The following is a 144,179-nucleotide window of genomic DNA, read 5'->3' on the forward strand; positions in this document are numbered from 1 at the left end:
AAGAGACCAAGTTGGGGACAATGAAAACACTGTCCTTCCCCAAGAAGGGACTGGGGGCATAATGAGATATGGGCAGGTGACTGGTTCCAGATAAGGAAAGGCAATGTCTGTAGGTGCTGTCTGTAGTATGTTATTAAGCTCTGGAGTATTTTGCCTCAGGATGTTGTGGATAAGCAACCAGACAAATTCACAGAAAAAAATGCTTACCAGGGACTTCTGCATTTCACATGTGCAACTTCCAGATCAGGAGATTTTTAATCCCTGAATTGCTGGCTGGCAGGAGAGCACACCAGGCAAGTACTACACACTAAGCACTAAGCTTGGTTCTTCTACGCTTGCCTAAGCATCCAGGGCTCACCAACAATGAAGACAGCACCCTAGGGTTACATGGGTGTCTGGTCTGACCAGCAATGCCATGCTTATATTCCTTCAGTGGTAAAAATAACTTCTACTGACAGACTTTTCCTAGTGTCTCAACCATTTCATATTCAAGTTACCACCAAACCGTGCTGTTCCTGTAGGAACAGCAGCTTGCTTTAATCTCTCCCGACATTTTGCACTTCATCTTCACCACAGAAGAGGGTCTGACTGGAGAAAGGTCCTCTGTGGAGTCATTTGAGGAAAACTTCCACCACACTCATGTTGAAGTGAAGGGGAATTGCACGTGTGTGATACCAGTTTCTGGTATTTGCACTGCAGTGTACAAAGCTGAGTAAAAAATGGATAAACTAACCCACAGAGGCACTCCAGACATGTTGGAGCAGAATGACCAAAAGATTGGTTGCGTTGAACCAGACCTGTAGGTTTAAAGCTAAAGAGAAATGCTTAAATTAAAAATAATGATGATCTTGTTTTACTGATGTCATGCATAAATAGATACCTGTTTGCTATTTCAAGAGCTATATTGAATTACCTTGTCTTCCAGGGTAGAGAAAAGTTATGAGGGGAGAAAAAAAAAAAAAAAAAACTTTGTGGAAGCAAAATTTCAGAGATCATAGAGGAAATGGGTAAATATTTTTGATTACTAAGAGAAAATAAAGTATTTTCAAGCTGTAATTGTAAATTTAAAGCCTGTGACCTGAACATTTTTGTCTTGTTTACTGATATGTAAACATTCCCCTATTTATAGTAATTTATTTATATACACCGAAAGCATAAACACTAAAGCAGCGATATCTGAACATCCAACAGCAATCCCAGTTGCTAAATTTGTCAGGGTCAAGCTAAAAAATCCTCTACATTTGTTTATTAATATCCAAGCTAAAGAGTAATATTTATCTTGGATTCGTCTCAAATTTCAAATTCTCAGTTTCAAAATACTCTCAGAAAAAGCCTTTCATCCTAGTGAGACATCCTTCACTAAGAACTGGCTCTGCTGGAAATGAATGGGGCAATGTGGCCTGTTTGACATGAAGAACTAAATTTTCTGGGTTTCATTCCTGGAATCGTCAACAAACTATTGTATAATTCTGTCAGTGGGATTATAGGCATTGTTTCAATTAAAGAGGGTTTTCTTCTTTCAAAAAAACATGAATTTTGTAAACATGGAGTTTTGATGTTTGTGGGTTTTGAACAATCCCAACTGATTATTATTTTTATGTGCTTATTAAAAGCTCTGACAACTGATACTTCAAAACAGGAGAAAATTCACAACTCTCTTTGTTATCTTCTGATTTTATTTTGAGCTGAAAAGAAAATGGTCATAAAAAGGAAGAAAAAACAAAATCAATGTTTTTTTACTCCTATAAACTCAACTTGAAAAAATGATCAGAGAACAAAGTTGTTAAAAAAAAAAATGCTTAAAATGAATCTTAAATGATAAGGGTCTTTTCCAGTTAAGCAGGCAAAGGGTTGAATGTAAATCCATCTCACTTCACCTATTACAATATCCTATAGCAGAAACAGTTAGAAAACAGCTTTTGTTGGGTTGAACAGCAGTTGTCTTTCAGGCAGATGAACTCCCTGCTCAGTGTCCCCAACAGAAATCCAAGCCCTTCCAGTTAAATCCCAGACCTTGCTTCTGGGAGGGCTGAGCTGGGCATACTGGCTCCTGCTGGCATGTTTCTGTCCCAGGAGTGCCAGTGGCTGTGTGCAAAGGACCAGCAGCCCTAAGTGGGGCATCCCAAGAAAGTGCCCTGTTTTTTGGTCTGCACATTGTGGGAGCTTCCCACCTTTGCCTGCCTGCACACCAAAAAGACCGTGAGAAAGGCAAACAGTGTATATTTCACTATTTTAAACCCACATACTTCACAAAGACTTGAAATAGACCTCAGCCAAAGCTGAATTTAGTTGCCTGACATGCAGAGTGTATGCACAAAAACACATAGCATGCCTCACCTTTGTCTGTGTGTACATGGTAATGCTTACCTACTCCATGGTATGGTACATACTCCATGGTATGGTACATACTCCATGGCCCAATCAAATTTAATTTAACACAATGCATTAGTGACATCCACCTCAAGCTGTAAGAATGAAATGGATACATCGCTTCATTCCACACATTAGGGCTGTTTGCATACAGCCATGTCATACAAACACAAATATAGATGGCTCTTCGTACATAGGAGATTGTTCAAGATCATAAGCCAATGGAAGTCTGATGCCCAAACTTTGTAGATGGTATCTAACCAGTGCATTAGTGCTGTTGGACACTGATACTTGCTGTTATTCACTGGTTCTTCTTTCTCATTCTCATTCTTCACTAGCCTTATGTATTTCTCACAGTGGTCTACCATTTAACAGAACTGTATGTCTTTGAAAGAAACCAATCAATAAATTACAATCACACATTAATTTTTTTTTGTATTTGTTTCTTTTTAGTATTACATCCCTATTTCCAAAATTTTCAAATAGAAGTAAGACTGAAAAAAAATAGACTGTTAAATTACATCCATATGGATGCTAATAAGTAGTCTCTCAAGTCTTAGCCACTTGCCTAACCAAAACACAAAGCATATGCAAAAAAGAACGGGGGCTGAAATTAAAAAACAGCAATTCCGTACTTTGATTGTTTAGTCTGTGTGGTTGAAAGAACATGAGTGTACGGAGAAGAGAGCAGGAGTCGGAAGACTGGTGCTATTACTTGGAAGTGTAACAACGTTAAAGGGCCCCCATCTGCATGTGTAGAGCAATACTCTTAGGTCTATACACATTTAGGTCTCTACTCTTTTAAAATTATAGAATAATAAAATCACTGAATGGCTTGGGTTGGAAAGGATCTCAGAGATCATCCAGTTCCAGCCCCCTGTCACAGGCAGGTTTGCCAACCACTAAATCAGGAACTAAATCAAATTGCACAGGGTTCCATCCAACCTGGCCTTGAACATCTCCAGGAATGGGGCATCCACAACTTCTCTGGGTGAAATCTTCCATTCACTTTTGTTTTCTCTATATCTGTACACGTAGATGGCGCAGGACCTGGTCCATGGGCATTGCACCCAGTGCTGTGTGTACCAGGCTGAACAGCCTTATTCCTAAAAGCTTCTCCAAAAACTTGGAGCTGCTCAGAGCTTGCCATCTCCCTGAGGCCTGAGATTAGGCTGCAGCACATGGTGCACAAAATGACCTGGATGGAGTCAGGTGAAACTTCATGAAACTTTTCACAACTGCAACTTGTTGTTCTCCTGCTTTCATCTCAACTCATGTAGATACAGTGAAAACATTTTTTTTTTTCAGTGCCCACATTTCTCTGCTCTGGTACAGCTTTTGGCATATCGATGAAAAGACCTCAGATTTCTCTGTCCTCTCCTCAATCACAGAACAAGCTTTCAAAACCATGGGAAATCCAAGAAGCACTGATGTATCACGAAAGGGTCTGATACCTAGAGAAGAGATAGACCTCCAGTTCATGCCGACAGCGCTAAAAGCACGGCAGTGGCAAAGTGCTTTCTCTTGGTCAATCATCAGATGATTGCTACAGATGGGTAAACATAAACTCCACTCAACCAAGAACAGCTCAGCTGAGTCTGGAATCACTTCTGCCCAAGAAGTCATGACGTCTTACAGACCAAACAGAGCAGTACATCCCAGTGATCTGGGTACCAAGGCTAAGACTTGACTCTAAGACCCATGATAAGTGGTTCTGATTACTTTTTAAAAGTTCACTAATTTTGTATACCCCCGATGGATTCATTCACGTTTTTTAAAGTGCATAGCTGCCTTGTAAAAGAAGGACAGATCTCTTTTTCCCCTGCTTTAGCTCCAGGCCTCTTCACTAAGTACACAGAGAAAGTTTTCTGGTAGGTAAGGTAAACCTTTTCTCTTGCCTTTCACAGAAATGGTGAAGAATAAAGCACATCTTGCTGAAGTCATTGAAAAAACAAATTTCACTCTAAAGTAGAGACCTGGCTAAGACAGCTCAGAAAATCACAAACTAGTGGGGAAAAAAAGTTTCCCACAGGGAACATCATGCAAGCTCAACAACTGCAATTCTGGAGAAGCATATGCTCAAATTCAACACATCTTTTAGCTTCAGTTCCTAAATGTATATGATGAGATCACTTGAGCTGAAATTATTACAAAAACTTCTGTGGGCCAATGTTCCCTGAATGCAGACACAGGCAGCAAAAATTTCTTACAATGCCAGGGCCTTTCCAAACAGATGTTTTATTTTAGTTTTACAAAACCAAGCTGTTTAATCTTGTGACACAATCTACGGTTTATACTTAAAAGGATTTGGCATAGCTATATATATATATGCGTATGTATGTAATATATACAAACACGTATATGAACAGACACATACTTAAAACAGTTAAGGAATTTTAACACTAGCATTCATATGCAGGAGAGAAATACTACCAGGAGAATATCATATAGTTGTTATGATAAACTCTACCCCACGCTATTTAGTGTTTCTTCATCTGCAACTGTTTACCACGTGCCCCTCATCAGCAGATAAATATTTCTTCATATAAAAGCTTATAAAACTTCTCGTTAGCACATCTCTCTAAGTGTTAACTGTCACCATATCTCTGAGGGTGTTACTTCCCTATATCATCAAAATAAAATGTTTTTTGCCTATGAGTGTTTTGAATTGTCTGAGTGTCTGAGACTGTTTAGCTAAATTGTGGTTTCTTCGACTTCAGCAGCGAGTGTCAGTCTGTTAATCAAAAGCTTCTGTCATGCAAGAGGTCAGGCCAGACTAAGGGCTCCCCTGTGTCGTGATGGCAGACCCCCTCTTCATCAGAGAAAGAAGGACCTCCCAGCTCCTAAAACATAACAGCAAGCCATGACAAGACATTGGATGTATGAAAGTAAAGGACCAGTGAGGGCTCCATCCATTCCCAAAGCTGATGTGTTTAAAATTGTAGTCTTTGTCCATTCAGTATGAAATAAAAAAAAGTTTTCTTTATTGTTGTAACGGGAAAACTGCCTTCAAAGCTTCCATCTCCACTGCTATTATTCATACTTTATGGAGGTAAGACACAAAGCATGCATTAAATCACAGGCCTTTGAAAATGAATATTTAGAACAAGTTCATACCCCAAACAGCTCTTTCTCAACATCAAGATGGCATAAAAGTGGATTAGAGAATCCTGACTGTTAACATAAAGGATCAAAATGTTCACATTTTTTCTAAAATTATTGTTTTTTACAGACTTTTTCATTCTGTGTCAAATGCAACATGTTTTGAACGTAGCCCATCAGATCTCGTGCTCAAGTTTGAACCCTTGGCACTTCACCCATGTTGAGGTGACCTCTCAAACACGCAAACACCAATACAGCAACAGTGAAAGTTGAGGATAGGGCTCCCTTTCTGCTCCAAACAAAATCCCCAAGAACATTTCTTTGCTATTCCATCAAACTAGACATAATCAAAAATTTCTACAACAGCCTGAGGGAACATCTCCTCCTTTACTTTCCTTTTAGCAGGAATAAATGTCCTGCTTAACTTGCAAATTATTTTAGAAGCATTTAATTTGCTGTAATTTAAATTTTTCATGAGCACACCTTTCAAAGTCAGATTCTGAAAAGTTTTGAAAGAAATTTAAGTATGTCTGTGAGATTTATGATTAAATAAGGCCTACAGAAATTAAATTAGATAACTAGCAAAACGCTAGTTCATGGCTGAGCTAGTACTGGAACTTGAGAGTCCTGCTTCTGAGTTCTCTGAAGTTAGATTGCAATGATTTGGAAAGATAGACATCTTGGACTCCCAGAGGAAAGTACTGCAGACAAAATAAATCACTGTCAGAAGTGGGTGAGATTCCACTGAAGTCATGCCAGGGATGAGTTGAGCAATTCATCTTCAAAGAAGTTTGTTGCATCTTATCTCCAGGAAGATATTAATGATATTAATGGCACATTTATGCAATGTAAGTTTCAACATGTAAATTACCTTTATTAAGACATTTCTTTCAGTTGTTTGCACTTGCTTGCAAACCAAACTATAAAGGACTTGTTACTAGCCCTACAACCCATCCCACTTCTGTTGAAACCAAAGGTGAAACTCCCACCAGCTGCCATAGGAAGCTACTGAGCCATACGGCTGGACAAAACCTGGAACTATGTATGTAGCTGCAATGGTGTGCTTGGAAATCAGAAGAGCAAATAAAAGGACAATATTTTCATCATCACCATTAGGGCTGGTAAAAAGCAGGCTAATTGCTATCTTTAATTTAAGATCTGCTGTGCATCTCTGGTTCCTGGGATACAAGTTATCTTGCCTATCACACCATAAAGCATTCCCAGTGCAGTATTTCACCTGCAAATAAGGAATATACAGCTCCTCAGAGCAAACTTTTGTGCCATCAAGATGCCCAAAACCAAGGATAAGCAAGCAGAATATCTGGGGAGCTCAGAAGTGGCTATAGACTCATGTCAGACAGGAATTAGATGAGTCATTACAGTTTGGTAACGGCCGACCAAGAAAGCACGTAAGCAATCAAACTGCAGTTCTCTGGAGTTCTTGATTTCCCAATCTTGATGTTCAAAGGAGATGAGTATGTGAGCCATGCAACATATTGCAGAGGGCCCTTCACACTCACCTGTGGCACCATCAGAAGACTTCTTCGCTGTGTCACTATGGTCAAAATATACAGGAATAAAAATAGGCAGTAGCTCAAAAAAATCACTCTGTTTTGCACTCTGGGAGTGAAAAGTTAATGAGTATCCACTGCTTGGATCTCTCTGTACTCTTCATCCAGGAAAAGGAAAATTCATAGGGCATACCTGGCACATACACCTCAGTTTGACCCAAGGAATCTGTATGAATTTCACCCACTCCTCTTCCTTCCAAACAACTCAATTCATTGCAGCCACTTTACACCTATTTCAACTATACTCACTATACAAAGTGAGGCTCAGAGTAAGAAAATTCTTCTCCCTTCACATATCAGTACAGAGCTATTGATATGGCCGATGCTCTGTATTAGCTTTCTCAAGCTCTGGAAGATTAAATGTAAAAGTGAAAAAACCATCTGCCCCTCAATTCACAACAGAGGAACCCTACACAAAACAATCCCTCAAAAAAATTTCACAGAGTTTATCACACTTGCATGAGGAGCAGAGAGCTTTGTGTGTAGCCTTCCTCATTCTAGACAATTACTATCAAATGTACTTTTCCTTTTTCTAACACAATGGGGAACAGTTCATTAATTAAACAGCAGCTGAAGAGGATATTTTTAGTAGCTTGATAGCTTTAAGATCGCTGGATTATCTGCCAGAAGTGAGCCACACACAAGTGTGGTTATAATTGAAGGAGCTGTGATTATTCTGATGGGAAAAACAGCACCCCAGGTCACTTGCGCACGAGCGTTTATTCATGTGCATGTGTGTTGTGACAGAGGAAGCACAGTGCGAGGGTCAGCATTCCTCACCTCATTTGCAGGCCACATCTTTGCTCCATTTTCCTCCTCAAGCATCACACACGCACACAGCCCCTCACTGCACAAGGCAATGGAGGTGTGAATACGTCTGTTTTGCCAGGCATTTTCCATAATCCTCCACAGCTGCCTGTTCCTTGCTGCTCAGAGGCTGCCAGGAGGCTGCAAGGAGGCTGCAGAAGAAGTTACCATATTCAGGCAGCATCCATGTGCCAGACTGCAGGTGGCACAGTTGAAGGGGGTAACTCACATTAAGTAAGTATCCACATTACAGGATTTGCTGCACTGCTGAAAAAAGTTGGCCCAAGCGATGCTGTCTATACTAAAAAAAAAAAAAAAAATTGCAGGAGGGGACGTAGGACTTGTCTGCTGTAGTTGCCTACAATAGACAGACACAAAAGTTGACAGAATATCTCTGTTACTCTGGAGGGTTACTCACTAGCTATTTTCTGGAGCCTAAACAGCATTGAAAACAGAGGGACATCTTATACCACCTTGGTTTTGTCATCAGCTCTTATACTCTCCATTCTTGTACCAAGTACAGAAATGGAAGACCAAAGAAACTGGCCAGAATTCAGCCAGCTGGTGTCTCCTCTCCTCTCCTCTCCTCTCCTCTCCTCTCCTCTCCTCTCCTCTCCTCTCCTCTCCTCTCCTCTCCTCTCCTCTCCTCTCCTCTCCTCTCCTCTCCTCTCCTCTCCTCTCCTCTCCTCTCCTCTCCTCTTTATTATCCACAACTGTAATTTAGCCCACTGCTCTCCAAGATGCTGCTGGTATTTTCTCAGCAGATAAGGGGTTTTCCTACAGAACCTGGCAGTTCTCAAGTAGCCTTGAGAACACCTTGCAGCTGCAGACAAGCTTGTTGGAGAAGTTTAATTCAAACAGTCAGCAATCTGGCTGGCTGCTCACAGGCTTAAAGAGTGCACACTTGGATAATGCACTATCCAGATGTTTCAAAGATTTTATATGTATATAAAATAGACATTTTACTCATATATAAGTACTATTTATGTTCATATGCTGCTCATATAAATATGTATATAACGTACGTTTTACATTGATAAGTAGATGGAAATGATGGAAGGAATTCAAAACTTACTGCAGTTGATGGGGAATATTCTGAGAAAATGTATTTACCTTACTTATTAAACCATATTAATGCCTTTCTACCTGTAGGTGAACTCCCACTCAGTTATACTTCATACTGTATATGCATTACTTTTAGTCTATGCAGCTTTCCACAGACTCATACATGTCTTTCACAGACAGGGAAACTGAGGCCCTGGGAAAGCAAACAGCTCGCACGAGTGTTGCACAACCAGCCAGGCACACCAGCTAGAAATGGTAACTCTCCAATACCTCCAGTCATTTCATTTTTTTCCTTCTCCTTATTTTCGAATTACCTGGGAGAACATGCTTCTACGCTTTTCTTGAAGACAATGCCCTCAGTGGCTATGACAAACCTTGCTGAGGTCATGATTTGAAAATGCATGGAAATGGTATTCTTTTACCAAAAGACACTGCTTTGCCCCACACTGGGGGGAGCTTTGGAAAAAAATACACTTGTGCTTGAATATACACAAGCCAGAATCGTAAATATAAAATTTAGTTTGAAATCTGAATGAAAATCAGCATTATAATGAGCAAAGAAAAAAATGCCTGCCAGCCAAAGGGCCACTAGGAAAACCCAGGGGAATTCTGAGACAAGGTTGTACTTCAAACTTGAGTTTGTCCACTTGCGCATCTAAGACATGTTGCAAGAGATCCATCACTAAATGCAAGTCCTGAACTAAATCATGAAAGAAAATCTCCCACCTGGTCCCTCCATGCAATGCTCAGGACCACAAGGCTGCCTGGAGCTGGTTTGAGTTCCCACTCCTTCTCTCTCTCTGCGTGTTTTCTCTGCCAAGTAGAAAGGAAGACCATGGGCAGTGCTCTACAAGGAATGGAAATCCCATTTCCCAAATGGCTTTTTATTAACTCAGAGAAGCACTGGCCACAAAGGAACTATAAGGAGAATATAAACTAAGAAAGTGTCTCCCAGGTGCTATACAGGAGCTAGCTGTTACTTGAAAGTATCATGTAAGCCTGGCAAGTCACATTAATCCATTTTTCAGTATGGAAATTAAATCTGTTTCTTTGGATAGTGCATAAAAAATTGCCAGAACTTCCATTTTATTTCCATTTTAATCAAAATAAAAGTTTAATTTTATTCTGAGAAAATATAAGCAGTAATGAACAACGCTCTACTTGTGTTTAAATTTTTCCAGAAGTTTTCTTTTGTCTTCAGAAATGGAAACAGCCACTGCTCCAATCAGTTGCACAACTCTGCAGAGCGAGAAGATATATGGAGAGCATTTTTGTCCAGACCATAACAAATTTTTCAATTGGTTGGTTTGGCCATTGCTTTTTTTTTTTTTTTTTTTCCAAGTCACAACATCAGAAACCATTGTGAGAACAATAGAACACATAGTGTGTACAAAGGCATTTTTACCAGATTGGTTTTTGTGACATTTGAATGCCATGAATGAATGAAATCAGCAGTGCTGGGGAGAGTGAGGATGGCTTCTAGAGCATACATGTGATTAAGAAATACCTTCAGCTCCCATTTTCCTTGCTTCTAGATGAATTCTGCCAGCATGCAAGCATTAGCTATTCCAGTTGGCACTGCCAGCAGCCTTCTCTAGGCAGGATCCAGCTCTCAGCACAGGCAATGGAAAGATTCCTACTGGGTTCACTGGAGTTGCAGCAAGCCCCAAGGCTTTGGCTGCAGGAAGAGTCCCACAAAACTGTCTGTGCTCTGAGCAATCCAATCACAAGCACATTTCGAGTGCCAAGAACTAGTGAAGATATGAAGAAGGGAGCACGTTTGAGTCCTTTGCTTCTTTCTTTGATTTCCCTCTCTTGTATTGCCTGAGCTCTGCAGGGTCTACTCTTCATGTTATGTTGTTGGTTTTTTTTCACATTCTTATTAACATCTACTTTTCAAACTGCTCTAGGAAAACTGAAAAAAAAATTGCTTCAGAGAGCCACATTTTTGTGATTTTTGTGAAACTGGTGCTCTCTCAAGCAAGCCTCTTCTAGCACACAGGTTTTGTACGATGTGCATGTGCGTAAGTGCATGCCTCTGCACGTATCTAAAAAATTTAAAATATATGTTTAAAAAGGAGGAAAAAAAAGTCTATGAAGACCACAAGACCTTCATTTTCATTGTCTGGACTACATTTACTGTGACTATTTCTAGCTAACAGACCTTCAGCGTGCTTTATAAGACTAAAACAAAATCATTCCCAAAGTGCACCTCTCAGGCACTGTGCCTACCTAAACAAGGAAGAGCAACAGAGCACAGACCTCTGAGGCAACCTGCACTACCTCACAGATCAGTCTCGCCCTTAGAGCCACAGTTTGAGGGTGAGCATCACCACAAGCACGGGCCTGAGAAACTAAAAACAGACTTGGTGTCCTTTAAAATAATTGTTACGTTCCACAGGCTCCACTGAAGATCAAGCAGCCCAGAGGGGAAAGGTGAAACACTGCTCAACTTTGTGACCAAACATTTAGAAAATACCGCCAAAGGCTCTGTCAGTTCTTTTTGTTAACAAAGAATGGGAGGAAAAAAAAGAAACAGGTTATACATATTCTTCAAAAACACAAAAATAATAGATGCAGTAACTGATAGAGCCCACTAAATCCCACAAAATATAGGTTCTTCAGTCCAGCTTGAATGAAGAAACAAACTGTTTTACACTGTAGAGCAGTTCAACTTCTCCCTAAAATAGCCGAAGCCAAAATAAGATGTCATATAGTGTATTTCTATGTATCCTTTTTTTTTTTTTTTTTTTTAGAATCACAAGGTTGGAAATGACCTGTAAGATCATCTAGGCCAACCATCTTCACATTACCACTGCTACCACAAGCTACCAGACCATATCTCACAGCTCCTCATCCACACGCCTCTTGAACACTGCGACTCCACCACCTCCCTGCTCCTGCTGGCCACACTATTTCTAAAGCAGGCCAGGATGCCGTTGAACCTCTTGGTCACCTGGACACACTGTTGGCTCATGTTCAGCTGAGCATCAACCAACACCCCCAGGTCCCTTTCCTCTTCACAATCATCCAGCCACTCGTCCCCAAGCCTATAACGCTGCATGGGGTTGTTGTGGCTGAAGTGCAGGACCTGGCACTTGGCCTTGTTGAACCTCATCCCATTCACCTCAGCCCAGCAATCCAGCTTATCTAAATCCCTCTGAAGGGCCTCTCTACCCTCAGGCAGATCCACACCACCTCCCAACTTGGTGTCATCTGCAAATTTACTGAGCGTACACTCAATCCCCTCATTTAGGTAATCAATAAAGATATTAAACAAGATAGGCCCCAGTACTGACCCCTGGGGGACACCACTTGAAACAGGTCGCCAGCTGGACTTCACTCCATTAACCACCACCCGTTGGGCACGGCCCTCTAGCCAGTTTCTTACCCAAAGGAGTGTGTACCTGTCCAGGGCACGGGCAGCCAGTTTCCCCAGAAGAAGCCTGTGAGAGACCGTGTCAAAGGCTTTGGTGAAGTCTAGGTAGACTACATCAACAGCCTTTCCTTCATCTACCAGTCTGGTCACCCAGCCATAGAAGGAAATGAGGTTGGCCAAGCACGACCTGCCTTTTATGAACCCATGCTGGCTGGGCCTGATCCCCTGGACACCACGCATATGGCACGTGATCTCACTCAAGATGATTTGCTCCATTACTTTCCCCAGTACTGAGCTCAGGCTAAAAGGCCTATAGTTCCCCGGATCCTCCTTACGTTCCCTGGATCCTTTACGGCTCCTTACGGTATCATAGAATCATAGACTCATAGAATGGCCTGAGCTGAAAAGGACCTCAAAGATAATCTAGTTTCAACTCCCCTGCCATGGGCAGGGTTGCCAAGCACTAGACCAGGCTGCCCAGAGCCACATCTAGCCTGCATCAGACAAGCTCTAGGCTGAACTTGTGAATTCAACTACAGCTGGGCATGTAGCAAAACCTCTCTCCAAATCTTCACTTGTTCTGATGAACTTGTCGTGGACAATCCACAAACAGAAACTTCACAGACTTCTGACTTCTTGTGAACCAGTCACTCCACTCTTTTCCAATAAATCTTTACATCCCACTCCTTTGCCACATTCAAAAGAACATACTGTCTTTTAAAAAAAAATAACAATTTAGCCATCAGCTAATCACAGCTGTGGCACTGCCAAAGCATTACAGAGTGAAAGAGTGCTACCCCATTCTATTTTTCTCCATAGCATAAAGCATCCCATATGCTCGTGGCCCCCACTCTTTCCCATCATGTCTCTCCTTTAAATGTCTTTCACCAGAAGACTGGCATTGACTGTCAGCTAATCAGCCTGCGCCTTAGCTAGACAAGCACCATGCTGATATGCCTAGGTCTTTTAAGTGTCATGCAACAAACCTGACAAATTAGTTTTCTTTCTATTTTAATACTTTCGTAGAGAGCCTCAGCCCCAAAGTACATTTTCCATCAGGTTAGTTCCTAAATGACCACTTTCCGCCCATTTTCTGCTGACTTCCTTTTTAAAATGCTTTTGCCCCTATGTTATTTTTGAGAATATAGAATCACAGAATCATTAAGATTAGAAAAGACCTTTAAGATCGTTTAGTCCAACTGTCAGTATGGCTGAGATGTCTTTGTAAACGATATTACTTTATACCCACATTAAGCACAGACCCTACCCCAGGAGCCCAAGTTCACAAAGTCATGGTTGGATTGGTTAATATAATTTTTAATGGGCATGGATGTGACATGCTGCTTAGATCAAAGTGCAAGGAGCTGTTATTTGTCACTGCTTCCTGTTACAGCAACAGTAAATGCAGAACAGGGGCACAGTAATGAAACAAGTAGGAGTAAGCTGGGCACACTATCAAAAAAATATTGTCCATCAGTTTGAAAAATCCCATGTCCTTAAAATATCAGAAAATAAAAAAAGGCGAGTAAAAGACAAAGTATAGTCTGTGTTGTTTTTGGAAAGTTCTGCCATGCCTGGGTCCACTGGGTATTGATTTCATTTCATTTCATTACCACATCTGAAGCCGTGCTGATAGTAAATCACAAGCGGAGCCTAATTTACAAAGTTGGCTGGTGGAGCAGTAAAGTTATTCCCCTTTCTGCTTATGAGAAGCTGTTAGTGATGCTGCTGGGGGGGATGTCCCTTCCCAGGGGACAAATCTCACACTTCTTGGAGAGATGATTTTTCGCAGGCTCATCCTGCACATCATTTTGTTGCTTGATTCAAAGATGGTGGAATAGGTTATGTTCACAAGAAAAAAGCCTCCCCTTCAGGATGTTGCTACTTTGATATAATTACAGTTCAATACTGCTCACTGTTCATTACTGTTCACAGCGGCATCGGCTACCTCTTACATCCTGGGTGGACATTTGTGTTATCTCCTTCTGACTTGCTGCTTCCTCAGGTGAGGTGGTAGGCTAGATACATCGAGGGACCCTACAGGAACAGGGTTTTGAAGGGTCATACACCTAACAACTAGCATTAGCATAGGGCTTACATAAAGAGAGCCTTCCTACACAGCTGCCAAACAAGTAAGACTCTTTGAGCTGGCTGCTTCTCAATAGGCAAGACCTCCCTAAAGCCATTCACTGCTCAGTCCACCCATGGGATGGCTCACTTTCCCATGTGCACTACCTTCCACATGTCACAGAATCATAGAATGGCTTGAGTTGGAAGGGACCTCAAAGATCATGTAGTTCCAACCCCCCTGCTGTGGGCAGGGTTGCCACCTACCAAATCAGACAATAGATCAGAGTGCCCTGGTCCCCATCCATCCTGACTTTGAACACCTTCACAACTTCTTTGGGCAGAGTGTTCCAGCACCATGTGTTGCCATGTACTCATGTCCCGGTATTACTGGTTGGCAGCCCAGCATTATCTCACCCTTCATTCTGGCAAAATCTTCTGTTAGCAGACGCAACTAGCATCCATATACATGATGTGCTTCAAGAGACCCCAAGACTCATAAATGCAGATGCTTGTACTGCATCTAAGTGAACATCACCTGTCTTCCTTGGCTACTGGATCTGTTTCCCCTTTCAGAACCTGCAGGTGAAGATAATCTACTTTGATGTCTCTGCCACTATCAGATTGTTACAGGCAGCAAAATTAATTGTCCAGGGTTAATCTTGATCCTCTCTTAAAAACAGCCAAGTACACAAACAATTTTTCCAACTGCATTAGGTCTACAGCATGAATTGTTCCTTCATACACACAGCTGACAAACACTTCTGTGGCAGCTGCAGGAATGGGTTGAAGATAAGCAAGAAACATTGGGGAAAGGTATTTTCACGGCCATAACCAGCTTCACTTGCATTCCGGGGCACCTGTTTTGTGAAGGAGATTATTCTCCTTTGTGCATCTCTCACCAGGTCATTGACCAGATATGTAAAGACCACCACCAGGTGCTTCTGACCTGAAAAACATTTGTTTGAAGGAACAAGTGTAACTCTGGGAATCCAAAGCACCAGAGCTTGCATTCTGACTCGCTACTACTTGTTTCTATCTCAGCTTCCTCTCTGTATAAGCAAGGAAGATTAAATTTATTATTCCTTCTCAAGGGAGCTGGAAAGAGTCATTGTTGTCTGTATTTCTTTTTAATCACTTAGCGTGTAAACACTTCAGCTTAAACCATTCAAAACTCCGTTACATTGATTTTTCTCAAAATTTTCCAATTTGTTACACGTTCTTTGTAATGGGACACTACAGCTGAGCCCATGGACGCAAACAAAAACTAGAAAATACGATGTTTGTGAACAGCGGGCTGTATAAAATAAAACCCCGCGTTCAAGCTCAGGCACAAGTTGTTAGCACGTACAACACTTAAGAACATGTGTTTGCATGACAAGGACGTTAGACTCGGGGTGACTGAGGTCCCTGTGTTTGCTCAGCACAGAGCAGAGGAGCTGAGGGGAGGCCTGATGGCGGCTGCAGCTCCTCACAGGGAGCTCTGCTCTGTGTGACAGCACGGGGCCCGAGGGAACGGCATGGAGCTGTGTCAGGGGAGGGCAGCTGGGGGTGAGGGACAGCTGCTGCACCACAGGGCGGTGGGCATGGAACGGGCTGCACAGTGGTCATGGCCCCAAGTGCCAGGGTTCAAGGAGCGTTTGGACACTGCTCTCAGGCACAGGGTTAGGATGGGAGTTGGATTCGATGGTCCTTGTGGGTCCCTTCCGACTCAAGATGTGCTGTGATTCTACGGCCATGGGAAAACGCACAGAGTGCAACATCAAAGGCGGCAACTCAGACGCCTGTTCTTTAAAACGTCTAATGTATATGGAGAACCGCGGCCAAAACGATTCCACTCTTCGAGCTCTGTCCCCCTTCCCACAGCCGCACCGTACCTGCCGAGAACCTCTCGGACCGCCCCAACACCGTCCAGCCCCCCGCACGTACCCTCCCCGCCCCGACCCGCCCCCGCCCGGCGGCGGACACCCCACGGGCCGCCCCACCAGCCCGCCCTCCTCTCCTCCCGGCGGCGGCAGCGCGGGAGTCCCCACCTCCCGACCCCTCCTCCTCCCGCTGGAAGGGGAAATATGAAGCGGAGCCGCCGCCGCGCTTCGTGGATACGGGTGAGGACGCGGCGAGCGGAGCCCGAACTCAGGAGCGAGGGACGGCTTCCCGAAGGAGAGGCGGTGCGCCCCGGCCGCGCTGCCGCCCCGCCAGCCGTCCGCCCCCTAGCGCCGGCCATGGGCTGCCCGGCCCGGCGCTGAGCGCGGCACGGCCCGCTGTGCGTGGTGGCGGCCCCGGCACGGAGCGCGGAGATGTCCGTCCCGTACGGCAGCCTGATGCGGTACCTGTTCCCGGCCCTGCTGCTGCACGGTGAGTGCGGGGAGCCCGGCGGTTCCTCGGGTGGGGACGGGGCGCGGGTGGTGCTCTCGTCCTGCGGCGTGGGTCCGGCTGAGGGGTAGGAGCGCAGCCTCGCGGAGCTCGCCCGCTTCGCCGCGGGGGTGACCAAAACTTCGGAGCAGCGGCGCGTGGCGAAGCCGTAGGGCGAGCGGCCGTGCTTCTGTCCTGCTCGGCTGCGCACCTTGCGTGCCCGTGGCTTTGGGACGGAGCGGCTGGATGGGCAGCTGGCACGGCGATGGGCGTTGCCAGGAGAAGATCCGACCTGGCGGACCGTGCCTCATCTGCGGCCGAGGAGGAGGCTTGTGGCCGGGAGCTGATTGCTGCGGAGTTTGCCGGCGTAGGGCGCCGAGGGCTCGGGGTTACACTGCCCGCTGTTCTGCTGAGCCATGGACTGACGTGTCTCCAAACCCCTGGCAGGCAAAAGTTTGGTGCCTAATGTATTTAAACTTCTGTGTGCTGCGTGCAGTGCGTACATCCAGCTTGTTTGTCTAGAATGCCGATGTTCTTCAAGAGCCACTTCTGAAAGGGAGGCTATTTAATTAGCTGCTTCGGCATGTCTAACATTTGGCAGCCAGATTTGAGAAATCCAGGCGAGATATCGTTCTCCAAGAGTGACTCAAGCTCCTCAAGTCACAGCATCGTTTTGAAGCACATTCTTAACTCGAGAGTACTTTGTAGCATCCAGACTTCTTCAGTTAAATTTCCTAGGACCCTGAGGTGGCTTGTAAAAAGAGGAATTTGCTTTAGCTGTTAGAATGCAAGCAACCTACATGGATTCAGGGTGAGATCTGTGAGCGGGGATAAGGGTTTCAGAGCTATTCCTGGGATTGATTTTGTGGAGCGGGGATTGCCTCTCTCTGTGTTTGTACAAGTGCTAAGCACACAGATGGTATTCAATAAATAATAAAGAGCATGGACTTCTGATTGTGTATTTTGTTTCGAGAGACAAAGAGCGAAAGACCTTGTTCCCCAGGAGGGGGCTTTATACCCTTCTCACAGCTCAGCAATGAAATCCAGAGAGAGCAGAAATGTGTTTAGTTAAGCCAGACCCGCTGGGACGCCAAAGGTGTTTCTTAAAACTCTTGTGATCCGAGATGTAAGAGTGAAAATGGAAGGCTTGGAGTTAGAGGGTAAGGAGAGGAGGTGTAATTACAGGGTTGGACTCCCCGGCTCATCTGCTTGGAATTACAGAGCAGTGCTGAACCCTGGCTGGAGCGGGAAACAAATCAAGGCTGATGATCAGATCAAAACAGCAGCTGCCAAAAGAGCATGAAGTAGGAAAATAGTCTATTTTTTCCATCTGTGGTTATGTTTCAACAAAGAAAGTATACCTATATTCTTGCAGAGTGATGCAGCTCAGTGGCTTGTGTGTAAACATCTACACCTCAGCAAAGTTGCAGTTCACAGTTGGGATCTGAGCGTCAAGCGTGGGGAAGTTGCCACCCTTAAAAGCTTGAAAATACCATTGGTGTCATACAGTGGACTGAAGTTCAGCTAGTCTGTATGCACTTACCTTGTTAGCTTTAACTTTGCCTGGAGCTTTCTGTGTGTGCCATGGAGTCAGTAGGAGCATCCTTCAGCCAGTGGCCAGCCTGAGCTGGTGATGTGTAAGAACAACAGGCAGTCCCAGGGGATTGCAGCGCTAAGTCTCTTTACACCATGTCATGTAGTCTTCAACATTTCTATTGCACCTAGCAAATTAAGGGTTAAAAGTGAGCGAGAAGGGTGTGTGTGTATTTAGGGTTTAAAGCTTTATAAAGCAAGTTAGAATGTCCTGTAAGACTAAAGCTTATGCTTTCATTATGTTAAGAAATGCCTACTTTAACACTGCTGAATTACTATTTGGAAAAACTTGTGTTCCTTAGTCAAAATAAAACCTGTGCAATATCATAAGAGGTTTGCAGCTGGAAGTTGTCCATTATCACTGTTTTCTTTGCTTAGAGAGAAAGCCACAGAAGTTTCAGATGTCAAAAGCTAAGATTGTTCAGCTCCAGAAAACCTGATTAATAAGAGTCACCTCCAAGAGGGTTCAAAACAAATTTGGCTAATTTCTTTTGGAAACGTAAACTTTTTTTTTAACAAGTACAGATGCTAAGAAGAAACTTTAGCTTATTTCTGATTACATTACTGCTAGAATAGTAAATTAGAAACCCTAACTAAAACAATTTGTCGATAACATCATGGAAATAGCCCTAATAAAGATGAAGACAGGACTGCTGGGCTTTTCAGAGCAAAACTGTTTATGCTTTTAAAAGTTCACTGGCAGTATCGTTTAAATTAGTGTTTAATTTCAAAACCTGTTTATGGAAATGTAAATACCCATGTCTGTAAAATGGACCAGAATTGCAGTCCGTGCTGGAGACTATGAGATCTGTTCCCTCTTCATTTGGCAATCTGGAAGACAATGAATAAAAGAATAAAGGGGGGAGTTTGCAGGGAGAGAGAGATTAAGTTTTATTCACAATTTCATCAGCGTAAATTTGATTTCACCCATCCTCTGTGGCTTGGCTGTGGGCTTGCAGTGGGAGGAGATGGTGGTGGTGAGCAATCTTTGCGCTCTGTAGTGTGTGTGTAGGAGACAGGCTGATGAGCGATGGAGCCCTGAACTGGCACCCAGCATGCAGATGGCAAGTATGCCCAGCAGTTTTGAACGCTAGTGTTTCATTTATGGACGCAGTGCTCTAAGTAGGGCTGCTGGAGGGTGCAGTGGCCCATGGCAAGCTGGTTAGCGCTCCTTGCGTGGACGCAAGGCCCACCTGAACAAACAGCCGCACGGCAGCGTGCAGATGTCCGTGATGGAGACCAGATGTTGGCTTCAAAGGGGGCGAGACCCCACTACTGTTGAGATTAGATTGCACTTCGGCACAGGGCTGCCCCGCCTGAAGGTGGGCTTTAATTAACCCTTTGTGGCTCTGGAGGAAAGCATGTCCACCGGGCAGAGGTGGCTTTACTCTTGGCGTTGGGAGCTGCAGGGATCTGAATTGACAGCCAGGCTCGCACTTAGCAGAGCTTCCCTGCTACGTAGCTGCTGGGTCCTTTGATCTCCTCCAAGCAAAGACAGGGCTGTAAGAGAGCAGCGAGTCTAAGCTGGAGGCAGCTAGCCTTGAGGAGCTTCATTCTAGCTCTGCCATCTAAGGACATTTTATCTCCCTCCAGGCTCTTTCATGCTGTGCAGTGCTTCTTTCCCACCGTGAGGGCACGAGGCTTTTTGGCAGCTGTGCCTGCGAGCCCTGCGTGCACAGGAACATCAGCGGATACCTGTTAAGGGAAGTCATTGTCTTGTCTGCTTTTATGACCAGGAAATTCAGCTTTCCTTTCCCAGCCCCTTTGTTCTCAGCAGCTAATTTAGGTCCTGATCCTGTGAGAGGACCGTTTGAAGTTCTGAGCACAGAGAAAACACTGGTAAACACAGTCAGAGGCTTGGTAACAGGACATTATATTCCCCACTGCAATTACACAAGTTTGCACTGCAGCTGAAGGCCTGTCACAAGCACTATCTAGCATTCTGCCACATCAAGAAAGAGAGTAATCCAAATGTGTATTTATTTAATTGTGCAGGGCGACTGCCCAGATAAGGAGAGCTATAAACTTAATCCTGCCAATTATCCTTTATCTGTGGTAAAGTTTTTAATGTTTCAAACAAGTTCGAACTTGAAAAGGGGTTGGAGCAGAGCTGCAACCTGTATGTTCAAATGGCACTGTGTATTTTGTACTTGGACTACCACTTGAGATTGTTTTAATTTGTAGCAGAATGGTGCTTTTCTAGACTTTACAGGGCTGTAAATTGAAAGTCCAAGTGGTTCATCCTGAGCAATCCCAATCTAAATCCAGTTTTTAGCCCTACTTTTTGTTAACGTTTATCCTCCTGTTGAGCCAAAGGTGAGTAAGTGAAGTGAAGGTGAAGGTGTAGTAGCTAAGAGCCCATGTTTTGAAGTGCTCCATTTGGCCATATTTGAAGCTGTGGTTTCCATTCTGATAGAGGAGTTTGTTAATTAAACTGATTTAAATCTAAAAGTTTAACCTTTAAGATTATTCAAGCTATACTTCTGCAATCTTGCAAAGCTGAGAACAGAATTTGCCCGTGGTGTCTAGATATGAATTAAAAGATTAGAATTTGTGTTCAAGCACAACATTACTTACTATTATCAATGGCGCAATTGTACATTGTTTGCATACTATTTTTCCAAAAACTGAGCCATTGAGTACAGCAACTCACGTTTTTTCGCAGAAATATTTGTGAAGAGCTTTTTGTAAGCAACTTCTGAAACACGTTTGGGTAACCACTGCCAGCAGATCACCCTTTCGAGATTGGTATTTTACTCGCAGCTATGTGCAGAAATCTTTGAAGAACTTGAAAGTAACCCATCTTACCTTCCAATTATTTTTATCTGCAGTGGTTGTTCCCACATCAGATACAGGCTTATGGGTGAACCCCAGAGCTTGAAGCCCCCGCCTTATCAGCACCTGGTGCAGTGGCTGCTGCCAGCTATGCATTCTCACCTGGCAGCTGCCCACACTTCGCTTTCCCACTCCGATGCTTGTTGGCTCTACCTCTCTAACACTTGATCTGTGGGGCATTGAAGGGGATTCCCAGCTGGGAGATGGAGCTGCAGCACCTTGTGTACTGTCTTCGATTCAGACTTTGGTGCTAAAGCTGTATTGTGATCTATGCTGCTAGGTCTGGATTATGAAAGTGAAGTTGGTTATCAGTGCATCAAAAATGCATTTGTTGTTCTTTGTTTTGCTTTTCTAGGAGGCTCTGGAATTTTCTTTTTTCTTTTGGACTTGCTGCTGTGAATAGGCAGCCACCATGGGGAGGCTGATACAATCTTATGGCCTGTGGTCATGGTGTAGCTACAGGAAGTGTTAACTAGGGGCTTCACAAAAATGCTGCCATTAGCACCAAGCAAGGAATGGGTTTTAAGTCTGTCACTCTTTTGAATGATTAGATGGTGGACTGTCTTCTGTGAATGTGCAAGATTCCTTCATTTCACATAAAAAAAATTAAAAATGTCAGACCTTGAGTTTGAAATATGTGGCTTATCATGAAGGTTTTGAAGCCTATCATCTGTCTATGCTATAGGGAATAGCAGAGCTGGATCCCTCTGAATGAAAGTTGTGGCTCCAAGTATGTTGCAACCATGCTTGGGTTCCAAAGTGGGCTTTTAAGAGCCGTTAAATTCTTTTCCCGGTTTTGTGAAAGCACGTTTTAATCTTAAGCCTTTCAGCAACGTCCAATTTTGAACATCGCCAAATAGATCTTCTACAATGAATGCCATCATCCCCACGAGGCCTCAGTTTTGCAGAACACTTCACTGTGCACTGCCAAAGGGGAGCAGGGGATTCTGTGCTGCTTTGAATTATCCACAGTGTAGAAACGCATAGGAGACAGTGTTCGGCTTCATGCCCTGCACAGAAAGTACATCACCAGTCTTTGTGAGGGATTTTTAGGTAACACAAGTGAAATTAGGGCACCTTTGACTGGAAGCCATATAAGCATATGTAGTTATAAACAAAAGTGTTGAAATCATGACTCAGTGAGGAAGAAGGCTCTGCTAAATTAAATATTTCCTTACGTCAGCAACACAAACATTGAAAAATGTAGTGAGCAAGGTAAGGGTCCCATCACTGCCTTTTAATCTTACACCATAACCTGTATTCTGACAGTCAGGTCCAATGTATGGGATGTTGCCTGGCATGTGTGCGTCTTCTACATCTCTTCCTCAATCTCTACAGTCTTTCTTATGTTCTCATGCCTGTCTTGACTCAAGCTTCTTCCCATCATCATTTGTCACATTTTGATGGATGAATCCTGAGCACATACTCGCTTCTCAGATACAGATCTCTGTGGCTGACAATGCAAATCTCCCATCCACTGGGTACAGTTTGTTGTTTGCAAGATAGAACTACATCCAGCTGTACTTCCAGGGAGGGCTAGAGGCCAGCTTACTTTTAAGCAATATCAAAAAGACACTGCATAGTGTCACAGAAAGTTTGACTCCTTTTCAAAAACCCCTCTTATCATTATTTCCTCCAGGCAATAATTGGCAATGTACAATGTGGTTACCACATCTTCTCTTTTGCTATGTACACATACAAGATGGTATCCTTCTGCAGGAGGATTCTGCTTGCAGAAATTAAATGCCCAAATATGTTTAAATGAATAAATCATTCATTTTCAAGTGCATCTGTATTCATGAATCATATGACATGTGTTGTGAAAAGCACAACAGCCTAAAAGCAAAGTGCGTGATTGATACATGTGCCTTGGAAAAAATCATTTGAACCATTTCAAAGCCTCCTCTTAATGGCAGATTTCAAATGCTTAACAACTCCAGGCAAAAATGTAAATTTTCAAAGGTTTTTTCAGTGTGAGATAATTTTTTTGCAGAAGACATCCTGATAGCTGTGTTGCTGTTGAAAGAGTAGCGACAGCTCCAGAATCCAGCAGGTACCTTGCAGGCGGTACCCTTTCTGACACAAAAGAGCCATGGGCAGAAGCACTCCACTAAAGAGAATGTGCTGAATTTTTTGAGCATGTAGAGATGTAAGGATGGGAAAACTCGCTAAAGGAGAAGGTCTGAAACATTAGCAGTGGTTCACAACAACAGAAATAGGTGTATGGTAAATTTCACTGGACCTGGCTGAACTTGTTCTTCTGGCAGCATGAGGGCCTGTGACATCAAGCCCATGCCCACAAGGTTTCAGATAGACCTGATAAGCTTAAGTTTTTGAGAGCTGAGTTCTGTTCCAGGTGAGCTAGGCTGCCAAGAGACGCTGGCTTAGGGCCAAGAGGCTATGTCCATGAAAGACTGATGAAAGACTTATCTACTAAATCCTGCCTCTCAAAAGATTGTTGGATTTGGGAGAGCATCGTCCTGGTATGGTCATACTGCTTTGGAAGTGACCCTGCCATTTCTTGCTTTAGAACAACTGTTTGATGCACAAGAGAGACTGCTCAGCATTGCAAAAAGGCCTGAGAAGACTGGCTTTCAGAAAGAAAGAAGTACTGACCCTCTGAAAGTCCTTTAAGTGCATCTCAGATGGCATGCTCAGATATCAAAGCATCTCTCGTATTTATTACCCTTTAGAAAGGAAGGTCATAAATTCAGAAGGAAGAATTAGTGGTAAACTGCAACAGAGCTGCTGGATCTGCTAATAAAGACTGTGAAGTTGTATCCGTTAATCTCATTAAATCTCAAGATCATTCTGTGATAAGTACTGTTTACATTATTTTTCAAGTATTTATAGTCATGTTTCTGATCACTCTTTACTCTACCTACTAGAAAACTCCTTGCCTTTGTTCAGCATAGAAATTGCTCTTCTTAAATGGGTGACATGTATTTGTATTTCTAGCAATGCCATTTTCCCAGGTGTTAACCTAGGTTTATTCCAGAAGACATGAGACTTAGTCAACATCATGAGTCAGTGACACAGTTTTCTTTTAGCAATAGGAAATGGCAAAACTTGGAAACGGCGTCTTATCTAAAAATGAATAATGCTGATTTTCTTGTAAGTTCTGCAGCAGTACTGTGCACTGTGGGACTGTGCACAGCCTTAACACCAGCCTGAATGACGGACCTTACATTTAGAGGCTGCTCTTTATGCCTTATATTTTGATGTCTGACTTGGGGACTACAGAGCAGGGTCTAGTTTGATGGCTTGGACCGCATAGGGTGAGTGATACAAAAGAGCCCAGTTCCAGAGCCAAGTTGGGCAGGAAAGTCATCAAAAAAGACAGGGCAAACCCTAACCCTTACCCCTGGGAGCACATGTCATTGAAGCTTCCCTCTCCCCAGACAGCCAGACTGGCTTCCAGGGCACACCCCATATTCTTTTCCTAGCCCAGAGGTTCTTAAATTCCTTTTGATAAAGTATTAACAGTTTCCCACCCGTTATGTAAGGTTCATGTTTTTCATCTCTTAACCTCTAGATCCACGCTTTTCTTTTGATCCATGTTTTCCAACATATCTAAGAGCACTTGGTGCCTAAAAGAGTAAAGACACATTCCTCCTGAAGCTACGTATTCATTTTGTCCAATTAATATTGTGTAAAAAGATCGCTGGTGGGTTTTGTATGTATACATTACTAGAAACCAAAATTACTGTGTGATGGAGACAAAATTAGCTTTTGAAATTCCTTTTCTCCTTTAAAATAAAAATAGCAGGATCTGCCTCTAATTGACCACCTCAGTCATCAAAGAGGCTTCCTGTGTGCAGAGGCTTTGCTTTTAAGATCTGTTTTTCCCTTGGCTTTCAAGAGTAGTCTTTGTTTGCAAGTTTAGTATAGAAGCGTCCAAATTAGAGGGGGGCTGAAACCACAGTTTATGTCCGGATCTGGATGCAACTTTCTGGGAATTCCAAGGCCCAGATTTCTTATTGTCCTGACCAGAGATTAAAGAGGTGTCTGTAAAATTTAGCTCTAGAGCCACATCACTGGGTGTAGAAATGCAGCACTTAGGTTCAAGCCTTTGTGGAGTTACAGAGAAGAAGAGCATTGCATATTTTTTTTATTTTTCAAATGAGACAAGAAATGTAACCTCTTCTTTCCCAGACACATAACGTTGTGAACAAGTGTCATTCAACACAAGATGTTCACAACCACCTTTATCGTGTTGAAGGCTCTCTTACTGGGATCACTGGATAATTTCTGCTTTTCTGTTGCAGGGCTGGGAGAAGGCTCTGCTCTTCTTCATCCGGACAGCAGGTCCCACCCCCGCTCCTTGGAGAAGAGTGCATGGAGGGCTTTCAAGGAGTCACAGTGTCATCACATGCTGAAACACCTCCACAATGGGGCCCGCATCACTGTGCAAATGCCTCCCAATATAGAGGGACACTGGGTCTCTACCGGGTAAGGAAAGCTCAAACGAGATGCTTGAGTGGTGAATGTGAAAGAGGAAAAGGAGAAGGAAATGAAGAAGGAAGGATGAAAGTTTTTATATATTTTATATAGATGGATAAATAGATAGATAGACATATATAACAAGCGGAGGAACTAATTTCTTTAATATGGTGATACTTCAAATTCCAAATGCTTTATAATAAGTTTATGTATAAAAGAAGGACCTGTGTTATGTATATAGGAATAGCATACTATAAAGCTGTCTTGATGAATCAATGTGTAGTCTGGATTTTAAACAGCAACTGTGAAATATCTTTAAATCTCTTTCTGAATATAAGAGAGACCATCAAGTAGCCAAAATACTTATTCAAATGTAACATTATACCATATTAGACTGCATGCATTAGATCCGTTGAATGGATCCTTATTTTCAGAGTGTTTGTCTAGCACAAGCTAGTTTTCTTAGCAAAAGAAATTAAGAAGCTGTATTTCACCAGTTCTTTTCCTCCCCATACATGATAACTTTTAATTCAGAGAGCTATTTTGCTTCAATGTTTCAGCAGGCAGTAGTTGCCCATATATTTCAAGTGAGTTGTAGTAGGAGAATCTTGGGCTTTGGCAGTTGCAGAAGCCAGTTCCCTGACCTGTTCTGTGGATATTCAGCATTTCACTTTCTGATGTTATCAGTGCTTTTGCTAAATCTACCATGAAGAGAAGAATAGATGTTTAATAATCTGTGACTTTTTTCATAAAATTAGTCACATGGTAGTCCTTAGACAAAAAGGAAAAGTGAAATATGACTCAAAGTATTTAAGTCTACAGAAAGTAAAACCTTAGGTATATTACTGTAATAGCAGAGGAAATTCTTGGTGAATTGGCAGATCATAGTACCTAGTTCCTATTTACTTCATTTCGGAGGGACATGAGTACCCAGATATCTCTGGGCCCATGCAGTGTTGCTCATTCTTGTCACCTGTACTGTACATGATGTGCCACCTTGCTAAAATTTTGTTTCTGTCTTCCCACAGCTGTGAAGTCAGAGCAGGCCCAGAGTTCATCACAAGATCTTATAGATTCTATCACAATAATACATTTAAAGCCTATCAGTTTTACTATGGTGGCAATCGCTGCACTAACCCTATCTACACATTAGTTATACGTGGCAAAATTCGTCTCCGCCAAGCATCCTGGATCATCCGAGGGGGTACTGAAGCTGATTATCAGCTACGCAACATACAGATCATAAGCCACAATGAAGCAGTAGCCAAAAAATTAAGTGAGTTGGTCAACAATACATGTCCTGGATTTATACCAGAAGATAGTCCCTGGGAACAGGATGTGAGCTATGATTTGCTCAGAGAAGAGAATGGCTGTGAATGCACCAAGGCTCTGAATTTTGCCATGCATGAACTCCAGCTGATCCGCGTGGAGAAGCAGTATCTGCATCACAATTTAGATCACCTCGTGGAGGAGCTATTTCTTGGAGATATTCATACTGATGCAACCCAGAGGAGGTATTACCGACCTTCCAGTTACCAACCTCCTCTTCAAAATGCTAAGGTATGTATGTGTGTATGGCATCTTATTAAGTTACTAGTGACAAAGCTCACATTATTCAGCTCCTCTGAATCAGTGCTCTCTAGTGTAATCTAAAATGCAGATGTTCTAAAATAAGAAATGGATGGTGGCTTTTCAGATGATGCAGTCACTTACAAAAAAATCACAGAGTATATTTCAGGAAAGTAGTTCCTCTTTTGTGGTTTATGAGACTGCATCAAATGCATGAAAGGTAGCCTGATGAGCTAAGGCCAATAAAGGCTACTGTGAGTCTGAAGATGGTATCAAAGACCTCTTGCAGAGGTGACTGGAGTTGCTGGCTGGGACTATGGTTGAAGGCTAGCAGAAGAGAAGAAAGAAAGTTTGATGCAGGACTGAGAAAGGGCTAGAGAAACAGGCATCGGTGCATGCTTGTATAGCTGCAGGAGCATCAGGGGGAGAGGAAATCAGATTGTATCGACACATGGAATTTGGGTGATCCATAATCTGAAGAGAAAAAGAGGAAATTGGAAGGCAGAGACATGAAAGGGGAGGCAAGAAGGGGAAAAAACGGATGGACTGTGCAGGTCGTGGATCCAGAAGCAGGCATACACATTAATGAAATGAAAAACAGGTGAATTTGGAATGGGTCTCTAAGTCCATTTGATAATACAGTTTTCAAAGGAGTTTCAAAGTGCCTTCAGCTTCACTGGGAACCGATCAACTCATGGTAAGTTAAATAAAAATCAAACAGGAAGAGTAGGCATTGATGGCCTGTAGCAGGAGGTGTGTCTGTACATCTTTCCTGGTGACATTTCAAAGGAACGCAGCAATTGGAACCACATTGCAGACTGCATTTGCTATCAGTTTGTTCCAGCTAGAGACTGCTGCAGGATCACTTCCAGCTAATGAGTTATCACCATTTTTAATCCTCTCACTGTGTAACTGGTTCAAACAGCAACTAAGCTTATCAGCAATAGCAGGAAACACAACAAGGGAAAGGAGAGTTTTGATGGGAAAGCCTTGGCTTTCCCTGCCATTCAAAACCACTCCTTCCACTCTGTGTTGTGTCTACCTCTTCTGAATATCAAATTTCAGTAGTTCAGGACTTTACATGATCTGCCTTTAATTATTTTAAAAGTGTGTCCTGGTGATAATTTTAATCCACAACCAGCTATGTCTCCATACAAACACTGCTGCCACTTTTTTCATTAAGTTTTCTTCAAGTGGAATGGGACGAATCTGCTTCTTGTTCATAAACATACATCTTCTCAAAATGGAGAGTTTTAGCAGCAGTAGATGAACCACAGAACATTCCTCATCGCAAATGTTGGATTTGGAAGTTTTAGTTGTCTTAAATTAATTCAAATAAACACATCTACTTTCTCTTTGCTCATTTGGGATTGAAAGGTCTTTCCTAAATCTCTACCTTAAAAAAAAAATTGTGTAGGATCAGATTATCTGACTCCAGCTACATTAAATCTGTTCAGCAAATATGGAATGTCTTTTTCTGACCATGTGAAACAGAGAAAAAAATCTTGATGTAGTATACCCACGTAACTATATTTTCTGATCTGTCTGGTCAGGTTTAGTTATCCTGTTAGGGACTGATCGATGACCCAGTAAATGCCCACATTTCCACCTGTTAGTAATTTCATTACAGTCACAACAATCAGGTGTACAACTGGTTTTATGCAAATAAGACTTTTGTCCAGGTCTGAGCAATTTTAGGAGGTGCTGGTCACAGTTTTCCTGCCTGTCTTTTGTACTATCATAGAATGAAAAAGATAGAATCTTTTTGCTTTTAAAATAATATTTCCTCTAAAATGTAACGCTCAAATTAAAAGGATTAAATCTTGCCTAAGGAGGTCTGTTTCTCAAGTCTCACATTGACTGTATAAACCAAAAGATTTTACAGATATGAGAGCACTTGAAACTCGCTTACACTCACAAAGCCCGTTATCTCAAGCATGATATGATCCATTCTGACTTCAGTGGATGACATTATGTGGAAGGTAAAAGCAGTCTCAATCAATGAGCTGTGGCAGCATGGAGGGGGCCTTTCTGAACCCCCGTGTATGCCTTTAGCTCATAGCCCCACATGTCAAGGTGGGCAGATCTTGTCCTGAGGTATGTGTGCACTGAAATTAGTGAAAACCCATGGGGTGGATCGCAGAGGAGGCTCCCATATTATATGTTTACAAGAGCTGAGGGAGTAGAAGGGCATACAAGCCAAATTATCCATTGATATTCATGAAGTGCAGTTCTTCCTAATAAGACTTTTGGTAGCCAGTTCTTGGCAGGGCTGAATCTTGAGGCTGCCATTCATAAGAGTACTATTTATTGCCTACAGGAAGTGCTGTTACTGTAGAAAGCAAAAGTTAACTCTGAGTACACCAACATACACAAAAATTCCAGCTCTCCATGACATAAATTTCATGAAGTTTCATAAATGGAGGCCCCAGTCCTGGCTTTCAGACCTCTTTGTTCAGTTCTAACTTCTTGAGAGTTACTTTACCTCTGTTCCTCCTCAAGCCTTTGTTTGCACAGCCTGGTAGGCTTTTGCAATATATGGTATTATATTCAGGGTCTGGATTGCTGGGACAACAGTCTCAGCTGGAGCCTTCAGCTGCAAAGCGCAGGAAGGTTGAGCACAGACTGAGTGTCCCACAGCGTAGGTTCTCTTCATAATTTGGTTGGGTTCATCTTGTTCCAATTCGGTGTGAAATTTGTTTTATTTAGAGACAAGTTGGACTTGCTGGTAGTAGACATTCAGCATGGCACAAATAACAAATATCCTTAAAAGTGAGCTTTCAGAGCAGCTAATATGAAGGACTTCTGGGTTTTGGCCTTTACCTAGCCATGAAGTTTCCTACGCCAGCAGGACCTCAGCCTGACTGTGGGACTTAGTGTTTGCTGGATAGAGGAAGAATAGTAACAGATATGCTGTTTTTTGTTGGTTTTTTTTTTTTTTTAAAAAAAAAAAAAAAGCACAGGCAAACATACTGCTGGAAGGTTATAACCCTTCTTCTTTGAACTCCTTTCCTTTTCTAATTGTTGCTCCACTGGGACCCTGCTGAAAATGAGTTTAAATGCTAAATTGAGTTTAAAACTACAAGTCACAGACTCCTCTGGAAACTGGACACCATGAATAAATAGAAACGTTAAATCAACTTGTTTTTCTTTAAGGTTTTTGCAGTCATACCAAGAGGTTGGGGAGGCCAGGAAATTACTTCTGAAGTGAATCAGGTGTATTGTGTGGAATCTTTCATTTAAGGCTTTTTTCATTTCCTCTTTATTTATTTTTATTTTATACTTATAATAAAGACCTGCCTAAAATAAGTTAAGAGGATTCACGTTTTGAGTTAAATTTATAGTTAAGCCTCTATATAGAAGAAAGTTCCACCCCGCTCAAGAGTTTACACAGCCTGTAAGTTGGATGCGGTAGCCACATTCATTACTTATGTGGTTGAAATGAATGGTAATTAAAAGCAAATGATTGCTGGATATGCTAGGAATGCCAAAGCCACATGATCGGGACTTTAAACAAATAGAATTGGACCTTCTCCAAACTCCTGCAGTGATTTCACCACAGGGTGGTAAATCAAAAGGGCCGTCCAAAAACCAGACAGCTTTATGCTGAGCTACAAATCTGAATAATTTCACAGATTACCGTATCTCAAGTGCTCATATAAAATCAGGGAGCTTTTAAAAATATCTAATATGTCATCTCCTAAAGCTTTACAAATGCTCTTAGATAAGAGCATACCTTAAACAAATTCCTCTTGTAAAATACATGGAAGTTCCTAAGAGCAGCTGATTAATAGATCGCTACGTAGATTTATCTTAGCAGTCCTCCAGCCTTGCTCAAGGTATGAATTAGAACTTGCTGATGAAGTGGGCTGAAAGTCTTTGATGTGCCTTGAGGTAGGGAGTTTAGAAAGGGAATCATGCTAGTGCACGCTCAGGCTCTTTAGCCAGCAGGAGAGAGCACGCTGGTGGAAAGGGCAGGATGGTGGAACTTCTTGGCAGTCATCGCCTGCGTTGTACAAAAAAAAAAAAACATGGATGAGGGCAACACCAAGCCTGGCTGACTGGTCATAAATTCATACCTTATTTGCAAATTCATACAAGTACTTGTAGGAAAGGAAGTCTTGAATGCATTATTCGTTCAAAGTGCGTGCTTAAAATGCCAGGAATGTTTACAACACCAGTACTGGGATGCTGATTTCATATCTGATTGCCTCAGAAATACAGTTTTGTAAACAAAGAACTTCTTGTGCTGTTTTATCATCTGACTGAGTAACAGGAAAGATCAGACCATGCCTGTGATGCCAGGACATTCTGGTAAGATCGTTATTTAGGAATTAGGCTAGAGCGGTCTGGAACATCACAAGAGTCCTAAAACATGCTAGAATAGCCTTCCTTGCCGTGCTCAAATACCTGCTGGCCCCATGCTTTCAGTAAAATTTTCCCATGGAAAAGACTCCCAAGTTGTCAGTTCTCTCTGACAAGTTTATTCACCATTGGAAGCTGCCTTTGCAGCTAATGCAGATTGTACATATGGAGGCTGGTGCTTTTTTTTTTGCTTTAGCCAGGGGGTGAAAGAACAAAGTGCTCAAGGTTTTTTGAGCTTTTGACAAATTGGGTGTTCAACTCTTTGAAACTCAGTTACTTCAGCTGTAGGGGAATGTGTTGTACTGGAGGAGCTCCTAGGCGAATCCAAGCATGAGCAAATAGATGTTAAACACGTGAAGCGCCTCTGAGAAATAGGCAAAAGACTATCTCAAGCAAAAAGTGTAATTCTGGAGGACAAAAACGCTTCATTTGCCAGAGACTTCTAGATTAAGAGACTTCTAGATTAAGCCAACACTTGAAGGGTTTCTTTTGTTAATTATTACCGGCCAAAGACTCTTAGGGAAATTATGAGGGGAGCGAAAAAAGAATATCAGAAGAATGTTCAAATAGGTTAATTCCAGGTTTATGAACAGCAACAGTGTGTATGATGCACTTCAGAGATAAGAGAATCAAAGAGCTTCTAACTGAACCTTCTAGAGCTATGTTGCTTTTAAAACCATATTTCTCTTTGTGGGTCACCGTCTGTTCTTCAACTGCAGTTAAAGTCTGCTCCAACAAAAATACAGCACCACAGATAAAAATTAACTGTTTAAGTTTGCCCTTCAGCAAAATATCTAACCTACTGACACCCTGATTCTGTTGGCACCTAATTGTAATTATTTAATCTTTTGTAAGCAGCAACAAAGGACTTGCTAGTGATATTGCTATGCAGTTCAGAAGCTTATATAAGTTGCTTTCTAAAGCCATAATACAGCTTAACTTTGAAATATCTGCTGCTGAAAATGGACATTCAGAATGTTGCTTCATGTTTTCCAGGAATTTTTTTTCATACTTCCCAAAATATTCATGTCACTATAAATTAGTATCATCTTAGTGGGATAGAGGACACGCAAGTAAATTCATCTGAGAGAAGGCCATTTTTATCTTTGTTCCCATCTTTTGCGTAGACTAAAGACTTTATACCAGAAAGGAACAAGCAGAGGACTCTTGTTTTTCATTTTGGTTGTATTTCAGTTTTATGCAGGGTTGTGCAATGGAATCAACGTGATAGATCAGACAGCTGCGTAATGATAGTGCCTTCAGATTCCTTCACTATCTATCTTTCTCTTCATAGGAGCAGTTAATAAAAGCTGTTCCTCAATATCTGAAAATATACAAGCACACATTTGTAGATAAGTCCCAGCGTATCTCCACCCTCCTTCCAGCATGCAGCTCTTCTGTTCCACACCAAAAGAAATCCCAAACTGACAGCCCTGCAAAGGAGTTACTGCTCTCCCCAGCATTTCATTTGCTTCAAGATTTTTTAATTAAAGTTTTAAATCTTTGTTATTCTTCATTCCCTTTGGCAGGCTGAATTATAACTGTGTCAGCTGTGCTTTTCAACTCCCCAGAGCCAGCCTAATGCACGTTCGCCAACTTCGTTTCATATGAAGTCATGGAAAGCCTGCAAATTATCACTTTTGTGTTAGAGGGAGACTGCAGCCATTTGTTAAAACGCTGTCCTGGTCTCTTATCTAGAGCAGTGGAGGAGTGGAGCTTGATACTACACTGAGCAATTTGTAGAAGTGTCCTTTGGGTGGACTCGGCTCCTTGGCAGTGTCTTTTCTGAGTTTTTACTGGAATTGACACCTTTTCCTAGCATCCTATCCAGGCATGCCTTGTTCCAGTTCTGTGTGCCCTTCCCATGACACGCAGCATTCAGGTGAGTGTGAGAGATAAGAGCTAAAACATTTTCTTTCCTTTCTTCATCAATAGTTTTCCTCAGAGTAAGGATCAACCCTAACAAGGAATCACCCAACACAAGAGAAACATGAACTTTTGGATAGCTGGAGCCTAGGCTGCCCCATATGCTGGTTAGGAGCATCTCCATCTTGCTGTGGGGCTCATGCTAGCCCTTGCCACCCACAATACAATGTAAATGCGACCCAACCTTTTCCAACTGCAAACAAGACCATGCATCAGTAATGGCTAAAGATGGCTTTGTGCCAGCTGGGAACCTCAGTCTTCCAAAGAAGCTTTCTATGCTGCACCTGCACAGATGTGGGTAATAAAACAGCAGCAGCAGAGTCAGTACAGTACTTCTAATGTCAGTACACAACTGCTAGAGCAGGATATTACTAGAAAAATGGGAAATATATGACTTTACAGGGTATCATCACTGAGCAGGACAGGTGACAGCAGCCCAGCAGAGGGAACAGACCCAGCTGGCAGTGGTATGTGATAAGGGAGGTATGAGTGCATTTAGAGTAGCCACATTGAATATCTATCCGAGTTTGAACAAAAACTGAAAGTTGAAAGGTTCCTAGAGAGACTCTGCAGAAGGAAGCTACAGCTCTGCCGAGGATTTCAGAGTTGGGCTTCGGTTTGACATAGGCATTACTGAGAGGAAAGGAGAGTGAGGAGGAGACCAGAGATGGAAGAGCCAACCACAAAGAACACATACTGTGGCAGAACTGATGCTGGAATCTCCTAACCAAGTCATGGGTTAGGAAGGATGCGTCCACTATGCAGTGGCTTCAGCTAAAAAGAAGAGGTGAGGCAATTTCACAAATTCCTTTAGGAAACTGATGTGTAATTTCTTATAAGCTTAAAAGGTCTTGCAAATGCAAAACTGCTACTGAGAAAACTGCTTGGGTTCACCACTTCTTTGTCAGCTCCTTTTCCTCTACTTGAGAGAACTCCAAATAACACCAATCCCTTGTCTCTTGTAGTACCAGGCCTATTGAAAAAGCTGCTGTACTTTTGGATGGTTTAAGAGCTTACTGTATTACATCACTGCCTGCTAGGCCTTTGTCTTAATGTATCTGTTGTGGTTAAATATCAACTGTTTGCCATTGTAAGTGATGACAGAGAGAACTTGTCAGAAGATGGTCACAATTCTTCATTAAAAATAACCAGAAAGCCCCTAAAAGTGTTTCTCTCTCTTTTTTTTTTTTTAAATAGACATTCACTTATCACTGGGAAAAAAAAAAAAAAAAATATCAGAAAAAGCATTTTACTTTGTTTCACTCTTCCTCCAGATTGTGTATATTCGTTATTTTCACATCATTTTAATAAGAATCTGATGAGAAAGTGTCAAATTATTTTTTTCCAATCTTTTCTGCTAGGAATGCTCTGCATTCTACAGGGAAAAAGTTGAGTTATAGTTGGAGCTGTTCCAGACAAATATTGCTTTTAAATTTTTTGATTGAGATACAGACACATTTTCAGCATAAAAAAAAAAAAAATGGGTAGAGGAGGGAGCAAATGTGTTTGAACAGGGTGTTCAGTTAAAAATAAATATATTTTCAACCTCCTCTTTTCTTCTAGTGCTTGTTTGTTTGGTCCCTAAATGCAACTTGAAGTACCTCCTGCAAGTCCTCTCCTTGATATTAAGCACTGAGCTCAGCTTCTACTTTAATCATAAGGGAAGGATAGATTCTCTGTACATTTGGTCCACAGATATCTTGGACAACAACAGGGTCAGAATACAAAGGTGTTCAAACAAAATTAGAATGCCTGCCAGAGGGATCTTTCCACGTGCTATCCAAATTCCATTTTACCACTGCAGAGAGCTCATCCTGGTTGCATGATGGATTTTTTTTTTTTTTTTTTATCCTAGACTGCAACAAATACTATGAATTAATGAGAGGAGAGTTAGTCCTAGGCAGCCACAGAATCACATGGAATTTAAAGAGAAAAAGTAGGATATGCTGAGAAGGTTTGTGTTTCCGACTATCCACAGCAATTGGGAAAAAGATCAAGTAACCTCATCCTTGTTTGCTTTTTTTTTTTATTAGAAATCTCCGTCCTTGGCTTCCAGAGCAGCCTGGCCCTGTTACCACTTCAGTTGAGGCAGCAGGAGAGAGGGATAAGGAAAAATGTTGCTGGAAATTTTCAGGTCATAAACTATTTTCTCCCCAAGTACAAGAACTGAGTTTCCAGCCAGAGATTTGGGCTCATTTCAACCCATGTGGCCTCATGGATTAATTCAGAAGTTGGCTTCAGAGAAGCACCCAGGAGAATGAGGAATTGGGCCTGCACAGATCAGTTCTGGGAGCTGCTTGGAGGCACCTTCCCTCTGCCTGTCATTGGGCAGCAGCCATTTCATGGGCTGTTCCTTTTAGCAAGACCTTGGTGTTAGAAATACTGCACTGTACACCTAGGATATCCCAAACATAAAACAGATGTTCATCTTGTCCACTGATCACTTTATTGCTTTCTAGTTTATGTCATGCCCAAATGAGCTTTTTATTGAGTGTACTTAATCGTGTTTGGACTCAAATGTCCTCTGCCTCTGTTCCACGTTTTCTTTGAACGTCTGTTTTTAGAGATTAATCTTTCCTGAGACAAATGGAAAGGGAGTGATTTGCAAAGCCTTAGCCAGTGTAATTAAGAGCCAAGAGCAGCTGACCTGAAAAAAGCAACACTGAAAAATACAATCAATTGATAAGCATAAATTACACATAATTAAGTCCAATTGTCTCTTAAGAAAACCAGATCTTTCTCACGTCTTGGACAGAAATTGTACTGAGGAATTTTACATGTGGCATATTCTTCCACTGAGAAATTTGCAACTCTGTGGAAGATAGAATCAGAGTGAAAAAGGTTTACATGGGCTTAGGTTCAAGCACTAATGTCAGAGAAGTGATGCATTGAGGTATCTCATCAGGCTATACCCCAAATCAAATCAGCAAGGCACTGGAGTGGAAGAGATACTGCTGCTGATACTCTCTGCCCGGCATCAGAGCCTTGGCTCATAATTCAAATGGGTATTAATGCTGGAGGAGAGAGATGGAACCTAAATTCACTGCTCCAGAAATGGCAAAATGAATGTTTATGCTTGGTGGTCCTTCCTTATTGAAGAGCTCCTTCTTGTCCACCCACTAGATTTGAAGAATAACAGAGAAATCCCACAGACACCCAAGAGTGACCAGGAAGACAACAGGAAGGGTTTGTGTTTTTCTTCAGATTTTGAAGAAAGGCAACAGAAACACTTATTCCTATAACGCTGTCTTTTCTACATCTTGCTTTCCATCATGCTAGTGGGGCAATCACAGTGATAAAGTTTATTACTTAGAGAGCTGTGGCATTCATCTGCTCCATCATGGGACAGCAACACTGAAGGAACAAGTGTGAGGTAGGCACCTGGCTCATCTCACTTCAGATATCTGAACAAGGACACCACCAAATTTTGTAGTTCTGTGAAACCAGACCACTTTCCAAAGAGAAGGAGACTTGACATCCTCCAAAGGAAGGCAGAGTTCAACAGACCAGTTTGGTAAGTCCCAAACAAGACAGCAGATTAAACCTGATGAGTCTATTGCAGACAAAGAGAAAGGAGGACACTGGACTTCTGTCATATTGTGCTTGAAAGTTTATTACATTAAGCTACGTTTGTTTTATTAATTTATTTACCTACTTACATAACCTAAAATTTCTGCCTGCTTTCTGACAGCTCACAGTCTTTAACCTCCTACCAGTCCTACGTCAAACAAAAAAGCTCTAATTGTCTGTTTGTACAAACTGAGATCAAGTCACATGGGAAAGCCATGCAAGAAACCTGGAGCAAAATAGGAAGCCATTCTCTGGGCAACCTGCCACTGACTCTTGACTCCTCTCTTGACCATCAGTAAACCCAAATTGAAACCTGCAGTTTCAGATTCTAACACCCCAGTTTCACAGTCTTTGTGTGTTACTAGTGTCTTTGGTGCCCAGGAGAACTAAATATTTTGCACTAGCTTCTGATTTTAATTACAATGCCACAAAACCATGCTAACTTTGCCAGTTCCAGTTCACTTACTTTAACACTATAATGTGATGGAAAGTACAGCAATAGTAGTGGGATGACAAAGTCTTTGGCTGCAACAAGAGAACAAGCCCAAATACTGAAGCAAAGAAAAAAGCTGCTTACCTTTGGAAGGCCTCAAGTAGTCATGGATCTCCAACAAGATGCCCTTGCCTCCTCTGCCAACAACAAGGTCTGAAAAGAAGATCCTGACTCCATCCCTTCCAGTCACTGAGGGGCATTGTATGCACCTGAGCTCATCTGGGTTGGCCCTGCCTTCCCACTAGGTACTCAATCACTAGTTCAGGCCATGACTTTGCATTTCTGCTACATCTACTCAGTTCAGTATTCTTCATACTTATGGTCTTTCTATCCATTTGCAGATGCTGAAACATGAATTTTAAAATTACATAACAGGCTCCGCAGAGGGAAAGAATAGTCCACTTCAGTAACACAGTGTCTATGCAGTTTTGCTGGAGGAGCTCCGCCTCAGAGCTGGTCTTTGGGCCAACACTGGTTCAGATGAATTTGGGCTACACCATTTAACAGGCACAGGCTGCCCAGAGAAGCTGTGGTGTCCCATCTCTGGAGGTGCTCTAGGCCAGGTTGGATGGGGCCCTGGGCAGCTGAGCTGCTGGGGGGCAGCCCTGCTTATGGCAGGGGGTGGGACTGGGTGGGCTCTGAGGTCCTTTCCAACCCAAGCCATTCTATGATTTCTTGTCATTTTGTACACAGACCATTAGTCTACATCCCAGTGAATCTAGCAGCAGACTTTTATTGATTTTTACTGACTTTCTGAGTCAACATAATCTGAAGAGAAGGCAAACATACACTCTATTTAATATGTGCAAGAGGGATGTACTGCCTGAGTCATGTGTTGATTCTCTGAAGCTACCTATGGTCATATTATTGTGTTATGTGCTGCAAGCTGAAGATAGCAAATGGAGAAATGCTGACTCCATAGTGGCACATGTGGACCTTAAAGTATTAGTGATGAATTTGAGCATCTGTATAATGAGAGGTGCTCAGAGAGATTGCAGAGAAGAGAGCTGGATAGGGACGTGAAGAAAAAGTATTTGTTCTGTACACATCTCATTCCCCAATGGCTGTTCAGATTGATGAGGTGATGTGAGGAAACCCACCAGGTCATGCTCCCGTGCCAGGGCACAGTGGGCAGCACTTCTGAGAGGCCCTGTCTGCACATTGTGAAACACCTTCAACTCTCACAAACATGGAAACTGGGACACTTGGCACCCAGAGACTTATGCTCAACAGAACAGTTCAGCAGCAAGCCTTCATTGAGCCTGACAGACACTGCAAACCCTACTCTTGCTGGAAGGAGCCATAAAGCTTTCACCATGTTCAGCAACACTAGGCTGTGCCTGCTTCCTGGAGCACCATAGGCTCTGTACAGGCTCACTCACATCTCCCTATCCTTGCTGCTGTCAGCAGGGTCATGTGCCTGACGTGGAGAGGAAAACCTGCAGAGGCTGCAGTTGGGACGTTGCTAGATAGAGAAAGGAAATGTCTCACAAGTTGGTGCTCAGGAAAGCTGACAAGGCCTAAAATAGCAGGTGGCTCTTCTCCCAGGCTGCTGCCCATGTGAAGAGCATACTTAGGACACCTATGTCCATCTGCAGTACCAAAGCTAACAACTGATGCAAAGAGCTGAACAAAGGTAATAATTTCTAACACCAGACTCGTCGAGTCTCTTACATAGTAAGTTACAGTCTGACCACGTCTTGTGTGTCTGAAGGATACAGTTAACCTTTTCTAGATTCAATCAAAAGCTGAACTAAAATGTTCACTTTATATGTGGGAATTAATCTCCTAATTCCACTCCTGCTTGAAACAGCTTGATGCCCAGGTTATCTGCCATTGTTTGCAGATAGCACCTCCTAAGGGTTCCTCTCTGCTTTCTTTCAGAACCATGACCGCACGTGCATTGCGTGCAGAATCATCTACCGCTCAGATGAGCACCACCCACCCATCCTGCCCCCCAAGGCAGACCTGACCATCGGGCTGCATGGCGAGTGGGTGAGCCAGCGCTGTGAGGTGCGGCCGGAGGTCCTCTTCCTCACGCGGCACTTCATCTTCCATGACAACAACAACACCTGGGAGGGCCACTACTACCACTACTCAGACCCCATCTGCAAGCATCCCACCTTCACCATCTATGCCAAAGGCCGCTACAGCCGAGGAGTGCACTCGGCCAAAGTGATGGGCGGAACGGAGTTTGTCTTCAAAGGTAGTGTGGGGGCAGAGGTGGCGATGTAGTTGGGGACCAAAGCAGAGCTTGCTCACCACAATTCAATGGCTGACAACTTAGTCCTGTTGTTATTTGTGGGACTATTTTATGATTATTCTTGGGAGTTATTTGATGGGAGGCTCTTTTGGAAGACTTTCTGTGAGCACCCAGCCAACTGTGCAGCTGCATGGCATTTTTTGCCACTGAGGCAATACTCACTTGATGATCATTGGGGTCCCTTCCACTCAAAGCCCTTCTGTGATTCTACGGTTCATTTGAGGCAAAAAAACAGAAATCTCTAAGACACAATGAAGTAAGACCTTGCATCACTAGCTGTTGGAGTCCAGTAGACAGACATCAAGCATCTAATCAAAATTCTCAAGATTAGATCCATGTCCTAGGGCTCCTTCAGTGGACAGAAAAGGGCCATAGGTGGTATAAATAATTTTCTGGAAGACAGATACAGCAGTGTGTGTCATTTCATCAGCTTCCAAGGGCCTAGAGCAAGTAGGGATGTCTCCAAATCCAGCTTTGATTAATCCCACCACAGAACAGACTAGATGTATCTAAGTGAACCCCCTCAAATACTCAAGGAAGCGACACTCAGTGGTGACACTTTCCAGGTCCCTGCGGCTGAAGAGTCATCTCATACCAACAGCCTCGTGGCAGCTTGCTCAAAAAGAGCTCAGTGGTTTTAACCACTTACACAAACAAACATCTCCAAAACACAACATCCCTCCATAGCACCAGCCTCAGCAGAGCATGTGAAAACCCCAAGCACACTGTAGGCTGCTCTCCTCCTCCTCTTAGTTACCATGTGAGAAGCATATAGCTTCCTGCATGTCTCCAATTTAGGAAAGTAGTTATAAGAAAGGATGTACTGATCTGGGATTTCCATGGGAGGCAGGATATCCTTGCCTGTTGGAGCTTTTGCTCTTATCAGTTGTATGACACACATTCAAGCTCAGCTCCTAGGGTAAAATCCAGTTTTTGCTTGAATTTCATGATTATAATATACCAGCTTGCCTCACAGAGCAAAGTCACTGATTTTGTTCTAGTAAAACTTTCAGGTCACTCTCTATAGATTATCTCTTATGCCAGCCAGGACAACAAGTGTCAAGCCATTGAATCAAATATCTGCTTATAAAACCTCAGAATAAAATTTCCAACAAGTATAAAAAGACATGCACATTGTTAATGGCCTGCAAAAGAATCTGGGAGACTGGTGTGTTAGGAGGCATGAGGGTTGGTTATTACTTCTGTTTTGGTCAGCAGCAATCCATTTCGAATTTTTTTCTTGATTCAGTAATAAAGGCACACAAAGTATCTCTGTTCAGCTTCCACAGGCCCATTCAGTTTGGCTTTTCCCAGCTTCTTAAACTCAGCTGAAAACTAAAACTTAACACACCTGAAGCAATTTAGAAGTGAAGAAGTTGCAACATTTCTTCTTGATATTGCAGCCACTGTTTAGATAAGGTCCCCATCATTCAGAAATACTTAAGTCATGAAAAAAAACCAGACAGGTAATATATAGAGAATGTGGTATTTTACAGATTTTCCAATTGAAAATTATTATTTCCCTAGCTTTACATGTGTTTAAAAATGATAAATGTAGGTTATAAGTAGCCCTACTTCTGGTTTAATAGGGATGTTAATAAAATATGAGTAGAGTTTTCTCATTTCCTCTTTAATGCATCTCAACTAGGCTTTATCTGGGAAGGATTGCCTGGAATTTATGTAAAGCTCTGCTCAATCTCTGACTGAGATATGGAGCCATCAGGTTTTTTCCAGCTGAATGTTTGGGTGCATGCACATTCTTTACAAGAAGTAATTACATCAAGATGTAAAACAATGCATAGATTTGCTGGACCACATGCAATGTATTAAAAAAAAAAAAAAAAAGAAGATTTAAGGAAAAACATTCAGAGCTGCTTTAACTCCTGTCAGTTAGATTAAAGGACAGGCCAATATAAATTCAGGAAGCACCAGCACGTACAGTGAGATGTATTCAAAATAGCCTTATCCATTGGTTTCTAAATGCATTAAGCAGCACATCTGACTTGAACCCTCCATGACATCACTAGCATTAGTTGTTATGAACAGAGACAAAGGGGTCAGTTTTGGAAGGATTTTGCAGTTTCCTTTCCTCAGTGACCATAGCATGCATTGATTGAATGCAAAGGTTGTGCCTGCAGAGGACACGGAGCATGTTGTACAGAGCAGGCAGGCAGAAGGGTCATAAGGCTGATGTCAGCGTGTCACCTTTGCTTTTATCTCTGTTCCTCTGCTAACAGTTCTTCTCTTCCTCACTCACAGTGAACCACATGAAGGTCACACCGATGGACGTGTCCACAGCCTCTCTGCTCAACGTCTTCAATGGGAATGAGTGCGGAGCGCAGGGCTCCTGGCAAGTCGGGGTGCAGCAAGACGTCACCCACACCAACGGCTGCATCGCGCTTGGCATCCGCCTGCCTCACACCGAGTACGAAATCTTCAAGATGGAGCAGGATGCCAGGGGCAGGTACTTGCTGTACAATGGCCAGCGACCCAGCGATGGGTCCAGCCCTGACCGACCGGAAAAGAGAGCCACGTCCTACCAGATGCCTTTAATTCAGTGCGCTTCATCCGTACCCAGATCTGAAGAGTCACCAGAGGAGAATAAAATACGGCTGTATAGCAGCGGGGGACCAGCAAAACATCCCAGTGCCTCAATTCTTGCTTTGGTGTTGTTTATTTGTACTGTGTCATATTGGGACATTCTCAGCTAGAAGTGAAAAAACTATTTTTCATGACTACAAAGCCAGGATTCCACAGACTGAGGGTTGTTTTTCTTCAGAAAGAAAGGGACGTTTATTTTCTTGATGCACTTGAATGCCTGAGAACTGTTGTTCTTTTCCTTATTTCCCCCCCTCCCTGAATCACGAACAGCACTCGTTTGATGTTTGTGCTTTGAACTTCATCCAGTCTGATCCCTGGCCTGACATGACTGCACAAAAGTAATTGCACTTTAGGACTGCAGACTTCTGGGGGGCGGGAGGGGGTCTCCTTTTATTTTTTATTTTTTTAACTGCTGGGGTGAACGTTGTGATCTTGCTTCATTGTCTCTGCCATTTTACCATTGTGGTACTGCTCTGCCCAACGCTCAGTTTCTCATCAGAATTTAACTCCATGGAACAAATCGGTGACAGCAGTTTCCTCTTGGCTTCAGGATTCTGGCAGAGATGTGTATATAGGATGGAAACCCACACAGATTTACCTGGTCATGATCTCACAGCACAGCACAGAAAGAAAGAGCAAGTCAACAGCCCTCCACTGAGACAATGCTAAATGGTCGATATCTCCAATTAAAAGATATTTTAAGTAATTTAAATTGTTTTACAGTCATCAAATTGTAAAAATAACCAGTAGTTTAATATTTTCTCATTCAATTTCGTTAGCTGCATAATTGCTTCAACACTTTCTTATGTATCTAGCGAGTGGTTAGAACCAAGTCCCCTTAAAGCCAGACAGGAGCAGCATTTTTTCTGTCAGATATACACAGCACAGGTAAGTTGCTGATGAAAGTCTTCAATGACATGTTCTGTTGCCATATTCATGAGGCCTTATATACCCCATGCACAGTGTTTGTGTCTTGGGTGCTGTATCAACCAGGTGGGTGAATGAAAGCAGCAGATCTAATGACGTGCAGCCCTACTTAGCCACCTGGTTTCAGTGATGTAAGTGGTCTTTTTAGGAACAAGTGATGGAAACTCAGCAGCTCAGCAGCAAGCCCACCATGAGCTCCAGTACTGCTGCTACTTTAAAGAGCAAGAACGCAGCAGGAAGCAGGCCCTCATGGTCTGATGGATGAGACCGGCCCTGCCTACCAGAGCCATGAGCAGGAGTTGCACAACGCCGCTGCCTCCCCGCTTTTCTCCTTGCTAGGCAGTCCCAACATGCACTGTGGTTTCACCAAGCTTGAACCCACATTGATTTGAGCAGTCGCTGCTGGCAGAGTTGAATAGGCAGAGCCCTCAGATGATGTGTTCCATCAGCAGCAGCTTGCCCTGAAACCCACAGATTTCCCATGGTCAGTACATCCTTATATACATACTTATATGTATATACATTACATGAGTGAAAGCAGAGAGGGTGAGGGAGGTGTTCAGGGCCAGCAAGGAGGTACAGTTCATGGATGAACCACGATCCCCATATTAATGGGGAATAACTGAGGACATGGCTCAGCCTTGAGGCATTTACTGATATGCATGAGTATGCTGGCTCCCAGAAGGAACTGTGAGAGAAGTACAGGGAGTGAGGTCACAGCTCCCAGCTGCCCAGTCCTGTGCTACAGGAGAAAGAACCTTCTAAGAGGTCATCCCCAGAGTCATAGGAAAAGTTCATCCTGAATAAAGCTTTCAGCTTTACGTAGGTGAGTCTCCATACTGTATGCTAGAGCAAAAGCATGCTTTGGAAACAATGATAAATGGGTTTTCCTGGCCGAACAAGCAGGAAAAAGCCATCTAGGCAGCAGATGGCCATACTCAGGCTCTCTGCCTCCTCACAGCGCGTGCCTTCTGCACAGTTTGTTCCAAGCTGGCGTCAGCCTTTGGCAGGGATTTCCACAGAGTGGGAACAAAATCCGCTCACCCACTTTTGAGGCAGCATGAGGAGGCACAACCACAGGCTCTCACTGCCAGATCAGTCACATCTTTCACGCTTGTTCTCAGGCATGAAAAACTGAAGAAAGCCCACGAAAGCTCGAGTCAGAATCGGAGGCTAGGATGACTCAGCAGTGCTCATCCACACACCTGATACCAGATTCTCCTTCAGCCTGACAGAAGGAGCTGAAAGCCAGCTCACTATGGCAAGTCAAGCCCCAAGAAACAGAAGGGAGCTTGGTTTTCTCAAGCTAGACTTCGTTTTTATAGTCAGCAGATATCCACCAGCACATCTCCAGATGAGTTATTGAGCTATTTCAAGATCCCAGACACATCTCTTCAAACAGTGGCTTAGCTTCTCATTTCTGTTTAAGACTTAGCTCCGTGAGCGAGCTCCTGTTAGCTCTTACATGTAAAGATGTGCCTGGTGTGGCATTCCTTTGACCACATGAGACAAGCTTCTTTCACCACTAACCAGGTAGTTAGTGGTGAAGTTGGTAGTTAGGTAGTCTCATCTCTGGAAAATACAAATATCTGAGAGCTGTTAAACCCTGATCCTTCCCTATGTACCAGCCACACAGCTGAGTCCTGGCTGAAACCCACTCATCCCAGTAAAGCAGGCCTGAACCCAATGCCAAGGAGTCACCCCATAACACGATGTTCTGTAGTCACCAGGGCATTGGGCCACAGCTGATTACTGCTTTAATTGCTTTATGTCAGGAGTCTTACAACAGTCTCAAGAGAACTTCAAGCTCAAAGGTAGATTTAGGTTAGATACAAGGAAAAGATATTTTGCAGTGAGGGTGGTGAGGCACTGGAACAGGTTGCCCAGTGATGTCGTAGATGCCTGGAGACTTTCAAGGCAAGGCTGGATCAGGCCCTGGGCAACCTGATGTAGCTGTGGTGTCCCTGTTCACTGCAGGGGAGTTGGACTAGATGGCCCTCAGAGATCCCTTCCAGGGATTCTGTGATTCTTTAACTACCTGTCTTGTTCTTACCTCAAAAAAGTGCATTCACATATGCACTACAACAACAGTTAAATCCTTGTTATGAAGCACAGGCTTCCAAAGATCTAGGTTTGCCAGACATGGGGCTACACTATATACAAACATGACACAGATTGTGCAAACTGTACATGAAATACATTTATTTTTCCTATCATTTAGAGATGGTTAAAAAGGAAGCACTAGAAAAAGACCTTCATAACGCATTGCAAATCCAATTCAGGTTTGTTTTGGCTCTGGTATATAATGGCTTTTCTGGTTTATTTGTATCACTGACTTGAAACATAATTCTGTGATTTAGGTTCTTAGCATGTGCTGTACTGTCTTTCCTGCTTGGGTCTATATTTTCCCTTTATTTTGCTGTTAGCCAACAGAAGCCAAGTTGGACAAAGTTATGTCAGCCTTTAGAGCACGCGGTTTATTTATCAGTCCCTGTGCTCTGTGAGTTCTGCTTGGTTACGGGCACGGAACTAGGCGCTGAACTCCCCTGATCTTCCCATTTCATCAGGCACTAAATTAACCGCTGCAAGGCATATGCATTTGTGATACAATATATTCCATTCATTTTGTTCCATCAGCCTGACCTCATGTGCTGGCAGCCCTGACTGCTAAAGGAGTTAAGCAGCAAGTGCCTTAGCAGCAAACTGAGCAACTTGTCCCCTCCCAAAGCTCAGCAGCTGTAATGTGAAACAGTGGATGGTGGCACGTTCATTGATCACCAAGAGGTGAATGCTCATTTCCCCTTAGCACCACAGTGATGTCCTACTCAAGGACCAACTGGCAGGACCAACCTGAAGAAGCTCTTAGGCAAACTCTTTGAAGACATTCTGGTTTTAAAAAGGGATGGAAGTGATTGGAATGCTGTACCACGTCTCCCTGCTCTGTTTCTGTATCGTTTATACATTGTGCCTGCTGCCCTGGGGTAGAATGTCATTTTGCTGAGCAGAGGTTTGCAGTTTAAGATGTAGTGTCTGTTTTGCTGAGTTGGAGTGTGCTTGCTTCATGTGCAGGATTTAAAAGAAAAAAAAAAAACTTTATATTTTTGTAAAGCTATAGAAGGTATTTTTCTTCTCAACTCTATGTTCCAGATTAAACTGCCGGGGAAGTTTTAGCACTTGTTGAGCTATTGGTTGAAATAAAAAAAAAAAAAAAGCCTAATTGAAAAATGAAGGATTCCTTTGCATCTTATGCACGTCAGTTAGTTCTCCACTTCTAAAGGCTGATACATAACTCAGGATATAGCATGCCTCTGTTGAGAGATCTGTGCAGAGAGAAGCTCCCTTCTTACTGCCTTTGGCTGCAAACTTGACACTGGCAGCAGCCCTGGTGAAGGCAGTTGGGATGCCCCAGGTCTCACAGCTCATCCTTGGGCTCTGTGAGCAAAGTGAGCTGTGCTGCAGGCTGGAAGCACACCACAAGCAATAAGAGCCACAGCTCGTGAGGCTGGGGCAGTGGTATGTCTGTGCAAAGGGTGTGGTTGCCACAAAAAGAAAATATTTGTCAGAAGGAAGCTGTGAGCAGATGAAAACGTGCTTCGCTCTAAGGGCTACAGTGCAGGGGAGGGAGGAGAGAGGACACTTTCTTAAGGAGAAAAAAGTCCAAAATGATCCAAGAATGGAAAGCAAGGCATGGGATAATAAAAGCATCTTTCTTCAGCACAGCACCACTTCATCACAGCCTCACATGCATAAAGAGGTGCAATGAAGCCAGTGGGACTTCCACCAGCAGCTTCAAAAGGTTTGCATCTGAGAAATGACTCAGGATTTTTGGAACCACGACAGCAGATTGCTGCATGATGAGGCTGCACATCAGGAAGCATGCCCGCAATAACAAGGCACTGCAAAGGCAGCAGCCAGAGTCTAATAGTAGGGGCATTCCTTTCTCTTTTGTATGGAGAGGCAAAGCTGTGGGCATGGATGAATCCAAGCCTAAGTGTGTTCCATGTGGCATAATTTACCCCTCCCGACACAAAAACAAAAGGTAGGTACTAAAACACAGCACCACTCACTCTGAATTTTATTATTTGATTCATTTGCCATATTTTTTCCCCTCTGAGAAATATTTTCCAAGAGCTTTTTCCTTCTCTCTAGCACTCACTGTTAATTCAAAAGAAAATTACTATTTGCTGCAAGCAATAAATAATCAAAGAATCATTAAGGTTGGAAAAGAGCACTAAGATCACCTTATCCAACCATCAGCTCACCACCACCATGCTCACTAACCACATCCCTCAGTGCCACATCCACACAGCTCTTGAACACCTCCAGGGATGAAGCCCAAAACTGAACACAGTAGTTGAGGTAAAGAAAGAAAATTTCTTCTCAGACAGAAAAAAAAGATGGTTGCAAGGAATCAAACCATAAGTACCCTCATTAACTAAGGGAACACTGATTATCTAAGCTGACACTGCCCCCCCAGCCCTTTCCCATGGGAAGCCATTCCCAAGGTGTTCTGTTGGAAAATAAAGCTGCGCAAGGGAGCATTGCTTTCAAACAAAGAAAAAGCTATCAGTTCAAGCTGTTTGGAATTGCATCTCCTGGTCTCCCCTCACCCTCTGCTCTGCCATCATGAGGCCCTGTCTGGAGTACTGCATCCAGTCCTGGGGCCCATAGAAGAAAAAGGACGCAGAGCCGTTGAAGCAAGTCCAGAGGAGGGCCACAAAGATGCTCAGGTTGCTGGGGCATCTCTCCTGGGAAGAAAGGCTGAGGGAGCTGGAATTGTTCAGCTTGGAGAAGGCTCTGGGAAGACCTCAGTACTTGAAGGAGCTTATAGTGGGAGGGAGTCAGCGTTTTACACCCTCTGATAGTGACAGGACAAGGGGGAATGGCTTTAAAATAAAATAAGGGAGATTTAAGTTAGACGTGAGGGGAAAATTCTCCACTCAGTGGGCAGCGAGGCACTGGCACTGCCCAGAGCAGCTGTGGTGCCCCATCGGGGTGGGGCTGGGTGGGCTTTGAGGTCCCTTCCAACCCAAGCCGTTCTGTGATTCTATGATTGCTAACTCAAATTCTGCAACTCCATCCACAGAAAAATCACGGGCACAGATCCATGGCTAGAGCTTGCTAGACCGACTGATGAATTTCTTTAAATCGATGCCCAGCTCCCAGGTCACGTTTCTCTTAGCGCCTCAAGGAAAAGCGGAGCAGATCACAATGAAGCACAGCCCTTATCTGCACTGACCGCCCCACGCGGTGCCGCCGGGCCCGGCCCTGCTGCGCCCTCAGCCCGCACAGCTTCCCGCCGGGTGGGCGGTAAGAGCACACCGCCATCTGGCGGCCACTACCGAACCGTAAGGATTGCTTCAACGTATTTCGCCTGATGATCGGTGTGTGTACGCATACGTACAGCTTACATTTAAGGACGTTGCGCATGGAATTACCAGCATTTTTAATGAGCAGTATCTCACATTCGCTAAAAGTGCCCAAAGAGTTACACAAACTCCCAAACAGGTGATACATGCTACAAATGTGTTTGACAAACTCTCAATTAGCCTATTATTGGCTCACTCTATGTATTGCAAAAGCAGGTGCTTGCCATTTCCCTGATTCCATACAGGGCAAGGAGATAGCTGAGATCGGGAGGCAGCTGTATGCGTACCACAGGTTTGGGTACATCCACCTTTGTTTGGCTGCTTCATCTCTAGTTCTACAAATGCAACTTCTGAACAGCACAAGGAATGGGCTCATAACATCACAGTTCCCTTTCCCTAATATCACAGGTCTGAGAGACACTCTGAGGTGCTACAGCAGCTCCAAATGTCAATTTCTCCTTCCGTCCTTTCATACAGCCATGACAGCACAGCAGTTCCAAAGTGCCTCAGCAGAGCATTAGAGAAGCAAGGGTGCAAACATGGGATTATACTTTTCTCCAGCTAAAGTCCTCCTCCTGGAATTCTCTTGTTTACAAGACCTGCTGCTGTGATTTATGCTTAATGATGGAGAAGAATCCCTATTCCTGGAGAATACCTGGGAAAAGGAAGCTATTAGCAGAGCGGCTTCTGAAACAGCCCACCTTGCTCTTCTCATGACTGCCTCTTCCTAGCACACTGCCTCCTCTACATGACACCAGCCACTCCCGAGCTCCCACTTGAATATGAAGCACCTGTCCCACATCTCATCTTTCCAAAGTTTTAAACTAAGCCGAGGTGATTAAGAAGGCAATCAAGGCAAATTAGCTACTGCATGAGCTTTTATCTTCTATGAAGCACCCTTCCATTATCAAAGCTGCAATCGTTAGCAGCTCAGATGAGAGCTCCAGAGAGCTGCATTTGACCCAGGTTCAGGTCTTGTTTTCTGTCAGTTCTCCTGAGCTTTCCCAAAGCACGGCTCTATGAACCACAGACTGTCCTGCATGATTCAAAGCACTGCCTCAAACACAACAGAACAGAGCACCATCTTCATCCATCCAGATAGTTACTGAATTCTTATCATCGCTGCTTTTTGAGCCAGCCTTCAAACACGTGCAGAAGCGTAATGCAGTCTGGAATGAGGCACTCTCATTAGTTTCAACACATAACCGTGGATTTAACCTCTAAGAGTCTCCTACTGTCGGAGCACATTTGCCTGCAGGAGCCCAACATGGATGGGTCTGAAGAGGTGTTTGACACTTCTGGATGAAATGCCTCCAAAAATCAAAGTATAGCTTTATCACCTGTCCTTGGACTACAAATATAGCCAACGGAAAAATAATTTGCCACTTGTAAGTGCAGAGCAAGTCGTATCACCACCATGGTGGTTGTATAGGCTCAGGACTATTTATTTTCTTCTACAGCAGCAATTCCACAAAAACCTTTTGTTATGCACTCATGTTCAAATACTGCCAACACAACATGCCCAAATGTTTGGGTGGGTTTTGGTTTTGTTGGTTTCATTATTACTCTTGTTGGACTTGGGGGTATTTCTTGGTTTTGGTGCCATCATTAGTACTCAGGCTGTAATGCCAGTGAACACAATCCACCAATAAACACCTCTAACAGAGATGCTTTCTGCCTAACACAGCTTCAGGGACAGAAAAGCAACACCTTGTTCTTCGAGGTGATGCTTTAAAAGCTTACAAAAGATTTCCACGCAACATAAAGCAGCACTTTGGAAACCCAGCAAAATTAAAGAAATGAAAATGAAGAAAAAAAAAATCAGACAAGGACAAAGGCTTGATGATAAACAAGATGGAGGTATGTTAGAGAACAGAGGTTGTACCTCAATCAGCCCATCCCAACCATTTGCTCCAGCACTTGTGCCTCAGTCTCCCCATCTCAAGATGAGCAAGTCTTACTGATGAAGACTGCCGTTTAAGTACTGCCTGGACACTGACCGCCTGGGGCAATCTCTCTGAATTCACCTACGCTCTTGAATCAACATCAGCAGGCCACATTTAAAAGAACTTCTAAAGTTTTTTGTTTTTTTTTTTTTGTTGTTGCTTTTTTTTTTTTAATAATGTGGATGATAAGCAGATTAATAAAAGTCGCACTGCCTTTTTCTTATACATGAGATTAGAAGGTAAGAATTAATAACTATTTCGGTCGCCTTTCGTTTTTCATTTAAGTGTCTGAGCTGACACTCCCTAGCTATTATTCATAGCTGTCTGTCTCATGTGCCTGCATATCATAACACCCCTTAAAGTTTTCTAAAGGAAAGGGAGGGGGGTGAAGAACATACTGCTGCTGCCAGAAACAGAAGGAGCTACTGTACACACCAGGATTCAATGTGCTGCTGGCAGCATTAGCAGCATTACATAAACAGGTACCAAGCTTTAAATAAAATGGCAATGCAGCATGGCAGGGGAGATGACTGTACCACCACTTAATTTGTCAAACATGAAAAATTTGGATTTCACCCAAATCAGTTCCCAAGTGCAGATCGCTACACAAATGTGTGAACCATTGTCCTGGCAAAGGAGGAAGAAGCACTAATGGTTTTGTGCAAGAGCTCATTTCTACACAGCCACTTGTCATTTAAAGGGGAAAAAGATGACACTACCACTACCTTCTGCAATCCTGCCACAATCAGCATGCAAAAACAAAAGCACAACAGACCGACTGCAATTATATACTTGGTTACATTACTTGAATGCCCTGGAGAGGAAGTTCAGACAGGGAATAAAGAAATCACTCTCATTCAATTGTCACTCCTAGAGGAGCCCAATCCCTCGTGAAAACTGACTTGGGTGTTTAACCCCCCTCCCCACCTCAGCCAAATTGAGACCCCAGGAAGGACCAAGCCCAGCAGGGGCAGTCTCCGTGGCAGCAGGGCTCTCCTAAAACCTGACAGTGAACTACAATGTTCACATAAACGTGGCTAAAAAGATACGATGCAGAAACTGAATCCACCCATAAACACAAAGAGCAGGACAGGACAATACTGATCTATATGAGGACTGCTCTGTAAGCACAAGGATCTCTCCTCTCTTGCAAGATGAAGTAAGAGTTTGTGCTGGCAAGCCTGCTCACAGACACTCATGACTCCAAACAGGAAAAAAAGATAACACTTTGTCATGATTACTGTAAATCAGGCAAGTCACCAGCACCCACAGTGCTGGGCAGATTCACTCCAGCACCCAATCTCCATCCATGCCAGCTCTGTGCTATCTGCCAGCAGCCCCTACAGCAGGGCAGTCAGACCACCTGTAAGATAGTCCTAGATAGAGACCTACATACTGGGTATCCTAAAGCCTACAGAACATAAGCATTCGGGGAGAAGTTTCATAATAAAAAAGGACACTACTAAGTTTTTAATGGTTTATTAACACTTCAGCTTTTAATATCTTTGAAGGCCTGAAAAATAAGTTTTGCTTATTGACTTTGTCTTTCCCCTTTGCAAGATGTCATCTTCCATCTCCTCCCTCCGCCCCCTCTCCTTCCATGAGAACAATGACTTTCAAGCTAATGTTTGGTTGCTTCTCAAATGGAAATCAATTTCAATCATAGCAGCAGAAAACATGCAAGCCTGAACAACAGACTCAAAAAGTCTAACAGCTTTTAGAGAATGAGTAGAATTGCACAAATAAATTGTGCATTGATGCAAATAACTTTTTTTAAATCAACTTCATACATATACACTTTTTTACTGTGGATTAAATTTAGTGCCGAGAATTACTACAGAAGTTCTATTTTCTATTTAACAAGGCTTTTTCCTCACCTGAATAATCACTTACCCTTTTCAAAAGTGATGCGTTCAGAAAAGCTTTAAATACTACTTTGATACTGTATACTTACTCCATCTTGTTCTTCTGAAAAGTCAAAATAGGTTTTGTGTTGTATATTTAACTGAAGTTGCACATTTAGCCTCACATGACTTCACGGGCACTGTCACCTGATCTTGTCATTAGGAGCAGCAGAGGCTATTTCCCCATGCTTACATACACAAGTAAGCAGGCAGACAAAGCAAAAAGTTCTAACCATTTCAGGAACACAGGAACACAAACAATTTAATCCATATTACAGAATTCACTGAATACAGTTGAACTCATCCAAAGTAACTCCTGAGAGCAAAATAGTTTTAGCATTACATTTTATATACAGCTATGAAGGGATTACTGGATACCAAGACAGTCTCCTTATACCATCAGTAAGTACACTGGTTACGAGACTGCTGCACACTTTCACTTTGAAGACATTACTCAAACCATGACCAAGTTCTACGACCACCTGTTTTGTATTTATGAAAATAATTCATTTCCATCTTATTCTATCATTATTTTCACCTCATTACTGCTGCCATTCATCAAAACCTGTTGGCTACATTGAGCAATGACTCCTTTTTCTGCTCTCAAGTCTTGAAAGCCACCCTTGAAAACCTCCACACACTATGCTGTAAATATTTTGAGATCTCCAAGGAATGTTTTTTTCCTTCTATGCAGGAACGACTGCTCTGTCTCAGGCAAACCACATCCTGCACACTTATTGCCTTCGTTATGTTCAACATAGTTTGGAACAGGCTATGGAAGTCTGATGTGTTAATGTTCTATTTAAAGAAAAAACTGGGAGAATTACACTATTTCAAACCAGCAGAACCAAAATAATCAAGACTTTAACAGTGTTTCCAGTCACTGGGATGGAAGGCGACTTGAATGCAGATACTGGAACAAGTAATTGGAAACATCTGAGCTTGCATGCTTATGTGAAAAGATAAACAGTATTTTCATCATCTTCCTTGCATGTATGCAAGATTTTATAAAAAGTTTATCAGACAGAAATGACAGAACATGACGTAATTATAGTTTTCTTAAAAAAAAAAGCACTAGAAATCAAAGGCAACCAAGATAACATACATCTTCTCTAGAACATTTTTCTCAGCTATGTAACGTGTGCATATACCAAGGTCTAACACACTTAGCTGCACCACATCAAGTCAAGCTGTCCAAAAGCACACACAATTTCACTTACAAGAGTACGTCCCTTCCGTAATTTTTCAGTTTACACCCTGTATTGGATTATGCTTAGTTAAAAGTACAGCTATTTTGTTGTATTACTACTGACTGTTTTAGGACGTATTTGAAGATGAGGCAAGACTTAAGATTAAGTGCAGGAAGCATTTTAGACCCCCAAAATGCATTCTTTAACACGTAGCTAGCTATACATGGTTAACATGGGTAAGTCTGCCAAGAGTTGCATAAAATGACTTGTTTTCAAGAAGTGAGCAACTAAGGCCCACTCAGCAAATACCAACTCTTCTGCATCATGGAATTCATTATGGGTGTCTGAATCATTCAAATTATATTTCTGATTGTCTACTAAAATGGAATTACAGACCCAGTAAGTTGGTACATTTGAATTAAGCACCCTTAAGAAATCAAAGGAGAATAATGTTGACTCTGGAAGACACCCAAAAAATCCAAGGATGGAGCAGAAGGTTGATTAGTACACTCTCACACACAGCAAGCAAATTGCTGATATACTGATAACATTCATGCCTAGTATTTGTACCTGCTGGATATCCAACTTATTCTGTCCCAAAACAAGTTTGATAATTATCCTCTCTGTAGCTGAAAACAGGCAGAAAACATTTGTGGTGGGGTTTTTTTTTGTTGTTGTTTTTTTTTCTTTTTTTAAACAGAATGGAGACCCTTTTTTCTTTTCTTTTTTTTTTTCCTCTTCCTGCTTCAATTACAACAGTCTAAGCCAAAGACTTATGCAAATAAACTTCAAAATTTGTTACAAGCAGCAAATTGCCATGAACAATTAACTTGTTACGAATCCCCTTCTAAAAGTATGACACACACAAACAGGCTACCCAGCAGAAAATCTGTTAACAATTTTATTTCTTTTGTAATGTTAAATATTATGGGACAGGATTGTAAGGATGAAGAACTCTCAACAATGCCTCACAAGGGATAAGAAAGAAATTCTGCATGATATTAGCAAAGTAAGGTAAGGAGAAAATTTACACAGTAAGAGGCACCATTTCCCCCAGAATACCTCTTGTCATATTCCTGAATGAGTGGGATTAGCAATCTAATAGATCATTTTTCAAGAGGTAACAGCAACAGATAAAATTTTAAAGGATTATTAAAATAACATTTACAAGACTCTGAACAATTTCTGAACTCTTATTAAAACCACAGAAAGAACAATTCTTTTATTTATGAATTTCCATAAAGGACTGACTGTGCAACTGACACCTGCTATTTATGACTTAATGTACAATTTTGTCCGGTAGCCGAACAGTTTGTCTTTTTAGATTGTGTTTTCTAACCGTGCGAGATCATTAAAGGCAAAGCCTGTTATGATGCTGTACACAAAAATGGTCACTTGGGCCATACTACCAATGAAATGGTAGGTAAACAAATCTTTTTCTGGCCAAGAAAAAAAAAACAAAACAGAACAAAAAAACCCGAAGCTGCATTTTGCATGCTTCTCTCATTCATCCTTTCTACAAGATGAATTTCCCTAGAAAGAATCCAATGAAAATGGCTGCAATTACAACAAGAAGTGATGGAAGAGAATTAGAGCCATTATCTCTGAGGGCCAAAGCTGTGGGTGATCCAGATTTATCCGAGTGTGCTACCTTTCTGAGCCTCAAGCCTTCGTCCTGAGGGGAAAAAAAAAAAATATACAGAGATGAAGATTACAAAAACATTTTTTACTTTTTTATTTATATATATATATATATAAGCCAAATCAAAGGTCAAATTTACTGTAACATTTTAATAAAGATAGCAATTTGAAAAGTAATATTATAGCACGCTAAACCCCCAGAGCAAATGGTGGCATGTCAAATACAGATAGGTAACTCACTAGTATGCCCATGCTCTGCTTAAGAAAGATACTAAAATTCTTGCTAGGGAGAACAAAGAATCCTACTTTTACTTACCATGTAAGAATGAAATAGCAGTAATTCCCTACTATCAAAGAAAAACACCTGTTTTGTATTTATTTATCAAAGTGTTCGAACAACAGCAGAATTACATGTAATTACATTATTTTTGGAGATCATTAAAAGGCTACACTTGCCTATGACATTTTCAGATACCCAATAAAAAATACACAGAAAAGTCACAGAGTCACCTATCAATTAGCTACAAGTTACTGAAGGAGCACCTTTACAAAGAAGGTACTGGAAAGCAATGTTTGCTTACCTCCACTGGCCAATCAGTTTTCTTTCTGATTAATAATCAGAGATGATGTGTTACTGATTTGGATCTCATTTACTCATTCTTAAGAATGAATAATAAAACACTTCTATTAAAAGCTAGTAAGTCTAAATCTGGGATGTAAAAGTAACTAAGACCACCTTAACTAGGCCTATATTTACAGCATTTCATTCAAGAAAACCATGTAGCTTCAGTATCTCACCCACGATAATCCCAAAGTCTCAATCATAGAGACATATCAGCCATACAGAACAATATTACACTGCAAATCAACCTTCACATTCCAACACTTGTATGTAATTCCAGAAGAAACATTTTTAAGTCTGATTACAAACCAGACTCCTCAGTCAGGAAGCACAGAATCATTTCAATATAAACAAGGAAGCAGAACTTACTCTCAGGTGCCGATTTTCTTCTGACAGCTTCATAACCTCTGCCTGAAGTCTTTTGCACTCTTCCACTAGCTTCCTTGTTTCAGTATCATTAAGTGAAACACTATGTGGTTTTGGCATCGGTCCATCCTGCTTAGATGTATTCTGTACTGGAGCGGGTTTGCTTGCATCTATATCGTTCTACAAATATTAAGAATGACTTGAGAATTTTACTTACCTAGAGAAAAATTATCCACAGCTTAAAACTGAAACACAATCTAGCTACTAATATAGACAGTTATATTTACAGTACTCTAAATAAAAGACTTCTGTGATTGGTTCAGTTCTGATTAGTGAAAGTATTAAAGAGCAAGAGAAGAATCTACTGCTTACATTCTGTACTATGTGTCACAGAGACCAAAAACCAAACACTTAGGCTGCTTAACACTATCTCAGCAGGCACCGAAGTAACACAGTAACGCAAAATGCACCTAATAACATTTGAATTTGATAGGAAAATAACTAAGTGGAAAAGAGCAGAATTTGTTTTTTCTTTTTTTTTTCTTTTCCCTCCCTTCTCCCCCCCCCACTCAGAGGGCAGTGAGGCACTGGCACAGCTGCCCAGAGAAGCTGTGCTGCCCCATCCCTGGAGGTGCTCAAGGCCAGGTCAGATGAAGCCCTGGGCAGCTGAGCAGCTGGGGAGCAGCCCTGCTCATGGCAGAGGACTGGGGCTGGGTGGGCTTTGAGGTCCCTTCCAGACCAAGCAATCTTAAGGTTCTTTAAGAGAACAGCACAAAGCTGTGCTGAAGTTCAGACTGGACAATAGACTCATATTAAAATTCAAGCTGCACTATGCCTACTAGATAAACTGCAGAGCTATATCATCCCTTAGATCTCATACTGCATGGAAAGTAGTCCAATCTGAATGTGACAGAAAACCTATTAAAAGGTAATATATCTATCATATCTGTATACTAATTTTTTTTTTGCATCTACTCGCATCTTAAATCTTCACCATAGGCAGCCTAAGAGACATACCCTGCTATTCTACACAGGTACTCTCTTAACTGGATCTAAAAAGACCAGCTTATTTTTACCATGAGTAAGCAGAGAAGAACTTGGGAGGTTTTTGTTTTTTTTTTTTTTTTTGTTTATTAGCTGAAAAGAGCTCCTTTTGAAGTACTGGAACTTCAATAGAGACCTTATCTCCCAAAGCAAACCTCCTTCCTCTGCTGTCTCACCTCCCTGACTGGTTCCCTTACATCAGCCTCCAGGCTGCGACTGGTAGGCATCTGAAGAGAGCAGCAGCCAACTGGAGTAAGTACTTACACCCTGGTAAGTAAGGTATATTCTGAGGGTCCTGGCAGATTTCTCATCACAAGGCTTGAGACAGCATTAAAGAAAGTATAAATGTATTTTGTACTGCTTCATTATACCTAAGGTATAATTTAGTAAGAGGCACACACAGGCAATTTGCACAGCTGAATAAAAGCTCACACCTTCAGTTATCCTTAACCAAAACAGATGACTTCCCCCTAACACACCTTACAGACTACAGTACAAACTGGACAGTATTAAAGAAAGTCAAAGTGATGACATGAATAAGGTCACTAACAGAAATCCTGCTTCAGCACTTTATCTCACGATACTAAAAGCAGCACCAAAAAAAAAAAATTAAAGGTAAATAAGTGGGAATGTACAGTATTAAGATTCCATAAAACAGAAGAACGAGGGTAAAAAAGTATTAATAAGAATTTCAGTCATATTCCAAAAAAAGCTAGATAACTGACAGCTAACTATTATTCCAAACATCAGATGACACAAAACAGACATCTTCAGTCCACATACAATGAAAATGTCATCTCCTATACAAATAGGATTGATTTTGTTTGAAGTCAGAAGCATTTAAGAGCTTTTTTCATCTGTATTATCTGTCTGTACCACTACCTTAAATGATGCAGTTAGGGCTCCCAGAGCACATTAATTTCTAAACAGTACTTCCTTTCCTCATTCAGATGAATTAGAAAGAGAATTTTTAAAACTGAAAAGCATTTAATACTTCAAAAAGCAAATGATTCTATTTGCTTTTCCCTGTATGCAGTACTGAAGACTCAGTTTTTATCCGACGGCAATATAATGCTAAAGTAAGTCAGTAATAAGAATAATGAAAGATAATTTTTTTGCATTAGTTCAAACAATTTGAAATTATGGTATCATGGCAAATTATTTACAGTGGAAGACAACACTGATTTGTTTGCACTACAACGCGCAAACCATGCACAAAGAGTATCAGTGTTCGTCCTGAAATTTAATGTAATTCACCCCATACGTGGTTATATAATGTAAAGCCCAGTCCTCCTTTCCATTTAATTTAGTAGAGATTCCAACAGTCCATTTAACCAACAAACCAAAGAGCTTTAAAAAAAAAAAAAACTTAAACATATTTCTCTAGGATCCTAACAGTGTATGACAGGTGTTTTGTTTTTTTTTTTAAACTCTTTCCTTACTTACCAGTTTATCATTTTCATTGGGCATTTCAAACACACATCTCAATTTGGAGTCCATTAACTCATCGGGTTTTGCTTCTTTCCACTAAAACAAGTAACGTAGTTATTTAATAAGCCAGTCGCACAAAAATCTGAACAGTTCATAAGCCTGCTCTTACAGCTTCCTTATAACTCTTACAAAGCTGAATGCTATCCTCGCCCTAGCTGAAATTTTCAGATTTGCTTTTGTCCACATTTTGTTCACCTTCAACTACTACAGAAGTACTGAAAGCTAGGTTTGGTTAAACTTCAGTCTGAAAATGGAATCAAGTGAACTGAATGTCAAGACAGATCCAGAGATTTGTAGGGCACAGCAACAATGACAGTGGAATGGTTTCTGTAACACAATCAGAAACAGAGTACCATCTGAGTCGGTCTATCACTGCTCAGTGTATGTGCTCCTTACATTCTAACTTGGAAGCACCCATTTTAAATAAATTACTGAAAGACACTTTTAGTGATTCTATACTTAGCTCCAGAGTAAGTTTCTTTAGTTCTCTTTTGTCACTGGCATTATTTGCACGCTAACTCATAACTATAATTACTGATTTTCTGCTAGACTTGTTCCTCAGTATTCTTTACTTCAACGCACTGAGAAAGTTGTTATTTGAAAGATATTTCTAAAACGGATTTTTATATTCTCACCAAATTTTAGATGCTTCACTTCTCACACATAAACAAGAGCTATCAGAGCATATTAAAAAAAAGTAAACCAGACAACAAGGAGGAGAAATGTTATTTTTGTAGCTGCATGTCTCAAAAGCTTAACAAAACTTTTCCAGTGTTTCCAGTGGAGAGAAATGCCACAATAATCTTTGCCTTCATACATACAGGAAGAGAGCCTAAGCCTGCAGAGGTTTAGTGGATTTTAGTGATTCATAAACCTTATCTCTACTTTGTTTACCTTTTCCTCCTCCACCTTCAGTGAACATGAACTGCATGAATCACCATCTGAACTCGGGGAAGTGTTTAGAAACAACAGTCCATGCATCAGTCCCCTGGACTCCGATATATATGCCCATGGGAGCCCATGTCTGCTCTAAGGAGCATGTTCTGAAAACTGAAGGCCAGCCTTCCAATTGCTTCTAAGTTGTCCTTCTGAATTTACATGCACAAAACTAATCTTTTCTTTCTGGATCTTTCACTGGACCAGCCCCACCCAAAAAGAGAATACACAACTTGTTCTACTAATAAAGAAAATAAATCTATCATTTGTGCTTTTGATGAGCTGCAGATCAGATACAATGCAACAGTAACTTAACATTGAACAGACCTTACCTTTGATTTACTACTAGTTTGATTTAATCAGTCCTATAAGCAAATTCTGAGAACTGAACTTGTATTTAATATTAAAAACCCTGAATCATTTGTAGACATCATATTTGTTCAGAAGAAATTCAATTTTCCAAAAATAAAACACTCTGAAAACACGATTCATTTAAACTTAAGACTGATTAAAAAAAAAAATTCCAAACTAGCAATTCTATCCCATTTTTACTTACCACTGCCTCCATATCTGAAATATTTGGTGGTGCATAGATTGTTTGTACCATAAACTTGTGTTTACTCTTCTCATTTGGGTCATAATCAAAAGGCTGCAGCATTACTGTTCAAAAGAATAAAATGAAACATTTAACTATGTGATCTGATCACCTTAAAAAAAAAACAAAAATGCTACACACTTCAGATTCTCACTGACCAGACACCAAAAGTTAACATGTAAAGGGAGCACTGAAAAGACTTGTAGATACACACTGTAGCAACAAGCAGTGAGTGGAACACCTTAATATCGTAGCTTTATAGATTATTTCTCCACCTCCTATAGCAAGAAGAGATTTAATTACAAGTAAGAAAAAATACATCCAGTAAGACAGAAAGCAAACAAACACCACTGGATTTTCCTTTGGAATAAACACACTTCGTGACTGAGTGAATGCAAAGGTAAAAGAACTCTGGCAGACTTCACAACATCTACCCGAGGGAGAAAGGGAAGAGAACCTATATTACACTGACCACCTACCAGCAGAAGCTCAACTGATTTCTAAAGACATGCTAATCTAAGCTAGGAGCAAAACTACTAAAATACTTAATTCAAACCAGAATTATTAGAAGAAGTAATGCTGTCAAGGGCTTTAAAAGTTCACTATAGAAAAGTTTCAAATTCAGTTCTTAAAAGATAAAGTGATTAGTTGGTAACTACAAAACACATTTTATTCAGGTTTTGACATTATTATCCTTAAGTCCAGCCCAACGCTAACATTTGCCTAAAAGTACTCACAATCCATGTACGCATTTGAATCCTATATTTTACCAGTGGAGAAAGAGGGACGGAATTCAAAACCAAGCTTTCTGTAAAGGCAGTTGTAAGTGAAGTATTAAATACTTAGTACCCTCTCTTTGTATTTTATCTGGTGTATTTTACCTCTGCAATTTCAGCCTTGAACATAATCTAATGCAGATTTTTAAAAAAAAATTTAAAAAAATGGAACCACCTTCCTGAATAAAAGCAGACATTTTTGACACAAACCAGTTCATACTACCAGTACCAGAGATAGAATATACAAGAAGGAGTAGTTTTGTGACTGGACAATTTCTGAACGACTGCTTTCCAAAGTTGAAAATTCTGTTGGTCAAGAAGGGAAACTCACATTTCAAAGTTATGATTTTGAAGTATACACAAATTCAGTGGAAAAATAAATATCATCAACATAATAATATTCATCATCTCAATTATTACTGCACTACTATAGTATTTTTAAAGGAATGCTTCAATTACAGAGTACAGAATCTTCATCCATCCAAGCTGTACAAAGCCATTAGGAGGCTGGTTTTCTGTTAGTGATGGTGGTTGTGTTCAGAAAACAGCCCAGAGGGAAAGCCAGGTCACTCTGGTGTCATTATTTTTGTGGTTTCTTCAATTCAAATTGATTGAAAAGCACACGTCTATAATTCAGACCAGAAAGTTATAGGATACAGCTGCCCATCTATGGATGCAATGGGTACAGTTTAAGGACTGAAATATCTAAGCATACAAGGTGTCAAAGTAGCACTGGACTACTGAAGTAGAAGGATGAGTAGATGACCAGCATAGCGTACCTCCATAGAGCAGTTCAGGAAAGACAATTAGTTGATACAATCCAGACAGGAGCCCAGGACAATAAAAACTTTAAGTATCTGTACATGCATATATACACATGCACATGCTTCCAACTTTCTACCAGAGGATGATGACCCAGAGAGAACTGTAAAGATAGATTATTTGACAATGCACACGCACTTGAGTCTCGCTGAAACTGAATTCAAGCTTAGTGCATCATTATGTAAAACTAAGATAAACATAAGTGATCTCAGACAAAATGAATTATGTACTTATTGGAGTCCTATGAACAGGAATCTATACTGCTAGCTATTTTACAGCAATGAAAAAAGCTACAGCAGAAACACCCATTTAGCTAAAAAAAACCCACTGTATGCTCTGAACAAGCTTCCCATATGTTCTCAAGAAGTTCAGTCAGAAGATTTCAATACTGCTGTAATTGAATTGTTGGAAATTATATTTCCCACAGTTCTAAATCTTCATTGGATGAACAGTTCAACACCCTTGCTTTCACACAAAGCAAATTCTTCACAGTAGAACTGAATTGTGTAAGTTGATAAAACAGTAAGTACAATAGCAAAATGATTAACTTTGTGTCTCCAAATTCACTAGTCCATATGAAAAGTTACTTCCAAATTTAATCACAGTGCCACCTAATTTTAGACCCTATGTACTGGTTACATGTTGCAGATGTTTGCTGCTGGGTGCTTATTAGGTATTTTTCCCTGTTGAAAGCCGCATACAGCATAATCAAAGGATAATTAAATAATCTATCATTATATCTAGCAATCTGAGATAAAATAACACAGTGAAAAGAACTGCAGTATTTGACATGCTTTCAAACAATCCAATTTTGGAAGGTTTAAAGCCAGAGTTTCTCAATCATTGGTTACTTGGGTCCAAAACAAAAATGATTAAACTAAAGGCTTCTTCCTATATTAATTTATCTCTAAGATCTTTTCTATCAACAGACTACAGAAAACATATAGTACTCTTCCTTTCACCAAGGGAAGAGATGGAATACCTTGAAAAACAGCAAAGCCAGCTTTCTACCATCTGAGAACTGGCAAAATCCTTAGATAACTAGTTAAATAACTTTGACTCTAAGAGTACCTAGTGGTACTCTTTGACCACTAGGTAACAGCTGAAAGCACGACTGAATGAAAGCCAACAGAGAACAAAACCATAGAATCATAAAATCATAGAACCACCAAGGTTGGAAAAGACCTACAAGATCATCCAAGTCCAATCATCCACCCATCACCAGTAGTTGCCTCTAAACCATGTCCCTCAACACAACAAGCCTGTAGCATTGCCTGGAGTTGTTGTGGCCCAAGTGCAGGACCTGGCATTTGGTCTTGTTGAAACTCACCCCACTGGCTTCAGCCCAGCTATCCAGCCTGTCCAGATCCCTCTGAAGGGCCTTGCTACCCCCAGGCAGATCAACACTTTCAGCCAACTCAGTGTCATCTGCAAATTTACCGAGGGTGCGCTCAATGCCCTCATCCAGGTCATCAATAAAGATACTGAAGAGGACAGGCCCCAGCACCGACCCCTGGGGAACACCACTCGTGACCAGACACCAGCTGGATTTAGCTCCATTCACTGCAACTCTTTGGGCCCAGCTTTCCAGCCAGTTCCTTACCCAGCCAAGAGCGTACCTGTCCAAGCCACGGACTGCCAGCTTCTGCAGGAGAATACTGTGGGAGACAGTGTCAAAGGCTTTGCTGAAGTCAAAGTAGACCACATCAACAACCTCTCTCATCCACTAGGCAGGTCACTCAATCATAGAAGGAGATCAGGTTGGTAAAGCAGGACTTGCCCTTCATGAATCCATGAAGGCTGGCTAGGCCTGATCCCCCGGTTGTCCCACACATGCCGTGTGATCTCCCTCAAGACAATCCGCTCCATAACCTTCCCTGGCACCAAAGTCAGGCTGACAGGCCTGTAGTTCCCTAGATCCTCCTTATGACCCTTCTTGTAGATTAGAGACTTGCCAGCGTGACTCCCGACTTCTGGGACTTATCCTTTGTTCTTCTTCTTTCTTCATGGAAAGAATCCATGAATTCAAAGAACTATTAAAATCTGTGTTAGGCTTTGAACAATCATGGAAAACCTCATGAATATAAGAAGTTGCAGTTTTCAGCACATTCTTGGAATCTACAAACAGTTCATGTATCAGCTCTAGGAGAATTACAACAAATAGTTATGAAATCAAGCCTCCTGTTAGTAAGGTAGTAATGTTTTCTGCATTGGAGGGCTTTATCTCCACAGGATGCATCTTAAATGGGCCTGAAAACCAGAAGGAAGTACGGCAGCAACAGCTTTTTACTGCTACTTAAGAAAGAATAGTAGTATTCTATACCCTGGGAAGAAAAACCAACAGGAAGCTACCAGTATAGATGATACATAATAAACAGTTAATCTCACTCATCAAAGTAAAGGAAAAACCATTCCAATCAACAGTAGAAAAGCAGGTCTCACTGACTTAGTATTTTTGAAAGAATGTATAAATACTGTTGAAAAAGGTTACCTACTCATTCACGACTGAATGATACATAAAATGTCCAGAGACTTCATTAAAATGACGGTTAAACACATTTCCAATAATAAATTTTAAAACTTCCTTGACTCTGAATCAGCTAATGTATTTATATGGGCTAAAGTCAGCTAGCACTGTCAACATTTAGTTTTGAACACAGAGCTTCAGCCCCTGGTATCCAACAATGAGCTCTCTCTGCCCAACAGTGCGAGAGAAATCTATTTTTAATGGTATGAACAGTGAGTCAGCACTGAAAACACTTAGTAGAGAGTTTTTCTAGTGACCCACTTTATCTCATGCATCTATCTGTGCACTTGGCCTACCAAGTTACCCAAAAGAAAACATGCCTAACAACAAAACACAACAAAAAACAGGAGTAAAAAAGCCTTAATTCTGAAAAGTAGCTGTTACTAAATATCTGCACCTTGCAGTTACTGCAGCTGAATAACTGCATGAGATTCCTGTAACACAGAAAAAACAGTATTCACAGAGATGCAAAATGAAAAGTCAACCAGTTGTGATGCTCTATGGTATCATTCCGCTTTATAGGTCAACCTGATGCTGAAATGTTTGAAACAGATACAGCAGTTTCTCTTTTTCAAAAGGACAGTCAAAAAATGAGAGATTCAAAGAATTAAAAGGATGATGCAGAATAATGGAAAGGTTTGGGTTAGAAGGGACCTTAAAGATCATCCAGTTCCAACTTGTCTGCTGCAGGCATGGGCACTTTCCATTGGACTAGGCTGGCTAAAGCCCCAACCAACCTGGCCTTCAACATCTCCAAGAATGAGAAGCTTTGCTAGGCAAGCTGTAACTATGACACAGAACTATGAAATCATGAGATATTGCAAGATCACAGGAAAAAAAACCTTGATACCAGATGGTTGTAGTCTAGCAATCAAATACATAATTGAGACAAATAACTGAGAGTCAAAGTTAAAAAAGTAAGCTTTTGACTATCCAAATTTTGAAACAATTTTCTCTGTAAAACAATCTTCCACCCACAAAACAATGAATTGTCCATGGCAATACTGAATTTTTAAAAGGTCACTTTGTACAGATCATTGATATTATATCGGAAAACTGATGACTCTGCTATAAGGAAAGTTAATCTTAACATTTTAATCAATCAAAATTTAAGAAGCTTTTCTAAGTTATTCTTTGCAATTTTTCAACAAACACCTGAAGCTAGTGCCCCAGATGCTTTTAAATTTCCCCAAGGGTACAACGGGACAGTTACGAATCTGAAAAGCTCTAAGGATTGTACCACGTTTCCTTTTGCTTTGCTATAGCTTTTTAGAGCTACTACAAAAATTGGCTTTCTACACAAAGGAGATCTAGGAGCTTATACCTCTATTACCTTTATCTCTACAATCTGCAAGACCACAGGCTAAGAGATTTCCTTCTCTCCATTTTGGGAAATATGATGGATCCACATTCCTTCTTTCCTCCTACAGCCATTGGTTTGAAACCCCCCCCACTCAGAAAATTACTAACTCACTACAACTGGGAGCACAATCTACCAAAATCCCTTACCAAGTCAAAAGACCAATATCTATTCTTCATTCATTTTCTTGAGAATGACAGAATCCAATCTCTTAGACCACTACATGTCCAACTATCAAAATATTGCTGATTGTCAGAACGAAGTATATAAGCCAAACCTAAATAGAGCTTCACAGGGAAAAAAAATAAAATAGAAGTATTGTGTGGCTTCAAGGTTCACAATGTTGAGTAGTGAGGATCCTTTTTTTTTTTTTTAAACCCTCACCCAAGAAAAACAGTAAGTCTCCCAAGGCCTAGATTTTTCAAATCTTAGGGATACAAAACAGCTCTACCTAAATTAACAGGAAATAAAAATTAAAAGCAATTTAATGACTGTCACTTCACATATGCTATGTAACACTCACAGCTCTTCTATGAAATAATAGAGTTGAGACAACAGGGACCAGTACTATCAAAACAACTATTCCACAGCAGTGAACCTTTCAGGTTTTTGTTTAATGCAATGAACTATCAAATGTTAAACTTGAGACACATCAGAGCAGTTGAGTAACCTCCCACTTGAAGACATGAGTACAGTAGTTAGGAGCAAAGATACTGTTAATGTCACTGTCCATTTCCAACTTTCTTTCTTCCTTTACACATAGAGAGCTGCAGGTAAATACAACAAATGACAAGTGTTTCTGGCATAGAGCATTTTCATGCATCTCTGCAAGTCTACATCATCAAAAGTTGATATTTACACTAACGAAGGGAAACAGTTTTATTTTTAAGAAGTCTTTTTTTGAAAAGCTGGCGTACTTACAACAGCCTCTGAGATCACTATTAGAGAACTTGATGAAAGGTCTAAAAAACACAACCCATGACTATTTGATTTTACCTGAAACAATTACAGATGATCCTGGGTCAATAATTCCACTGTTTGGCCTCACACAGTATCGACGAGGCGCTGTGGTCTTCACTTTGAAGCATACTTTTCTTTCTGATGGATTTCGTAGCTTAAGATTTGTGGTTACTACATCTGTAAAGGGACCTGGGAAAAAAAAGTCATTTTTTTAAATATGCATATATCTGTGGAAAGGAAATCTACTTATACAGTGCAAATTATTCTTAATTTAATGTAATCTGAAGGCAATATATTTCTAAAAACTGGTTAAATCATACATCTGTTAAGCACATAAATGGTTACATGCAAAGCACACTATATCATCCAAGTTAAAATGATATATACTAAAGTAATGAAGAAATAAATAGTATGATTGATTCAAGCTGCTGGTGCAAGAAGTTCATATACACATATATAGACAGATTTTTATTATGTTAATTTTATCACAGCTTTCTTAACATTTTAAGTACCTGGAAGGTAATGGTCAAATGCTAAACTAAGTTCTGCTGGATTTTTCTTTAGGGATAGAGACACAACATGTACTTCAAGCATTTGGAAGAGTTCCAAAGACAGTAAACACTATGATACTGGAACAGACTAACTACACCTGACATTTCAATTTCTGTTAGATTTCTGAGTTCCTACACACTTGACAGAAGCACATAAACCTCATTATTTAAATTCAAAGCAGGCAAGGAAGATGATGTTCTACTTATTCATATACTCTAACAAATTCACAGAAAAGAAACTAATTGCCAGATGCACCTATCTGATGCAGTATATTGGCTGCGTTAAACCGTCAAGATAGGAATTGACTCTATGACTGGATTGCACAAGAGCAGCATAATTTCAATATTAAGCTGTAAAGGCTCTTCTTCCAGAACAGATCACCTCCATTTAATGCCATACAGTAAAGCAAAAAAAGTTGAGTGTTCTGAGCAGTGCCCATCATCTGAAAGCATGAATGCACAGGCACTGAAGGAATACAACTTAAAAAATGGAATTCCAAATGAAAATTTATTCAATATTATTTCACATGCACCTTAACTTTCAAGAAGCCTCTTGACTATTCTTTAGAAATTACAAATGTAATCACTACAAAATGTGGTCATTTCACCACTGTTGAAATTGCAACAACTATTATTCCATTTTTAAAAAGCCTTCTTTTGTAGAAAAAATATGTATTTTTATTCCTATACAAGTTGTAAGGTACAACAAAACCACCAATTGTACAAGGTAAAATACATCGATTCTCTTTCAGACACAGTATTCCACAGAGGTCTCAGGACTACTCTGAAGGAAGTGGCACTAAGGCTAGTAAGCATGTTATTACACTAGAGGGCTCACTATCTGACCAATGTTTGATTTCCATAACCCTCTTTCAGTCCACATCCTTGATTCTGAAAGAGTACTGAACACAGCCTTGATATAAAACAATGGGATACAAATCAATGAAGACTAGAACTGAGACTGAGAACCAGAATAGTGAGCCATAATTAAAAACACACACGAACCAGTTAAAATTCAAGACTTTTTTTCTGAGAAAATAGGACCTAATCAGTATTACTCGTCTGAAAAATTCATTTCTAGTCTGGCTTTACATGGTAGAGGAAAATAATCACCCTCTTAATCCACTCAAACTTGGCATAGGACCCATGAGGAAGGTTTACAGAACGACTTCAAAGTTTGCTGCCACTTGCCCCTTGACATCCCTAGCAGGATCCAGTTGCATTTCCTTACAGAGTCTCATCTAAAAATAACTTTCATAACCCACAGCACAAGCTGAATAATCAGGTATCTGAATAATCCTCAGAGACTGGTGATACACCCAGACCAACCATTTCTTTTTTGAGCTATATAAACATTATTAAGGACATAATTCTCAGATTTATTTATAGCCACGCAGGCAGTACCTTTGCAGTGCCCAGCAGCATACAACACCTCAAACTCGGCTTGGCTTTTTTGAATCAGAGTCATTTCAAAGGGACAGGGAGTTAAGAAACCCATTTGGCAGCATGCAGACAAGACACCAGCTACAGCATCTTTCCAGAATAAAAACTGTGAGAGTGCCAGGTTATTCCAACTGTTGTGAAAGGTGCCGTGACAACTCACGCCAAGATTTTTCCTGCCTTTTCAACTTAAAATGGCCTTAGAAAGGACTGACAGACTCAGAGAAACTAGAGATCTCCAAAAACATGATACACTGAATTTCCATTCCAGCAATCTTAGCTGTGCAGCCGCAGCAACATTAATGCCAAGGTTGCCTCTGGCAACCACATATCTGGGACTACACAAGCAGCAAGCAGGAAGAAATGACACAGATTCTGCAAAGCCAGCTTCCACTGCTGAAATGCAGTCCCAAGTTTCCTGGCTTGCCACAGCCTTGCCAGTTTCACTGCAGTAGAATCTAAAGATGATGTATTTCTAGACAAGTAGGATCTGTACAAAGGTCCTGTGGGATCAGTGTTGTCGTATTTTCTCTTTAAATTCAGGTCTTCTGAGCACCCAGCCCTCCTTCTGCCCAGCCAAGTCAAACATAAAGGAGAAAACTATGGCTCGAATATCCCTTTCTAGAGCGTGAAGAAAGAACTGAAAGGAACCTCCTCAGTTCAAGATACCTATGGAGAAAGTCAGAGATTACAGCATCTACTCATTAACAGTACAGAACAAATGAACTGAAAGCATTTTTTTTTAGAAGGGGACAAGTTTGAATATTAGATGTTCAATTCAAAATCAGAAGACCTATGCATAACACATACAAAGATCCTATCACAGAGCATAGCCTCTGAAATACAGTAAATTCACCACTGTATAAAATCACAGCTGCTACCTCAGAGTTGTACAAAAACGCGTACACATTATTAAAGGGTTGGACAGTAGTTTATATGAAACAGCTTAAACGCAAGTAGATCGTTCTCTGAGACACTGAACTTCAAAAAGCTAACATCCAAGCTGACTCCACACCAAAGGTACTTCATCTCACGCATGGGACTGAAGTTTATTTAAGCAGTAAACTGGCACATTAAAGTAATATATCATCATATCCAAAAAAATACAAGTATACATAAGAAAGTACACAAACCAGCAAAAAAGTTCCAAGCTCCTTACAAGTGGGTAAGTTGCAGTATTAAGTTCAAAAATTGTTTCTATGACATGCTCTAAGTGGGATGGAGTTTTTCCACAACTGCTTCATTGCATTTCAAAATCTGGGAGCACTCAATATACACAGAAGACTTCAAGGTATCTTTTCCAAAACAAACTCAGGCAGCGTAATTTTGTTCTGTGTATAATAAAGTCAGGTTGGGCGGGCAAAGAAAAATAATTTACTGCACTTAATGTCTTCAGTACTAATGCATGAGAAAGGAGCTAAAGTCAGTACTCTTCCTGATGCAGCCTGGCATACCACTAGTCTCCTCTGTGGCAAGAGAACACTGAAGACTCACATTCAATTTGATGCCCACCAAGATCCCCAGCTCCTATCCTGCAAAGCCATGCAACTCAGCATTTCCCCTCGCTGAACTTCGCGAGGTTCCTATCCATCCATTTCTCCAGTCTGACCAGGTCCCCCTGGATGGCAGCACAATTTCCTGGTCTACCAGCCACACCTCAGAGTTTTGTGTCATCTGCAAACTTACACAGGATGCACCCTGCTCTATGATTCAGATCACTAATGAAGTGGTTATATGGGACCAAATCCATACTGACCCCTGTGGTACACCACGAGTTACTCTCCTCCAGCAAGACTTTGCACCACTGATAACTACTCTCTGGATCCAGACACTCAGATTCTTTCTTATCCACCCCCCGGTCTGCTCATCCAGATCCATTCATCAACAGCTTTTCTATAAGGATGTCACGAAAGGTGGTATCAAAATCCTCAATGAATGTCCAGGCAGAAAGTATGTACTGTTCTCTCCTCATCTACCAGGCCAGCCGCTTCATCACAGAAGCTGCTCACCAAATTGGTCAAGCCTTCCCCATGGTGAATCCAAGCTGATGACTCCAGACGACTCCCTCACCCTTCACATGCACAGAAATGCTTTCTAGGACTAGCCATTCTATCATCTTCCCAGGGATCAAGGTGAGGCTGACTGGCCTGTAGTCCCTGGGTCCTCCTTCTTGCCCTTCTTGAAATAGGAGTGACATTTGCTTTCCTCCAGTCTTCCAGCACTTCTCTCAATCACCACCTCAATTAAGGATTATAAAGAGTGGCCTCACAGTAATACCCTGCCAGCTCCCTGAGCACTCACCCATGGGTGCATTCCATCTAGACCCACGGACTTAAGTATGTCCAGTTAGCTTAAGTATTGCCTGGCCTGACCTACAACCACAGATGCTTCTTCCTCGTTCCAGATTTTCTCCTTGGTCACTGGACATGGGATTCCAGAAGGTCAGTGTTGCTAATGAAGACTGAGGCAAAGAAGATGTTAAGTACTTGGCCTTCTACATGTCTTACGTAATCAGGTCCCACATCTCCTTCAGCAGTAGGCACATATCTTCCTTTTATCAGCAAGGTACTTACAGAAGCTGTTCTTGCTGGCCTTGACATCCCTGCCCAAATTCAACTCCATCTGGGCTTTAACTTTCCTAACCTAATCTCTGCATGCTTGGACAATAACACTGGATTCCTCCCAAGTCTCATCCTCTTGTTTCCACCCTCTGGATGCTTTTGTCTGATGTTCTGTTTGTTGGAATGGACTGCTTGTGAGCTAGAAGGTGATCCTGGATGTTAAGGAGTTTCCCAAATGATCAGTAAACATGTGCTCCTACATCTGAGATAAATATGAAAACCAGAAGTATTTCCAGGAGGAAACAGCCACTGTGATACGTCAGTTGTCATCCTAAATATGAATACTGATTGAAATAGGTAGCAAAATTAAAAAACAGAGTTATTTCACAAAGGGCCTGAAATCCATCCTACAAGCTTCTTACAGCCAGAGACTCCAGTTTTCTTTCAGTGTACCCTACCAAGAATAGCACTGCCCTGATAACCTGCAGATTTTTCCTCTTGAGTTTATCCAACTATTTTTAAAAGACCTTAGAAATATTTCTATTTCACCTTATACTACAGAAATACACTTATTAATTAAAAAAAAAAATTAAAGCAAATAAACTGCCAGCATTAAGCTGCAACTTGCATGTTACTAGCAAGCAAACATTGTTCAGTACTGAAAAAAAAACAAGGGTAAGACGTCTACAAGTGGAAGACCAGTGTTTAGCAGTGATTCAAACTACTCTGACTAATAGATAACCTCACTGTTCTTAAAATACAGACAAGATTTGAAGCACTTAACTCCTTCAAATTTAATTTTATAATACTTTCCGGAAAAAAAAAAAAAAAACAGGTGACACTTGGCACAAATAAAAAAAGAACAAGAGGAATGTTATTTCTATCAACTGGTTTTAAGCCATTCTGATTCAAATCTTTGTTAAAAAAAAAAAAAACACTAAACAGAATCCATAACATCCACTGCCAATGAATATCGCTCACCTTTCTCCTGAAATATCAAAAACATGATCATTGAAATATCCTACAAACTCAGCTCAAAGAAAAACTCCAGCTGCCACAAATGACCTATGTTAAAAACAGTCATGGTCTACAAAGCATAAGAGCGTATATTTCATGACCTGATACTTCAACATTGAAAGTCTGATGATCAGGAATAATCAGTATGTGGTGAAGTTGCAAGATTAATATCCACAAACAGTCATTGCTCTCAGGTACATATTCATATATTAGGGCAGTAATACAGAATCTCACTTCTTATTCCATCCCAGCACTTGAGAAATAGCTCTTAATTTCATCATCAATTTGCACAAAGATGTCATAATGCAAATAAAAATCTTAACAAGAAATTTAATAGGCCTCAACACGCATAGCTCCAGAAGGCGTGCTCTAGGCTAGCACTGTTTATCATGGGAAACATCATTCTATCCACACTGCTCACAAGGACACACTGTCAGCATCCACGCTGACAGTCTATTCACCACACATTTCTCCTACAAAAAGCTGAGACAACGCCCACTTTTAGTCTTAAAAGGGTTTGCTTTTCTCAGTAAAAGGGGCAAGGAGAGCCCATACACAGCTATACGGCCTGAGAGCAGTGCTTGCACAGATGCTGACCTGCATGATTTTACTGAGGGCTGGCGTAAGAGAAATGAGAACTGAAGCATTTTGACTCTCATCCAACGCAGAAAAGAGAAGAATACAGTACAGCAGCATTTCAAGCCAGACAAAACACTTTTTTTTCTTTTTATTTTCTCTCTGCATCAGAATTTCATATTTACTCCAGCTTGCTCCTGGCATGTTAGTGGCCAAGAACCACAGGAAAAACACAAAAAGCATCTGTCTCAAGGGTAAAGTGCAGCCACAGATGATTTCCATGAATTCTGATAAACAGAACGTTACCTACTTTGTATACTGGGTAAAACACAGACTAACAGGAGATTGTCCTGAGCTTAAATATGGTCAAAGGTTTCTTTAGTTTCAACAACAAACACTATTAATAACATGGCAGAACATACAATAACTTCATCCAAACATGTTAATGCTATTATTTATTTTAAGCCCCAAAATCTAGCACTCACATGGCTATTTTTTTACATTTTTCCTATTGCAAGAGCACCATTAATAAAGGAATATCATGTTATTAGTAATAAAGGAAAGTTCATCTTAACTCGACATTACTGTGAATTCTCTCCTTGGAATTCAGCTCTCTGGTTATCCTGTTATCTTGCCAAATACACACTGAACATACCAAAATTGGTAGCTCAAATTCTTAAGTCTTTATCCTAGTAGAATTACAACAACAAAGCATTATTCATCCCAAAGCATGTCTCTGTTGAAATAACAGCAGTAGGAATATTTTATTACTGATCATCATGAGTATTTTAGATAGCAAATGATGCCCAAAGTCCTGAAATAGCCAGAAATACATATATGCACTCTTTCATTACATACTGAATAAGTGGTTAATGTGGTGTAAGGGCTATGATACAAACTTCCTGCTGGTGCAACTGTTCTCCTTACTTGGAGGAGGCAGGATAACTAATTAATTTGGTAATTACAGACTCTTAGACTTCAAAGAATATTAGCAAATTTGAACAACAGAACTAGTTAAATAAGTAACTTCCTCCTTTCTTTTTCTTGTAAACTTTTTTTTTATATTTCAACCTCCTACAGTTTATACAAGGTTTCAGCAATGCTGAAAAGCCCAGATCTGCTGTTTAGAATATCCAAGAATACAGCATATCAGTTACGAAACTTCCAATTGGATGCACCTGTCTGATCTGAATTGCAACATTCCAGATACTCTCCAAGCTATAAAACAGTAATCAGAATGTGCCTAATTATCTCAGCTGACAGCTGCAATAGCATGCAGCATTCTGTGCAAAGACTCATTTTCTTGAAGACCCAACCCAAAGCTGTGTGGTTTTCCCAGTATGTGTCCAAAAGAACTGGACATTGGAGGTCAAATGTTAAACAGAATACTAGAATCTTCTGACTTTCTCCAGTTTCCTTGCAAGCAGCATCCCAACAACCTAACAAGGTGTATGGGAACTGTTAGGTCAGGGCTTGAGCTGGTGATGGAGCACCTGATGAAGGGGTGTGCCTGGCCCAGGGAACACAAGCACACTGTTTGCACCTGTGCTCCCATGTGTCCTTCAGAAGGAGTGGACCCAGGGCAGAGCCATGCTGGGCTCATATAAGGGCAGCCACTGAAGGGAGAGCAGCTCTTGGGCAATGCTGCATGTCCAGAGAGCCTCTTCACCAGTGGGGTGAGTTCGGCTCTTCTTTCTACATGTGACTATAGGCCTACATGCAAATGCTTTGCCTGGTATTGTCAAGAGAATCTATCAGAAGCATCTTCATTCCTTTGTGAGCAGAACACAAGGTAACTTTAGAAATAAATGAATTTCATGCTAACGACATCCAGCTCCTGCAACTGACACACAGAGCTCCCATCTAAACAGGTTTATGTATCAGACATCAATATCTTCTAGGGACAGACATAGCTAACACTGCAGCACCTCCAGAAGCATAGGACTCCAGCTCTCAGATCTCTGGAAGCTGAGTATGGCACAACCCAAAGTTATTCTGGAAAACAAACATCTGCTTTACAGCTTGCTTGGTCACCACTCCCTCTCTGACAGGATCACGAGCTCCATTCCCTCACTGCCTCCCCTTCTCAGAAGTAAGCTGAGCTAATGCAACTGCTCTCTCCAGGAGGCAGCTTACTTCTCCAGAAGCAGTAGGAGTTCTAATGCAAGCTTTAACAGCCCTCATTTCCTAACAGGGAAGTGACCAAATGTCTCATACACGTCCAAAATAAAAACTCAAACCATTTTTATTTTCACTGGGTTAACAAGGCTTAGTGGCCATTTTCAATTAAGTCCTGTGAATTCTAATAATTATGTTTACTTCACATACGCAGCAGCTACTCCTACGTGTATTATTTTTTATTTTCCAAACATCTCTTCTTAAAAAGAAGAAAAAACACTGAACACAACTCAATACTGCATACAGAATCACAGATCCATTTGAGTTGGAAGGGACCTCTAACAGCCATCATTCCAACTTTCACATCACTTCTTTTAGAAAGCTACTTCAGACTGCCACATTCAGATTTGAAATTCAGATTGCTTCTAATGATCTAAAAACACTCATAGCCACTTGATGCCAATTCGTTTTTGTACCAATCCTACCTTGAGGATATAGTCATTCCCCCAGTGCCTACTTATTCTGTTATAGATAGTAATCAGATCCCCTTACAGTCTTCATTTTGCTAAGACAAACAAGTCATGCTACTCTACTTTGCTGACATTAATAACTTTTCCCTTCTACCATCCCCAGTTAGGTTTATTCCCTCTGAATAGGCGTTGCTAGGAATGGATTAAAAAAAAAAAAAATTAGGATATAACCACAGCCTCATTTTTGTTCATTTTGGTGACTTGTCATGCTCATAATAAGCCCATGACTAAGTCTTAGTATCCAGTCTTATTTCTTCATCACTTGCAACTAAAACAAGAAAGCAACAAAGCATCAGCTCTATTACTGGCATACACCGAAGACACTATTTTATCATTCATCCTGTGTCCTAACCTCACAGCACCAGTGAGCTCCACAAGCACAATCCCATTCACACCAAGGTCACAAGGGAATATACTGAAGATACTAAGTTCAAACACGAAATGATCCATCCTTTGGAAGCTTAATAAAGATATTTCTAAGAGTCCAACAGTTGCCCTGTGATTTATCTTATAGCTTGTTCCTTCTCCATCTTAATGCTTGCCCACTAAGCTTCTTCACCCACAGGTACTGGTCTTGCAGATACCTCTGTATGAAATCACTGAACAACTGTAATTCCAACCGTCAGGTCAGTTTTTATCTGGGGAGGGGGCATACAGAAAAGACCAAAGGAGAGGCAGAGGGCAGGCAGGGGGTCATACACCACATTGGCTGTCTCAAGCTCACCACCAGGGCACTCATGCTGCATTTTGTTCCGTGTTCCACTTACCCTCAAGTCTTTAATTATTCTTTCCTCCAAGGCTCTGCATACTATTTAGGTGAGATCTACGCAAGCACTGAAGTGTCAAATTAAACATTACTCCAAGTGAAACCACATTTTGAGAAACGTAGGAGTGACTGAAGGGACTATCACTTAAAAATGCAGGCAGGCTACTATTTCTCCTTTTCTTCCTTCTTTGTATTATTAAAAAGCAAGTACCTGAAGTCCTACAGCAGGGTCATCTTTAGCAAAGCATCTCAGCTATCAAGACTTTTTTCTTATGGGAAAAAAAAAAAAACCAAAAATACTTATTTTAATTCACATAACCACAAGTTTCTAAATACCTTAAAACCGTAACATAAAACATGACATCTGCACTGCCCAACAATTTTCAAAGCAATTAAATACATGTACACTATTCAACAACGCACTGAAGGGCAAGAGGCCAGGATCACTATGCATCAGATAAAATCTTACTACCCAAAGGAAAATAAAGTGACTGGGGTTCTAACTTGCACTTCTGCATTTTTATTTTCAACAATACTTCACCATAAATTATCTTATTAGTCATTTTACTGATTTGGTTTTCTGAAGCAATTAGCTTATATAGACCTATTTGGCTCATCTGACAATAAAAGCCTTACAATTTAACAACATTACAGTGGGAAATATAACACTTATCTAATTATTCAGTCACTTTTTTCCATCCCACATATTGCAAGTTCTCTCCAGCAGGCTTTTCCAACTCAAATTAAGGCTTGTTAAGCTAAGTATGTAACAAAGACCTGTGTGACAGACTTCTTCCGGAGACAAACTTGATCAGAAAGTAGAACACACTCACAAACCACAGCCAGGACAAAGCAGGAGCAACTCACAGCATCACAGCAGAGAGCTGGTGCACTATATATTCAGCTCCATTAACTGAGGCATAAAACACCTTTTCCTGTTCAAGGTAACATTCTATTCTTCAACTAGGCCTTAAGCAGCAGTACAACATTCAGATACAGTACAGTGTTTTTATAATATTGACATATTGCAGTGATTTAGAACACTTACTTGAGCTATCAGCAAGCAGAACGAGTAGGCACTTCATACAATAACAACGTAATGGTGAAGGTTTTATACTGATGGCTGCACTACTGTACAGAGGCTCTCATTTTACTGAAGATGCAATAGTGAGTCCTATGAACTGAAAGGGAAGGACAAAACATCCTGATCTGTAGTGCAGCCTTCTTCTGTCACTGTAGGAAATAATTCTACAACTGAATTTTATCCAACACCTACAATACACATGGCCTCACCTGGATCAACACAAACCCTGCTCATCAGGCAGTCCAAAAGGCAATCTTAGCACTGTGGTAGAAACCTAAACATGAACCACCTCTTAAGGATCAACTGGTAAAATACAGAACAAAAAAAAACTCCTCTTCTCTATTCCTCAACACATTCCCACTAACCACTCTGTGCCTTAAGTTTCATTTATACTCAACTTGAAAAAAAAATACTAACAGACACTGCATTTGAGTCAGAAAACAATGGAGAGAAACACAAGATGATTAAACAATGCCACGAAATCTTCTTGGATTTGAAAGAACAGTCAGAGACTATTTGCTGAATATTCATTCTATCTCACTGTTTAGTTCCAAAAATGTTCTGGAATGAAGACACCAGAAACTGATATTCCAACCTTTTTTTTTTTTTCCCTTTTTTAAATAAACCTATGTTAGAAAGCTGGAACGTCACGAATGCACTGGTCCTTTGAATAGAGTGAAAATAGGCTTAAAATGTGATCTGACCTAGACACACACAAATAAGGCAGCAAGATCACAGCTAAGGAGTTCAAATCCTGCACTCCGAAGACACCCTGGGCCAATTCTGACAGCAGATCTTTGAGGGCAGGGGATAGATTTAACATAGAGCTATTTTTACCTTTCAGTTCCACCTTCACGATTTGCAGCAACACACACCCTGTGGCTTTTGCTGTTACCAACAGCAGGGGAACGATTACAAAATAATCAACAGCATTAGCTTTGCTTTTTTTATAGGGAAACCTGCATTTATGACGGAGTTGTGACATTCAAGTGAAGTGCTGTTTGCCTTACCTGGAAAGAGTTGTTTGACTATAAGCCAGCTGATAGGCAATTTTAATACGCTAACAATCCTAGAGTATGAATCAGATTAATAATGGGAAATTAAGCATCATGTTCTACAGATCTCTTCCAGTAACTCAAACCACAGAAGTGAGTATTTTACTGCGTGGTGACATTCACAAAAGTTGATTTTAGGCTGCTTACTTGCCAATTTATTTCTGGCCTCAATTAGACAAGAAGAAATGGAAATGTCTCTCTCTCTTTTGAGACATTTACAAAGGTGGCATAGCTGCCTTTCACATGCCTGTAAGCAACAACTTCCATAAAGGATGTCTATGTAGACTACTCATACATCCTTACAGCATCTGACATAACTGCTCATCAGACATCTCTGAAGCACGTGAAATACAAATTCCGAATACTGCCTACTAATCTTCCAAGGCTCATCAAATCAGCAAGTCTTGATTTTCAATTACATGTTGCAAAAGCAGGTCTTATGACTGACGTAAAGATCTGGAGAATGTTTTTTAAAAAGGACCATCTTCCAAGAACAACCTAAATGCAAGTTGCTTGTAATTATATCATTGCCTCCTTTTCACATAAGGAAGACCAGCTGAGTTTCCACCACAAAACTATAAAGCTTTGACTTGAAAACTTCAAGTGCTGCCACTTCACTACACAACTGTCAAGCAGCTAAAAAAAAGATTAAAAAAATGAAGTATTTACTCACAAGGAACTAATTTCAAATTATCATAATCTTCCTTAAACTAGAGCTACAGACATCGACTGTATGCATGAGTCATGTGCAAGGACCCTAAGGAGAGACAGAAGAGGAGAAATACCAAGTAGCTAATTTGAAAGGTGGAACCTGGTCCAGTTTTTCCAGTCCAGTTCTAATCAAACCCAAACTTCAGATCTGAAGAGCTAACTAAATGCATTATAGATGCAGTGTGGCTGAAGACCTGGATACAAGGGCTACGTGGCAAATTCTCAGTGCTCTCCACTGAGTCGCTGAAAGCAAAATCATACATAATCTACCGTCTCTTAGTTTCACTCCTTTTAAAAATAATTTTTCCCCTTGACACAATTTGCACAACACTCTGAAATACATTTACTTGTCTTGTGATTCCCCTTAGGTATCCCCGATGGCCCCACAACCCAAAGAAATGCAGCTACCGCAGCAGCAGAGGGAGTCACCCAACACCAACACGCTATCAATGGCTTGCTAGGAATGCCAGGTACTGCAAGAACAGGATTCTAATCTTTCTGACACCAAAGCAAACACAGTGTGCTAACCACTATGGGACAAGCTTATAGACTCCTTTTGAAAGGTGTGGAATAAAATTCAGCATGTGGTTTTGCTGTCTGAGTAGCAACCAACAACAGCTTCATCAGACGATAAATTTTAAGTGCTGTCAAGCGTTCCTCACATATGTGCTACCTACTGTTTAATTTAAGTCCTTGTTTGGCAAAAGGGCATATTAACACATTTCACTGCTACCTTAAAGGTCAGCAAATTCACTACATGTCACTCTACGAGGCAAGAAAACCTACTGAGCTATTTGTTCTGATGGCCAGACATAAACTGGATTTCTGTCACACACACATCAACAATATTAGGACAATAATACCAATACTGAATAATGGTCCCAGTAAACAACTCTGAATAACCAACTACACTGAAAAAAAGAATTACTTTTTTTTTTTTTTTAAAGAAACCAATCATATGATTTTCCTATATCTAAGTTACACTTAGAAATTCTGAGTCATGCACTCTCTTTGTAACCAACTATTTTTCAAAAGATAATACACGGTATTCTCTTCAGCCAGTACTGTACTCTTCTGTGCAACACTTCAGAACTGAATGACTGTCTGTGGCCCACAAACCTTTCTGAAGACCTCTGAACAATAAGCAGTTGGAAAATATTTGCTGTGAAAGCACTGCATGCTCTTTAAATAGGTAGCTCTTGCTGCAATGTATTACAGTAATAATACAGTAGTAGAGTGCTTGCTATGGTGTTCCACTGCAGTTCCATTATGCTTCAGACTTTGGGTTCACACACTCTGCTCAATAGACATTTTCCTACTACCTGCATGAGCCTGAAACCAAACTTCATGCCTAATAAACACATTTTGTAAACACACATGACAACACTGATTACTGTCTGACGACTGCTTCATCCTGACAATTTCTACATCTAGTACTTAGTGTGTTCCTTGCACAAAGCACACAAACACGGCTTGCTTCCAGCTTGAACACAATGCAAGATGCAAAAGAACTTCAATGCATCTTCCTGCAACCTGCTCTTGCAAAAGTGCAGTGCATTGAAACCTGGATGCAGACATTCTAACACAATACAGAAGTAGGGAAAAAAATAAGTTCCCCCTGTGGCTTTGGCTGTACCTTTGGATGCGCAATTTAAAAACTACTGCTAGTAGGAAGTTAAGATGCGTGATACAACAGAATTGGTGTTTTCTTGATTGATTTGATGGATCACCAAAACAGGTAAAGCTTGAGAAAAGCCCCTTTGACAAAACAAACTTCAGTCTTATTGCCAGGAGCCTGGCCAGCCAAAGGTGTCCGGGGGAAATACAGTGTTTGTCTCCGATACGAACATTCAGATCGTTAAATGCACACGGCAGGGTGCTCGATCCCCCTTATACAATGAAAAATGAGCTTAAACAAAACACCAGCACTTACAGGATGATGCAAGTACGTGTGCTGACACCAGCCACAAAGGATAAGATGAAAACGGAGCGTATGAGCGAGATCTCCTTATTCTGCCACGTCTGTTTTGCTGCCGTTGCGTTCGGTTCTTTTTAATGCACACACCTTTCGAGGATCACTCTGCAGGAGCCTCCCTTTCCACAACTATCCCATTCGTGATTGGCGAGGAGGGGATAACACCCCATACGCCAACAGCGCCGACCGCAGCCCCTTCTGACAGCATCGGGTGCGCTCAAACATCCCAACCGCGACGTGCCCGAAGCCGCCTGAGCCCGGGGACCGCCCGCCCGCCCCTACCTGCAGCGGACAGCGCCGGCGGAGATGACAGGCGAGCCGCCGCCCGGCACCCCGCCGCGGGGACGCACGCATGGCAGGGGGCGGCCGGCAGAGCGGGCGCGGTGCCCGCCGGGGGCCGGGCCGCGGCGCTGCCGGAGCCGCGGACGCCTCGGAGCCGCCGCCGGATCGCAAGATGGCGGCGGCCGAGCCCGCTCCCCGCCTCGGCGGCGCCCCCCCCGCCGCCCCCACCCCGGCGCCGGCGGCCTCCTCGAGGGACCCGGGCGGGCAGGGCCCGGCCCCGCGCAACGGAGCGGAGCGGAGCGAGGCTCCCCGCGGCGGCCGGGGGAAGCGGGACGCCCCCCGCCCCGCCCGCCCGGCGCCCCGCTGCCCCTCACCTTTGAATTTGAGGTCGGTGGGCGGATCGAGCACCAGGATCTGCTCGTGCTTCGCCAGAGCCCCGGCGGCCGCCATCTCGCTCGCTCGCTACGGCGGGAGGAGGAGAGGGGGAGGGTGGGAGGAGGAGGGGGAGGAGGAGGAGAGGGAGGAGGAGGGAGAGAAGAAGGGGCGGGACGAGGAGCCCGGTCGGCGCTTCTCGCTATGCCTCGCGGCGGGTGCGAGCCGCTCTGCAGCCCCGGCACCGCTCGCTTCCCACCTCGCGCCAGCGGCTCAGCGGCCCCCGGCAACGCCGCCCCTCCGCGGGCACGAGGGCGGTGGCGACGGCGGCGGAGGCGGCAGTCGCCGGGCCTGCTGTGCGCATGCGCGCGCCCGCCTGCTCGCTTCCACCCCACCGCCGGTTGACGGCCCTACGGCTGCCCCGCGCCAGAGCCGAGCGGGAAGAAGCGGCTCCTCCGCAATCCGGGAAGAGGCTTTTGGGAGCGGTGCGCGTGCGCCGCGGGAGGAACTACAGCTCCCAGCATGCCGCGCGGCGAGCGGGAGGCAGCGCGGCAGGCGGGAGGCCGAGGTGCATGCTGGGAGTTGTAGTCTTTCTGCTATCCCGAATCCAGAAGTAGGCTGGGGTAGTGTGGCTTCGTGGCCTTCCTGCCGTCTCAGCCTAGTTTCAACTAAAGCTGTCGGAGGGAGAGTGAGCATGGGGTGATAGGCCTGGGTGGTGCCATTTGGAGAGACGGAAGGGCAAATTGGGCAAAAAGTGTGGAAATGCCCAGGGTTGGTGACAACTCCAAGCTGAGTCCAGGATCCCCACAGACGAGCTTTGAGATGTCAAGGACTAACTCCTCATTCCCAACAAGAACTTGTGCCCTTCCTGGGGTGGCTGCCATCCTGCGCTAAGGCAGCTCCAGCGCTTTGAGAGGCTGCCCTCTGGTGAAGTTTCACCTTTAGAGTTTCACCTAGAGCATCACCAAAGGCCACCCTGAAACAGGAAACTTTTATTTGGTTGAAGGCTTAGGGACTCTATAGCAAGAGACATTGGACCAAATCCAAAGTCTCTCATAGTAGAACAGGGTGAGAGATGTTCACCATCCTTCTTTCTTCCACTTTCTGTCAGTGTTTTTATCATAGACCTTTCCATTAATACTGTATTTTCAAGTAGATGGTACATTCTCAGGTATTTTGAAAGAGGAAAAACAGATAGCCAAATCCATCTAAAAGTTAATTATTCTGATCCCCACCACTAACTTTTAAAAAATCTGGCTCTAGGATTTATAATTAAGTTTGTGTTCATGCAAGATTGGAGTACAGGTGATGGAACTTCTTCTCTGGCAATCTGGTGTAGCTATGCTAAGAATATGTATGGTAACATAAAAACCCACTTGGAAGATATGTCCCAATAATGAATCAATTGAAATAACTTAGAATCATTGAATCACTGAGGTTGGAAAAGACCATTAAGACCATCTGGTCCAACCGTGAACCCATCCCCACCATGCCCACTGACCATGTCCCTCAGTGCCACATCCACACGGTTCTTGAACACCTCGAGGGATGGTGACTCCACCACCTCTGTGGGCAGTCTGTGCCACTGCCTCACCTCTGTTTCTGAGATGAAGTTTTCCTAATATCCAACCAAAACCTCCCCAGTACATCTTAAGGCCATTAAAACTTGAATGTTTTACCTTCAAATACCTCTTGCTACAGTAAGAGTTATGGATTGCATAATTTCCTTGGTGAAAGAAAGGGCTTTGAGGCCGTTACATAGGGGAGACCCTCTGAGCAATTTGGGTCCAGTCTCTGCCTGGGCTTCAGCAGGGTCTTCACCCTCTATTTCAGCTGTCTGCCTCTGCACCAAGCCTGCACACATCGTTCTTTCAGCACTTTTCTCAATACCCCTCTTGCCAAGAGCAAATACCAATATGAGCTTAAATATCATCACTGACTGAAGAAGAAATGTGAGAAGTGCTGTAGAAAAGCACTTTGGATATACATAGTTGGCTTCAGTAGGTGGTGTTCAGTGGTATATCTGTGAAAACGTTGCTAGAGGTCTTTAGCTATTCTGGCCGTAGTTTTCCTGCTACATGCTTATTTTATGATACCTGTAAAACAACATTGGAAATTGCTGCCTTTTGTTTATTTACAGTGCATTATTTATTCTTACCTTTGGACTCCAAAAGGAAAATAGAGTGTTTTTTAATATCAGGATATTTTTTCTTCTTCTGTGATTGTGAGCACTTACTCTGTAACCTCCATGCTTTCTCCATTTCTGTTCATAAACCCACTTAAGATTAAGCCACAGTGTATATTTCTCTGAAGCAATAATTCAGCTCCAGAATTATATGATAATTATATACCTGAAGAATTTCTGGGTCTCATTTTTCAAAGAATTGAGACATGAGGAGCTGCTGCAAAATTCTAAATACTTCCAAAGGTTCTCTCCTTTCTCTTTTTAATGGGCTATAAAATAATAGAAAGAAGTACAAATTCAAGAGAAGCTTCCTCTGTGTGAATTTAGAGGACAAAAATGCCTTTGTTTTTCTAAGTCTTTTACACATCTTTTATATAAGAAACATCTCTCATACAAGAAAATCTGAGGAGAACCAGAAGTTAAGATCTATTGAATATGAGAACAGGTCTTCCAGGTTTTCCGATACATGGTTTGCAGTGCAGATGCCTTGTTTTACATGGTTGCACAATAGATGCAAGAGAACGTCTGTGGATGTGTGCAGACTGGAGGAAGACTGAATTTGTCCTTATCACCTGCATATTGAGTGCCTAGGCTGTGGCCTCAAGCACAGTGTTGCATATGTGAAGAGCATCGCAGCATCACTGAGGCTGGACCCAAGAACTGAACTGTAGTTCAGTTTCTGGCTCAAAGCAGAGTCAAAACTGAATTCAGGCCAGGTAGCTGAGGGTTTTATCATGTGAGATCATTAAAACCTCCCTGGACAGAGGTTTCACAGCCACCTGGGTAGCCTGGCTCAGCACATGAATCTGGCTGGTCTGTGTTTTATGATAACAGCCAAGTTAGTACATAAACACTAATGGAATGCATTAATGATAATAATGCTTGAACATGTTTGTTTTTTTTTTAATGTAGTTGTTGTTTGAACATATGTTCAACCTTAATAAGGCATTCTACTGTTTTGTTGCATTTAATATAATTTCTCATCTAAAGCTTTTATTTCACCTAAGTTAATGCTATTTTTTATATTAAACAAACCCTGTTCTGTTGATGAGCAATATCTGGCAACCTTCTCCAACATCTGACTCATTTCACTTGAACACCTCATTGCACAGTTCAGGACTGAAATCTTGGCTCTGTTGCAGTCAATAGCAAACCTCTCACCAATTTCAGTGAGATGTCATTCCAGAAGCATCTTTAGTATTTTTATCACTGCTTGCAGACAGCTAACATTTGCTTAATCTGAGGTTAACATTTGTCCTGTGTGTTTGTAGATCTTAATGTTTATTCACATGGTGAATTCAGCATCATTATTATTATAATATCTCAGTTTGGAGATTGCTTGACATTTTTCAGAGCTGGTTGCTATTAAATATTAAATGAGCTCTCTTTATACCTGAGAAGTATCGATGTAGGCTTGGTTTCATAATACTTTTTTCCACTGTTTATTATTCAGGTAGTTTATTCAGTCCCGCCAACTCTGAACTTGAAAATGTCTTGCAATAAAATAATATCATGACTTGCTTTGCAATTCCTTGGTGTTATTAAGATTGTCAGAAGGAGCAACCACGTGCCACATTACTTGTCATATTAATGGAAAAACTCTCAGTCTCACTCACTGAAGTAACATATGTATCCTGTACTGCCAAGTCAATGAATATTGCAGAGCAAAGCGATGTGGGTGAAAGTCTGTTTTAATTTCTCTTTAAGGAAATACCTCGCCTCTTGGTGCTGCAATTTGTCTTCTGAAACACAAAACTATTCATAGCATACACACAGATTACAGCAGGCTGTGGTCGTAATTTACTTGGCAGCTAATGAGTTCCATATATAATTTGAGGCCTACTTGTTATAGTGTAAATCAAAGGTAAAATTACAATCCATACCTTTCTGAAGATTTATGGCACTATTCAAATGTTGCCACAGCTAGAAAAGTAGATCTTAACTGAGTGTCATGAAGTTTGTTCGACTACAGCGTATTTCTCTACCTAATGAGGTCATTGTAAAAACATATGATGTGTATTGAATATGCAAGTGGAGAAAAAATTAATAACACTTAACATCATTCTGTTACATTGCTGTGGTGAAAATTTTTATATAAATGTCATAACACAAAAATGCTTAGATTGTTTACTTGTGTAGGAACAAGCTAAAAATGGTATTTTGCCTTTGTGGTTTAAAGTATCATCTAAAGAACTGAACGAGTCCTGAGCCAATTTTAAGTGTGCTAAGGACCATTAGTCCTTTAGTAAAGGACAAAGTTGTTGAGGAAATAGATTTTTCAGTATTGTTTTCAAGAATTGGTTCTTAAAGTCTGCATACATTCACGATGTAATGAGACAATGAATATGCAAAATATAGAATATGTGTTGGTGGTTGTTTGCTGATGTTGCAGTTCTAAAAATGCACAAACTCTATGCTGAAAAGTAGCCAAAAATAAAATATGTGTAGATAAGCATATAAGTCTAAGTACATAGTTGGAACTCTCTTACCAAGAGTAAATCTGTATTAAATTACAGTTTCAGTCTGAAAAGAAATCCTGCAGAAACAGCATGACAGTGTCCTGTGGTCATTGCATTTCTTTTCCACTTTGGTATTCTTGCAGTCAAAACCATGGTGTTTCTCAGTCTGTTCTAAGAACTCATCTGGCAACATGGATTCAAATTTCACCTTTCATTTTCTCTGTTAATACACATAGCAGCTCAGAGATGCTAATTCTGCATCTCGCAGGAGACCCCAAGAAGCACTCAAGTTACGTCTCCAAATTGTGCCTAGGTTCTGTTCTAATGGGTCACAAGGTAAATATGAGCAAATAATGTATTGATGTGCAAAAGACAAGCATTGTACTGAGACTGTGCACAACACACACTTTCCCTCTCCTAGTTTCTGTCCAGTTTTGGATGCTGTCCTCCAAGAAAGATGTGGAGTGACTGGAAAAGGCTGCCCAGTGAGGTTGTGAAGTCTCCTTCTCTGGGGATATTCAAGACCCACCTGGATACCTTCCTCTGCAACCTGCTCTGGGGAGTCTGCTTCAGCAGAGGGTTGGGCTGGGTGATCTCCAGAGGTCCTCTCCCAACCCCAACAATTCTGTGATTCTGTGAACTGAAGGGAGGCCAGAAGAGAGCACCAATAGTGGCTGAGGTCCAGAAAACAGGCAGACTGAAGCATAAGAATAGATCGAAAAACTGAGGTTGTTTCGCCTAAGGAAGCTTGAACTGAGTCATGCAGTGATAATAGTTTTCAGATACATTAGAAGCTAATGCAAAGAGGAAGAAAACAGTCTGCTCTCACTTTTTTTTTTTTTTTTTTTTGGTAGGGCAGGAAGTCATGGGTGTTTCTGGAGCAAAAAATTTTTAATGGTAAGAATAGTTAGCTGCCTGGAGGGGCAATCCATGGAGTCCCAATCAGTGACCTCCAAGATCAGGTTAGACGTCTGTTGGGAGGAATAGATTGATCCAGTCTTGCCTTGAGATGTGACCTCTAAAATCCTTTTCAATGCTGTGATTGTCTTTTTGTATAAATTCCAGCATGCTCCAAGATTAAACCAATCATCTGCATTTGTACATTCCCTAAGGTCTGAGCCACGGTCCATTAAAATCAGGGAGAATTCTTCCAGTGCCTTTAATAAGCATTGGATCAGACCCTAATTGAGTGTGTAATTTGGAGTTGAGTATGGAATTTGGTCGACAATTCTGTTAATGTTATTTGCAAATGAGAGGAATCCAACTCCTTTTCCCAGGGTACATTAGTTTGCAATGGTTACAAGAGAAAGTAAACACATGCTGAACAACCAGTACTTTATTTTTATACAGAACTGAGTAGAGATGACTGAAGACAAAGACAAGAGGAAGATCTCAGGGGAAAGTTTAGCAACTTTTCTCAAAGAACATCTTAGACAGCTATTTTTACATCAATTAAGACAGAAGGAGACAGCAAAAAGCTACGTTAACAACACTTTTAACATAAATAGATATCATTGATGTGAGAATTAAATGTTTGTCTCACCTGAAAGATCAAACTAGCAGCGAGCCTGAAAATGGGCAGAGGAAAAGAAGGGGAGACATTAAAATTCAGGCTGTCGGTGGATTCAATTGCTGCAAGCATAGTGACTGGCAGGGAAGGATCTGCTCCCCTGTAACCTGTTACCAAACTGCATAAAGATGTTACTCAGCTCCAAACGATCAGCTAAATCACAAGCACTTATGCCAACAAAAGCTCTGCTTCTGCAGTTGCACATGTTTATATCCACTGAAATCCAGAGGAATTCTCAAATGCATTAACTTAAGGGTTTGCAGCTTTGCAACATCAAGGCTCGTGTGGGCACCTGCAGCTGCTCTGCCTTCATGGGCTTCACCCAACCCCTGGAAATGCCTTCTCTTTTCCCTTCCTGTTGAAGCAGGCGAAGGCTCACAGCACTCTTGGAACAGATGCCAGAAGCTAAGGTTACTAACACATGGTTAATACACAAACGAAAGATCTTTGCTCTTGATTAATTCATTACATCTAGAAGTAAAGATGCAAGGTTTCTAGAATCATGTCCCCATTCCAGTTTGTTGCAAATATCTTCTGTATCTGCACACAAGCTTGAGCATTCTATCCAAAATATTTACTTACTTTGCATTCCAGGGGTAAAAAGTCTGCATAATATTATTGATGGCATCTTTGACTGCCAGATACTGAATTATTTATGGCTTAATTGTAAAAATGATACCCATGAGAAGCTGTTTGGTAGCAATATGCAACTGATACACCACAGGAGACAGGAACATGTCTTTCAGCCTTTGTTCTGGTACATCAGTGGATCACTGAAACCCAGGTAAGAACAGTTTGTAGAAGTGGAAAGGAAATACAGCATTTTAACAGAATCATTAAGGTTGGAAATGATCACTAAGATCACCCAGTCCAGCTGTCAGCCCATCACACTGTGCCCACTGACCATGTCTCTCAGTACCACATCTGCACAGTTCTTGAGCACCTCCAGCAATGGTGACCTCACCACCTTCCTGGGCAGCCTGTGACAGTGCCTCACCATTCTTTGAGAGAAGAAATTTTTTCTAATATCCAACTTGAATCTCCCCTGGCAAAACTTAAGTCCATTCCCTCTCATCCTGAAACTGCCGTATCCTCTAGGACATAGCTAGGGGTAAAAAAATCCTGCAGAAAGCACCACATAACAAAAGATGCCCTGTGTTGGATTATCCCCATGTGGGACATTTCTAGCATCAGCTCACTCACGGCCATCAGCCAGAGACCTGTCATGCTGTGCACTGTCCCCTGATGCTCCCCTTCCCTGGGAGCAGCCGAACCCCTTCTGCCCTGAACCTGCCTGTGTTGTGGGCACTGCTCACCACCTACTATCACGAATATTCACAATTCTCCTTTTTAAAGGGAAACACATTATAGTGGATTGAGACCCTTCTGCTCCCACTCCATCATCCTGAACCTACATCTGTCCTATTATGCTGCTTTGCTCCTCTTCCCTTTTTCCCAGTCTCCATTGCTCTGCAATCTTCCCTTCCTGTCCCTTCACCTTCAAGTGAAGCAGATGCTGCTTCTCCTTCTTTGTCCTTAGGACAAGGCTCTTTTCAGGGGTGCACAAGGAAAGGACAAGGGGTAGCAGGCAAAAACTGCAACGCAGGAAGTGCCATAAAAACATCAGGAAGACCTTTCTTAACTGTGAGGGTGACAGAGCACTGGAACAGGCTGTGCAGAGAGGCTGTAGAGTCTTCTTCCATGGAGATATTCAAGACCTGCCTGGATGCTTTCCTGTGCACCCTGTTGTAGGGATCTGCTTTAGCAAAGAGGTGGATTGGATGATCTACTGAGGCCCCTTCCAACCCCTATGATTCTGTGCTTCTTCCATGAAGAAGCGATCTACAGGAAATTATACTAATTTAACAGAAAAACAGAACTCCACTGCAAACCTGGAATGTATTTTATTTTACGTGTGCCAGACCATTCCTTGCTTTTTTCCTTCTCTGAGTAAGGCAAATAGAAATAAGGAAAATGGGAATCTATAGTGTCCTTTCATCCACTGGGGCAGCACCAGATTCTTCAGAGAGATGCAAATCCTGCCACCAGCAGATAGGGAATAGCATCTCATCCACATGGAGACTCATGGTATTTTAAAATATTGATTGACAGCTTAAGATCTGAAGAACAGTGCTAAAAATCTTTACCTTGTTTTGTTCTTATTGTTATTTTCTTTCCATTCCCAGTAATTTTTGTGCCATTTGCCAAGTTAGCAGCAAAGATGTTAAGTTTCCTTCCAGATCACTGATAAAGACATTTAATGGCAATGGCTCCTTTGAAGCCGTTAACAACCCATTAGAAGAGAGTAGAAACATGCTGATATGCTAATTGATTCTGAGGACATGTGATGCAGGTGAATTGATTTTGTATAGTACTGTGTTGTTTTTTTTAACCAGATTGTCATGCAGAGCTACATCAAATACCTTAAAGTAATCCATGCCTTAAATCAATCCATCTACCTTGAGCAACTGCATTTTAGTCTCATCTCTTGTGGTTTGAAAGCACCTATTTTAGATTTAAAATGTATTGATTAACATTACATATGCTTTTGTCTGTGAATTAATACCCATTTGCTTCCCATGTCTGTCTTGACATTATTTTGCCCAGGGTTTATGTCATGCTTGTAATTATCAGAACCTATCATGTTTATTCTTTGCAGTGCACCACGTTCACTTTTTATCCACTCCCCCTGTGCACCAGAATTTGTTCAGAATGAATATGAATGGCTCAAAGAGTGTCTCCACCAGTTTTTGTAATACTCTGGGGAGCTTTCAACCCTGAATATTTAACTGTGTTTTGCTTCCACTGATGACAGTGAAAGCGAAATTCCTATCAATTCATTATTGTAACAGAAAAAATCCAGCTTTTCAAAGTAGCTTAGTAAAAACTCTGCTTTCTTATCCAGAAATTATTCCCAAGGTGCATATCTAGGTTTCACTCACATTAGAGGCAAAAAAAAAAAAAAAAAGACATTACTGTGTTTGGCTCTTGTTAGCTATTCAGAGACAATACAGTTGTGAGGGAAAGAACTCAGCTGGATTTTGGCTTATGCATCATTAATGAAACTTTTAAGTAAGTTAAGATGTGAGATGTTCAGTCTCGGAGGTGGCTAAGCCAAAAAGATCACTCTGTAGGCAATTTTCCTATCTAAAGCTGAGTTTCCTAGGTTAGCACGTAATCTTCAGCAAATCTTAGGAGGCATCCTTGGGATGGTTTTGATGGACAGTAAAACAAGGAATCAAATTGTTACATTTTTACCAATTTTAAATCTGAGAATTAGACTCTTCCCCGAGAGCTTTAGGTCATGAGTTTGGGAAAGCATGTGTGTGTCAGTGACATCACACGTGTTTCTTCCCCTTTTTTTTTTCCTCTGTATTTATTCAAAAGTGAAATGAGGTTTCAAATCTTACACTTTCTGCTTTTTTAGAGGATGAATTGGATAGAGAATTCAAAACAACTCACTTGGGCCAGTTTTAACAGATTCCAATAACTTCTCATTATAGAAGACTGAGGGACTGCGGGCTTCTGGCCATGATGTTGCAACTAACCAGACTTCAGATCTGTCTCAGTCCAGATAATATAGATGAATGCATCCTTAAACCCAAGCAGAAGTAGTTCATTTGATGGGATGATCACAACAACATCTGTCTGCTTTCCTAGAAATTGGTAGAACAGTAGAGTTTACCCAAGCTGAGCTTAATCAGGACATTGGCACATTTTCAGTTTTACTGTCTGTTACCCTCACACTGCTTGCGTAGCTAATAAAATGCAAGACTTACCAACATTTTGTCATCTGCAGATTACAGGTGACATCACGAGGAAATGGAATGTTTGCAGTTGCCTCACAGGAAAACATAGAAATGGACAAAAATGCCCATGAAGCTCTTGTATGTGACAACACCGAGGCCAGCTCTGAAGGAAGTAATGGGGTCACCATGGAGACCTGACAGTGTGCTAACTTAGCATAAACACCAACCTCAGTCCTCAGAGTCTCAGAGGGCTGATTTGGAATTGCTCCTGCTAAGAGGCCTCATAGAAGGAGGGCAGGTTAAGAGAGGACAGCTGCATAAATTGGAGGTGTCCACCTTAGTGGGAGAAAAGTAACAGTTTGCGCTGTATCATAATCAGTCAGAATCTCAGGCTTCATCAACCAGCACCGAGTACAAAAGTATGTAAAATGACAAAGTAATGGACATCCTGTGACATCACAGTAATGGTGCCATTTAAAATAGTAGGTGAGGATAAAATTTGAGAGAAAATTCCTGCATTGCCTCATCACACACTCTGTTCGGCATGGGTATGTGTAAGATCAGATGGGCCACTTAGCTTCAAACACAACTTGCTTACATTTCTAGTATGACCCAAAGATACCAGAATGGTCACAGTTTCCCAAATTCTAATTATTTGCCTGGAGCTGGCTTAAAATGTACTTCCGGGGTTTAGTTGCTATGCCTTGGGGGCCTTGCTAAGCAGAAGGACAATTTCCAGCACTGGTTTAAAATGTCAGGGAGCACAATGTCTTTCCTCAAACATCCTGAAGAGTGGGAATCTCACAGGAATTCTGGCACTGCTTCACTGAAAAATCAGACATTCTTCAAAAGCAGATCTGTCAGAAGGCAGCCTGAATACCTCCAGGCTCTCCCTCACTACCAGAGACACTTGCTGAGTCATCTTGCCAAATTGCATGGTAACCACTTTCCTGGAGCTCTGAAACCCATAGCTCCCGGACATCCTCATCTCCTTGTCACTGACTTAGTGTGAAAAAGGCTTCTCAGGCAGATGCTCTCTTTCTAATCTGGTCATCACTCCAGGCCCTGTAATTTTTCAGAACATATCTATCACACAGGGAAGGGTGCAATTTTCTGCCATGTCATGCATCTCTCACTGGGGTGTGATTTGCAGCAAGATGAGTTGCAGTGTCTGAAAGACATTCCCGCTGACATCAAGATAACTTGATGACTCAAGTCTGGTGGATTTTCTAAGACATCGGTTCCCTCCTGGGAAAAGTAAAATGAAATAATCCTCCGTTTTATATTCCAGTGATGGATGCTTTGTTATTGCATAGCCTTTATACTCCCAGCATCAGGCACTGAAGAACATGAAGAATGGCTGCGGTTAAATTCACTCCATGCAAATCTATTTGGATACGTTTGTTACCACCTCCCCCTTTCTTCTATAACCTTCTCTGGAATGATTTGCCCCTTTCCTACAAAACAACCCATCAAGCTGAAACCAAGCTTCCTGAAAAGCTAAACCAGGTAGGGAGAATGGCTATGTAAGTGCATGGCAGTGTGCTCACCAAAGTCATTAATCCAAGGCTCCTACTTGCTAACCTGTCGCAGATTACGTGAATGTGCGTCATCTTTTATGCAATGGGCTTTGTACTCTGTACATTCAGGTATACACACAGATAAAGTATTGTTTTTTAGAGGTGGAGTCTTTAGCCACCTGAGGCACTCTTCATCTTGTGTTTGTTTACGCTCATTCATGGGCCAGGGTTCCTAAGAAACAACGATGTTAATGGGGCTGTGCCATGAATCGCGTGTAAGTGCACTTTGACTATTTATGATGTGATAACCCTTTTACATCAAATTTCCATTTCAGATATCTCTTTTGTTCCTCATCTGTCACCTCAGTGGGGTTATTACCAACCTCCAAGTGTATCTTCCCAGGTAGGACATCATTATGTTGTTTCCTCCTTCTTTCCCCTTCACTATTTCATTGCCAACATGACATTCTGGCTTTGTTCTCCTTCCAAGAAAACTAATTCCCCTCCAAAAATTCTGTCTTCTGAAAAGGAATAACTATCTACCAAGGCTACTCCAAAAGTAATGCCTCCTATGCTATTATGTCGGCCCACAACATCAGAGGCAGATGTTGGTGTATGGCAGTACGTATCCAAAACTGCTGAGAAACAGAGTCACCTCCATTAGCAACGTCAGCTGCTGATAAGACTTCTGACCCTCTGTTCGATGACGGTGGGGTGGAGAACTGGTCAGGTGCCAACAGGTGGTTCAGGTTGCCACCTTAAAAGCAAATTTTCCCTGAGAATGGAGAATGAGTGTCACAAATCTCAGAGGACAAATGGTATCTCCAAAAGGAGTGGCGCCAGGAAAGCATTCTTATTTCCATTCCTGAACATCTCAAGAAATAGCACAGAAAACCTACACATTTATTTTGAATGTTCCTTCTGAGGGCCCTTAGGAGATTCCTACTTCCCACACTGTAAGCTTTTTCGGTGTACAGTGCAAAATTGTACCATATAGAGAGTGATGAACACAGAAACGTGGATAGTTGCTAGTAATTCTCTATCTGCTGATGATTTGTTTTCTTGCAGAGCTGTTGTATTGAAAAGGGATTTTGAAATGCATGGTGTTACCCAGGCTGCATCCATTGCTCTTTCGTGCTAAACTGCTATCTATTTGTCAGCACAGCAGCCTGGTTCTTTGAAGATGACAAGAAGCAGGGATTTCTTTTGTAAAGTGCTTAACCTACATTTCAACCCTATTAAACAAGCGAAGAGAACCCAGTACGGTCCTCTTCCTCATTTCTTGCTTATTAGCTAAGTCAGTAACAGCAGTGCTATCTCCTGCCCCCCAAATCATGCTGTACTGTCAAACAGGAAGAAATGTGATGTTCATTTTCCTCAAGGGCATCTCTTAGGCGTGTGAGTTGACTTCCTTATTGACTGCCACTTGTCAATATGTAATCGGAAGCCAAGCGATTGCTTCCCTCATATTCTGCCACAGAGCATTCCCTCAGAGCTCTCTGCTTGTTGGAGGGGAATAGGGATTCAGTTCTGAGGATTCAGTATCCTCTTATTTCAACAGATATTTTACTATAGTAAAGGGAGCAGAAATGACATTGACTAAAGTAAAATAAATGGGCATTAAACGGATTTCAGCGGATGTGTGGTTTTGTTTCCTAAAATATCTGGAGTGTGAGAATAAGAAAGATTGAGCTTTTCATCAGGAATTAGGTGTGTTTTATGGAAAGTTTCAAAGGTGGGCAGAAGGATCAGGCTTGGCTTTGCCAGGAGCTTTTGAGAAACAAGGTCAGCGCCTTTTGCAGAAAGTCTATTTGTTTGCAGTACTTCAGGGAGTCTCAGGGAAAAAGTGGTTTCTGACCAGAGTAATTTAACAGCCAGGAAAAAAAAAAAAAAATCCTTCCCAAGATGATAAAATTTTAATTCCTAACCAGAAGCCTCAAAATTCTTTTCCACATCCCAGCGCTTGACTTTTGTGTACTGAATAAAGACATCTTATTGAACACTTGTTAATTTGCTGTGACGCTGAATGCAAGTTAGTACAGGTCGATTGCACTTCCAGTTCTGCCAGCGTGTTGTCCCAAGCTTTCACAATCACTGTGTTACAAAACAATTCGAATAACGCTTCTGCACTTTATCTGTTGAAAACACACCATTATGAATCCTAATGCAATAAGCATGCTCTCATATTTCTACAGAACACGTTGCCATGATAAGTGGTCATACAAACCAATCTCTGTCAGGACATACTCAATAGTATCAGAATTATGCAAATACAGACATTCTGCAGCAAGGATTCTTCTTGCAGAGTTAATGGAGAGAAGAGGAAACCATCTGAAATTGATTTTTCAGACAAGCTGTGTTATGCTGCATTATGCTATGCCTTATTACTTCTCAACCTGATAAATGCGGTCAACTGTTGATGTTACAGCTTTTACTGAAGAGTTTTACTTTGGAACAATGAAAGAGCAACTATGTTTATCAAACAATGAAATCGGCACTGGCACAGGTGCTGAACAGATCTAATCCAAAGCAGATCTTATTAAAGGTCAAGAACACCATCACACATGAATGCATCCCATTGTGGAAGCCGAGCCCCCAGGGAGCAACCTACACCAATTAGCGGAGGCACTGGCACAAACACTTCCAGCCACTCCATCCTCCCATACGTATTTCAATGCTTTTAAGAAAATTACTCTGTAGCCTCGTGTAAAACAGCATCAAGGAGGGAAACAAAAATCTTGCAGCTTTCTGTTTTCCTTTCAGAGAAAAAGAGAGGTTTCACAATCTGATCGCAGCCTAAACACTCATACAGCTTAGCTGAGGGGGCGGAAGCATGAAGGAGATACACAGGCTATTTCATCAGATTTTCTGTCCTCATTTCAGAAGAGTGCTCAAGAGATCACAGCAGGGCGTCCTATGGAGCTCTGCAGAAAGACTGAAGCTGTATTAAGGAAGTTTTTGAAGCCCATAACATCAAATGATTTTCCTTAAGTACCCAGAGACACAATCTTCAGTCTACAAAAGGGAAGCAGAGGGGGTTTATTTCCCAACCAATTGTGCTGCTCCCCTCTTACAGCAAAATAAGGCTGCAAATTAGCACAAAGTACTACAAGAACACGCTTCCAGGCCACATGAAACATCCCACTGACAATGCCAGGACGTGGATGTCAAAGGGCACAGCTCTTCACACCAAAAGGAAAAACAGCACTCACTTCTGACTCTCTGAATAGTTGCAAGGGGGGCTTCTTAGGCTTTCCTTGAAGTATGTACAGAATCCCAGCATGGCTGAGGCAGGCAGGGCCCTCTGGGTCCCCCAATCCCAGCCCCGCTGCAGCAGGGCCACCCAGAGCAGGGTGCCCAGGCCCACGGCCAGGCGGCTTCTGGAGACCTCCAAGGAGGAGACCCCACAGCCTCTGGGCAGCCTGTGCCAGTGCTCCGTCACCTGCACAGCACAGAAGTGCTCCTGCTGTTCAGAGGGAACCTCCTGCATTCTAGTTTGTGCCGATGGCTTCTTGTGGTGGCACTGGGCACAACTGGAAGGAGTCTGGCTCTGTTGTCCTTGTGCTCTCCCTTCAGGTATTCATACACATTGATGAAATCCCTTTGAGCCTCCACTTCTAGCTGAGCAACCCAGCTCCCTCAGCCTTTCCTCACAGCAGAGGCACTCCTTCATCTTTATGGCCCTACACTGGACTTTTTCTAGTAAGCCCACAGCTCTCTTGTACTGGGTGACCCAAAACTGGAACCAGTGCTTCAAGCACAGCCTCACCAGTGCTACGTAGAGAAGGATCACTTCTGAGCTGCTGGCAATGCTCCAATGCAGCTAAGAATACTGCCATCCTCCTTAGCAGCAAGGGCATGCTGCCAGCTCCTGTTCACCTTGGCATCTGTTCCACCTTTTCCACTTTATGTTTATGGATCTGACTTAAATTTTTATTTTTGAATAGCTGGAAATAAATACATAATTCTTCAATGTGATTATGAATGCTTTAAAGTGGGAAACAGATCCTGCTGGGTATCTTCAAGTAGGAAGTCAACTCACAAAGACTGCTCTGAAATGCTAGTTTCTCCTTACATAGATAAATGGTGGGTTTGGTCACCTGGTAGTATTTGGTCACCATGTTCCCATCAGATGTTTCATTCACAGGTTTTCTAACAGTACTTCTTGTGTGTTGGTGTGAATTTATCACTATCATTGGAAAAGCTCTACTCCAGAATCCCATTATAGATAACAATTATATATATATATATATATATATTTATATTCATAGCTTTGAAGCTATGAATTGAGTCACACAACAAAATCATAGTGAATGAATGTACAGACCCCTTGAAACAACAGCACTGGGAAGCACTACGCACTGCATACTTTTGAAGGGAGTATTAAATCTTAACTCTTAGGTACAAACTCAAGAGTTATAAATAAGACATGAAATGTACTATCATAAATAAAAAAGTACAAAATAGAAAATGCCACATGAGCCACACACAGTATGTTTGCTATTACAGCGTGTGATACCCCCAAAGTCACTTTTTTCCAACAACCACTGTTCCAAACTTCCCCACTGGGATGAACCACCCTTCCAATGGGTTCAGTCAAACAACTTCTAGCAAAGGGATTCTCACACTTTCTGTTTTTTCAAAGTCCACCTGCACTTTGGGATCCTCCCAGAATGCATTCAGCTCTGCTGAGAGACCAGCTGTGCATGTTTCAAGCAGCATTCTTTTAAATCCCAGTTAGGCAACACACAGACTGGAAACAGACATTTTTGGAGAGCAAATAAATGAGAAAAATGGGACCTCTTTTGTTCTGCTTTATTGAAACCAAGCATCCTCAAATCAGAGGCATTTAAAACATTATTAGCGTTAATCATTGTAGGTTAAATAAAACACGGAAGGTACATCGTAGGGCAAAAATATTATTAGGTATGATACAATTAATACATAAAATGGAAGGTAAAGTTTTAACAGATTGCAGCATCCCATACATGAAGCAAGTGGGTCCAGCCCAATCAAAGCCCTTACATAAACAAAACAGAGGAAGAGTACTTGGAAAGTGATTTTAAACTGACAATTTACCACTGACTCTGGCTTAAATAGTTAAGGGTAGGGTAGTAAACTACATCATCGCTGCACTGAAAAGGTCTGAGTGTAGAGAGAATGCTCTCGTTATGGTCTAATAATGCACACCATCACGTGCCATAAAAAATTATTGAGCAGACAAGGGACAAAGGTAACCTTCCTAGTAATTAATATATACCCATGGTATGTTTTAGCACTTCAGATAGAGCTGCTGTACCATGAATAAAAATCAGGTGTTTTTTTTTAGTGTAACTTTAACATTTCTAAGTGCCAAATCTTGAATAATAATGACCTTTTCTATATTTCTCAGCTGCAAGACCAACTTTTCCACAATATACCATTTTCATGCATAAGAATGGCGAGTCAACAGTTGTACCTATGTATATCTCCATCTTCTTGCTACCCTCAGCCTGCAGCTTTAACTTCATAAAGGCAAAATGACCATAAACAAAAAATGTACTTACAGAATACAATGTTCAGTATACGAGACCCAGCCATAGTGAAAAAATACACTACTTGTCAGCGTAACAATAAAAAACTGTACTTATATATACACTCATATGCAGAGCATACATGAAAACTAGTTCCTTCATCATCCTTTTATTATTATTTTTTTTCAAACAAGCTCACGACAAGCTGGAAAAGCGAGTCACCTGCAGCTGGAGGGTCACAGCTGTGAGTCACGGTGCAAACAGACTCCATCAAACACACCTGGCACCACAGTGCACCCCAGTCCTGCTGCCAGCTCGCATGAGACAAGCAGTCTCCAACAGAGCCAGCACCAGCTGGCTGATGAGGAACTGCACACTGTTCTTTTAACAGCCAGGAGAGCAGAGCAGCAGCAGTGTTAAGTGCTCCTGTACAGTCATGTAGCTTTCAACTGGCCATTAACCAGTAGGTGGTTACGATCGCTGCTGAAAGTTTTGACTCAGAGATTGTTTGCTTCTCTGTTGTTTCTCTGGCTGTTTACGAAGGGTGGTGGTACTTACTTTCCAAACAACAAAGGCAACAAAAGAAAGCAAAAATTTTACATGCAAACATCACTATTTCTTAAGCCAACCATTCACCCACTGGAAGTGGCAGGCTGAAGCTGCACTTCAGCTTTGACAAACAGCAGATAACCGACATCATCACCGAAGGCTGGCCCTATCTTAAAAGTAAACACAAGCTACTACACAGCACCGTGCCTTGCTGTTTTTACATGAGACTCCAGAGCACTCTGCTGAAGCTCACTGTAACCCAAGAGGCACTCAAGGAGAGGTTGGATGGGGCCCTGGGCAGCTGAGCTGGTGAGTGGCAGCCCTGCTCAAGGCAGGAGGTGGGCCAGGTGGGCTCTGAGGTCCCTTCCAACCCAAGCCACTCTGTGACTCCAAGATTCTACGAACTTGTTCGAGCGAGTAAAAGAAGAATAAGGAGATTGAAATTTGGCCCACCTAATGCAAAAATAGCTTAGAGCCTACTTTGCTAGCATTTGAATTCTAAAATCTGCCAGAAATCCGTTGTAATGATTTCCAATTTTACACTATTTAAAGGCGTAACTCAAAAACCTGTTCTGAATCACAAGCAGCTCACTGGCAGCTGTGAGAACTGGTTGGTCAAGACAATATCTGTCCCATTCAGATCCACACAAAAGGCCAGTTGTAGCAGAAATTAAGAGTATGCAAAGTACTTGCAGGACTGTCTTAGAAAGCCTTCAGCCATCTCAAGTAAGGCTTAATGAGATTTGAGACATCACATTATGAAGACAGATACCATACAGATCTATGAAAAGTTAAAAATCAGTTATGCATAACTACCATACATTGAGCTAAATTCTGTGTTAAAACACGTGGGTTCCACCTCACCTTGTTTTCTTGCTAACAGGTCTGGTCTTTCACAGATGGGCCACAGATCCCATCAATAGCATTAATCTGTGTTAGTGATCAGTTCCTATTAGTTTAGGCCACAGTAAACTCCCCTGCCCTACTGTAGTTGCCTGGACTCCCCAAGCAGATTCACACTACGATGGGATCTAAGGAAATGTATTTTGCTTTATTAAATCTCAGTCTTTAAGCCCAAATCATTTTTTAATGGAACTGTGGCTCTTCCAACAGCCTTGTGGAGATGTCTTGGATGGTCCCTAAAGGAGCCTCACCGACTATCAACTGTGATGACTGCTGAATTCGCATGTGAACAACGATGGATTGTCAAAAGAACAGTTGCTGCAGTTAAGTAGTGCCATGACCAGCACAGGTGACAAAACTGAAAGGTCACCCTAACTATCCTTTCTGTTGGGAGCTCTTGTGTCTGTGCTTACAGATTTTCAGGTGTGAGCGCTTTCAAAAGAATCCAAAACATCAGAGAGGATATGAGGTAAAAAAACAGCATAGTTTACGTTTTTAGATAAGATGAGGTGGGAAACATCTCAGCTGATCTTAACTATTTAAGCCCTCCAAAGAAAAGGAAATAATCCCATTCAGTTGACCCGGCTCTGGCTCAAGTACTAATAATTAGTACCATTTTATCAAAGCAACCACACAACCTAGCAAGAAAGTCTGGGTTTATGCATAAACACTGAAGCCCAGCTCTAGCCTGCCTGTTTATGATTTATAGCAGTAGGCTACTTTCCTCTTTTATTTTTCATAAGGCCTCCAGAAAAGGTGTGGTGAGGTCAATTTTCCCAATAAGAGAACAAATCAATGTTAGACTATGAGGTGAACTCACCCTAGTTTAGATTTCCAACTGAACTGATGAAAAAGCAAAATCAGTCACATGTATTCATAAGAGATGGAAGTGAAGAACACAATTTTACATTATTTCTAGTTCGTAGCCATCCATGGGATTTATTTTTCTATCACGTGCTGCAAATAAGCTTCAAAGGCATCATGCAGTAGTTCCTCCATATTGTATCCCCACGTTGCTGAAGAGACTATTCCATAAAGGAGGAAAATTGCACTTGTAAGGAAACATTCTATGCTGCTTTATTACGTTCCAGCCTTTAAGCCCAAACCATTTTTGCACACAGCCTAGTGGAGATACCTTGGAGCGAGCAGGGAAGGAGTCCTCCTGACCCACAGGGGCAGCGTGGCACTCTTTTAGAAACAGAAGTGGGACTGTTAAGCTGAGAGATCTTTAGCCTGGGACACAGATAGGAGGAAACTTGGTAAGCAATAGAGATTAAGCTGGTATTTGTGTTTTTAACAATTTCAGCAATTAATGAAGTGTATGCCTTGGAAATCATTTCAAGCAAAGTGCAGCTACTGCTACTTCAGTTCTTTCCAGAGCAGTGGGAACTGTGTGGGGTCCAACAGCCTTCTTCATGACAATTCCTTCTTTCACATGCACAGCTCCTCTTGACACAGCTGTTGACTTGCAGCCTGAACAAACTGCACTTGCTCATCCTTCGGCTCCATTTTTCTAGTCAGCAAATTCAGTTCAATTCTTGCTGGTACTTACTGAAAGCATAAGATGAAGCTACAGATCTAGAAAAATACAGAAGCAGAGTCCAGCTAACAAGGCAGAGAAACTGAGCCAAAACTCAGGTTATTATGGGTTTTCACACCCTCTTATTACACAGAAAACTAAAAACATGCCAAGTCCACTTTGTAATGTAAAAAGAGATTTTTTCGGTAGCAAATCTAGAATTTATATAAAAGGTTCTTTTTATTTAAAAAGCACAGTCATCAGCTGAAACAGAAGATCAGAATACTTGGACACTGTAATTTTGACAGGGCATTAGAAAGCATTTTCCAACTAGGTTTTACAAAATCCATTTGAAGTAAAGCTTTCTGCTTCTGGTCCTTGTGTTATTACTCACGGGAAGTATTGAAATTACTGCTTTCAAGATAAGGAGCCACGTCACTGAGATCATGAAGTCCTTTCTCCATGAAAGAGTAAATGGCACTGTTTTTCAAGTAAATCTCAAAAGATCAAGTTGGGTCAGCAGCACCGCCTACCCGTCTGTGAAGTCTGCCTTCCAAGTTTGATTGCTCCATTGTTACCATTTTCATGAGGATCTAAGGGTGGAATTTGCTGACCTGAAATATATGAGGAGACAGTTAATTCAATTTTTCTGATGCAGTAACAACACGACAGATAATAGTTATGGTGATTTAGCTTGCATAACAATTACATCTGTAAAATTTAACAAGAAGCATCTTCTCTGTATCATAATTCTTTCTCCCTTGCATCCCGCTTATGCAAGAGAAGTGTTTTCACACATATATATACGTATAAGATATGTCTATCAAGAAAGTATTAAGGACACTGAAATTGTTATACATGTATTTCAAAAGCAGATGTCTCACTGAGAGCTGAAACACTAAGATGCGGAAAATTCTCAGCTTTCTTCTAGTTGCACTTAAATGCAAATGGTGCCAGTTTAATGAGATCCTGACATTCCTAAATTTGCATGGCATTCAGTCGTTGTACGCCAGAATTTCACAAAGCTCTGTAATTACACACATGCTGCCTGCACTTGGAAAAGAAAAACAAATCTGTTCTTTCCACTGCATTTTTCCATCCTTTGAGGGCTACCTATGTCTCCACAGTTGACAGCACTCGTTAATTAACAGCATCCCTCCCCAGCTCTCCTGACTTCTTCATTTTATGGGATGATTATTTTAAGCATTTCAAAGACTGTCAACCAGAGCTCTCTCCCTGGGGAAGAAAGCACTGCTTCTCACCTCTCCCTTGTGTGCCTCTTCAATACTGCTCCATCCTTGGTCTTACTGGCTTAACTACTGATGGACAACATAACATGCGCTCAATAATCAGAATTATATGAGGGAAAACAAGATCCTCCCAGGTCCAGTCTATGCTTAGTCTCTCGTCAGGCCTGGCTTTTCAATTCCTCTCACTAAGTGATCTATTTTTTCAGTATCTTAGAGAGCTTGCAGTCATGGCAACTTACTTTCTCACTGCGTTGTGGACCTGTTGGATCTTTTTTTTTCCCCTGAAGCTGAGTCTACTTTCTATGAATAACTCCTGGTTTTACTATTACCTGTATTAAATAACAAGTCAAAGTGTTTAACATTTGCTACGTGCCACATTCAGTGGCAATGATCATAATTCAGGTCACTCTCAAGAATTCAAATTTCCCCATTCTCCCATATTTATAGACAGCTGTCTCCTTCCGACTGCTCTATGAATTGAGTTTTTATGTTGAAATTTGGGTCCTGCAAAAAACCCGAGGGTGGTGGCAATGAATTAAAAGCATTCAGGTAGAATCCAACCCCAACGAAATCAAACAGTAAAAATTTCATTTGTAAAACTTGTCCATAAATAACCTTTGGTCAAACCCACCATATTTTCACTTATCTTATTCTATCATTTCTGAACAGGTATACTATACCTCTTGAAGCAGATAATCTTGGATGTCCATACAACTGAATGAGAGGGCAAACATTTGCCATACTAATAAGCAAAAGTACTGCATTTGGTCCCAAACAGAGAGAAACAGGCATCTTGAGTGCTTAAGCATGTCTAAGCACTAACATTACAGTGCTGCACTTGCACTCAATTTCAGGTCACTAACATAGCAGCTTTACACTCTGCTTACAAACATAAAGTCTCATCAGAATACAAGTGCCCTTCTACAGTAAAATAAAAAGCAGAATAGGCTGTCAGAGACATTATGTGCATCAATTCTATCAGTTCTGTTTGAGACAGTCTACTAATTCTTAAAAAACTCTAAAATATGGGGAATGTGTCATCTGTAAGATGTTTTCCACAGAGGTAATACTATCACTTTAGAAATGCACTTACCATTTTTAAAGCAATTTGACCTCAGTACCAGCAAAAATAAAACTTTGGCCATTTGTCTCTGAGCACAGTGTAGCTAAAAATAGAATCTATGAACATGATTTCCATATGAAACCATTAAGCAAATAGTGCCTAAATATGTTCTTCTAATGGCAAGTTTAGAAGAGGAAAGTTTGCACAGGCAAACCAGCTTAATTTTTATTTTAAAAGCTCACATTGGACCTCTATTTGTTTCTCATTCAACATTTCACAGTTCTTATGAGTTCTGAGTCTCTCCAATAACACTCAGATGTGTGTGTGAAGGATGAGGTAAGCTTATCTCTGGAGCAAAAACATTGGAGTTTCAAGGTTGGAGAGCACTCTGTCCAGTTCAGAACAGGACACCATACAGGTAGTTAAGAATCAATTTGATTCATTTCATTTCTCAAAATGATAAAGAAAAACCAAAGCAAAGATAACAACTACAAAGAGAAAAATCTGTAGACACAGTTTTTGCTGATTCATTATTCCACCTTTGATCTTAAGCACTGTTTGTCATTACCCGGTCATGTTTTCTGCTGTTTGGTTAATCCCCCCTGAATTCAACACAAGAAAATACAGTTTCAAACAGCTTAAAAGTTTACAAAAGCTTGAGACTTTTTCTTTAATAGGTGAGGTTTTTTTCCTCACTATTTCTCCTGTCATCAGATTTAAGTCATTGAGTAAAACCATCGTAATCCTAGTAACAAGATTTATCCCCGCTGAGGGAACTTGTACCATCTGATGTGCAGCCAATGGGTAACTCTACAGGAACATAAAACTCACATAACTCTCACTACAGAGCAATGGATGTAGGTAGTAACAGCTATCTCACAACCACGTTGCAACAGGGTAAGGTTCAAGCACCAGCAGCACACCAAAGATTAGCAGAGAAATGCCAAGCCTTCACCTGTGTCTGGTGCTTGTGAAACAGCTCAATCACTATTGCTAAAAGGACTGTGATCATCTTAACTTGGAATTCTGCTATTGAGAAATATAGCATCTATATTGCTGACATCAATGCAATCCAGCTGGCACTGAGTCAGAACCAAAAGTGGTCATAAAATGAACTAATTTGAGAAAGTGTATACTCATTTGAGAAGTATTTTTCACCGTCATACGTGGCCTCTGCTCCACAGGAATAAAAGATACTCACATATGAGACAACCTATAGCTATTTTTTTCAGACAGTTGACATCAGGTAGGAGCAGCAGTGCCCCAACACACAGCCCAACAATTCTCCTGCTTAAAAAAATAAGTAGATTAAGACAATTCCTCTTCTGATTAAAGACTGCTCTGTTAATATGGAGTTGGCTCAAAAATTCCACAGGAGACAGAAGAGTTCTGTTGCTTAACTTAAACTAGACTACAAATAGAATACATTTTCCACATTTTTACAGAGCAGGATAGAGACAGCCACCTTGCCATCTGACAAAAGAATACTGAGAATGTGCTTTACGATTCTGGATAAAATGGTTCATCACATGGAGAAAAATAGATGTGCATACATTAATCTGAGAACTCCAGAGCTGAACTGGTGAAATGGAAAATCTAAGATTGTATTATTAGATTATCCTGTTAGAGAAGGTATAAAGCTCCACACGGTTCCCATCACTGACATTTCCACGGAGCAAAGTCTATGGGTGCTGATTTCAAGTTAGATCTTTGCACCTGCAATAATCATCTAATTATATATTCTGAATTGATTTCACTAGTGTTTAGAGCACGTTTCATATATTATTTTATGCAACAAAACTGTAAACGTTCACCTCTATGCATCTGTGCGGTGGTGCTGGGCTCCTCCATGAGCTCATTCGAGTAAGCACATAATGGTGTGTAAAATAAACATCACAAGAGACTGCTCAAAGGTAGGATTACAGAAACATCAACGCTCTGAAGTGAACCTTGCAGATTAACAGGTGGGAAGCATTAAACCCATCACATCTCCCACTTTCTAGCATACTTGAGGCAGCCCAGAATGAAGGTCAGGGTCTTCTTGATGCCTGGCTGAGTTCCAGCTCCTGCTATTAAATCTGAGATTTGTAATGCTAAGAGTTTAATTGGCACTCTGGGAATTGTGGGGAGAGAGCCAGAGGCAAAGGGATTGAGAAATGAGAGGGAGGGAGGGACAAGAGGTAAACAAAATAGGAAGGGAGAAAAAGAAAACTGGAGCAGGAAGTAAGAGAGACAAGAGGGACTGGGTGACAGCTCTGCAAACAGAACTGACGAGAGGCAGACGGGGATTGCTCTGTTGCAGCTGGAAGCCTGATGCATCATCACAGTAACAAAATCTGCTCCCTTTGTTCCTTTTTGAACGCAATGTTGTAAGTGTTGTACAGATCGTCATTTAGTGTGTGCAGCAGAAAGGGAAGTGGATGCCATCAGCCTTAGCTAGCACAGGCAGGTGATGAATTTCAAGTCCAAAAGCAACGTGGTATTATTACCTGACAAAACCACCATTCTGCTAAAGGTAAGGGGCAAGACATTATCTTGCCCCACCAAGGCTTCCTGTGCATTTCTCCCATCTATTCTCTTTCTAGAAATTGGTTACAGCTTACAGAGGAAAGGGAAATTTTCACTGGGGTGTGAAATCCATCTTGCCCGGCTACAAAGCAACAGCCACAGTTTTCTGACAACATGTTGCTGAGAAGAGCTGGCCTGCATCAAGCAGCAGCACAGCAGTTAGGCAACAGCCAGAATCCCTTCCTAAAAATGCTAGCTGTATCACACCAAGGTGAGTCTGCAAAGTGTTGCTTTCTGTAACCCACATTACGAAGTGCAGCCACTGGAGAAGGCATAACAGGATGAAGCAGGCACATCTTACCCAACATGTTGGGCATTTGCATGTATGACCTTTTGTGCATTTGTAGGACTTAGGACAGTCACACTTCTTATCTCCCCAAATCCCTTCATCCTTTGAAACCAGTTTCACTGGTACTTTAGAATTTCCTTATATCTCCAAGGTGAGTTATAAAGTTTGGCTCAGCAGTCAGTCTCTTTCCTCTCCATACCTGCAGTGAAGCAGAATTCCCCCAGTTGACAGCTGACTGCTGTTTACTTCATGTATTAAATTTTCACACAAGGTAACACATTTACGATAAAAGGATATTGCATAATTAAACAGTTACATTGCAATTATTTTAGTACTTCTAGCATCTCCAACAACAAAAATCCGTTAAGCAAAAGCACAGAATTGCAACATTGAAGTTTTTGCCAGGTGAAACAGCAATACAATCACACTTTGCTCACATAAGCAAAATACACAGAAAAACAACAAATCTTAAATGGATCCAAGTAAATAAAGAATGCCTAATGGCTTTGATTACTCAGAGCTCCAATCTTGATATGAGGTAATTAACACTGAGCTGTTCTGGTTCACTGTCTGGTTCATGTAGAAGAGCTCTCCTACTGCTGGAAGAAAACCACGACCTCACAAATTCAGAGTAGTCCGAAGGTGAAAAAATTTTGCTTCACTAATTAAAAATTGGAAAGCAAGATGAGAAATTATCCTTGAAAACAGCAAGCATAAAGTGTAAAGACTACAATTTCAAATGTAGGTAAATTGGGACAATGCTTTTCCATTTTATTCAAAACATTAACACCCCCCCCAAACTTCAAAAAAAAAATTCAGTCATGAGGTTGGGCTCATAGCAAATCACATGCCAGAAGTGGTACATTAATTGCCTTGTAGCGTAAGTGTACTTGATCTCCTCAAGATGTCTGTTACAGACCTCCTTAAAGTAGCTCACAGATCTCTGCAAATCAGCAGACAACAGGACAAAAGCCACACGAAGCTCTGAAATTGTCCACCTGCAATTCCACCCATGGTGAAGCCATTTCAGTTCAGGGCAAACATCGAGTGTCTGCTAGACAGCCACGCTGTCCCACAGGCAGACATTTCACATTCACATTCAGTTATCTGAATAGATAACTGCATAAATCCTGGAAGTTTTTTTGTTTTGGTGTTGATCTCCCAATACTTCTAGGAAATATTCAAATCAAATACTCAGTCTACCTGCTGCTGGCATCAGAAAGTCAATAGCTTAATGTATTTGTAACTGAGCATTTACCACATGAAAGCTTGTATCTGGAGACAGAAACTCCCCACTCTAATTAGCAAGCCTAGTTTAGGAAGAGCTTTCTTATACAGACTGTTAAACATGAGCTGGCCTCATTCTCTTTGTAGTAGCATCAGTAAGGCCAAATGCTGTAACAGCTCTTCACAAGCTCTCTGCAGAGTGACCCTGATTATCATTCCTCAACACCTTCCTTGCACTTCACAGAAAATGCAGAAATGCTTCAACCTCCCTCTGGTAGGTCAGCAGCCCCCGGTATTTGTCAGACTTCAAGAAACAACGTGCATTCAGCATTTATTTGCTGTCTAATCTCATGTTTATTACATATTTTATTTGGTAGGCATTCTCCAGCAGCCTATTGCCTCGTGCCTGCTTACCTTTGGACCTGCGGAGGCAGAGGGTTGTTAACCCAGGAGGCACAGCCTCAGCTCTGCCACATACAGAGGTTGGCTTTGTGCAATCTTCTGCTTCCTATCTGGGGCAGCTCCATGCTCAGTTAACAGGCAGTATGCACACACCAAAGAAAAACAGCTGGGTGTGTACAAGGCTTGAATAATGTAACTGAGGCTTATTTTATTTGTTAAATGAGCGGGTATCTGAGAATTACGAGGGCGTGATTGCTACTAAATTACAGTACACCTGGGGAAGCTTGTTTAGTCATTTAAAACCAGATGCATAAGCTGCCTTCACAGGCACAAATCAGCGGTCAGAGTATTAAAACTCCATAAACAGAAGGGAAAACACAGACCTAGCATGACTCAATGCACATTCACAACTTTACCAATATTTTTAAATGCATTCCTGGCAGTTTTGCTGTTGCTGGAGCCTGTGCCAGCGACAAGTTCCCAAAAGCTGCTGGAGCTACAGTTCTCCTAAGGCTGGGAACAAAAAAACCTACTATTTGCTTGCATAGACAATTATCTATTAAAAAAAAAGGTAACAAAACCAACAGAACTACAGGAATGCATGGGAAAAAAAAATCCACTATATCTCAAGCCTTTTTGATGTCAAAACCTCTCAAAAAGATATTTGAAAAAATTCAGTCCAAGCAGGAAATGTACATATGGCTGTAGCAAGGACATTCTTTTCTTATTTACAGAGAAATAAGCAGCTACGTGATGTTTTACAACCACAGCGAGCCTTCAGCCAGGTGCTGCTAAATGTGAGTCACATTAAATTGCCTAGCTAGCCATTGGAAATCAGAGGTACAACACACAGCCTAAAGCTGCACTCTGTTATGCAGTTCGGTGTTTTCCAACATTAATGATTCTATTATGTAATTTTAACTGTTATAATATTTTGCCCCCATCACAGTACTTTCCCTAGAAAAGAGACAGTTGTCAGCCACTCCAGGAAGAAGAAATGATTAGAATATCATAGAATCACAGAATTGTAGGGGTTGGAAGGGATCTCTGAAGACCGAGTCCAACCCCCCAGATCCTTGGAAAATAAAAGCAGAAGCAAGCAGGAGGTAACTTCTTAGATAAAACGTTGTTCGTTCTCTGCAACTAGTTCAGGAAGATTTTTTAAATGGAGGATCTCTCCACACACAATGGAATCTCCTCTTAAATCTAGGCTGCAAAACAGGCAATATGGAAAGAGAGACTACCTATAAAAGCCACTGTGAGTACTGCTGCCTCTTTGCCAAGAGGCTGGGGAGCTGCACCCCGACCTTCTGCAGAAAGACAATGATAAGGGCACAAGCTGCCAGGTAACGTGAAAATAGAACCAAAGTACAAACTATACAACACTACATAAATAAGACTGTCAGCAGGGTTGGAGATGCGGCCACTAGGAGACTTTATATACAGGAAACAGAAATTCTGATGTGCAATTTTTGGGCCAAAGTGAGATTTTTTTGGAAGTTGCAGCCTGCTCACAGACCAGAAAGTTACCCGTACCCTTTTCCCAGTTTTTATTATAGTAAGACATTCTCTCACTAGTTAAGTACTTTTCACATGGTTTTCACTGTATTTCTGTAAACACATACTACTAAATCTTTCTTTTCTCTCCTTTGAGCACTTGATAAGGTCATGAGTACATTCACTGAGACCTAATATTTCTATATATAGAAATAATTGCCTGTGGTATTAAATGCACTTGCCTGCTTATCTAGTTCATACTAAATTCAATTTAGCTGATTTTCCTCATCTAATATACCCATTATTCGGGACAGCACACACTGCCAGATGCAGCGCTGCCTATCAAAGACAGAAGCTAATTAGCTAATTATGTGGCAAGGATGAGTTACTCCGCTAGAACATTTACAACCATCAGACACAGGCAATCAAGTAAGACTATCTCAAGGAAGAACTGCTTCCTCCAGACAGCCATGTTACACATTCATACTTTTTAGAAAGAGGTAAGACAAAGGTAGTGTACTCTAGGAATATCAGTCCCGTTAACCGTTTCAAATACAACCCACACAAGCAAAGCAATACATGAGCAGGCTGTGTCTCTAGCAAAACACAGTAGATAAAGCAAGCTGATTATGACTGAGGGGAGCATTAGATGTCATCTATCTTGACTTCAGTAGGACTTCCAACATCTTATCCTACAGCATGCTGATACACCCAGGTTGGGATGTTACAGCCCAGATAGGCAGACTAACTGCATGAAAAGTCATCAGACTTGAAGGCTGCTGTTTAACAGTATCTATCTACCTGTAAGCCAGTTTCAAGTGGAATAAGTCAGGTATCTAGTCTAACATTTTACCAGCAGCCTGAAGGAGAAAAAATATGCATGCACTTCAAGACTGCAAATGATATCAAGCTCAGAAGTGCAGTCAATACACTTAAGGGCAGGGCTGCTGTTCAGAGGGTGTTAGGCTGGAGAGAGGAGTGGGCCAACAAGAGTCTTATGTGATCCAGAAATGACAAATGCCAAGTCCTGCAAGTGGGGAGGTAGAGCCCCTGGTTGCAAGATAGGTTAGGGACTGGCTGCCCAGGGTAATGTTCTTCCAAAAAGGATCTGAAGGCAGGCAGTATGCTGAACAAAAGTCAGCACTGCACCCTAGCAGCAAAAATGGCCAATAGCATCCTGAGCCATACCAACAACAGTTAATAGATCATGTCAAGCAGTTAGCTCCTTCTAGATGGTGTAATGCCTGTTAAGTAACACATCCAGTTTGGAGCATCATCATACAAGAAAAATGTTGACAGGCTGGTGTGGCAGTAGCCATGAATTGAACCAGGGAAGGTTCTAACTTGATATGGAATTGAGAGGGGAGTGGAGGGCATGCCACTGGGAAGACTATTTAAGTACTCAGCTGCCTGAATAGACTTTGGAACCTCTATTCTTGGGCCCAGCTGATAAAAGATCCTAGCAATCTCATCTGAATTCATTAGCAGGCATGCTCTGAGCAAGACAACGCACTGAAGGTCTTCCAAGGTCCCTTCCAACCTACAAGGTCCTGTGATTCTCCCCCACTTCCAGCCAGAGATCAAAAGTGGAATACCTAGAACAACTTAACAAGATATTTTTCTGATCCTTGTGAGAAATGTCAGTCTCATCTTGTTTAAAAGATCTGGAGGGAGAACACCATTTTAAAATGGATTCCACTGCAACAGCTACTTTCTACTTATCGTAGCCTTCCAGGCATATTTTTTAACGCTTAAGCTTTTATCAACATGATGATAAGATCAACAGTATCTCCTCTACAGCAGACTTAGTCTGAAACAGAAGATATGACCCCAGTTCAGGATTTAGACAGAGATTTAAAAAGGAAGAGGCTTACCCTGTGTATCTACTATATGTACTATATTTTGCTCTAGAATACAAAGTCATTCTTAGTTTACATCTGTATAAACAGCAGTCATACTACTGGCCCAGTGCATTTATTGACATCCATGGTAAATAATCTTTTAGAACCAAAACAGACGACTATTTTCAGAAGCTCTCTAAACAATTACTGCTAAAAATAAAAAAAATAAAAAAAAATAAAAAAAAATAAAAAAAAATTTTTTACATCTCGTCTGCATGTTAATTTACTTACTTATTCCTTGAAAGAGTTCTTCAATGTTAACAGCATTCTTTGCACTGGTTTCAACAACAATTGCACCTATAGATTCTGCATATTCTTTGGCATCCTTCATAGGTACCTCCCTAAAAAAAAATAGATAAAAGCAATTTATTAAAAAATAATTTAATTATTAGTTTCCAAGTTGTATTTGCTCAAATGTTTATCTCAGAATGAATAAAATGCGTCAATAGACAATGGTTTCTGCTTTCACCTTGGCCCACATTGCTAACAACTAAATAAATCAAGATAGCTAGATCCAAGGTATGAAAAGCCTTTATGAACTTTACAAAATAATTTGTATCAAAGAGCCCTGGTTGTTTTTTTCCTGAGCATGTCATGTAGTAATCTTAGGAAGGTAATCAGCTCCTTGTTCAAATTAACCATTTTGATGATGCACTCAATTCCTTTCAAGAACTCACAGCAATAAGTTCTTACAAACAAGATTATCACAACAGTACTGTGGGTTAAAAGTGCATCAAATATCTCCAGGCGCAGTTATTTCCCCATCATCTTCCAACATTGCTTCATTTTCATGCTCTTTTTAATTTCTCAAACATATTTGACATGATTATGATTCACATCTCAGGTTGTCACAGATGCCTGCCTACCTGAACATTTCCTAACAGAAACACACTTAAAAAGTGTTACAGCTGAATGCTGTCAGTCCACTACAATCCATACATTAAATAAGTTTGAAGGTTCCTGTAGTGAAGCGCTGAAATCTCAAAACACGCCCTAGTCAGAAAAGCATTACTATGTTCTTGTTCCCTGCCAAGGAAGTGTCATCTTTTTCTTTTTTTGTCAGTAAATCAAACTTAAAACATCAGAATTCCACCAATGAGTGAGCTGCAGATTCGCTGACCTACTGTTGAATTCACGCTTGAAAAAAAGTGGGTTAACTTGAATAGCAATCACACTTGTTTGTCCTTTAAACTTGACCTTGATAAGTACTGAACACTAGAAAAAGATCTACAACTCTGATGGACCAGGCAGCACTGCCCTCACCGAGCACTCAGACAATACAGGGTATGGCTGCTGTGAAAGAAAACAGTAACAGCTATGAAAGAGAACAGTATTAGCATCATAGGTCTAAGTGCCTGAAACGTGTAAGAAAGTAATATGGACTCTGAAAGAAATAAAAGCCATTGATTTCAGATGCAATGTCAAGAACTACTTAAGAATACAGTATGCTGATGCGAAAGAAACCAGTCTGTGCCATGTCAAAGTGGCACCATTCTCAAATCACTGGTGAGATGTCCTTATTTTGCAGCCACCACTTCATATGCGAAGAGTTGGTAAATGCAGTTTACAACACACAAAATCTCTCTGCTTCAGACACACAGCAAACTCCATACTGACACTATATCTGCCTGAGCCAGCTGGCAAAGCTGATTCTTACTGCAGTCTTTCTTTATTGTCTGCAACCACTGCTCTTCCTATCTTTAAGCAACAGCTCAGAAAGTGAATGCTGACACATGAATGCATGCTGAAACACCAGGCTGCCAGTATTATTTTTCTTCCAGTTGTTCCATATTTCAAATGATGTGTGCTTTGTGTGGCTTTACTGTTGCCTGCTGCATACCCATAGTTTGCTTCAACACCTTCACCACACCACAGCAATGTATTAATCCTGAAACTCCTAGTGCAAATTCTTCCTGGATGAGTGCTCCAGTCCTTAACAGAAGGTACCTACATGGGAGTGCAGCAGTGTAATTTCTTAGTTTACAGAGGTATATTACTTTAAATAATTCAGGTCTGCTGCTCATGGGAAAGACAGCAAGGCACAATAATTGCCTGATTTATTACAAGTGGTTTCAAAAAAATTAAACTTCAATAACAGTATCTGGATCCAGAGCTTGTTTCCATGACTCACTTTTTATTATTTGACTTTCTATTGCAGAAGACGCAGAGAAGGCAGCATTCCCCTCACTAATTCTGAAATGGCACCATGGTCTTTATTATGAAAGGTACTACCAGTGGATGGAAACACACACAAAAAAGAAAAGGGACTTAACCACACTGAAGGCAGAATTTCAGAGCGTAGAGTCATATAACACAGTCTTGTAATTTGGATAAGAAAGCAAACTTAAGAATCCCAGTAAAAATTAAAACAGCAGCAAGGAAGTGCCTCAAAACTTGTCAGCCCTCTCTTCACAGCTTGTCAGCCCTCTCAGTGGTCAGGTACTAGAATGGGCTGCCCAAGAAGGTGATGGAACATTTGGACATTTTGTTGAGGGACATGGTTTAGTGGGAGCTATTGGTGATAGATGGATGATTGGACTGGATGATCTCTTGGGTCTTTTCCAACCTTGGTGTTTCTGTGATTCTATGATGACATTTCTAAAGCAAGTCTATAAACTTCCAAGGACATGGGCAGTGAACATGCCATCCATGATAGAACTGCTGCATACAACAAGCGGAGTTATCACAGCCTGGATGTCAATAATGCTCAGATTCTAATTCATCCAAAAGAAAATGCACAAAAGATCTCAATTATTTTACCTTATGCTCTCTCCAACACATACACATACTGTTGATTCAATTCTCATTGAGGTATCCTAAATAGCTACTAAATTAAAAACATATTCTAGTTGGGCAGAGTGAAGACCAAAGCGGGATATTCAGCTGAATTCCCTAACTAAGGACCCAGAAGTTTCCCGTGAGCATGATTTGTCAGGAAGATGCACCATATTTTTATAGAAGTAAACACTATCGTTACAACTACTGATTTCTGTAATGCTCAAAAGATATTTTCAACTCTTGCAACATTTCATTCAGTTCTCAGTTCTCATCTTTGAAATTTTTTCCATGACCCATCAGAAGGAAGATTACTATTACTTAAAAGCATACCAAACATTGAACAGTAGAATACTTAACAATAATTATATCAAAGATGGACATTTATACTAATAAAATTGTTTGTCGAGCAATACAAAATCCTTCAGTGTGGGGGAAAGAAATTTACTTTAGTAACATGCCAAGAACTGCTGATAACCTATTAACAACAGTGAGAAAAGCAGCACGACTCCTGAATGACCCAAATCCATCTGGCAGATCACACAGTTTTTAGGCTCTAAATGAGGAGGGTAACGTGGTCAATAATTATGAGAAACAGTGCCAGCCTTCTGCCAGAGGAAAAGAATAATTTCTTATTGTTCCCATTCATCCCTCCTTATATTGTCTCCTACAGTCATAGAGATGGCAGAAAAAAAAATGAGCTGGAACCCGGTCAGCCAGTCCTCTTTTGTTTCTATTTGTGTTTGTTCATAAAGCAACTGTTTCTTTAATTCCCAACAAAACATCTGCCAGAAGTTCCACAAAGCCAAATAAAGATGTCAAAAATGCATGCAAACAGCAGTTTTTGTGTGCTACAATCATTTTTAATTCTGTGCCCAAAGGCATATCTCCAATGAGCAGAAATACAATGTGATAAATTGGTGACACATTTCACCTACAGACATTTTTATTGAAGTCCCTTCTAAGACAAAGCAGCCAGAGAACATATACAGCTGCATGTACTGCAGATATCAGAGTTCTGGAAAAAAATGAAAATGTACAATATATGATACCCTGCTCTCTAAATGTCCATCAAAAATCTTTTTAAATGGGCATCACTGGATGAATTTTTGAAAAAGACAGGTGATTCAGAGGAAAATAACAAAAATGAAAAAATACTCAAAATTTTTCATAATTATGGCAGGGAGAATCAACAAAATGAATAAGAAACGTTAGTTCATTGAGGACAATGAGCACCCTGCAAGCACCAAGACATTTTGCACGTGGAAGAGCTGTAGTGGCCAAACAGGGCACGAATAAGGTGATCAGTTGAAAAAAATTGGTGGGGAAAAAAAAAAACCCACAGTCATTCCATGAGGAACCACAGTACTCTCACAACATTTCTGCAATGCAAGTTTTTCTTCATGTTCCCACATTATCCTGTTTGGAGGGGAACTTATTTTAAAGCTTACTGCCACGGCAATTGCTACCAAAAGGGAGGGACTGGGTGACTGTGGATGCATTTGCAATTAATGCCATTTGTGATGACCTCTAAACTTATTATCCTTGATATTTTTTCACTTCAATGATTCAGCAGCTAGAGGGTGTATATTCCAAATACAGAAGAAGGACACTAAACAAGGAGTTAAAAGTGCATAATTCAAGTCGAGCTGCTTCTGGTGAGGTTGCACATTAGTAGGAACAGTGGTGCTTTCAGGAAAAGACTTGATACAGTTGACCAAGACGATACACTACCATACAACAAAAGCAAGCTGGTTACCTGAAGGAAGAAACTGCAATCAAAATCACCACAATCAAAGCAAGAGCAAAAATGGATACGTTACCTGATATCAGAAAGATCACATTTGTTTCCAGCGATGGCCATTACAATGTTTTCTGGACCATGTTCTTTTAGCTCTTTCACCCATTTCTTCAAAGTATGAAATGAATCCTAAGTCAAAGAAATGATAAAAGCCTAGTTGCCATTGATGTATTTACTGATCTCTTTTTCAATTCAGAGGAATACTGCTTTGGCAGTATTAATGCAATAATAATTTCATAGATCATAAGGCCAAAAGACGACTGCTGAATCTAGATAGTCTGCTTTTCAAACTTCAGGTCATAAGATTGCCCCAAATTAATTCTTGCTTGAATTTGTTCTTTTTCTCCCTCCCATCCCCCCAAGTAGTACTGAATGTTTTTCTTAATTACTCATTGATAAAGAAACTGCCACAGCTCTTCTTTTAAGTTTGTTTATCATCTGATTTCCTCCATTTTTAATGTAAGCTTCATTTGTCTCATTTCAACTTCTACCCTGGCTTGTCTCAATCACTGTCATGTTTTCGGTACTGTCCAGGAAAGCTTTCAGAAACCCCTTTCTGCCCTTCACCCACCCACACCTCTACATTTACAAACCCCTATTTACTCATTAGTAATCCTAAGAGACAGTAACAACTTAGCTGTTTGTTTGTTGTTTTCTTTTTCCTGTCCAAGTACAAAATTCACTTGCGGATTCCACCTACCTCTTATGGCACGTTTTCCTATTTCAGCACTCTAATGAACTAATAGCATTAAAATCACTTTTGTTCCTAGAAATATTAATTTTAATGGTTATAATTATTACTGAAATTCAAACAGAGATTCTAGGTATATTAAAAACCATTTCCCCCCAGTAGATGTGAACGTGTAAGTTCTCTCTAAACCAGTGAGGGCTGTATCAACATCTCTGCAGGGAGAGAACCATCAGTCATTTGGGAAAAAACACCTGTTGTACTCTGAGAATACTGAGCATCAAGAAGTGAAATACAGATCCCCTTTGCACTCCTATTTTCCCCTTTTCAGTTTGTGAGCTGTTCCACATATGTTTGGAAAAAGGCTGATAAAACTAAGTTCTATCCTTATAACACACTGCAAGATCAACCATAAGACATAAGTTACAAATAAGCATCAGTCAAGCTTAATTCATTTTTCATCTTAGCAAATGAGCAAAGGGGAGAAGTGCCACTGTGCTACGGTAGCTACAACTCTCAGCCACAGGTGATGGGAGGGAATAGTATCACAGGGTATTTCCCTGTCTAAACAGACAGGGAAATAAAACTTCTCCAACATGCAAGCCTCCAAACTTTCATCTGGACAAAGTCTAAACATCACAGCAGAAGTTAATACTTATTTCTTCAGGCAGGCAGACACCTCTGTCCAGATCTGCACAAACTGCAGAAGCATATAAACCCTGCTGGCATTAACATGTAACTACTTCTCAAGTTGTGAGTTTCATCCCAAACTTGAGCTGCCCAAGCAGAGAAGTTACCACAAGCGAAAACTGTGTCAGAAGTCTTACCTGTTTGGTGATATCATAAACTATCACAGCTGCTGCTGAACCTCTGTAGTACATTGGAGCCAAGGAATGAAACTGTTAAAACATAACCCCCCCAAAAAAAGGATAAAACACCATGAATAAATCAGAATATCACACTTTGTCAAATCACAAAGACGTGTAATGGCTGGACTACAGACTTTCACCCACTATAGTCCTCTGTAGCAGTTGCCAGTCTCTAATTTGCCTTAAATCCCACCAAATTAATGAGTCAGTCCTCCTTTTTCTCCTGATGCTCTTCATATCCTGCTGGATTTACGTGAACAGCACTATGGGCTCTATGCATCTTCTCCATTACAGTGCACAGATTGAGGAGAAGCTTTGACATGAAAATCCCCTACTTTTGCAGGCCTCACCTGACAGCACACACATCCCATATGCTGGCAAGGCCCAGTGTTTTGCTCTCAATTTTTAACAGGCTGAATTCAGCTTGGGATTGAGGTTTACAATAACGCTGCAAAAATCAGATAAGTGACTTATTAGAAAAACTACGAGCAACAGCCACGCTTAGCTAACCCATAGCAGTGTGAAAAACATGGGTTCTTGCCATTTGAAGCTAATGTTACTCCTCAGCTTTTTGTTTCAAGTCAGACCTCCTTTCAAAAAAAAAAAAAAGTAGGCAATAAATATTATTGTAACAACAGCTTGCCAATGAACAGTGTAATTTTCATAATTAACCATGACTAAGCAGCTGATATAGAATTGCAGCTTATAATGACATAGAGAAAGGAAGTCAAGAATTTTTACTGCTGATTCACCTAAAGCTATTCTTAAGTAAAGCAAAAATAAGCCTTCTCAGAAAACACACTTAGGCTTACAGAGCTATACTGAAGATTTTTGTGTGTAAAGAAAGGGATTTGTAGGAGCTGCATACAAAACTGCAGCCAGTAACTGAGGCCAGCTCCTAAATCAGCTGTGTTATTAGGGCAAGGTATGTCTTCCAGTGCCTTTGCACAGATCCATCTGCCACAAACCTCTTAAAACTGTAGCTCCAGGCTGAGCACTTAGACCTACAGCCAAGAACATGAGCTCCATGCTTCATGCTGTTTCACACACAATAGAAGAACCAAGTTATTTGTAAGAATCTGAGACCAGGCCATTTGCCAGTGTGTAAGCTGTTCACAGACCACACGCCCATCCCAAGGTCAGTGCCTTCCCTTACCAAGAGAAAGGACGCGAGCACAGTCAGTGTGACAGATGGCCGAGGGCTGAAATGTACTGGGGAGCAATGCAGGTGAAATCATTCATTGATATGAGAAAAGAGCAGGAAAGGAGGCTGAGAAAAGAAGCGAGGAATCCATCAAGAAGCCAGGTCTAAAGGAAAGGGATCAGCTAAGATCCTGAGGGATTTGGGTAGATGCCCATTTGCTGGGCTTTAGATTGTAGCATCACTCCTTACAAACTTAATGCAGTAGGTGCTTTCCAGAATTTTTATACCTCCAACTCACTACAGAAATCTCCAGTGTATTGTATTGAAATTCCCTGAAAAGTAGGGAGCTTAACTGTGGGAGTTAAATCTCATCTTTCACTGCACATAGATCCCAGCCTGTAAACTTCTGGGAAAATAAATTTTTCACATTACATATTTCCAACACACATGGATGTGGTTTTAATCTAGGTGACAAGGTATTCACAAATTTACAAAAGGCTCTCAGAGAGCAGTAATCATACTTCGCAGGAGCCAGGCAGTGAAGATCCTATGTTTCAGATTCCTCCAACACTGGCCCAGAAGGTACACATCAGGAAGCTGCACCACTTCTTGGGAATTTCAGCCCATTTTCTTTTGAACGGGTGACAAGAACACTTCTCATAATAGCTGTTTCACTGAAGAATATTAGCAGTGTTAGCCCTATAAATTTACAAAACATGCAGAAAAGCAGGCATCTTTCACTGGATTCTGGACAAGTACATTTTAAATGGAACCAGGATGCAACCTAGCGATTTTTTGGTAGGATTAAGTTTTAGCTGGGTTCCTAAACCAGTCTGTTGTTCATTAAGTTAACCCCAGGCTGAGCCAAAAGGAAGGGGCAGAAAAGCATGGCAGAGAAAAAGGAGGAAGGACAGGAGCACTAGAAGACAGATTGACACTGGTTTAGGTCACACTTAAGTAGCTCTATGCTTGCAAAACTGCTCTGTGCTCTCTGTCTCACAATCAGACTCACTCTTCTCTTCCTCCTATAATCACAGAATCACATGAAGTTTGGAAAAGACCACTAAAATTATTTAGTCCAACCACTGACCCACCACCACCATGCCCACTAACCCACGTCCCTAATGTAACGAGAAGGTAAAAAGCAGAAACAAGAAAAACCTCTTTTGAAACCTCTTAGGAGATTAATTAATCACTTAACAGTGTGCTGCATTCCAGTAGCAGCAAGACCAGATTAAGTCAGCTGAGCCCTTCCTTGTGTCAAGAAACAGAAACTGGCACGAAGAGGTGCAGCACAAAAAGGAATGCAGTTCCTCTGCTGTTTAAGACAAAGTAATCTGTTCAAATATTCCAGCTTCTTACAAGCTTGCAAAACAGGTGGGCAAGACAACAGTGTGAGAGTTCAGAAAGGCAATTTCCTATGAAAGGTTCTGAGGTTCAGTAGAGTTGTTGGCAAGGAAGGTTTGACTTCCCTGCTCTACAGTGCTGAAAATCTATTTACTTGCTCAGCCAGCAGGACAGTTATTTCCTCTTCCATTGTTTTACGGTAAGAACCTAGCTATAAGGCATTTTAAGAAGAGAAAATACATCATCCATATTTGGACAGGTTTTTGTTTGTTTGTTTGTTGTTTTTTAAATGTTATTATTGATTTCATCCAGGATAAAAGTTCATATTCATATTTGGGTAAACTAGACACTCAGCATCTTGTATTTTACATAGGAAAAAGTGACCAAAAATGGTATTTCAATATACCTTCATGCAACTTCTTGAAGTCTGTGAGAAAAAAAAAACACCAAGGTACACTAGAAACAGCTAGCATCAGTTATTACAGTACAGATTACCTATCAAATAAAACAAAAATTATATCCTCTTTGTGATTACTTTCATATAGTCTAATAACAAGTATCATGATATATTGTGCCCCAGTCATAACGAATCACTGTATTCTCAATAAAAGAAGGAAAATTATATTTGCAGCACTGAATAAATCAACAGGCACTGAAAAAATTCTAACTGGGGATCGTTTTGATCAACTAATAAAAGATTCTCTTAACAAACGTGTTTTATCAGCATGGATTTTCAAAGGTTACAAACAAAGCAGTAAAAATATGAAGCAGATAACTAGGTTCATTGAATGCTTCCCTGTCACCCTTTCTTTTTTTAGTTTCACTGCCCAAAAGCAAAGTCGTCTTGAACGTTTTTCTGGCCTAATTACCCGAAGAAGAAGAAGAAAAAGAGACACACAAAATTAATTAAAGAGATACAAAATACTAACGTGCACATTTCTTACCTGCCAAGGACCAAATGTGGGACAGAAGCCCCAAAACAAGTGTCACGCAAAAAAGCAGCCACAAAATTAAATCTCATGAGATCAGCTTTCGTATTAGAAAATTACAATGTCTATAACCTTGATTTCATAGCTTGATATTTCTGTATCCAGAAATTCCCAAGAAAATTAAGAGAAACAGGAGCAGTTCAGGATTTGGAACGAGAACAACTCTGTTTCTCAGGAAGAGCTACCTGAAAGCTGAGGGCTGCAACTACTCAAATTCTGAATATCTAGCTCGAATGACTAAAATTCAAGAATTCAAGCATCAACGCTTCCCTTTACCTGAAAGATCAATTCTGAGCAGTCTTCTGCTTTGCCAGTCCTTTAAACCAGGCTCTTCTGGTCCAAAGATGAGGTACACGAGGAAGGCAGGGTCGAATGCCAGCATCCCTTTTGGGCACTGGGAATACCTCCTGTCTTTACGATGACCAAACCATCCTTAGTAGCTCACCCAACAGGGAAATTTAGAAGTCCTGTACCTCTCATTTAGCAACTACAAAAACGTTGCCAATTTGCACCAGAGTGCCAAGGTAGCACACAGGAAAATCCGATCTGTCACACAGTAGCTTGAAAAACTCTTGCAGGATTCGGTAACAACTTGTGAGGGTGAGGTCACTGATGCTGCCAATACAACAGTCATATTGTAGGGGCATGTTTCAATTCAACAGCTATAACCAGGATAAACGGGCCATTCAAAATATAAGCAAGGAACCTATTTTACCGTATACATGCTAAAGAAAAAAATTCATAACTTGAGTAGTTTTGGACAGTCTTTATGACTCTTCCCCTTAGAGCGAGTCACATAAATATTAATTAGAAGCTCAGCTGGTATCAGAGCACCTTTGCATTCACACTGTTCTCTACCAATGCATTCCCTTTGCATTTGTGGTTCACCACCTTCCCTCTGTAAGGAAGAAGCTATGAGGCTAAGCAAGTGTTAAGAAATTTCTTTTAAAATCAGGTCTCCTTTTTCTGTCAGAATCTGTAGAGAGTGCACCACGCAGCCCTGCACCATGAATTCAGTCTTAAGCGATGCAAATGCAAGTTCTGCATAACCAAATTCCAGGAGTTTGGGGAGATTTTGCAACCTTAGATCCAGCCATCTCACTGAAGTTCTGCAAAGGGCAGGAAATGGAAGCAAGAAGGTATTAAGGAATTCATCACCTAGTTAAAAGCTCGGCGACTTTTTCCATGAAAGCCCTTCTGCTTTGTATTTCCTGTGTATCTCATTGTGGAGAAGCGTATATTTGGTTTTAGGAAATGCTTTTTACATTTCCGCTGTACTAACTGCACAGAATGGGGAAGAAGAAAAACCCACAAAGTATCTATATTGGAATACTTAGAAGAAAAATTACAAAGGGAGCATAACATAAATCACACCCAAGCTGTGGCAGTGAAAGTCTCTTAACCATGTCTTGTGTAACGTTGGTTTAGAAAGAAAAAGAGAGGCCAAATGAATATAGGAGAAAAAAAAAAACAAAAAAAAACCCCTACTGTTCCTGCCTATTTATAACAAGGCTGACAAATCCTGCTGAAGACAGCTTGGCTTCACTCAGTCTGCCAGGAACACCAAAGAGCAATAATTCACATCTGCAGCTCTTTGCATCATCCTGGAGCGCTACACCCCAGCGCTGGCTCACTGCCACCAGGCTGCCTCCTCCAAACTCCACAAATAAAAAAAAAAAAAACCAAAAAAACCAGAAAATACTCAGCCTCTCCTCTGGATTGCATCCTGGTCTGTAAAGAGCATCACTCGCTCTTGCTGTAAAAGGATTACAATTTTGCCCTTCTGCATAGCCATAAGGGTAAGGATGCACAGCACAAGCAGAACCAGTGCTCTCCAGGTACTGCACACCTCACATTAAGGGCTGAATTTAGACTGTGTTTCCCACATGCTCTTTTCAAGCATCTGCAGGTAGGTATCAGCACAAAACTGCTACAATCATTTGACTAGATTTCATTCCCACTTTTGAGAAGCTGCTCTTTGATTCTAATTACATACATGCAGCTGAGTGGCCAGGACCCTGGTTCCCTGGCTGCTCTCAATGCACACTGCACAAGCCCATTGCAGCAGTCTGTGCACCATTAACAGCACACATCTATAGGTATTTATAGGCATTTAATGCCTTTTTTTTTTTTTTTTTAAATCATTTTCAAGGCAGTATCTGCCAAGAAACAGAAAATCCCAGGTATGGAGAGAAGCAAAGGCAATGAACCATAAGTGTCAAACAGATCATCCTGAAACATAAGCTTCTCGCATAAGCAGCAAAGGGAGGGATAAAAAATTCCTGACATTCTCAGCTGGCAAAGAGTGAATGGAAAAATGCTCTGCATGAATGCCACTATCAGATATGACTTGGCATTTTATAACCTTGAGTAGGTTTTGCTGCCATGATTCAAGACTGAGAAGAAAGCTTGAAAACGTACAGGTTTTCTCATCGTTTCACAAAGGCTATAAAAAGAAAAAGGAAAAAAAAATACATCAGTCAGATGCTATCCCTGTAAGGATATACAAGAAATCTCAGGATCTGCAAGCTCAGTAAGTCACATAAGACATGTCTGCCCCTGAGCTCCTGGTCTTTTTGCTAGTTAAATTGATGAAGATTTAGCAAAAGAAGGAGCATTTTTCTTAGATATCTAAGAACTCCAAAAGGGAGGAGGGAAAAATGCCAACATTTTAGGATAATTTTTTTGAAGATATTTCAAGAAAGCAAACAAACAAACAAAAAAAAAAAATCACAGCACATCACAGAAATGAGTTGTGTAGAGCTCTTCAGAAGTTTACAGTCATTAAGCACAACGTGCAAAGACACCACATGGCTTGTGCTCAGACTACACATTGTTGAAGCTTAAGAAATATGTCTGCATGCACCAACTTAACCTTGCTGTATGTTCATCCTAAAAAAGATAAAAATTAATATATTTGCTCACTCGTTCCAGTGCCATTTGTGCTCTTACACGCATGCACTGCCAAATCACCTTTTGAACTTTGCAGCACTCTGGCAGTTGCTTACCATGGGGATGATCTTACAACATGTGTAGGAAATCATCTCCACACTGCAGAGTACCATCACAGTATAAAGCTGTAGAATAAAATTCAGGTGATGCCTTCGCTGCAGAAGTAACTGAAACCACTGACACGTGCTGTAACCTCCTCTCAGAATAGTTTGGTTTCAGTGGAAACATCCAGAAGCTTGGTGTTGGGTTGGTAGTGCACATGGTGCTAATAACTGCTGACCTGTCCCCATCTGAAATCGTGTCCACACAGCATGGCCAGCTCCAGCAACACACTGAGCTCCAGGGTTTTGTTACTGGAGAGAAATCCTCCTAGGATGCAGCAGGATGTCACAGCTGGACCAATTTCTCATGATTTTGTGGTACCAACAGCAAGGTACCCTGCCTCCCCTTTTCTTTAAAGAGCAGAAATCCACTATCTCAGTTTAGTTCCAACATCTAATTTCCAGCTCAGGAAAAATGAGGTAAAGCAGCTCTCCTATCAAGGAGCACTTCTATATCTTACCTTGTGACACTACCTTCAAATCACCAGAGCAACTACTGTCACTCACAAAAGAGAGGGTTATGAATTGCTACACATACCTTTGCCAGTCCTTGCCTGGAAACTGAGCAGTTAAAAAAAAAAAAAAAAGAAAGAAGTAAATCTGAAAAGGACAGAGAGAAATTTTCCTGCCCTAGAAACATAGCCCTCAGGCTCCCTAACTATTTGCTATAGTATTCCTCAGCTAGCAAAATGGAAAGCTGGCAGCCATCCAAAGTATTCAGACAAAGCATTGTAATTAGAAGCTACTTAGGGCATCATGAACTAAAATACATGCTAATAAAAACATCGTTAGCTAACTTGCAAAGAGTTCCTTCTTAAGGAAGGGAGTCTTTGCTAACAATAATGTAATTGTCATGAATTTAATTCCTGAAGTCCACATCAACAATTTAAATCTGATAGGGAAAAGATGGGAAAAAAATGACATCTGAAGAACAGAGGCAGAGGGAAGGTGACAGTCTGCAAACAGAGTAAGTGAGCTCATTTGAAAACATAGCAACAGCATTCAACTGGGTCTGCAGAGACCAGCACTTAGACACAGACAGGCTGAGGGATTTCGTTAAGCGTGCTGACTGTTTAAGGCTCTGCCTACTTAAGAAAGGGAAAAGAAGAAACAAGATAACAGGATTAGCAAAAGCTTTCTCCTTTTTCAATCAACTACAATACATATTATCCACAGAAAATGCTGCAGGAAAGCCACATGCCTTCCCCAGTTCTCCTCTAGGAACAGTGCTGAGCATTTGTTCCCATCAACACTAGCACATAAATTCTTTTGATTCCCACTTTCTGCTGTATTAATACCATTGTGCAGGAATTATATCTGCTCAATATTCCCGTAAAATGGCAATTCTTGACTCTGCCTATGATTCTAAGTGTCCTGTCACAAAAGAAATAAAAGTAGATACCTAATATCCACACTGTACCTGCTCTTCATGACCAAGCTCTGGCTGGTCAGTCTGCATGTTCATATTTCTTGAATAAACCCAGGTATTACAACAAGCTTTTAAAATCAGTAAGGACCAACATTTCTAAAGGATTGACAAGTGACAAATGCATATCTGAAAGTTGATCTAATGCCTCAAGGGGGTGCTGAGCACTTCCAGCTTGCTTTTTTCTCGTCTGTGCTTCTTCAACATGACTTTTTCAGAAAGAGCCACATAATTTCCAGGTTCTTCCAACTGCAAGAGGGTGGCCAGGAGGTGCACAGCATGCAGACACAGCAACAGCTGGCACATCTGGGGGAAGTACAGTGTGCCCATATCCAGAACAAGTACACGTGTGTCCTATGTTTGGCCTTGCACTTTGGAGAACAAAGCCAAATGGACACAATGTTCAAAGAGCAGGAAGTTCTAAACAGAGTTATCAGTAGGAGCACTGACGAAACTCCCAGACTTTATCACTGGAACATACACGCTCAACAAAACCACAGAGAACAAGGGAAGGACAACAGGTCTCAAAGCAGAAACACCACTTGGGATACATTTATTAGCAAATTATGAAAGACAGCAGTCTGTCAGAAATTGGAAACTTGGATCAATGCTGTTATTCAGAGGATCATTAGGTATAAATTGATATGGCAGGTGACGTGTTCCTGAAGAACAGATCAGAAGGACCAAAATGATGATAACAAAGTAGTGAGAGTTTCAAATTAAAATCAATAAGCTACTGAGAAGCACCATTTGTTTACTTGTTAAATGGGGATGTTCCAGGACAACTACCCAGGACAACATGGACAAATTGGGAAACTCAACTGCCTTAGTAACAAGCGCTCAACACCAAACATCATTTATCAGCCCAGATTTCAAGAAGCCTAGTAGAGGGTTTGGGAATACATTGTGAAAATGAAAGAGACAGAGGTTATTATTCATTATTACGCATGACAACACTTAACATAACTCATCTGTAAGACATTTAAATATTTCTGGCTGTCACTGCTCATCATTGTTAGAAAAAAGAAAGGAAAGCAGATGTTCAGAAAAAAAAAATTTGAGAGGAAACATAAGGGACTGGGTGGGAAGGACAGATCTCATATCCGAGAGTCAGAGATCAATCACAGATTTCCTGACTCAAATAATGCATTAACTAGTTTCGTAAATACTACTTATTATTATTCATCTACTTAAAAAAACTAATATATTTTACATACTTTAAGATCCTAATCTTTCTCATATAGACTTAATATTTATAACTAAATTTCAATAATCACGTTTTACACAAAGTACATAATGTGAAGAGTGAACAACTGGCTCAGAGAGTTACAGTAAACAGAGTTACATCAGGCAGGTGGCCCTGAAGAGACTGGTGACAGTGACAGGACCCAAAGGAATGCCATGGAGCTGTGTCAGGGGAGGGTCAGGTTGGAGGTTAGGAAAAGATTTTTCACCAGAAGGTGGTGGGCATGGAACAGGCTACCCCAGGGCAGTGGTTGTGGCACTGAGCTGCCAGAGACCAAGAACCACTGGATACTGCCCTCAGACATAGGGTTTAATTTTGGGTAGTCTATGGGGAGCCATGAATTGGACTCAACGAATCTTGAGAATCCCTTCCAAGTCAGGATATTCTATAATTCTATATTTATGGGCCAAAGAGCTACAAGGGAGGGAAAAAAAAAAAAAAAAAAAGAGTGAAGCAGTAGAGAGAAGACAGAGAAAGAACAAGCAAAGACAAACCATGGGAAAAAAAAACCTGAACCTTGACTACCTCTGGCCACTGAAACTCCACACACACTCTTGCAATATGTTGTTCAATTCCAGGCTATGCAGAAATGGAACAAATAAGGTTCAAAGGAATAGATGATGCTGTTAATTATTGTTTTAATTGATCCCTGTTCCCATCATAAATAACATACTGAAATGCTAAGAGTCAACAGATTTCACCAGGCACATTTCATGTTATCTACGCATTGTAAACAAAAGCATTTCCTGCATTCAGTTGCAAGAATCTTTATTGTCTGCAATTCAAGTGCTGGGTTTGGAGAACGCAGCATGATGCAGCACACTGACACTGCAGTTTGTACAAGCATCTCCCTCTACCTCACCCTACCATGAGCATAGCTACATTTTTTTAGGAAGAGAAACTGTGGAATTTCGTAAGAAAGTTTAAAGCATGTTTTCAAATATCTTTCAAAATACATATTTTTCCATTTCTTTCAAATCTCCCAAGTCAAATGTGGCCATATATTAAGAGAACTCTACAGCCAGCCTCTAACTAAATACCACTGCCATTAAGGTTATTAAGAGAAACGAAAGACCAGACAGCCATATATACAATCAATGTGAACGATTGCCCAAGAATTCGATTATGAAAAGCCAAAGGAAAAGCTATTTAATTTAAGCAATTCACATGACACACACACACAGAAAAAACCCACAAAGCAAAAAAACCAATGAAGATGCAAATCCGATGTGGTTCAGGATGCCAGTGCTAGTTTCAAAAACATTAGCAGACACAACCTGTGCCTACGTTCAGTGCCCCAGCTAAGGACAGCCTTGGAGTCAGTGTTAGCTCAGCCAAGCACTTTCCATTATTCATGAAAGCTTCCACACAGGAACTGGGGAATACCACAGAAGGACTGCCCAGTTCTCAGGCATGGTCTAAGCCATAGCAAGGCTGCTTTAAGTGATCAGAGCATGGACACGGGCCACATCCACACAGCTTGATCATGAAACCAGAGCTGAAATCCGTGGCTTCCTTTTAAGTCGATGTATGGTCAGTTTGCCTCTGCACTTTCCCCAGATGTGAAATGTGAACATACTTAATAGCAATTGACAACAATCTGCTTTGCAGAGCCTTGCAAAGATTCAACAGATACACACTTGCAAAGTCTTCTGAAGACAAAAACTTTTTATTAAAAAAAAGTGCATAAATGCATTAAAGAGATAAGGACAACAAACATGCATTGCAGAGTAACACTCACCCGCTCCTGGCCAGCTGTATCCCAGATCAGAAATTTATGAAGCTCATTCCCACAAGGCACAGTTTTAGTCATGAAGGATGCTCTGAAAAGAAAAGGAGCCAGATATCATTTACAGCTAAGAGCAGGAAGCAATAGAAATTTGTAACATAAGTGACAACAAATAAAAACCTACCGACTTTGACCAGTTCTGCTTTGTTAGACTGCATGCAGGGAAACTCTAAAACCTTCATAAAACGCCTACAGAAGTGAAAGGCTCCCTCTGCCAGATTAAGTATACAATATCTTTATTTCTATTTTTAAAAAAGCAGAATGCCCCTGAGATTCAGAGGGCTCACGTGCATTGGCATGGGAACACAAATGCTCCTTCCACTCTCTCTCAACTCCTGATGCCATCTGTCTCCATCTTGGTGATACAGACCTGAGAACAGCAGTCATCACATCAGGCAAGAAATACACAAATTTTCAGTCCAATCTAGGAGGCTAGCCATGTGCACAGGTGATTTAAGCACTAGGGAACAGACAAGCCACCTGCTGAAATACACATGGTAACAAATTGAGAAAAGCTTTCCCCCACAAAGAGAAATCTTTGAAGCTGCTTCCTACTTTTTATTTTTTGTAGGAGATAGAATTTGCCTATGGTTTCAGTGTGATTTTTCTTCTTTTAGGAAACAAGATTAAAGTTTTTTGTTTTTTTTTACGCTTTTCCTATATTTCAGCATTTGAATCAAAAGCTGGCCAGAAGAGACTGCCAAACTGGTAGATTCCCCTGCCCCCATCCTATCTAGACTCCACTGAGCAATTTCTGCTGTGGAAACATCTTTCCTCAGCTCATAAAGATGCATTAGATACAATGCACTGTCATTACAAAAGCACCAAAGTACACCAAACGATATAAGACTGAACAAAACAACTCTGAGAATGGTATACAAGAGTTTCCCTCTACAGCCACCTGCAAATTCCTTGAATTTAACAATATTTCTGTATGAAATGCAGCATTAAGTAAGGGAAACAACAATAACAGCAGCAGCAGCATTTACTTTGGTTATTTTCAGCTCCCACTCAGCTGTGGGCTGTCCTGGTCATTGTGCAGATCATGGAAACTTTCAGATATCATCCTTCTTCTCTAAGTATTAAGCAACATTTTACAGTTCCAAAAACAGGAAATTCAGAGCCTCAGTAGCTATCGCGGATTGTAAGGGCTGTATACTTTAAAACACTGATTAATTCAGAGAAAATAACAAAAAGCTTATCCACAGTCGTCCTACACAGATGAGCACTACCTAGTGTATGCAAGCTAGTCTTTTAATCACATTTTAATCCTCAACTAGAAAAATATTTTTCCTGTTATCGCAACTATGAGAATTAAAGGGATTTTTTAATCAATTTGAGCAGAAGATATTTACTTAGCAACAACTACTTGGGGAAAAAGACTGGTGATGAAGTGAGGAACTACTCAAGTTCCCATCAATTCCTTCACTGCCAATAAGCTTCCTTCAACCGGTAATGTTATTCATTACATGCTTCCTTGCTTCCCTCCTCTCTGCCTGTTTTTCTGTATTTACTACATCTAAAAGTCCAGAATAGCCCTGGAACTTCAACATGCAACATCCAGCTGAGACTCCTTCATGCATTCAAAGGCATAAATTTTGAAGAAATCTTCCCACCCTCCAAACACCACTAAACAAACAAGACCAATCCTTCACAGAAGATTTAAGACAGCTCTAACGCACAAACAAGCTAAGCCTTTTCACCCAAGTTACTCTTTTCTGAACATTATATATTAACTTTCCCATAAAAGATGCAGAATTTCAAAGTTCTCTCTATAAGGCTGGACTCGGCATATTTGTCCTTAGGATGTTGAAAGAACAGATTTTCAGAATTAAAATCATCTACTAGGACTAATCTGTTTTTGATGGCCTGAAATGCAGAAGCTTGGCAGTTTTTATGAAGAGCAGGTGTGAATTAAGTATACTCTGTTTAAATTGCTTTATCCTGTGCTCTTCAAAAATAGGGACAATGTGACACATCCCAAACCTAAGTGAAAGCACATCCTCACCTGGGAACATGCATGTCAACCTTGAAGTGCAGCCTGACAGCACACACAACATAGAGATGTTAGAATTTCCCTACGACTTTTCAACCTCTCACTCACCTGTGGGCTGTCCTGGTCATTGTGCAGATCATAACCTTTTTTTTTTTTTTTTTCTTTAATTTTAAGCTCCAAGGATCAGATTTGATACCTTACTGACCAGTGGGAACTAAAGTGATCTTAACCCTAAAGTTCTATGATCCGTGCATCATCTCATGTCGGAAGCTCTTGACAGAAAAAAAGGAAAAGGACTCTGTGTAAGAGATCTAAGATGAGCTTAAGCTGGGTGAAGAAAAACAAAGTAAATTGAGGGCAGTAATAAACTATTCCTAGGATTATTTAGGTTTTGAGGACTTACTAGAAAGTTACAGCAAAACGAGTATAAGGTCCTTTTTCTATTCATGTTAATAAGAATCTGAAATATTCCTATGTTTACCCAAGCTTTGGCCTCAAATCTTCTGTGAAAACTGAAGGAACTAGCATTTACTTACACAGATTTACTTCTTATTCTGGTACATATAAAGGAAACAGTAGTACATGCACCACAGTTACCCAGTCAGCTCGCATGTACATGAGCTCCCTTTTTATAAATATATATAAGAGAGTGTGTGTGTGTAACATGCATAATACCATACCCTGTGCAAAAGAAGCCACAGCCATGCACAATACAGGTAAATACAGAGTGGTCCTGGGCTGCTCCAGAAAGAGTGATATCAAGAGACATCAATCCCATGAGAAACACGGCACAGCTGTCAGCCCCCTTCATCAGAGAGCATAGAGCCATGCAGCAAAAGATAAATAAACAAATAAAATGTGTACACACACACACACACAGTGGAGACAAAAACATACACAGTGTTCAGAACCTTGAAAGTACAGAAAGGAGTTCAATTGAGGACAATTAGTGTATATACATAAAAAATAATATGCAGAGTACTCACCCAATAGTGGGACTGATATTGTGATCAAAGTGGTCCTGGACGAATCGACAAACGATGCTTGATTTCCCAACCCCAGTATCCTGAAAATAAAGAAAAGCATACAGTGAGTTCAGGAGACCATAGATACTACACTTCATTCGAAGAAACAGTCAAATATTAATTTGTGAAAATGAACTTTTCCATACACTGGCAGTGCGAGCTTTGCAGAAGGTTTCATGGCGAGAAGAGCAAACATACATGGTAGTCAATTTGAAGAAGCTTCAGGTGTTTTTGAGAAGGCCCTCTGTGCCAGCTGTGTTAGCAGACTGGCATGAAGCAGCACTCCTTGGACAGGACACAGCCCATTCTCCATACTATGATGCAGCCCACTACTTCCATTTGAAGGAAAACCCTTACTGCCCCATACAACCAGTAAGCAACAATAAGAGCAATGCAGTACTGAAATCAAATGCAGAATCCCTCCCAAACAAAGGGTAAAAAGGCAAAAGAAGGGGAGAAAAGGGAAGAAGGAAGCTTAACATTACTCAATATTTTCAGTATTTAAGATATGAACAAGTTCCCCCAAAAAGCAGCATTTTTCAGTTTCTCTCTGCTCTCCCAAGAAGCTTTGGTATAAGAACATAAATTAAACACAGTTATAAAGGAAAAGGCATAGCTTAATCACCGTGTCTCCCCAAGAAATGCAAAGAACCTCCTCAGAGATGAAGGGAATGCCAAGAAACCAATCCCACCCTTTCCCAGACATCAACAATGACTGCCCAGGGTCCAATCTAAGGCACTAAGTCGTCAGTGGAAAGCTTTCTATTCTCATCATTAGAACTGACTGCAGAACCTCACCTGTATCCACATTTTTAAGACATTTGAGTAATTTACACAAATTTCCCAGAAAGTGCCAAGAAAAGACAGGACTACGCATATAACTACAGTTAAAAAGAAAAAACCCTTGGCATTTCCTGTAATCAATTTTGCATCTTTTTTAATATTCTTCTCAAACATAAAAAGAGTGCCAGCATTTAATTTCCTTCCCCCATGTTTAAACAAAACTGTATTGCTGCTGCAAGCATACTCTCTATATACCACACTTAGTAGAAAGCCATCATTTCAACTCTCATATTTAATTCAAGCCTGTCCTTAGTCAGCTTAAAAGCCACAATAAATGTTCATGCTGCACTGACAGTTGTTTATCTACTGTGTTCAATCAATAGAAGAAGATAGATCAAAGCCAGTAAAAGTGTTTAAAGCCAGCCCTGCAGTCTTTGATCAATAGCAGCAACACACCCTGTTGCTTTTCCCAAATTTTGCCTTTGTTATTGATTCCAGCTGAGATCTCTGTATAACCACTACACCAGAGTGGCACAAGACATTACAAAAAAGATGATCCTCTGTGCTGAAACTGAGAATTGAGTAATTATGACCTTGGATTTAAAAAGCTGTGAAGAAAACCAGATCTACCACCTACTGGATGTGAGGAATTATGTTCCCCTCTGGCAGGGACACAGTTTTTTCTACCAGATATTGGTTCCTGTGACCTGATGGCACTCTGATTTCGTAGAGTTTTTTCCTGCTCCCTCACTGGGTCACTAAAAAGGGCAACTGCAATTACATCTCTTGAGCAAGAGGAACTTGGTCTCTGGGGCGCTCCTCAATACCCACAGGTGTGGATCAAAGCTCAGCTCAGCTTACTGGAAGCCTCAACCTCTTCAATTTTTGGTTCACAACTCGTACCACCATTTAGTCCTAATGTTATCTAACCTCCAGAAGTTTTAGTTTCTCTAGCAGCTAAACTTAAGTACGTGCCAGCCATCCATCAGACCTCAAATACCTTAAGGGCACCCTTAGACTTTGCTGCTGTGGTTGCTTTGACTACAGAGAGGGCAACGTTTATTCTTGGTATAAGTCCACTGAAGCCAAATGAACCTACAGCACATTGTAAGCTGGTGTATGCTGTTCAGGAGCAGCCAATTTATGGCATGAAGGTGCTCAGCTGAAATGAGCCTCTCAGTCCCTGCTTCATTGCTTCAAAGATCTCAAAGGCCAACTACGTGATTGCCATCAAAGCACAGAGGGGAAGAAAATGAAACAGAAAAACTATCAGACAATGAGCACCATTCTATCGCTGTATCGGAAAGCTAAGTTAGAAAATTTTCAGTCCATATTACCGTGCCCAGAGCTGTCAAGCAGAACTCCCACATGACTCAAAGCAAAGCAAACCATGGTGTATGGACACCACAGAACTTGAAAACTTAACAGCAATCTTCTGCAGTTAATCAGTCCTTACCTTTTACTGACAAGAGGGAACAGCCTTTCAGATAAATCTTACAAAAGTGAAAGAAATCACAGATGCTTCAAAGAATTACAAAAGACATTCACTTCCCAGCAATGTGTTCAATTAAACTTCCTTACTAAAGCCACGCAAAGCATTCCTGCTGCCGCCTGCTCTGTCCTTTGCTGCATGGTCTTTCCCTACATTTATCCATTTTTCTAAAAACTAAGGAGAACAATCATCCTTTGTTCCTGTTCCTTTTTCTTCAAAAGGTTATAGCAGACTTGTCAAGCCACTTGTCTTGATAACACTCATGCTTGAGGTTGACTTTTTTCAGTTCTCAGAGTTCTCCTTTTCACTAGCTTTTTACAACCTTTAGTCCAATTCTTCTGTTTTCCTCCATGTTGGTACATAGCATAAATGCACAAGGAATAAAAACATGACCTGTGGGAGAGGTAACAGCAATGAGCTGAGTGGATTTGACAAGCTTCAGAAACTGAGAATATATCCTTAAGAGTTATGTTGCACTTTAAAGAACAGATCCTGTAATTCTTCCAAAGAATCCTCACCCATGTGAAATCCAAGGATTTCAGCACTGTATAATGTGCACATCATGATCAAGAGCATATCACTCCATGGAAGGAATAGCAAGCATGGAATATGTCTAGAGTAATTACTTTGAATCAGGGTATTCTTTATGCATTTGCAGTGAGAAAGGTTGGCACACACTGTCATTTACATAGTGAGAACAATTGAATGAGTCACTCACAAGACCAATTTCATGTTTTTCCTTCCTTATTCACAAGCCTCGTAGCACATTTACAAAATTTCAGTTATGAACTACACTGAGATAAGCAAAAGGGGTTGGAAGGAAGGAAAGGAATTGGAACACAACCCACAGTAGGCAAACTGCTAGTAGCCACAACTTCAGAATCTCCCTCAGTATGCAAAACTGATACAGAGAATGGCTTGAGAGCAGCCCTGAGGAGAAGAATTTGGAAGTGTTAACTGATGAAAGACTCAACATCAGCTGGCAATGCGTGCTTGCAGCCCAGAAGGCCAATCATATCCTGGGTTGCATCAAGAGAAGTGTGACCAGCAGGTTGAGGGAGGTGATTCTGCCCCTCTACTCTGGTCTTGTGAGACCCCACCTGGAATACTGCATCCAGATCTGGGGCCTCCAACACAAGAAGGACACAGAGCTGTTGGAGCAGGTCCAGAGGAGGACCATGAAGATGAACAGAGGGCTGGAGCATCTCCCCTATGAGGACTGGCTGTGAGAGCTGGGGCTTTTCAGCCTCGAAAAGAGAAGGGGAAGCCTACAGGAAAACTAGGAAGACATTTATAGAGTCATGTAACAACAGGATGAGGAGAAACGGCTTTAAACTGGAAAAGGGTAGATTTAAACTAGATATTCGGAAGACATTCTTTACTGTAAGGGTGGTGAGACACTGGAACAGGTTGCCCACAGTGAGGCTGCAAATGCCTCTCTGGAAGCATTCAAGGCCAGGCTGGATGGGGCTTTGAGCAACCTGGTCTAGAGGGAGGTGTCCCTGCCTATAGTAGCAGGGGGTTGGAATTAGGTCCCTTAAAGGTCCCTTCCAACCCACTCCATTCTATAAGTCTATTATCTCAAGCAGTATCAGATGTTTCTGATAAACACAAGAAACCAACGCACACATGACCAAATTTTGATTTTGTTTGTGCCTTAAGCCTGAAAATGCATCCTCTCCTCCTGTAAAATCCTTCACCCACAGATTCAGACATGAGGATTTAAGAGCACAGAGCAGCTCCCACCCACACCTCTGCTTATGAAGAATCCTCTCAGCTTCCATCTCTATACAGGAGAGAAAGCCGCATTTCAAGCCAGCAGTATTACAGCAAGCTGACAACTCATTTGCAGGCAAACAACTGAGATGCTCGTTTCTGTGCCGCTGTGGGTCAGCCAAAAGAGGAAGATTAAAAAAACACCACCAAGTTTAATATGAGTAATACATTAAAAAAGAAAACTGTTTTCCCATTACAAATAGGCAGTTGGTATAATCCTCTGTCCACTGTTCCAGGCATGTGCATCCTGGCAGGAAAAACTCAGCTCTTTAATTTAAATCTGGACGTCTCATTTAAACCTTCACGCCACGGTAGGACTCAGTCCTCCAAGCACTTTTCCAAATGGCACAGAGCTACAGGACTCTGTAAACACATCCCCAGTTAGGACCTTATTCTTCAGCAAGACACATAACAGCTTTTAATAGATTCAGATGGGTCAAACCCTACTGTGCTGAGTAAACTAAATCCTTCATGTAAATTCTTTCTACATCTGAAATGGAATAAGTATTGAATTCACAAGAAATCCACACATATTATGACTGATGACTAAACTGCAGCCCCATAATTATGCACACTGCTGCAACAGCTACTTTCCTCTTGACGATGCAGAATCCTTCTATGCTATCTTAAGGCACATGGCTTTTTAATATATGTAAAGTTAAATTAACCATTTAAAAATTCTTTTATGACTCTAGGATTTTGGAAAAACAAAAAGAACACTATACGGTATTTCACATAAGGAAACAGCATGCTAAAAACAAACATACTAAAGAAACTGCCTTCTGCCCTCTCTAGAAAAAAAAGAACAGAACATCTGGCTTGTAATCATTTCAGATCTCATGACTAACTTCCCATTTCAGCTTTAAAAAGAGGGTTCAGATACCCTGGTGATGTGTGCCACAAAAATCTGCACTGAGAAGTAAAGAACAACTGATCTCTACAAAATGCAGATGAAACACATGATTCCATTGGAAGGATAGGAGATTTCCCATCAACTCAGTTAAATCCAGGATTTAATCTAAGGTATTTCAGTTTGTACATGTATAACAGATCAAAAATGTCTGCTCTTCTAAATGTGGGGTTTTTTTGTTTGGCTGGTTTTTTGTTTTGTGGTTTTTGGGAGTTTGTTGTTGTTGTTTCTTTCTTTCTTTTGGATTTTTTTTTTTTTGTAATAACTAAGGTTCACTGAGATGTGGCCTCAGTTAACTGGAGGAATTGGACTGGATGATCTCCAGAGGTCCCTTCCAACCCCAACTTCCAGGTGCATGCAACACAAACAGCCACACTCAAATACAGCCACCAAGGATCTTGTCAGCATACCTCCCGGTGAGATAATGCTGCCCTATGTCACCTTACAGTTACAGAGAGACAGGAAAAGAAAAATAAAGACCAGGTCAACATACAGAACAAGGATACAGCCAAAGAGCTGAGCTGCTCTCATAGAAGAGGATTTGCTCAGAGAGGAAGCTGGCTTGTTATTGAAATAAGGAACAATTCCTGGCTCCCAGTCATATAGTCATGCCAATGGACGAATTTCTTGGCTGGTTTGTTACTAACTGGAAAATAACAGAGGAGCTGGTTTATGCTCAAGATTTCCCAAGTTTTGTTACACTGATTTGACGCCTGCCAGCACCATCAGAGATAGGAAGGAGAGCTCTTTTTGCTTTGCTGAGGGCAGAACTCCCATTGCTGAAGCAATTAAGATGTACAGATGAAAATATTTGAGTTGGTATGAAGTTGCCAAAGGGGAGAAAACTGCCCTTTATTATCAATACATTAATATTTTTAAGAAGGCACTCAAAATCTCTGCAACTAGTCAGGCAAACCTGAGGTAGGAAGATGTGGTTTCAGCTTTAGGGAAAGAAAAAAAAACATGCAGAGAGGCTTTTCATTCTAGTAGCTCTGTACAGCACAGCTGGTTCAGACTTGGCAGTTCAGCCACTGCACATTAAAATAGACGTTCTTTCCACAGCCAGAATTGGCCATGATTTAGTTTCTGATTTACAGCTGAATCCCCCTGGCCCACTCCCATTAGCCACAGCAGGACTTTGATGGAATTTGAAAATTCACAGCAGCATAATCACATCACAGTGCTACTAGGTGGCTGGCATTTTATTAGCTATCATCAAACAGATAGCTAGGCCTGCACTCCCAAACAGTGCTGGGCAAAAGCAGAAATGTGTGCTCAGCTCTTGACAAGCCTGGTATCTCAGAGGAACATCATCCTTTGTGCAAGACCTGGCATGAGATACCCAACCTGCATTTCTGCTGCTTGCACAGATGCCAGCTCTTAGCCAAAAGGTTTGAGTAAAGCCAAGTACAGGAATGTTGCTGTCTTTTAAATTCCAATGCAAGGTAAAAATTCATAGAAACTGCTTCAGTTTACAGCCTGCTTTACTCCTCTGCGCCTGCCATTAGCATTTCAATCATTACTCAGAAGATCAGATGCAGGCAGCATTGCAATATTTTCCATGTCTTACTAATCCAGTTACAGCTGCTCTTGAGGGCTGTGGCAGGCAGCTTGAGGAGCATCTGAAACCAGTTCTGGATTTTTATCAACTGTATGAACATACAAGGAAGAGTTATGCACAAGCAATTCCTGATCACAGTTTCCATGAATCCATGAATCATCCTACCCAATAAACTTCTGCTCACCTTAAACACATCCCTTGTCTTTCCTTGAATTTGGGTATCACTTACATTTCTGAAGACACTGCTATAAGAAGAAATAATACCTTTCACAGGCCCCAGGTCCAGAAACAGCCTTCGGACTGGATGAACCTGCCAGATGTTGGGTTCACCCCAGTGAAGACCCAGCACCTGCAGAAGGGTGGCCTCTGTGAAGAAGTGCACAAAGCTTCTTGCTAGATTCAGTTTTTCCATCTGCAAGATGCATCAAGTGAGCAAACCCATAAGCACATAAAGGAAAATGCAAGCACAGACCTCAGGATGACACACGGGCTCCCAGCTGCTTCAGAAACATAATACTGCCTGTGACTGTAGGCTGAACCAGGAGAAGGCAGGCTGAGGTGCTCTGAAGCTTTGCTTCTGCTGTCAGAATCACAGAATGGCCAGGGTTGAAAGGGAGCTCAAGGATCATGAATCTTTAGCACCTTTGCCACATGCAGGGCCACCAACCTCCACATTTAGTACTAGACCAGTCTGCCCAGGGCCCCATCCAACCTGGCCTTGAACTCCTCCAGGGGTCCAGGGACGGGGCGGTCAGCGGGGACAGGGAGGTGATTGTCCCCCTCTGATCTGTTCTTGTGAGGCCCCATCTGGAGTACTGTGTCCAGGTCTGAAGCCCCCAGTACAAGAAAGACAGAGAGCTGTTAGAGAGGGTCCAGAGGAGAGCCATAAAGATGATCAGGGGGATGGAACACCTCTCCTATGAAGACAGGCAGAGGAGGCTGGGCTTGTTCAGCCTGGAGGAAAGAAGGCTGCAGGGTGACCTCATTGCAACCTTTCAGTCCCTTAAGAGAGCCTACAAACAAGAGGGAAATCAATTCTTTGAAAGATAGATAACAGCAGGACAAGGGAAAATGGTTTTAAGTTGAGGGAGAGAAGATTTATGTCACATATGAGGGGAAAGTACATGCTTCTCATGCTTCTCATTCACTTTTGTAAATTCCAGTTCTCTGTACAGTTCTGCATTGTAAGAAATATACTGTTTCCATGATGAGCAACCTGATTCTCAGAGCAGGTCTTTTTCCTCCTGGTTTACTAGTAGCCACCTTTCAGAACTGCAGCACTGGGCCATAGGCAGCCTGCTACCCAAAGTAGCCAGCTCTTCTGCTCTGGAGCCCCTCCCAGACAGGCCTTCTGCCAAGTGGTCCATTCACCACCACCTTGAATTGACTTTATTCATTACCTCTGGAATTCTAAAGAGCTTGCAGAAACCTGGCAATGTACCACTGCAACAAGAGCTCCAAGCAACATCAGGCATAGTCTTCAGCCACAAGGGACATGCTGGACTTGCTGCAACAGTTGTGGGACATTTGATCACAAGACAAATTCCCAGCTATAAGAACTGGAAGTAGAGTTTGCTTCCAGGACCATTAACAAGCTATTGTGCAGTTTTCCAAATAAAAGGTATTTCCCAAAAGAACAGAAACACTATTCCTGAACAGTGGAGCAGAAACACAGAATCATTAAGTTCAGAAAAGATCACTAAGAACATCTAGTCCAACTATCAGCCCACCACCATGCCCACTAACCATGTTTCTCAGTGCCGTACCTAAATGCTTTTTAATACCTCCAGGAATGGTGATTCCACCACCTCCCTGGGCAGCCTGTTCAAATGCATTACCAGAGCTCTTCAGAATCCCAGAACAAATGCATTCATCTTGATGCAACTGTGTTTGTAAGGGCAGGGTTACTCCGCAGCTTATCACTTTTTCAGGTACAGCTCTTTCGGCCTTCTTTTCATCACAGCTCTTTTGGGCCTCTCTATGTGAACTGTTCAAGAACATTCCTGTCCATGTTTCTATTCTTCTCTACAGTTGTAATACATAGTAACATCAGCACCTTTTAAGTAAATGGATATACTATTCCCCCATCCAGTTAAGACTGTTTGTGTCAATTTTCCCACAGCAAGCCAGCCCCCCCCTCTCCCCCGCCGCACATCTTCTAATTGCCAGCGTAATTTCAGTGTTGTGGAGCATGAAATAGCTGCAGAGTAAGGTGCTTTCCTTTGGTATGAATTAGATTAATTGCAATTCCCTCTACAGATAGGGAGCACACTGCCTGCTTGCAGAGATGTTTTTCTATCCCAGCCAGGTCAGTCTTGTCATATTACAGCACAATCCCTCCTCCCAGGTTTGCGAGGACTACGTTTGGCACAGGAACTTTTGGCTCTACAGGTTACAACTCACTGGCTCTTAGATGAAAACAGGAGTTGGTTGATTTTATCTCATGACAGCATTATGAGGATTTAAATCAGTGAGAGCTACAAAGTGCTTAGATGCTACAGTGATAAGGAACCTCTGAAGTGTCTGGAGAGTGAGTTTGTTTGGTGTAAGTATTCTCAATACTACCTGCATAACCCTAATTGCCATTTTAAAAAAGAAAAAAAAATTATCTTCTAGCCAAGCCTTAGTGCATCATACACTCACAGATAAGATAGAGAAGGGATTAGATAATGCTATCTGTTTTCACTTGGTCACATTGAGTAGCAAAATGCATACAGTGACTGCCAACTCTGCCTCTCCTTGGAGCTAGATGTCTCTACAGCCACCTCTCCCACCCCCACTCAGCCCTCATAGCGAAATGCCTGCTGCCAGGTTCTGGGCTGACATACTAATGTGATTATTCAGCATGTGGTTTCCTTCCACATGCATCCTGCACACATCCTACTGTGGTAGGAAAGTTGGGCATGTACTGCTTCTCTGCTATCTGCTTTACTTGGAGCCAGTGAACACTGTCCTATTTGTTCTGCCATTTTGCAGACATTCTCTGAAAGCTAAAAACCACTTTTCATACACTCACTGTGACAGGTTCTCTCCCTTCCTCCCCACCAGGTCCTAAACTCAGTAATCTTCTAGAGACAGAAGATTCTAATGTCCAAGTTTCAGATACAACTTGAGTATTTTGTGGCATCCTTTCCTCTCACATAGAGAAAAATGCATTTCTTACACTCCCCCAAACCTGAACTGCAATATTAAGATTTCTCCATCTATCTGTGTTTGTCAGAGCCTCCAATGCATACTGTGGCCTTGCCAAACGAGAAAGTACAAAAGCCAAGAACGTTCTGTCATTCTTTCAAAGGGATGTGTTTGGCCAGAGATGAGAGAGCAGCTGTTATCTGTATAGGAGCTAACATTAACAATAAATTCACTCTTCAAGAGTGATTTACATCTTTACATGTGAAATATTTTATGAAACCAAACTCTCTTCTAAAAAGTTTACAAGATTATTATTTTGATGTTCTAACAAAGGATCCAGATGTGGGGACTCAAGAGGTGGTACATTATCACTTTGAAAGATGATAAGACTGCTGGAAAGACAACCCAGTCAGAAAGAGTTATCAGTCCTTCATACATAGTCCAGTGATTGAACTGGTATTAAAGCAGCAGTAAGGAACAAATCCTTGTTTAACACTGCAGTAGCAGTGGGTGTGAGGACTATCAGTCACTTGAACTACTCACAGTCCAGGAAATCACAAAGCGGTACATACGACTGCTGTGCTCACTCAGAACTTGCAAACTTGACTGCTCTTCAATGACCTACCAAGTCCTTCTCTTCTCCTTTACCCTAAAATTGGCATGGGATTACAAAGCAATCTTTATAAATAAAGAGGGTGGTAGGAGGAAAGGGAAAACAAAGTTGCTCCCTTCAAAACTTTTTTTTTTTTTAAATAACTCCAATATAGTAAAAACAAATAAAACCACGATGCAAAGCAGAAACACAAATAACGAAGAAAATATGGCCTATGAGTCAGTATCAGAACTGTCTTAGCTCTTCCCTCTTCAGTTTGACTCTGTAGACACAACACTGCAGAAAACATTAAAAAACAACAAAGATTAACACTGCAGTCAGCCTAGAAATTTACAGCCTAGAAATTTAAAGCATGGGAACATTCAATTTTTAAAGCTCATCTATTTCGGACATAAAAACTCAAATCCATACTCTTAATTTAAATATGCATGTCTCATCAATGCTCGTACTGCAGTGTAAGCTAACCACACTGCCATGCTAACACGAGGGTGGACATCAGAGATAATAGCACTCAGTCATAATTAACATCATTTAGAAACTGCTTTGCCACAAACTTCCATCTGGTTCTCTGCATCTTCTCTTAAACATTCCCTTCCCCTCACAAGTTAACAAATTCAGCACAGTAACTGAACCACCAAGAGGATATTAAATTAAAATCAAAGAGCAGAATCTCAATCATTCAATTTCTTTTGCCCTTGCCAGCATGTGGCAGAGAGCGCTGCAGAGGAAGAAGTGCTTAGCCTGGTGAAAAGAAAGACAGGAACTTGGTGTTTATTTGCATTCCTTCACCTAAAATTGTGGCTTTTGGGGGTTCTGGCTACAAGATGCTGAATTCCTTGTTTTGAACACCCTCTACAGTTTTAAGAAAAAGCGTGACCTCTGTAAAAATGAAAATAAAAAACAACAGCTAGAAGTAAGGTGATGTCAATGCAGATGAATGATGAGAGGATGAAACAAGAGGAGCAGCTTTCAAGAAGCAGTCACTTTGGAGTCGCAGTACATGCCAAGGAATCTGCAAATTAAAAAAATAATAATAATCTCTCCCAGATGTAAGGGGACCAAGTAGGAACCCAGTAGTGCAAAAGATACCTTAATTGAGACTTGCTCATGCTTTCATCACAGCAAAGCAGCTTTGGAGCATAGCAGCATGGTCACAAGGCATGCAGAAGCAGTTCCGTCTTTTGGAGACCTCCAGGTCAAACAAGCCACTGGCTGATGAAGTCACAGGGACCACCTCTGCTTAAAGGGACTGTCTCAAGACAGAGCCTATGGCAAAGAGCAAAACCCCTTGACACTGCTGCCCGTGAAAGAAGCTGCACCACAAAACTAAGGCTGTAAAACCCTTCTCCAAAGGCTGGAGGGCACTGCAATGCAAAGGAGGGCATTTGTATGGGAAATAGCACCACCTGGTGACTCCTGGTACTAAGGGAGGAGGAAATGAGACAACATGGCTGTAACAGAACAGGAAGAAAGAAGAAAGGAGCACTGGCTTGAATGCTCAAGTGAGGTGGGAAACAATGGCCTGGGTAGGGAGGGAGGAAGATGACATGGTAGAGTTGCAAGAGCTACACAGGTGGGACAGACAGATGGAAAGAAGAGTGACTGAGCACCTTCCCTCAGAAACACAGGCATCTCTCATTGTTGCTGTCACCAAGGGACCACTGCACAGCAATTAGTGGTGTGAACATAGCAAGGACAGCTGGAAAGGGTTCTCC

General features: G+C 41.3%; 3 protein-coding genes across 6 annotated transcripts in view; 1 reads left to right on the forward strand and 2 right to left on the reverse strand.

The window, feature by feature from the left end:
* Positions 1–16,389: 16,389 nt before the first annotated feature.
* On the forward strand, positions 16,390–46,639 carry APCDD1 (APC down-regulated 1). Its single transcript, XM_031588974.2, has 5 exons — positions 16,390–16,716; positions 25,410–25,593; positions 26,613–27,144; positions 39,392–39,713; positions 42,030–46,639. The coding sequence occupies exons 1-5, from the start codon at positions 16,659–16,661 to the stop codon at positions 42,479–42,481; spliced, it is 1,548 nt and encodes a 515-aa protein (XP_031444834.1). The 5' UTR covers positions 16,390–16,658; the 3' UTR covers positions 42,482–46,639.
* A 5,437-nt stretch (positions 46,640–52,076) lies between these two features.
* VAPA (VAMP associated protein A) lies at positions 52,077–82,239 on the reverse strand. 2 transcript variants are annotated; one of them, XM_031588973.2, is made up of 6 exons: positions 81,888–82,239; positions 66,884–67,036; positions 60,364–60,467; positions 58,827–58,907; positions 56,340–56,516; positions 52,077–55,382 (listed from the first exon to the last, which is right to left on the reverse strand). In XM_031588973.2, the coding sequence occupies exons 1-6, from the start codon at positions 81,961–81,963 to the stop codon at positions 55,224–55,226; spliced, it is 750 nt and encodes a 249-aa protein (XP_031444833.1). In that variant the 5' UTR covers positions 81,964–82,239; the 3' UTR covers positions 52,077–55,223. The 2 variants fall into 2 exon arrangements, with proteins under 2 accessions (XP_031444833.1, XP_089993486.1); XM_090137360.1 differs by lacking the exon at positions 81,888–82,239 and adding an exon at positions 81,514–81,528.
* A 15,930-nt stretch (positions 82,240–98,169) lies between these two features.
* RAB31 (RAB31, member RAS oncogene family) overlaps positions 98,170–144,179 on the reverse strand; it is a 59,963-nt gene continuing 13,953 nt past the window's right edge. For 2 of the 3 annotated variants that reach the window (XM_031588972.2, XM_031588971.2), the window contains exons 2-7: positions 132,159–132,238; positions 129,129–129,210; positions 118,141–118,212; positions 116,648–116,754; positions 112,281–112,390; positions 98,170–102,466 (exon numbers count right to left, since the gene is read on the reverse strand). In XM_031588972.2, the coding sequence (XP_031444832.1) occupies positions 102,369–102,466; positions 112,281–112,390; positions 116,648–116,754; positions 118,141–118,212; positions 129,129–129,210; positions 132,159–132,238 (549 nt within the window). In that variant the 3' untranslated portion in view covers positions 98,170–102,368. The remainder of the gene's footprint in view (positions 102,467–112,280; positions 112,391–116,647; positions 116,755–118,140; positions 118,213–129,128; positions 129,211–132,158; positions 132,239–144,179) is intronic. The other variant, XM_090137361.1, reaches the window with a different exon arrangement.

Source organism: Phasianus colchicus, chromosome 3 (assembly GCF_987193195.1).
Source record: "Phasianus colchicus chromosome 3, bPhaCol1.hap1.1, whole genome shotgun sequence".
NCBI lineage: Eukaryota > Metazoa > Chordata > Aves > Galliformes > Phasianidae > Phasianus > Phasianus colchicus.

Coding starts and splice junctions, on each gene's coding strand:
- APCDD1 (XM_031588974.2), top strand. CDS start 16,659: ATGTCCGTCCCGTACGGCAGCCTGATGCGGTACCTGTTCCCGGCCCTG. Junction 25,594..26,612: donor GGACACTGGGTCTCTACCGG/GTAAGGAAAGCT, acceptor GTCTTCCCACAG/CTGTGAAGTCAGAGCAGGCC. Junction 27,145..39,391: donor CTCCTCTTCAAAATGCTAAG/GTATGTATGTGT, acceptor GCTTTCTTTCAG/AACCATGACCGCACGTGCAT.
- VAPA (XM_031588973.2), bottom strand. CDS start 81,963: ATGGCGGCCGCCGGGGCTCTGGCGAAGCACGAGCAGATCCTGGTGCTC. Junction 67,037..81,887: donor CACCGACCTCAAATTCAAAG/GTGAGGGGCAGC, acceptor TTTTTTTCCCAG/GTCCCTTTACAGATGTAGTA. Junction 58,908..60,363: donor TTTCAGATATGGAGGCAGTG/GTAAGTAAAAAT, acceptor TACTTGTTTTAG/TGGAAAGAAGCAAAACCCGA.